At 38.8% G+C, this 144179-nt stretch overlaps 7 protein-coding genes and 3 pseudogenes across 7 annotated transcripts; 7 read left to right on the plus strand and 3 right to left on the minus strand.

Moving 5' to 3' along the window:
- Positions 1-363: 363 nt before the first annotated feature.
- LOC145947311 (UDP-glycosyltransferase UGT5-like) lies at positions 364-2781 on the plus strand (the record flags this gene model as incomplete). The annotated part of the gene is made up of 5 exons (XM_083057117.1): positions 364-769; positions 846-1168; positions 1437-1656; positions 1845-2064; positions 2457-2781. Coding segments are annotated over 5 exons (1494 nt in total), but the record flags the coding sequence as incomplete, so codon positions are not given.
- Positions 2782-17575: 14794 nt separating this feature from the next.
- Positions 17576-18589, plus strand: LOC145947312 (uncharacterized; annotated as a pseudogene).
- A 6536-nt stretch (positions 18590-25125) lies between these two features.
- LOC145947313 (uncharacterized) lies at positions 25126-25923 on the minus strand. Its single transcript, XM_083057118.1, has one exon. It carries the CDS (start codon positions 25921-25923, stop codon positions 25126-25128), a length of 798 nt encoding a protein of 265 aa, XP_082913244.1.
- Positions 25924-26494: 571 nt separating this feature from the next.
- On the plus strand, positions 26495-27610 carry LOC145947314 (uncharacterized). Its single transcript, XM_083057119.1, has one exon. It carries the CDS (start codon positions 26495-26497, stop codon positions 27608-27610), a length of 1116 nt encoding a protein of 371 aa, XP_082913245.1.
- A 3079-nt stretch (positions 27611-30689) lies between these two features.
- LOC145947315 (uncharacterized) lies at positions 30690-32498 on the plus strand. Its single transcript, XM_083057120.1, has one exon. The coding sequence runs from the start codon at positions 30690-30692 to the stop codon at positions 32496-32498; it is 1809 nt and encodes a 602-aa protein (XP_082913246.1).
- Positions 32499-32560: 62 nt separating this feature from the next.
- Positions 32561-35494, plus strand: LOC145947317 (uncharacterized). The gene has a single exon (XM_083057121.1). The coding sequence runs from the start codon at positions 32561-32563 to the stop codon at positions 35492-35494; it is 2934 nt and encodes a 977-aa protein (XP_082913247.1).
- An 18219-nt stretch (positions 35495-53713) lies between these two features.
- Positions 53714-62488, minus strand: LOC145947318 (uncharacterized; annotated as a pseudogene).
- Positions 62489-72483: 9995 nt separating this feature from the next.
- Positions 72484-74463, minus strand: LOC145947319 (uncharacterized; annotated as a pseudogene).
- A 161-nt stretch (positions 74464-74624) lies between these two features.
- Positions 74625-75952, plus strand: LOC145947320 (uncharacterized). The gene is made up of 2 exons (XM_083057123.1): positions 74625-74863; positions 74968-75952. Exons 1-2 carry the CDS (start codon positions 74625-74627, stop codon positions 75950-75952), a joined length of 1224 nt encoding a protein of 407 aa, XP_082913249.1.
- A 7604-nt stretch (positions 75953-83556) lies between these two features.
- Positions 83557-84111, plus strand: LOC145947321 (uncharacterized). Its single transcript, XM_083057124.1, has one exon. It carries the CDS (start codon positions 83557-83559, stop codon positions 84109-84111), a length of 555 nt encoding a protein of 184 aa, XP_082913250.1.
- Positions 84112-144179: the final 60068 nt, after the last annotated feature.

Consider the following 144179-nt stretch of genomic DNA (forward strand, 5'->3'; position numbering starts at 1 on the left):
AAAATAAAATCCGTTTTTCCTGACTGATTATATCAACGATTATCAAATTTATTTTACAGCAAAATAAAGTATTCTAAATTATTTGAGAAATATCTAAAAAGAATCTATGTGATAAAATTTTACGATTTTATGATACCTCTATGATATATTGTAGCATTTTATGAAAATAATTGTATATATTAAATATTTTCCGATTATGACTACAAAAGCTCCATGTCTCTTTCTAAAAGATATCAAGATTATAATTTAGGTGCATATTGTGTATAATTATAGGCCTCAAATATATCGCTTATTACTTTTCATAGCTCCAGAAATCGGTAAATATTAAACGATATAATTATACTAATCTTCACAACTTTATAGGTGGCCTTCAGACCGGTAATGGAGGAAGTGGCTCGTAGAGGACATGAGTTGACAGTTTTTACGCCGGCTCCCATGAACAATTCGTCTCTTCAGAATTACACCGAAGTAAAGTTGAATTATTCCTCTTACAAAGTGAACGAGAACGTGGACGTATTTGCGTATACTAAATTAGGGATATGGCCGATTCTGAATCATTTCTATCAACGTAATGAAGAAATGACCGATAGTGCACTATCCAATCCAGTCATGCAACAGCTAATATCATCCAACTACACCGGAAAGTTTGACTTGATCATAGTCGAATCTCTAGTTTACGACGCATTTTATGCGCTATCGCACCGCTTCAACGCATCGTTGATTGGAATCACGTCGGTACCGCTTATGGCTATTCATCATTACACATTCGGTAAGCGGAATGTTTAATATTCGTGCATATGTGTGTACAATTATGTCCCAACCAATTGTAATTGTGTTTCTCGCAGGAAATCCCATATCGTGGGCTTATTTGCCGGATTTATTAGCGAATGATTTGGATGAAGATATGAATTTGATAGATCGTTTCTTCAACGCGTACTACAGCATTCGTCAATTATGCTGGTATCGATATGAGATTATCCCCGTGCAACAGAAGATGGTCAGGAAACATTTTGGGGACACCGTGCCGCCCGCTCATCAGCTTGCCTCAAATATGGCATTATTGTTAGCGAATTATCATCCATTTCATCATCCAAACGCATACGTTCCCGGAATCATTCCCATAAGAGGATCTCGTCAAATCACTCAGAAGAACCATAGTCTACCACAGGTGCGTATAAGAGCAATGTAAACCGTAAACAGAAAATGTCGTTGCAACATCTGCTAATATTAAGCTGCAACATCTTAAAACGTTTGGCACGAAAACATACTACGCATACAAATATACATATACGTACACAAAGTTTCCATTGTTGTAACATTTTTGTTGCAAAATGTTTCTAATATATAATATGATACAGATACTGCTTTTATCTCAATGTTGCAACATAAAATTAAAAAGTAAAATTAATTAAAGCAGAACGTGTGCATTTTTGTAGGACCTTCAGAAAGAATTGGATGACGCGAAGGAAGGATTTATATATTTCAGTTTAGGCTCCAATATAAGAGGTAATTTTCTATCTATCGAAAGACGTGACATGTTTCGTACAGTTTTTGAAAAATTACCCTACAAAATAGTGTGGAAGTTTGAGTCCGATTTCCCGAATAAACCAAACAATGTTATTATGAGGAAGTGGTTGCGGCAGCATGAAATTCTAGGTTTGTAGTTTTTATTGCATGAAATCTCTATATGGAATATTGATAAATAGATTAAAATGGCTAATTTTTCTTTAAGATATCTAAGAAATAAATTTACAAAAATAAATGACACATGAAAAAAGATAAAAATGTATGTAATACCGTCGAAAATTATCGATTATATAAAAGTTATCTGTTTATTTTATTAGCACATCCAAACATACGGCTTTTCATGTATCAAGGAGGCTTACAGAGTACCGAAGAAACAATAGAAAATGGAGTACCTGTAATTGGCTTCCCCGTTATTGCCGATCAACACTATAACGTAAAGCAACTGGTAAATCATGGTTCGGGAAAAAGCTTCAGCATCACCGACGTGACCGAAGACGAGCTCAAAGAGGCTATATATGAGATCATTACGAAATCTAGGTAATTTCTTTGTTTTTTTTTATTATCAGCCGTGGATCCGTCTTTTAAAAAATATGCACATATCCTATAGTTATCAATATCTCGAAATTTTTTTTTACTTTTGATCTCAATTTTCAATCTAACTTTTATTTGTTATTTTAAGCAGTTAGATCATTTTTGAAATATTTAACCTACAATTTTCAAAAGCATTTCTTTTAAATCTCTAAGTGAAAAACTGTTCGTTTACTGTCAGGGCACAAAATAGGAACTCAATTTCTCTATTAAAGCTCGAAATTTTCTAGAACCTATAAACATAAACGAATTGAGAAATAGAAAGCAAATTTTTCGAAAATAGAAGCAAATTTTGAGATGTTTGAGCAATTAATTTATTTGTGCTATCTCTCTACTTTTAGTTACAAGAAAAATATGCTGAAGTTGCGCGACTTACTGCATGATGTGCCGTACGATCCATTGAACAATGCCATTTGGTGGATCGAGCACGTCATACGTCATAAAGGAGCACAGCACCTTCGGAACAAATCGCGAGATATGCCCTGGTACAAGAGTCAACTATGGGACATAATAGGACTTATATTAATATTACTTCTTTTCGTTACGTACATATTATATTACGTAGCATGTATTATTTATCATTACTTTATATTAATTATCTGTTCCATCGGCAAACGCGTAATTGCACGTATCAAACCAGTGTCCAGCGCGAAGAAGCAACATTGATAACATTAAATAAAGATGATCTAAAACAACATTTTTACTATAAATTATTTATAAAAAAAAATATATATATAAAGTTACTACGAATTCTTATATATGTATATGTATTGTCATTTTTACGTCCCAGATTACCTTACATCTTGCATAGCACTTGCGTGATGAAAAATAAGTGGATGATAACAAAATATAAAACATAATAACGCAATCAAAATGTTTCGAACAATGAATTAAGGGGATCCTAAATGGTTCTGCCGTACCGACAGAAATGATTATATTTTTCTATATCGAAAACTTTTTACACAATTAAAGTGAATATAACCAGTGAAAAATTTAAGTTACAAACCCATGTACAATCGTATAATTATAGACCTCTCTTCACGCTGAAAGTTGCAAACCCATGTAGAATCATAACAAAAAATATAAGACAAAACACATAAAAAACAGAATAAAAAATTAATACAAACATTAAAAATTAAAAAATTATTAAAATTAATACAAATAAAAAAAATAAAAAAATTTTAATTAAAAAAACTAGGCACTGCTAAATTAAACAATATGTTAAAGTTAATTTTGAAATTTAGCAGTGCCTAGTTTTTTTAATTAACATTTTTTTATTTTTTTTTAATTGTATTAATTTTAATAATTTTAATAATATTTAATGTTTGTATTAATTTTTTATTCTGTTTCTTATGTGTTTTGTCTTATTTTTTTGTTATGATTCTACATGGGTTTGCAACTTTCAGCGTGAAGAGAGGTCTATAATTATACGATTCTACATGGGTTTGCAACTTAAATTTTTCACTGGTTCATTATACGACTCTATAGGTTTGCAACTTAAATTTTCCACTGGTACAAAAGTTTCTACTTTCACTTGGCGAGCAATTTTTTTATATCATTACTTTTGTAGTACGATTCTACATGGGTTTGCAATGGATAATTTTTCATATGATTCTACATGGGTTTGCAATGGGTAATTTTTCACTACTGGCGTGCCCATACTAGGCGCCTGTTTTTAAAGGTTACCTTTTTTTAAAGGTAAGTTTTTATAGGGATATCATTCATTTTTGTATATGATTTAGATTTACTAGGGTTGCTCAAATAATGCCATTTTTTCAGAAACTATTTATTAAACAGGTTTGTAATGTTTTTAAACATACATGGATATTTCTTCTTTTTAAATATATATTATTTTTGAATATAATCTCAATCAACTTCTATAACCTTATACCAGCATGGTACAAGTATATGTATGCTTTTACTGTATCAACTCTTGTTTTTTCTACGTAACCATGTCATCGCAGCTTTAATCATCCCCTCATCATCTTCCCAATCTTGTTTCGCAGAGATCTTTAAATTATATGTTTAACACAGTTTAGCGATAGCTTCCAATATTTAACTTTTTGAACCACTTAATTAAATGCACTTCGCGAAATAAGGTTCGCAAGATAAAGAGGGCGTGATTTAAATGTGAAAACATGGTTACGTGGAAAGGACAAAAGTTGGTACAGTAAAGGCAAGTAAATACATATAATGTATCGTACTGGCATAAAGCAATAGAAGTTGATTGAGATTACCATGTATATTGTGTATAAATTGTTGAATAAATATTCTGAAAAATAATGTAGGGCATTACTTTTTGAGCAACTCTAGTACTATTTCAAAAGATTACAATGTCCTCATTCTGTATCTGTAATGTAAAACATATTTAAATCATTAGAATACGGACATATATGCAAAATATACTGTTTCTTTATTTTATATTAACAATTATATACTTATGAAAGAAATAGTAGCATAGGATGGCAGCGTAACAAGATAGTAGTTATTATTGTGAAAGAAATATAGAACATCACATATAAGTAGTATTGCATATCACATGTATGTAGTATACATTGCAAAATGTAGATTCTTCTATTTCTTTCTTGAATACATATTTATATAATGATATTTGCAACTACTTTCTTGTTATGTTACCTTGTTACGTTACGTTATGTTAATCTGTCACATTTATATATTCAACGCTGAATATAGTTCAAAAAGTGGATCGAAACGTACGTTCTTTTGTAATCTATATATAGAATTTGTTTTTATTAAAAAAACCTTTCTTCTAATTTTCCTTTTTATTTGTGCTCCACCTCCTGTGCTGGCTCTATATAGCCTTTCACCCCGTTTATTTTGATATAATCATTTATATTTTATAAAAAAAGTATATAAATTGCAACCTATTTTTTAAAAATCAATTATGTGTTTTCTTCACACCAATGGTTGGTCTCATTATTATGTGCATAAAAGTATTAAGGTAAGATTACCGAAAACTAAATATTTCACAAGATATTTTATTTTTTATGTCAAACTACTATAAACTTTAAGCCTTATAATTCGGAAAGTATTTAATAAAAAATAACTTAATTATATGTTTTGGAAAGCTTTCGAAATAAGCTACAAGAATATGTAATAAAAAATAGTGGGTTCCATTTAAGAAATTGAAAGTGATCTTCACGTGACCGTGACAACACTCTTCAAAATCATAATAATATTGCTATGTAATGTGCCACTTAAAACCCTACAACTTTTATCCGAAACACTTTTCTGTAAAACTTATATTTTTCGAGAATTTTCAAGGTTTCCATACTTTTTCATCACCCTGTATAATAAAACGCGACCGCACACGTGCACGTGTGTATGTATGCACAGTTATCGCATCGGCGCCTCTGCGAGTTCAAATCGAAGGAATGGATCAACGACCACAGACTATGCTACGCGGTCAAAATTTCATAACATTTATCAGTAAATAAAACAAAATAAAATAAATGATATATGTATATAAATGATAGTTATCAAAAAAGGGGGGAAGAAGAAAGATAAAAATATACACAACAGAATTAGATAAGATATATGACAAGAGCATTCTAAATCTGGATGCTATGTTGATAAAAAAAATAATTTACGTGATATTGCAATTGTGATCGATCATCCGTCAATCGTTTTGTAAATAATGCATTGTTTGAACAAATTCGTGGTGAAATGTAACAGGCTATCTTTATTTCGAAACATTTCGAAAAGGATTAAATATTGACTTGACAAGCTTTCAATCGAAATATTTCAGAATCATCGTTTAGGCCGGGTCTACAATAGGTGTAGTAAGCCCTAAGCGTTAAGAAATTGATCAATTACAGTCAAGTATGAGGAGAATATTGGACTGTAATTGGTCAATTTTTTAAGGCTTAGGGCTTACTACACCTATTGTAGAATCGGCCTTACTAATTTATTTCACGTGCGTCATTAAAACTTAGTCCATACTATTATCAAAGGTAACACAGGACCACAAAAAAAATGTTTGTTTTGGTTCTGAAACTAGAGTAGATGTTTCTTATAGATTTTGGGTCCCTGAATCCGAATCTGTAACCCGTTTTACTCCATCACGTCTAGTTTTCTAGATAATCATAAAATAGAGTGAAAAATTTGTAAAAAATGGAAGGAAACAAAGTTTTTTTTTTAATAACTTTTTTTTCAGAGGTATGTAAACGTAAATTCAAATTGTTTTGTAATATGTAAATGAAAATCTATCCATTTGGTTAATTGAAAACCATTTTTATACAAATGGCGGAAGGGGGGGGGACTAATGTGTAATTGACCCCCAAAATTTTTTGAATAACTTTTATAGGACAAATTTTTTTTTAAATATAATTGGAACTAAAATCTATTAGAAACACCTACCCTAGTTCCAACTATATAAAAAGAAATTTTGTCCTATGAAAGTTATTCAAAAGTTTTGGGGGCCAACTTCACATTAGTCGCCCTTCCGCCAATTATACAAAAATGGTTTTTAATAAACCAAATCGATAGATTTCCATTTGCATATGGGTGATTCTACAAAAATAGGAATTATTTGACATTATTTTTGTCCACATCCTTTTTAATATATTTGATGGATTATAACTGGCATATGATGTGAAACTAGGTATGTTATTATAGTTATAAAAGCGGCCAGTCAATAAAATATGTATTTAAGATTTTATGAGCATTTTTCCAAAACTTATGGTCAGGAGACTGGAAAGATTTCCAAGAAACTAAGATTTAAATAAAAAAATTAACGAATAAATATTTAAAAATTTATATTGAAATTAAAAACTGGTATCATTTTTACAAAAAAAAAATCTGCAGTTGCAATCACAAAATTTCTTTCATAGGAGAATATTGAATAAGTAAGTAAAATAATAAAATAATTGCCAATAACTTTCAAGAAACAATGCGAAACGCTCTTTAAATACAAAGATACATTCGTTTTAATATACATTTATCAATCTCCCGGTTAGTGCCTAGTCTCCTGTCATATTATTTTCCAAGGAACTGAGAATAGGGACTGAAAACCAGGGGACTGAGAACCAGGGGACTGATAATTTTGAGGTTTATAAATGAAAAATATCTTGTTTGAATTATATAGAGGTTTAAATAGTTGAGGAAAACTTAAAAGTTAAACTTATATATAATTTACACATTAAATGAAAGTTAATAAAAACAATAAACTTTTAACATAACACTTACCAGGGGACTGAGAAGTTGACTGATCCAACACGTATTCATTATAACAAATCACGCGAAATGAAATTAATAAAAATAAAAATAAATAAAAATGACTGACGTACGTTAACTTTACTTCAAACTCATTCATTCGGTACAAATAGCTATTTCGCTGAGACCGTATATGACTTTACATCTTTACAATGCAAATAATTTTAATGTCAGGGGACTGAAAATTAAATCTTGAGACAAAGTTTAATAACGTTGTTTATTAATAAAATAAAATTAAATAACATAAATAATACAGTTGTTGATATCAGTGACTAATGTAAATTAGTTATCACACATAAAAATTTTATATAATTTTAAAATTATTTTGTGACAATGTATTATAATTTGCATTCTGGGTTTGTGACACACCAGGGAACTGAGAATTTCTTATTTATAAGATAAGTTTTGAAAATAAAAACATTACTTTACCTCTTTTTTATTATATGTCTATATGTATTCAAGTATTATCTTCATTTTAATTCAAAATAAAATCCAATTTAATGTTAATTTAAGTATAAAAATACAAGAGCCGCAAAAAATTACTATTTTTGTAGAATCACCCATATATCAAAACAATTTAAATTTTCGTTCACATATTTTTAGAAAAAAAAAGTTATTTAAAAAAACCTTTATTTTCTTCCATTTTTAACATTTTTTTCGCTTCATTTTACGATTATCTAAAAAACTAGACGTGATAGAGTAAAACGGGTTACAGATTCGGATTCAGGGACCCAAAATCTATAAGAAACATCTACTCTAGTTTCAGAAACAAAACAAAAAAATTTTCTTGTGGTCCTTTGTAATTTATCATTGTATATTTTTCCTTTCCCCCGCATCAAATTCTTATTTTGATATTTTAAAGAAGAGATTTTTTATGTGAGAGAGGTCAATCACTCACGAAATGAATGTTTGATAATATTAAATGGTATTGCTTTTTTTTATCAAGCTCTAAGTTCTCAAATACACAATCTGAAAAATTTAGTTAAAAAATATTTTTATCTTTCTCCAAGAGATATGCATTTCATAAAATTGAAAGATTATTCCTATACTAACAGAAACAGCGAAGAAGCAAAAAGATCATTGTACCATTCGATAAATTAAAGAAGCATAATATACTAAAGAATGCGTCATAATTTAATTTACAGAGCTAAATCTCTGGAATAACGAGTGGCATTCTGGTCAAATTCTCTAATAAAATCTTAAAAGATAACATTATCTGTAATTTTATTTTATATTTTATCATTAATAAAATACTACGATGTGGGATCGGTTGCGACACGCTGCATGCAAGCTCTCTTCTTCTTCCCCCTTCTCCTCTCTTTCTCTTTTTTATCGTTCCATTGACACCTTCGGTTGATCGCGTCACGCTCGCTTGACGCATTCATAATTCAATATCAATAAATGCGAATCTCGTCGATTTTGCCGATAAAGCTTACGAAATTACACCCGGATCCGATTTATTGCCGTTAAACAAGGAGCATCCTTATATTTATCTCTATATATAAGTGCCGTCTGTCTGTCTGTCTGACCGCGAACTACTTCCACATTTGTGGATCGATCTTCTCGAAATTGGTACCAAAATTTCGCAAATTTTTCGGCGGTGACTGCTGTGTGGGTTTTTTTTAATTTTTATACACCCACGCATCCACCCACGCGCATGCGCATTTATGGACCGATTTTCTCGAAATTGGTATCAAAATTGTGCAAATTTTTCGGGGATGGATACTATTTGGTTTTTTAAAAGTTTTACACTCCCACCCACCCATTTACGCACCCATCCACGCACTCACACATTTATTGACCGATTTTATCAAAATTGGTACTAAAATTTGGCAAATTTTTCGGGGATGGATACTATTTGGTTTTTTAAAAGTTTTACATTCCCTCCCACCCATTCACGCACCCACCCACGCGCGCGTGCATTTATGGACCGATTTTCTCGAAATTGGTACCAAAATTTTGTAAATTTTTCGGGGATGGCGACGATGTGTTTTTTTTTTAATTTTACACCCCCAATCACCCACCCACGAGCGGGCGCATTTATTGATCAAACTAAAATTTTGCAAATTTTTCGGGGATGAACACGTGGGTTTAAAAAAAATTTTTTTTTTATATATTACAGAGGAAGCTTAGTTTTCGTGAAAAAAATTGTTTTCCAGATTTCTATGCTAATGCGTTCAGAATGTTCAAAAACATCGAAAAATAACATTTTTTTAAATGTTTGTATGTGTGTTTGTGTGTATGTGTCCACCGACATTTTTTTAAATTTAAATATCTCAAGAACTGTTTGACTTGCAGCGCTCCAATTTGGCATACAAGTAAAGTAGTACAACACTTTTATTTAATGTTATTTTTATAAAAATTCATACAATGTTTTATTTTTTATAAAATTTTAAATTTTTTGAGAAATATTTGTTATGGTTTTAACTTTCGTAAATTTTAAGATATCCGGATAAATTTTTTTACATGAATAGACTATCGTTAAATACTAAGAAAGGATTATGCAATGGCACAAGATTCGTAAAGGACTATGCAATGGCACAAAATTCATTGTTACTGAATTGAAACCTAATCTTATTTATGCGGAGGTTCTGACTGGTCCTGCCCGAGGTCAGATTGTATTCATTCCAAAGATCGATTTCAATACAAATGATTTGGAACTTTTTCAACATCCTGTATTTGCTCATGGTCAATTCTATGTAGCATTCTCAAGAGTAACAAAAAGGCAAAATGTGAAAATTAAGATGAATTAAGCAATCAAGGACATCTCATTGAGGAAAATACAAAATCTTTTACGAGAAATGTCGTTTACAGAGAGATTTTATAAATTAAATAATTTGAAAATTGTATGAGAGCTAATAATATAGCGGGTGAACGGTGAATAATTAAACCGTAAAAAAAAATCTTTATAAATAATAAAAAATATATAAAATATATGCTAAATAAAATATTTATAATATTTGTAATATTTAAATTAGTGGAAAAACAAATTATGTTCATCCCAGAAAAAAAACAACACTTTGATAACATTTTCGAGAAAATCAGTAAATGAAGGATAAAAAAATAAAATTTAAAAAGAATTATAAAAATTTAAAAAAAGGGTTATATATAGAAGCTTTGAGGACCGCGCGAAGCGCGGTCCGAAACGCTAGTTGAAGTAATAAGGGACCAGTAGGCTGCAGAGAATAAGCATAAATAAATTAAACGAGTGCTTTTTGATAATACAACGTTACAATTAAATGTCCCTAAGTATCTTGTATTTATATAAAATGTATCTTTAGTCTCTACATCATGCTTTTTATATATCATATTTAACATGTTGCATATAATCTTTTTTTATTTTGTAGAAAAGGTTGAATTTATTCTCTCATCGAGCCACTCAATTCTAAAACAATTTTTCTTACACGTATAACGACGAACCACATCACTCTTCGGGATTTTTACCGCTAGCAAAATAACGATGAGATTTGTTATTCAATGCGAGAAACACCTTGAATAGCAATATCCATTATCGCGCAATTACAGTTGAACGAACACCTCGTTTCATCGTGATTGGATTAGGCTTTATAGGAGCGAGGAGAAGAAGGAAGATATGGATCGAGTGAAAAAGGAAGCGGGAAGATTTCTCAAAGAAGCGGGGAAGAGTGAGTATCGCGGAGACGGTATCGCTTTAATCCGCCACGGGAAAATCTTGTAAATAATTGAAGCAATGATTCGGCTCGGTAGCACAGAGACGACAACAATCCTGCAAAGAGATCGGCGCGAGAAGAGAAAAGGAGAATATCTCATTCATTTCATTTCATTCGCACGAATCGATTACTCGATGCGATTGAGAAACGAGGTGACTCTTGCGACAAATTTCGGAAAAAAATCGAGACCAAATTAAGACGTAAATGTACTATCGAGTAACGATAATTCTTGATCTACTGGTAGAAAATTGGTAAGAATTATTCGCCAATCAGATAATATTTACGATGTGACGCGCGGAAATGAACGCCTTCAGCTTCGTATGTAAAGATTAAACAAAGATCTCCAATTACATGTGTCGTAAGACATAATTTCTCACAATTTGCATCAAATCCTCGCGATTGTAAATACACACCCATTTATTCGCATTAACGCACAATGTCTCTCCTCCGTGACGTCTCTTTGCCGACAATATCGCGTATTCACGCGCAACAATTCCGGATCCTGTAATGTGCTGACGAAAGTTTCCTTTGCATGAATACCCAAGTATGTAAATGTCTCCATGACGACGTTAGAGACGTTTCTCCTCGCCTTCAAGTGTCGCTTGAGAGTTTTCGTCGTTCGGCAACTGCGTCGTGTCATTTGAACTTGTTTACAATATACTGGACGTATTGACGAAGTCGCATAAACTTAGAAAAGAACAGCGAATATTTATCAAAATCACAAAGTGCCTTATGCTTGATTTATTCCTATAAACACTAGATGATCTTTTAAAATAATTGCGATAATTGTTTTTTGACTATCACGAAGAGATTTGCTATTCTATCAATTCTTATAGTTATATTTTCTTTTTCAATTCACACAACAATATTTTCGTATAGATAAAACTTTGATGGATCGTAGGGGATGCGAATATTTACTGTGTATTAATTAAAGTCGATAATTGTAATAATACATATGTACATATGTGCCCCGACCCGGGCACGCCAAGTTTTTGTTCGTTATTTGAATCCTTTCAATGCCGGGTCTAAATCGTTTTGATAATGCAGATAACATCATTCATAAAAATACAATGGTAATTCTGTGATAAATTTTATATTCAGATCAGATAATAATTTGCAAAATTAATACACATTTATATTTAGCTGAGTAGTTTTTTTAAATATTTAAAATAATAAGACAAATTCTTTTTTTATAAAATTTATTTCGCGCAATTTTTTGATAACATTATTTTTTATAGAAATATGTTTTTTTACAATAATTTAAAAACATTGTTTTTGTATAACACTTTTTACATGACACGTAAACTTGGTGCCCTTTTTTTACCTTTTTTTAAAAAAATATTTTTTTTTGTTATATCAGTTTTTTTTTTGTAGTATATATTTATTCAAACATCTTAAAATAAAAAAGCAAAGAACTCGCCACCACCCCCGTTATATTTTATCAAAATACGACGGTCCTCTTTGCTTATAGTAAATACCACAGATCTTTCAAATTTCTTTGCTTACTCTTTCGCAAGATTAACGAATAATTACAAACCAATATGTTAGAAATATACATTTATTATTACATTTATTATTATATGAAGCTTTATTCATGAAATTGTTGCTGATTTATTGATGAGACATTTCTTTATATAAGATTGATCGAAATGAAATTATTAAGTGATTAATTATTAATTATAAATTTGATATTACAAAAATATATTTTTAATTAAATATTTTATATATAACTAACGAAATTAATTAGATTGGTAGACTTCACAAACCAATCTATATGGCTCTGCTTAAATTAAACATAAAACAATCTATATAAGATTTGGCTATGAGAGCTCTAGCGCAGTTATTGGGGCGCAGCACTTGTCAAATGAAATAAACATATCAATATTTCATCACATTTAATGTGAGTCTAAATATACATTGAACATTTATAAAAAATTGGCGAACGTTTCGGCTCTTTTTTTTAGCCTTTCTCAGCGCATAATTTAAACCGTGATACAATAATTGAATAAGTAAGCTATTGGTAAGTGACATGTTCAAGTCGAAATAATGGTGGATAATTCAACGGGATCATCTTCAATAACGGCTTCTCTCCGGGGTTGTTGGACCCAAGACGAGAGAATTAAATATTCTATGTCGCCATATCTGAGATGAAGACCTTATTATTGCAATCGGTAGTGTTAGAAATTTACAATGCTTCGGTATGTATAAACTTACAGATATTTGAATCTCATCTTTGGTGGAGTTGCACATTATCATACAATCACCGTGGATCCGTCTATATGTTGTGAGGATCAGATTACAAACGTATGACTAATGACAAGGCTAAACTGTTTGGTAGCTATAAAGAGCTCAATATGTATGACAAATAAATAACGACCAAAAACACGTACGCAGAAATCAACAATATATGTGTTAAGTAAAATAATAATAATAAAGTCAAACATATAAACGAGTAGTGATGGAACTATATAGTAAATAAATTTAAATTAAAAATAAAATTAAAATAACGAGGTCAAACGGATAAAATTAAGTATAAATTTACGATTAATATTGTGGAGATAAACCAAGTATATGAGGTATGAGAGTAATAAAATGTCGGGATAAAATTATTATTATAAAGGTCTGAAGATGAGTATAAGATCCAACAAGCTGATAATTAAAATGAAAAGAAGATAAATTAACCGAGAACAAACATGCAAGACAAAACGTTATAAAGGATTTCATATTTTCGGGAGTCTATTTATTAGAGACAGATAACTATCCGGCAAAAATTCCGTATTTGTTTGTAGATTTAGGCTATTCTTTTGTCTTTTTATGAATAGCATTTCAGATACCAATCTTTTTCCAAGAGCCGGTTCGTTATCTAATATTTTTACCTCGTCCCACTTAAAATCGTGATTTAATGTTAATCTATGGTCAGAGATTATAGAGCGATTTGCGGTATTTCTTTTAATATGATTTCGGTGTTCTTTAATTCTTGTATTTAGTTGTCTATATGTCTGACCCATATAAGACGCGTTACAATTTTTGCATTCAATCTTGTATACTATATTACTGCAATTGTTGTTTTTTATAGGGTCTTTATTGACTTTTATAAAATGGCGCATTTTGTTTAAGCCAGTGTATGCGATTCTAGCATTTATTTTATTCGTGACCGTTTTGAATTGTTCCGATATGATAGGTATGTATATGGTATAGGGAAGAAGAAAACCCGTTCCTCGCTCTGCTTACATGTGGTGTTATCAGTGTTGGTATGGTGATTACAAATGTAATGTAATCTTTTACGCATTGTTTCAAATACAAGGTCCAACGGGTAGTCATTGTTAAGCAGAACCGTGATGCATAGTTCCAGATTTTTTTGATATGATGGATGAGATAGGTATATTGCTCGGTCGACCAGGCCGATTATGATGTCTAATTTTTGGCACATTGGGTGTTGTGAATGGAAATTAAGATATCTGCCAGAAAATGTCGTTTTGTGAAACCAATCGAATGTGATGTGATTATCCAGTATTAGTAGTAAATCCAAAAAACTTAATTTGCCGTTCTTATTAATTTCAATAGTGAATTGGAGGCGAGGATGGAAAGAGTTAAATACTTGTAGAGTATGATTATGTAATGGTGGAGGAACAGTAAGTACTATGTCATCAACATAACGCATGTAGAAGGAAGGAATGAACTTTAATAATTCCAATGCTCTGTTTTCAAGATCCTGTAGAACGATATCAGCAATGATGGAGGACAACGGTGAGCCCATGGGGGTACCAAAAGTTTGTTTATATATTACTTCATTGAAAACGATTTTCTATTTCCTGTTCCTATTGCCTATTGCCTGGCATTGTGCAAGGGGCTTTACAAATAATGTAAAAATAAAATTATTTTTTATTTTAAAAATATTTTTTAATATTAGGTTAATGAAAATTATGTAATAAATTCTTTGTAGAAAAAATTATGATAAAAAATATTAATTTTAGTGATTTTTTATAACTTTAAACAAATATTGAATATATTATAATAATATTGTTGTGTCCCCGTATTTGCCGGCTGCCGGATGTATATGTATTCTGGCGAGAAGTTTGGCAAGGAAGAAAGACATCTCCGAGCACGTCACTAAGAAGTTGTTGATTTAAAACAAAAAGGGGTTGTCAGAGAGTTTTGGATCGGCCGTAAATACGTGCGGACATGTTTCGTTACGGTCTGATGCATATTTTATTATTTTGTTATTTGGTATTATTTGGTATTTTGTTATTTGGTTTTTACTTTACGTGTTATTGTTAATAAAGTTCTTCCGTGTTTTACGTGAGCGTCTTTATTTCGCGGCGCGAGTGTGAGAGAGTGCGTGTTACGTGGTTCGATCTTTGATAAGTCACGCAGTCGGCCCGTGAGCGCAACAATATAATTTTATTTTCTAAACACAAATTCAACGTTTATTTGGTTATTGGTATTAATTTCGAAATTGATTTAAAAATAATATAAAGTTTTTTTCTAATATAATTGTAAAAATTATCAGTATTTATATATACTAATTTAATTTTATAATAAAATATAAATAAAATATGAAATATATAATATAATATATGTAATATAATTTGTTGCGTACACAAATAAAACGCGCGCGCAATAATATAAACAAAAAAATATAAATAATATAAATAAACTTATCGTCGAATAAAAGATGTATACACACACGCGCGCGCGCGTAGTGTCATGCTTCATTTTTGTGTGTATGTATAATATGTATTTTTTATTTCACGATAAGTTTATTTATATTATTTATATTTTTCTTTGTCTACATTATTTGATATACTACCTATCGAAAAATTTCTTTTTTATAGATAGTCTTGCTGATGCGTCAAGAAAAGCTTATAAAGCACAAGAAACGTCTCACTTGAGCAGTGATTCATCTGATTTAGAGGCACATTGTGCAGCAAAACGACAAAAGAAATTACCACTGCGATACCAAATAAGCGCAGTGATTCTTCCGATGTAAATGTAGCATCAGAAAAGTATGTAAACTCACAATCAGAAAAGCGAACTAAACGTTCTGTTGTTCCGCCTTTTCCCGAATTTCAAAGTAAGTAATAATATCTGAGTATGAAATAAAGATGCTATTATTTTTCGATATTTAGACATTTATTATATTATATATTTAAATTATTAATATTCAATTTATTATATATTATTATAATTTATATTAATTTATTCTTCGTTTATGCATATTTGAAATGAAATTAATTCTATGACATAATATGGACGCAGTTATGCAATATGGAACCAACCACTAATTTCTTTTTATTTCGAGATTTTTATTACAAATTGTGCCTGATACATTAAGGCACAATTTGAAATAAAAATCTCGAAATCGAAAAAATTGGTGATTGGTCCCCCCCCCCCCCCATATTGCATAATTGCGTCTATATTATTAGTGTTTTTCCATTTTTTTCTGTTTTTATGTTATGCTTGAAATAATTATGTTCACAATTCTATTTTTAATTCAAATTACAGAAATTATAGAAATAAATTATTTGGCAAAAAATATATACATATATGTATATTGCAGGTAAAATTAATTTGGATATCAAATATTATAAAAAGATATTTTGTGTTGCTAAACTTAACAATTTTAAATAATCATTTAAATAGTCATAAAAAAATTGTTAATAAATTTTTTGATTACAGTTTATTAAAAAGTATAATCAAATAATTTAAGATAATTAATTATAAGATAATTTAATGTGCATTAAATGAAACAATAATAATTTAATAATTATAAATTATTTAATTTTTTGATTGTTTCATTTACACTGTTACAATTTCTATTTATACAGGGTGAACCAATAACACTGTCACATACATATTATATACAGGGTGGCCAAAATAAAACGTGACAAATTTTTATCTCCAAAAATATTGTTTCTAGAGAAAAATGTTTCAAATAAAAGTTGTAGGATTTTTAGGGGTGAAGAAGTTGGCGCTACTGACTTTTTTCTAAAGGGTGATTTTCAAGGTCATTTGAAGATTTTTTTTAAAAGTATGTTTTTTTAAATGGTACCACTATATTGTTTTTTAAATTGTGGCGATCATATCGTCACATATTCCCCGGATTACTTATAAAGACATACATCAGACGGAAACAAGAAGCGAGACGCGAGAGAAAATAAACACGTGGCAAACACAACGGACGAGACAGGTAGATAAAAACAAAAATACGAAACGAGACAAGACAATAACCTTTTGCGAAGAATCTTCGAGAGATTCGACCATCTACCATTGTCGAGCACAGACGTGCGAGCGCGACTGTAAACGCTGGATTTTTTCGAGATAATTAAAGTAGCAAAATTAACCGCTCACCAAAAAGACTCGATTCATTTCACATTATACATATATATACGATCCTAACATCCCGCACCGACGAACGAAGTAGCCAAAGTGGTGACCCCGACGTGATCGTGAATACGCGAAGAAATAAAAACATTTTTTTTAATTTGTGATAATTTCGCGATCGGTTGTCGAGTGCGTGGGAAAGAAAAAGTGATATGCCTGTGATGCGGGACGGCGAAGACGCTACTCCGCGCGTGGAACCGGAGACGCGAGCGTTCGAACAGCCGAGGATTCAAGCGCCGAATCCGCACCTGATTGCGATGCAACCGGCCAGGATGGAGCAACCACCGGGTTATTTTTTACCTGCCCCCGAGGTTAGCCGTGTGGGCATGCGTATGCCGGAGTTTACGTCGTCGGATCCGGAGCTCTGGTTCAGCATCGTCGACCGGAGTTTCCAAGCCGCCGGGATTACGGTTGACGCGACGAAGTTCGGTTACGCGTTGACGGCTATCGGACCGAATTACACGACCGAAGTGCGCGACATTATTATGAACCCGCCCCCGGAACGTGCATACGAAACGCTGAGAGCTAATTAAGAGACTTAGTTTGTCGCAGGAGCACAAGACTCGGAGGCTCCTTGAACACGAAGAAATTGGCGATCGAAAGCCGTCGCAATTTTTACGACACCTTCGTGGTCTCGCCGGAAACGTGGTTGGCGACCAGTCTTACGAACAATCTGGTTGAGTCGGTTGCCAGCTTTTCTTCAGCCGCATTTAGTGACGCGCGCGACAGATACGCCCGAACAATTGGCGGACATCGCGGATGCGATAGTCGAGGCGACCCGGGCGCCGATGTTTCAAGTGGCGGAGGCGACGAAATTTATGACGCCCCAGAGTCAGAGCGCGATTGACCCTGCGTCCTTGGTAGCGAAATTGGAGGTGCGACTGACGCAGATGCGGCTGGCGATGCAGCAAGAGATGGCGGAGCAGCTGACGGCCATACGGAGGTCAATCGAGGCGATCGGTGACGGTCGATACCGCGAGAATGATGACGACCGACGTCGTTCGCGTCCGCGTTCGCGTTCGCGTTCGCGCCCGCGAGCGCGCTCGGGAAGCCGTGGTCCACCAGCCAGCGGGATGTGGTACCATTGGCAATTTGGACCGGAAGCTCGACAATGTAGAGCGCCCTGCTCGATGCAGCAGCAGGGAAACGCGGGGGCCGGTCGCTAGTGGCGGCGAGCGACTCGAGATACGGTGCGCGCCGCTTGTTTGTAACTGACGCGAACTCAAAAGTGAACTTTTTAATTGACACGGGCGCGGATCTCTGCGTGTACCCTCGGAAAATGGTTCGAGGACCGCGACAGAGATCGACCTATGAACTTTCGGTCGCTAACGGCACACCAATATATACATACAGGACAGAGACAATGGTTCTAAATTTCGGATTGCGACGTGCGTTCTCGTGGCGGTTTGTGATCGCGGACGTCTCGCGACCGATAATCGGCGCCGATTTTCTCGCGCATTATGGACTTCTCGTCGATCTGCGTAATTCTCGTCTCGTCGACCAGGTGACGAGCTTGGCCGCGCGCGGGCGATGCATCCGATGCAATGCACCCTGCGTCAAAGCGGTTACGGGAGAGACGCAGTACCATCGGTTGCTGGAGCAATATCCGGATATTACGAGGCCGGAAGGACGTCCGAAGGATGCGATCCATGCTACGCGGCATTACATTGAGACGACGCCGGGACCGCCTGGCGCGTGCAGACCGCGGAGACTCGCTCCAGATCGGCTGGCAGCCGCGAAGAGAGAGTTTCGGAAAATGGTGGAGGCCGGAATCGCGCGGCCTTCAAAGAGCTGTTGGTCGGCGCCCTTACATATGGTGCCGAAGAAGGGTGAAGAGTGGCGACCTTGCGGCGATTATAGAGCGCTAAACGCGCGAACGATCCCGGACCGATATCCTGTGCGGAATATACAAGATTTCGCGCAAGCCTTGAGCGGAAAGAAGATTTTCACGACATTAGATCTGGTTCATGCATATCACCAGATTCCGGTGGCGGAAGAAGACATCCCGAAGACGGCGATCACCACGCCATTTGGCATGTACGAATTCCCGTACATGTCATTCGGCTTACGTAACGCGGCGCAGACGTTCCAGCGATTTATCGACGAGGTTCTGCGCGACTACGAATTTTGTTACGCGTACATTGACGACATCGTCGCGTCTTCATCGGAGGAGGAACATCGCGATCACCTGCGAGTATTGTTCGAGCGTCTGCGAGAGTACGGGGTAATAATCAACCCCGCGAAATGCGTATTCGGCCAACAAAAGGTGGAGTTTCTGGGATACGAGGTTTCCGATGGGGGAACCCGACCACTGCCGACGCGAGTGGAGACGATCCTCGCGTATCAGATGCCGAGGACGGCCAGGGATCTCCGGAGATATCTCGGTATGGTGAATTTCTACCGTAGATTCCTGCCGAGAGCCGCCGAGATTTTAGCGCCGCTGAACGACCTTCTTCACGGCAACGTCAAGGGCAAAACACCGATTTCGTGGACGCCGCGGATTCAAAAGGCATTCGAAACATCGAAAGAGAGTCTGGCACAAGCGGCTCTTTTGAGGCACCCCAGGATAAACGCGGAACTCGCTCTGTTTACCGACGCGTCCGAACAGAGCATCGGCGCGACCTTACAACAGTGAGGCAGCGACGGCTGGGAGCCGTTAGCCTTCTTTTTGAAGAAGCTAAGCCCAGCCGAATCAAAATATAGCGCTTACGACAGGGAACTACTGGCTATATACCTGGCGGTCAAAAATTTTCGACATATGCTGGAGGCACGCGCGTTCACGATTTATACGGATCATAAGCCGATAACTTTCGCTTTTCGACAAAAACCTGAGAAAAGCACGCCGCGCCAGTTCCGCCACTTGGATTATATCGGACAGTTCACCACCGACATTCGGCACGTGACGGGCGAGGAAAATGTCGTGGCCGACGCGCTTTCAAGGATCGAGGAGCTCCAGTCTCCTATGGATTACGCCGCACTGGCGGAATCACAGAGGACCGATGAGGAGCTCGAGGAGTATTTGCGGCGAGAAACTGGACTGAAGCTCAACAGGGTGGAGATTCCTGGAACGGGGATCGCGGTGTATTGCGACACATCAACACCGACGCCGCGACCGTTCCTGACAAGGCCTTTTCGTCGGGCCGCATTCAACCTGGTGCACAATCTGGCGCACCCTGGAATTAAATCGACGGGCAGGCTCGTGGCGCAGCGCTACGTTTGGCCGTCGATAAACATAGACTGTCACAGGTGGGCTCGTTCCTGTGTGCCCTGTCAACGATCCAAGGTGTCTCGGCATGTGTCGGCACCCTTGGGAAAATTTGCTGCTCCATCCAGCAGATTCGAGCACGTCCACTTGGACATCATCAAGATGCCAGTCTCGGAGGGCAAGAGATATTGCCTCACGTGCGTGGATCGCTTCACACGATGGCCGGAGGCGTTTCCCATGGAAGACCAGGAGGCGAGGACGGTCGCGAGGGCCTTCTACGAGGGATGGATCTGCCGATTCGGGGCGCCTCTACGAGTTACGACGGACCAGGGGACCCAGTTCGAGTCCAGCCTTCTTCGACGGCTGAGCGAGATTACGGGGACCCAACATCTGAGGACGACGGCATACCACCCGCAGGCGAATGGAATGGTCGAGCGGTTTCATCGCCAGCTCAAGGCGGCGATCAAGTGCCAGCAGAACAGCCGCTGGACCGAGGCGTTGCCAACGGTTCTGCTGGGAATCCGAGCGGCATGGAAGGAGGACTTGCAGGCGACCACAGCTGAGATGGTGTACGGCCAAACGTTGAGAATCCCGGGGCAGTTCCTGAGTCGGCGGCCGACGGACGGCGAGGACGGTGCCGTCGATTTCGTCAGGACGCTGCGTGAACAGTTCGAGAGACTGCGACCGGTGGACGGAACCCGACACGGGGAGCGATGGCCGTTCGTGTATAAAGATCTAGCGACGGCCGAGCAGGTGTTCGTACGACAGGACGGACCGAAGAAGATGCTGCAGGCGCCATACGAGGGACCGTACGAGGTCGTCAGCCGCAGCGACAAAGTTTTTGTCGTGCGTATGCACGGCAAGGAAAAAGCGATCTCGATAGATCGGATAAAACCTGCGTATCTGATTTCAGAATACGAAACAGAGTCTAGGGGCCCACCAGAATCGACAGCGCGGGGCCGAGACACAGAGGTCGATCAGCGGAGTGCGCGCGAGGACACGGAGCTACCGCTCCGAGAGAACGAAACGACAACGAGAGCGGGAAGGAGAGTCCGGTTCCCGGACCGCTTCCAGGCGGGCCTGTGACGTCGGAAACAATTATTGTGGACCGCGAGGCTTTGAATAGTCGTTGCATTGAGCGAAATATTTTATTTTTATTTTATTTTCGTTCGGACATCGCTAATTTATTTCATTTTATTTATTGATTTTTTTTTAATTATATAATTCCTTTCTCGAGGGAGTGACACGCGTACGCATATGCGAGGACGAACAATATTATTGTATATCAGCGTTTTCTTTTGTTTTTTTTTGTTCGGTATAACCTTACGTCGCAAAAAAAAAAAAAAAAAAAATGTATCTGTGTCAGCGTCCGAATAATCGAAATCCGCGCATGTCAAGCACGCGGTAATGCAGAAACAGCGGATATCGTGCTATCGGCATAGCACTGGCGGAGGAGTCCTGTGGCGATCATATAGTCACATATTCCCCGGATTACTTATAAAGACATACACCAGACGGAAACAAGAAGCGAGACGCGAGAGAAAATAAACACGTGGCAAACACAACGGACGAGACAGGTAGATAAAAACAAAAATACGAAACGAGACAATAACCTTTTGCGAAGAATCTTCGAGAGATTCGACCATCTACCATTGTCGAGCACAGACGTGCGAGCGCGACTGTAAACGCTGGACTTTTTCTATATAATTAAAGTAGTAAAATTAACCGCTCACCAAAAAGACTCGATTCATTTCACATTATACATATATATACGATCCTAACATCCCGCACCGACGAATTAACACGAAGTAGCCAAAAAATAAATCGATTCCTCGCAATATTCTACATAAAAAGTTATAAGAGTAAACTAGTAAAAAAGTGAATAGTTTACGAGATATTTCATACTTAAGTTTAACATATCTTACATGAACTATGAAATATCTCGTAAAATATTCATTTTCCGATAATCTTACCTTAATACTTTTATGCACAAAATAATAAGAGGAATCAATTGGTGCAAAGAAAACACATAGTTGTTTATAAAAAAAATATGTAGCTACTATAGTTGCAAATTACATATTTTTTTACAAAAAATATGGTAGTTCCATTTAAAAAACATATATGACCTTCAAATGACCTTGAAAATCACCCTTTAGGAAAAAGTCAATAGCGTTAACTTCTTTCCCCTTAAAATTCTACAACTTTTATTTGAAACATTTTTCTCTAGAAACAATATTTTTGCAGATAAAAATTCGTCACGCTTTATTTTGGCCACCCTGTATACATACAATATCTTATAATCATCTTAACTCATTTTTCAATAATCTTATCTTAAGATTTTTTTTACATATAATAATGAGATAAATTAATATTGGTGCAAGAAAAACATTCTTATAATTTAAAAAAAAAAATGCAGTTTGTAATTGTGCAACTGCATACTTTTTGTTTAACAACTATGCATTTTTCTAGTGCGTTAGTTCATTATTTTATGCAAAAAATTATTAAGGTAAGATTATCGAAAAATGAGTATATTATGAGATTTTTCATATATTTTTGTCAAAATGTATCAGAATAAAATGAAGTATCTCATAAATCATTTATTTTTATTATTCCATTCTAATATCTTTTTAAAATGCATAAAATTTTATTACAAATAGCAAAATAGCAGAAACAGAGCATAAAAAAAGCATTACAAAGTCAAACTACAAACAATAATTCGACAACATGTACTAATAAAAATACAAAAAGTAATGAAGAAGTTCATGTAGAAAAGTGAAACAATAATATTCAACAAATTAAAGAAGGTAAAATTTCGTTACAGCCCTATTCTAGTTTAAAAATAGGACTTAATGTAGTTATTTCGATTAAATAAATATAATTTTTATATCATTTTTTTCAGGAGTTTTAACAAAGATTTTTAAAGTAATAGAAGAAATTAGATTTGAAATAATCGCATCGAGAAAGGAACAGCAAAAAATGAAATTAAAATTAGATTCCCTATTAATTTAAAATAATAATATGAATACAATAAACAAGTTCAGTCGCCAACTTCCAATTTCTTTAATGGAGTCTTTTAATGAAAGAGATAATAGATCAATGCTTAGCAAATTCTGAAGAAGATTTTATATCTTTGGTAAGAATAAAATATAAAGTAACGAACTTAATTCCACAATATTTTTGAAAGAGCATATTATATATTAAATATAGATTTGATATAAAAGGAAGAAATGAGCACAAAATCGCAGATTATTATTTTGCTAAAATATAATATTAAAAAATTAGAAATAAATATAAAAAAATTAGAAATATAACATAGTCTACTTCAAAGCAATTTAACTTTCTTATATGAATAAAATTCTTTTAATTCTTATATAGGTAAAATATCTTAACTTTGCTTCCGGAGAAACTATAAAAGAAATAGTGCCATCAGTAATGAAATTACTCATGAAGAAGGCTGTTTCAATCAATTTTAGTGGTTGTGGGAAACAAAAAAAGAGAGATTTTCCTAAGTAACTAAGGTTGCTGCAGTATTTGGTAAGTTTTATTTTCTATTAGTAAAAATATTTTTAAAAGTATATACATATATATTGTGACGTGGTCGTTACGACGTGCGTTCACCCCAACCTAATCGCGGGGCAAAAAGCGGAGCGGTCACGCCAATCGCGAGAGAGCGAGAGAGAGAGAGAGCGAAACCGGAAATTCCAGAGAGACTGAGCGCCGCCGTATTATATAATATTAATTCGTGTGTATTTGAGACCATTGTCGCCGGAGAGAGAGAGAGAGAGAGAGAGGGAGAGAGAGAGAGGGAGAGAGAGAGAGAGAGAGAGAGAGAGAGAGAGAGAGAGAGAGAGAGAGAGAGAGAGAGAGAGAGAGAGAGAGAGAGAGAGAGAGAGAGAGAGAGAGAGAGAGAGAGAGAGAGAGAGCGAGGGAGAGAGAGAGGGGGGGAGGGGGGGAGAGAGAGAGAGAGCGAGGGAGAGAGAGAGCGAGGGAGAGAGAGAGAGCGAGGGAGAGAGAGAGAGAGGGAGAGAGAGAGAGAGAGAGAGAGAAAGCAAATATTTATTGAAAGCGCTCTGGGACTACGTCTCCTCAAGCGCACAAAGTACTAGATACAAGCAATAAGAACAAATATATACAAAAGTCATGCACAGTGTGTCGTGTAATATAAGTAATTCAAGTAATTCTTACTACCACTAGAGATAAGCAATTAGGTATGAATGAGCATTCGTTCGCTTGGCGCATGCATCCTCTACATTTGTGTGTATATTTATATAAATATATGATGACGTAATTCATGGTCATGATGGGATGAAAAATACAAAATATTATGCATGAGTGAAGTGTACATGAGGAATGAGTGATGTCATACGATAATCGATGATTGCAAATTAGCAAGATAAAGAGCCAAAGAGAAGAAATAATGAAAAATGAAAATAAAGAAATGAAAATAAAGAAAAAATTTAAAATTTAAAATGAGGCAGCAGTATCCCCCGCCAGAAACTAAAATAAGGTCGTTCTGAGCAGATAATCGTATAGTTTACATTTAAACTCATTTATAGTTCGCGCTTCGCGTATATCAGACGGCAAGTCATTCCAGAGCTTGGATGCACTGGATTTGAAAGAGCGTTTATACAACTCTGTCCTGCACAGAGGCAGAGAGAGTAGGTCCCCCGAGGCCCGCGTCTCCCTCAATGCCGTTGTAGATTTGAAGGTAAATTCGCTGTAGATGACTCTCGGCTCCTGTGTGCAGATGATATTGAAAAGCTGACAGCCTATGAAATACTTCCTTCTAGCCTCTGTTTTAAGCAAGCGAAATTCTCGGTATTGCGGCGTCACATGCTCGCTCCATCTTATGTTGGCCGCAAATCTAATACAGGCGTTAATTGCTCTATAGAGCTGCACATTCTGCTGTTCAGTTATGTCCGTGAGCGCCGCACAGCAATAGTCGAGGTATGGAAAAACTAGTGAGACGATCAGGCGCAGTCTGAGTTCCTTCGGTAACAGATGTTTAGTTAATTTAAGCTGATATAATTTTGTACGTACCGTCTTGACTACACTTTGAACATGTAGATTCCAAGACAGTGTGTTGGTAATTGTAACGCCAAGATATTTAATACTGGTGGAGAGTTCGATGGCCTGTTCCTTGATGCTGATCGTAGGTAGTATGTCTTGTTTGATTGTATTCACGAGTCTAGCTGTGCCAAAAATAATAGCTTGCGTCTTCTTTGAATTGAGTGTCAGTCCGCGATTGGTAGCCCATTGAACTATGGAATCGATATCATCGTTTACCCTCCGCATACCGCCGGGTAAATCCGATGGTTCGCAGTGGTAATAAATTTGCAGGTCATCCGCGTAGAAATTATATTTGCAATACTGCAATTCTTTGCTAATGTCTGCAACATAAAGAGTAAACAATAGCGGTCCCAGCACGGAGCCCTGAGGAACACCTGCGGTTATGCATGCCGGCGATGATGTGGTGCCGTTAAACCCGTCTCTAACGAGAGAAAGAGTCTCTAGAGAGAGAGAGGGAGAGAGAGAGCGAGGGAGAGAGAGAGAGGGAGAGGGAGAGAGAGAGAGAGAGAGAGAGAGAGAGAGAGAGAGAGAGAGAGAGAGAGAGAGAGAGAGAGTACGGTACCAACTTGAAACACGTGTACAACGATCATGTGAATACCGACATGTCGTACGAAGATTTCAGTAAATTATGTCGTATTTGTTGGCAACAAAAGTATGGATTCCTAGTGATAGACAAGGACAGCTTGCTTACAAACGGGCGATACAGAAAAGGATTTAACGAGTTTGCGATACCGCAAAACGATTAGTCGCTGCCGATATTCTGTCGAGAAGAGTGAAACGCGAGCACTCTGCAGACATGGCTGATAACGATAACATTCGCGAGCGTGAAAAGATTGCGAAGGAAATTGTGAAAACGAGCGAATCGATCCGTAAGAGACATCGTGCTTTAAAGACTGGTAAGATCGATGACGATATCGCAGTCAAGACTCACTTTAAACCTATTATCGAACCACTACAAAAGATTGTCGACAACGCGAGCTTGATCGCAGTGAAAAACGAACCTGAGAATAAAGCTGACGTGAAAATTAAAACGTTACCTGCTGTTAAGCGGTACGAGGAGAAGGAGGAAGATGCGACACCAAAAAAGAGAAAACGACCAAACACAAATCGCTCATTGACGTCACGTACATCGGACGGATTTTTACTGGATGAACCACCGATAAGCTCTACACCGTCCACCTCTACACAGTCCGCGACAACGAGAATCGTACCATTTACAATACCCGAATCACTCGCAAACGAAAATGTTTTCGAAACCACAAGCAATTCACTTGAAACATCCGTTCGAAACACGTTACAAACATCGGAAGGTCAAGAAATGTTGCGAGAACACTTTGGACCACTGGGACAAAAATACATGGGCGCTCTCCTCGGTGGCGATAAAAAAAACGAGATCGATTACGTATATAGTGTCTATTTCGACAAGGATGGAATGTTGCTCGGTAACAAACGATTCGACATGGATAAATATGATTCTATAATTATAGACAAAGTAAAGTACATTGGTACACCTGGATTATACGAGCTAGTCTTCAAGAGGATTCCCGATGACGTTATTTACACGGAACACGATATGCAAAAATACAAGAGCATATTATTGGCGACGAATGCGCATAAATGCAAATATGATGCGCAAGGTCAATTACGGAGCAACAGGGGATACAAATACAAACAAATAATCGCACCGTTGATGTCAATTGAAAAGAAAAAATCTGGAAAGGGTGTATTCATGCCTCAAGCGATGACGCTAACCGACAATAAAATCGATTACGTGCACTGGGACGACCCCAACGAGCTAGTGGATCGGGTACGATTGCTCGATGCTTCGCGCCGAGCTGGCCACAACGCTCACGACAACGAGATCCTGTCGATCATCGAGGAACTTCGCGAAGCAGGCATTATTATAAATTAAACGGGGTCTCGGCGAAACTAATCAGTCGATCGGCGTCATTCGCACCGAAAAATGTCTATCAACAAATTTGGATTATTCGAACGGAGAAATGATGCAACTGGCACAAGCGATCATTGGGATAGATTGGTGAGAAGTTATGTGCGCGGAAACGCTCTGTGTCGTGTCGCTACAGACTATGATGCAAGATCGCGCAAGATTCGTCGTGTAGCGCAACCTGAAGCTGACACTGGTGCTGTCAACAAATCCTGCGTTAAAAGATTGATGAATCAACAGAAAGAATCAGATGAGAAGTTGACTTCGTTTGAGAAGGACGTGCGAGCAGTACAGATTGCGATAAACGAACTTCAACGCGCGGCTAACGCTAACTCAAAAACGACTATCAACCTGAATGAGCAGCAGTGAACGGGTTAGGAGCGGCTATCGAACGGTTATCAAACATCTACGAAGGGTTATCGAACGGCTACGAACAATTATCGAACAGCTACGAAGGATTATCGAACTGCTATCTAACTACAATGAGTGGCAGTGGTAGTGAACGGCCTAGCAACAGCTGCGAACGAGGGCTACGAACAAGTCATTATAGGCTACATACAAGGCTATTATCAACTCAGGAATGGCTGCGAACGGGTCAGGAACGGTTGCGAACGGGTCAGGAACGGCTACGAATGGGTTAGAAACGACTGTGAACAAGGCTGCGAACGAATCAAGAACTGAAGTAATCAACGCAAGAACGGCTATGAACGGCTCAAGAACGGGTCAAGAACGACTACGAATGGCTCAAGAACGGCTACGAACGGCTCAGGAACGGGTCAAGAATGGCTACGAACGGCTCAGTAACGGAAATGAGCGATAAAATAAACAGCAGTAAACGACGATCGGGAAAAACCGACGAAGCGATGAAACAACATAGTTTGGTGAGACGGCAGTTGGTGAACGAACTGCACGCGCCGGCGAGAAAAAATTTTCCCCGAAGACATGTCATAGTGCGAGGATATGATAATCTGTGGCAAGCCGACATCGTCGAGATGCGTCCGTACTCTCGTTTCAACAAAGGTTATCACTACATACTCACCATCATCGATGTGTTGAGCAAGTACGCGTGGGCCGTACCACTCAAGAGTAAAGGCGGAAGCGAGACGGCTGACGCTATCGCCGAAATAATTCGAGAGAGCAAGAGATGCCCGAAAAACATGCAAACTGATATGGGGAAGGAATTTTACAACGCTGACGTGCAACGACTTATACGGAAACATGACATCAATCATTATTCTACATATTCGGTAATGAAGGCATCGGTCGTCGAGCGATTCAATCGTACGCTGAAGAACGACATGTGGAAGATGTTTACGCTGAATGGAACTTACAAGTGGATCGACACGTTGCCGCGACTCGTATCGGATTATAACGCGCGCAAGCACCGAACAATCGGCATGCGACCCACCGACGTCACCCCCGCGATCGCTGATAAACTTTTAAAAACGGTATATAGTAACATAAAGATTGCCGCTCCGGCGAAATTCAAAGTAGGTGACTCGGTACGCGTTAGCAAGTACAAGAAACTTTTCGAGAAGGGTAACACGCCAAATTGGACGACGGAGGTTTTTAAGATTGTTAAAGTGCAGCGTACTAATCCCGTAAGCTATCTACTCGAGGACTATCGCAAAACATCTGTCGCTGGAGCGTTTTACGAGTATGAGTTGCATCGCGCGAATTATCCGGACGTGTATCTTGTGGAGAAAGTACTGCGCAGGAGGGGTGACGAGGTTTACGTGAAATGGCTGGGATTTGACAATTCACACAATTCTTGGATACATAAGGACAATGTGATTTAATTCTGTTAAGAATTTTTCTTGTATTCTTTTCTTCTCGCATTATGCTTGCATTCATGTTTTCACATATAATTCTCATTTACATCTCACTAAATCAAAATCAGCTGCTCGCGTATTGTATTCACTCTATCTGTATATACCTATATATCCCGCGCCCGTCGTGTTTACGAGGTTTTTCGTGCCTCGTGCGTCTTACCGCGCGCGCCCCTCACGCTCACTTCCCAGTTCAAAACAGCTGACTCGATTACATGTTATATTCGTATTCTTTTAAGCGGCAAAACCCTCGGTTAATCGTTTCACGACCTTCGTACGATAAACATCGCGCTTTACTGATATCAGTGTCCGCTCCATCTATTCTTTCTTCGATTATCTCGTGTACAAAAGTTTGTTGAAAGTGATTTAATAAATTGATCGTTTTCTATTAATTTCACGTAGCTTTTTTCTCGTATGTTTAACCACCACCCTAGTGAACTATATTAACAATAATGGTCCTTCGAGCCGGATTCTAAGTTTGATAATCTCAGTGCGAATGCTAATCGTTCGCTGATTTTCGATCGTTCGTCGCGACATCAAAATCAATCAGCGATTCTCTCTCTCGCTTCTTTCGCGCTTATCTATATTGTCTCTAACGCTTTTCTCGCGCTTCTCTCGTGCGTGGATACAGTGTCTCTCGCGCTTCTCTCGCGCCTCTCTCAAGTGTATATCTCGCGCTCTCTCGCACTCACATACTCTATATCTCGCGCTCTCTCGCGCTTACATACATTTTCTCTTGCGCGTTCTCGCGCTCAAATACATTCTCTTTCGCGGTGCTTTCGCGCTCATACATTATCTCTCGCGCTCTATCGTGCAGTGACAGTTGCACCTTTCGCACACCTCTCGACAGTGACTTTTCTAGTGTGCTTGACTATCAGTGACGGTTAAAAATTGTTTAAATTTTTCGGTGGTTTTGTGACCTTGTGCGCTCGTTATTCACGATGGCAACTTTCGGCTCTGTTGTGAAAAAACAAAATAATCTTTACGGCCTCATCGCTCGATCTTACGATAACGTGAAGAAACTATGAAGTGACAAGGTCAACCGTCATTATCTTGACACTCGCCTCAAATCACTCTAAGCCAACTGGGAGCGATTTTACGAAAACCATGACAAACTTGTCGGCGCTTTGACGGAAGAGATAAGTAAGCATACATATTTTATGGATGATCTCTACTCAACCTGCGAAGAGGCTTACTGCCAATCTCGGGCGAATATCATGGTTCTCCGCGACACTCTCACGACGAAATCAGACGATTCCGGCGGATCTAAGCCAAATTCAAGCATCTGTCGAGCATTGCCGAAGATCAGCTTGCCCAAGTTTGCTGGAGAATATCACGAGTGGCCGTCCTTCCGTGATCTATTCAAGTCAATGGTGATTTTCAATACAGATATTTCAGCGGTCGAAAAGCTGCATTATCTCAAGTCACAAGTGACAGGCGAAGCAGCACGATACATTGCGAATATTCCAGTGACATCGGAAAATTTCTCACGCGCCTGGGATGCGCTCACAGCGCGATATGACAACAAACGCGTCATCCTCACGACGTATCTCGATCGGCTCTTCAGCATCAAACCGATCGCTCAGAAGTCAAGTGCTGAACTCAAATCCATGCTCGCTACTGTAAAGGAAGTTCTCGGAGCCTTGCAATCACTCGGCACACCTGAGCAGCAACGAGATGTCATCATCGTGTATTTCATCACCCGACGACTCGATGCAAGGACGCTTGAAGAATGGGAGCTCGATCAAGGAACTTCGCATGAGTTCGCGAAGTTTGATCAGCTGGAGCTCTTCCTTGAAAAACGCGTTCGCGCTCTCGAATCCGTACAATCACGCGCTCAAGCCACGACTTCAGCATCGCAGAAGTCAAACCAGAAGCCGAAGACCTCAGCCCGAGCTCACGCGGCCGTAGTAAATTCTACTAGCTGCTCCTGCTGTGGTGCCTCACATTACATCTCATCATGTTCAGATTTCGCATCGAAGTCGTTAGCTGAGCGACAAGACATCGTTAGCAAGAAGTCGCTTTGTTTTAATTGTCTCGGCGCTCACAGGCTCAATGAGTGTCGGTCGCTTAAACGCTGCCGGAAATGTAAGTCGCAGCATCACACTCTTCTGCATCGTGATGTGACAACTCACAACCAAGTCTCTCCCGTCGCAAGTACCTCAACGAGCGCTCCGACTACGGAATCAGCACCGGTCTCAAAGTCTTCAGGATCTTCTACGACGACCGCTGTGCATTCACACACCGCTGCCGCTCACCTTGAACGTACTCAGGTACTTCTAGCGACTGCTTGTGTCACTCTTGTGAATTCCAGAGGAGCTAGCATTAAATTAAGAGCGCTTCTCGATCAGGGCTCAGAGATATCGCTCATCAAGGAGTCCTTGATCCAGCTGCTGCATCTTCCTCGTGCTCGAGCTTCTGTGCCAATCATGGGCGTCGGCGCTCAGCATATCGGATCGTCTCGAGGCGTGGTAGCCTTGACGCTTCGCTCACACTACGATCCGTCTATCGAACTCTCCGTGTCGGCCTTCGTCATTCCGAAAGTTACCGGTCGGATACCTGCAAGTCCAGTGACGGCCTCGTGGAGTCATCTCAATCATTTGCAACTGGCTGATCCTGATTTCGCGTCACCAGGACCGATCGACATCATCCTCGGCGCCGACGTGTACGGTACTTTGTTGCTCGGCGAGATCCGACGTGGACCACTCAGCGCGCCCGTCGCTCAACACACCTCGTTAGGTTGGATTGTTTCTGGTCCAGTCCACGCTCAAGCCACCTCGTGTCGCTCGTCGTACGTTGTCTCTTGCTGTCAACCTCAAGAAGTGGATCTCCAGGATGCTCTTCAACGGTTCTGGGAGCAGGAAGATATCCGTCCTTCAATCCTTCCAAGCCTCACTCCAGACGAACAGGCTTGCGAAGATCATTTTCGCAATACACATTCGCGAGATGAGACAGGGCGATATACAGTTCGACTGCCCTTCCGATCTTCAAACAACAATCTTGGCGATTCTCTACCTGCCGCTTGACGCTCTTTCGCTCGCATGCGTCAACGCATCCAAGGTGAAGCAGCCTTCGGTACACCGATTTCATGGAGGAATACGAATCTCTGGGTCACATGACGCCATCTTCATCATCTTCTCAGCCCATCATACATCTGCCGCATCATGGAGTGCTACGTGAAACAAGCTCGACAAACAAATTGCGAGTAGTATTTAACGGCTCAGCTCGCACTTCTACAGGAGTGTCATTGAACGATTGTCTGCACGCTGGTCCTAAGCTCCAGCAGGATCTCGACGCCGTCATCCTCCGCTGGAGAACGCACGCCTTCGCATTTGCCGCGGACATCGAGAAGATGTACCGGCAAATCGTGATACATCAAGAAGATCGACAATTTCAACAGATCCTGTGGAGCACGACCGACTCGCCTCGAAGCTATCAGCTCACGACTGTCACTTATGGCTTAACCTGTGCGCCTTATTTGGCTCTGCGAGCTCTACAGAGACTCGCAACGGACGAGGAACTCGCCTTTCCTCAGGTATCGGAGATCGTACGCAAGGCCATGTACGTCGACGATGTGCTTTCAGGTGCCGACAATCCACAGGATGCACAATCCAAAGTCATTCAGTTAGTGCAGCTCCTCAAGGCGGGCGGTTTCACGCTGCAGAAATGGTCAACCAACTGTGAGGAGATCTTGCAGAAGCTCTCTGACTCGTCAGCGCTCACCTCAACTCGAGAGTTGCAATCTGAGGCTCGCACTTTAGGTCTCACGTGGCATCCAGCTTCTGACGCCTTCAAGTTCAAAGTCAGCAACTCCGATCCGATCATCAAGTTTACGAAGAGGGCCACTCTATCCCGCGTCGCTCAACTTTTTGATCCACTCGGTTGGCTCTCTCCAGTTACAATCATCGGCAAGGTCTTCATCCAGAACTTGTGGAGATCAAATCTCGGATGGGATGATACCCTGCCACAATCTCTCATCCAAGAATGGAAGCGCTTCGATGAGGATCTCCGAGGAGTCTCCGAATTTTCAATTCCTCGATGGCTCGGCACATCATCCAGCAGCCAAGGTCTCGAACTTCATGGATTCTCAGATGCATCGCGGGACGCACTCGGAGCAGTGCTATATATCCGCTCCATCTCTAATTTCGCAGATGCCAAGGTCACCTTGCTGGTGGCTAAGAGCAAGGTGGCTCCGCTCAAAAAGCAAACAATACCTAGGCTGGAGCTTACAGCAGCTGTTCTCATGACTCGTCTTCTGGCTCGTGTTCGCTCAATCCTCAACAATCAACACGTTCCAGCTCATCTGTGGGTCGACTCAAGCGTCTGTCTCGCGTGGATTCGCAGACATCCATCGCAGTGGCAGGAGTTTGTCGCCAACCGAGTCGCTGCTATCAAGGAGCTCGCACCAAACGCACGATGGCATCATATATCTGGCTGTGAAAATCCAGCCGACTGTATCTCTCGAGGGCTCTCTCCAAGGCGGCTTCAATCACACGAGCTGTGGTGGCGTGGACCTATCTGGCTTCAGGGTCCTTCAGTAGGGTGGCCATCAACATCTCTTCCTATTGATGATGATGTTAATATGGAGGAAAAACGATCGCGCAGAGTCTTAGCAGTCGCAGTAAGTACTCCTGCTTCTTGCTGGGATCTAATCGAGCGTTTTTCTAGCCTCACTCGACTTCTTCATGTCATAGCATGGATCCTGTGCAGCCGTGCAGTAGGCAAAAGGACCGATCGTCACTGTTCTCGAATTCTCCACCCGGACGAGATCCACACCGCTCGAACGTTTTGGATAAAACACACCCAGCAAGCCTACTACTCGCACGAGCTTGAGGTGTGCACCCTTAAAACGCCACTGCCGAGATCTCATCCGTTTCTCAAGTTGGCTCCATTCGTGGACGCTGATGGAATCCTTCGTGTTGGAGGACGTCTTAAGAACTCACTTCTCGACCCAGACGGACGACATCCAGCGATCCTTCCTCGCGATGCTGTGTTGTCTTGTCTTCTTATTTCAGATATTCACGATCGAACTCTCCATGGCGGTACCCAAGTCGTTTTAGCCACGCTGTGCCAACAATACTGGATCCTGGGAGGACGCGCTCCAGTCAGCGCTTTAATACGCCGCTGCGTCAAATGCGCTCGCCATCGCGCTGCAACTGCGCAAGAGATGATGGGGTCTCTTCCATCATCACGAGTTACACCAACGCGCCCATTTCTAACCTCTGGAGTGGACTACGCCGGACCTTACACTCTCCGAACCTGGAGAGGTCGAGCGTCGAGGTCATACAAAGCGTACCTCGTCGTTTTCGTCTGCTTCTCCACTTCAGCAGTACATTTGGATCTGGCGACGGATTATTCGACGGATTATTCGCAAGGTTTCCTCGCCACCTACCGCCGATTCATTGGACGACGAGGACGCTGTACGACCCTCATCAGCGACTGCGGAACGAATTTCGTCGGAGCAGACGCTGAACTCCGACGACTCTTCGATTCCGCATCTCGAGAAGTCGCAGAGCTTGCTCACTTGCTTGCCGCTGACGGAACGGAGTGGAGATTCAACCCTCCTTCCTCTCCACATTTCGGAGGCAAGTGGGAAGCCGCAGTAAAGTCTACGAAGTTCCATCTGAGGCGACTCATCGGCGACACCGTGCTGACCTATGAAGAGTTCAGCACACTTCTTATTCAAATCGAGGCGGTGCTCAACTCCAGACCGTTTTGCGCGCTATCCGACGATCCGGCAGACGTCAGCGCGCTCACTCCAGCGCATTTCCTCATCGGCGAGCCAATCATCGTCCTACCAGAGCCGCCTCACTATATGAGATTCCAACATCAAGGCTATCCCGTTGGCAGCTTGTTCGCCAAACGATGGATAAATTCTGGTCTCGGTGGTCAACGGAATATCTCCAACGACTTCAAATCCGGAACAAGTGGCATCTCTCCACACGACCGCTACAAATCGGAGATCTTGTTCTTGTCTTGGACGAACGATATCCACCCGCGAAGTGGCCTCTCGCGCGCGTGACAGCTACGCATCCGGGAAACGACGGACGCGTACGCGTCGTTATGGTTCGCACCTCCGCGTCTGAGTTTAAACGGCCGATTGTTAAATTAATTCCGCTCCCCGTCGCAACTTAATTTTTTTCTCTTTCTTTTTTAATTCATCTCATCTTTCAAAATCTCAATTGTATCGCATTCTCATTGTAATTATTCATCGCTCTTCATTGTTTTTGTGCTCAGTGACGTTACAACGCCCCTGAGGCGGGCGGTAATGTTAAGAATTTTTCTTGTATTCTTTTCTTCTCGCATTATGCTTGCATTCATGTTTTCACATATAATTCTCATTTACATCTCACTAAATCAAAATCAGCTGCTCGCGTATTGTATTCACTCTATGTATATACCTATATATCCCGCGCCCGTCGTGTTTACGAGGTTTTTCGTGCCTCGTGCGTCTTACCGCGCGCGCCCCTCACGCTCACTTCCCAGTTCAAAACAGCTGACTCGATTACATGTTATATTCGTATTCTTTTAAGCGGCAAAACCCTCGGTTAATCGTTTCACGACCTTCGTACGATAAACATCGCGCTTTACTGATATCAGTGTCCGCTCCATCTATTCTTTCTTCGATTATCTCGTGTACAAAAGTTTGTTGAAAGTGATTTAATAAATTGATCGTTTTCTATTAATTTCACGTAGCTTTTTTCTCGTATGTTTAACCACCACCCTAGTGAACTATATTAACAAATTCATATAGACTATTTATTTTAAGAAAAATATAATGTGTACAACGTATAAAATATATGAAATATACATGAAATATATGAAATACAAAATCTTTATTAATACATCCTTTCCTTTAATCGTTACAATATATTACACATATGTTACATAACAATATATCATACACACATACACACACACACACATTATACTACATTATATTTTATAAGGGTATCTGGTAATGTCCCCATGGTAATGTGTCGGTCGAATCAGGTATAATATACCGCTTATCGTCGTACGGACTTAGAGCAACTTTTGTCTCGCGGATGGTATACACTTCGTGCAATTTCGATCTAATACATGACTGCTGACGTGTCATTTCAATCTCGTTATTCAGGCACCGCGTATAATCGTCGAATGTTATACTACGCGCTACGACATTACTTTTGACACCTTTTGCTTTTTTAGTGTCTTTTTTGCCGTCCACCCTCACCGCGTACATTTTTGCTCTAAGCTCGACGAATTCGGTCATTATCGCGCCGTTATTCTCGTCTTTCATCAAGCCTGGCACCTTTTTGTTTGCATGCGCTATACCGTACGCGTTGTCAATTGGATAATCGCTCGTATCGAATCTAGCGATATCGCGTTTCATGTTCTCGTACACATCGTCGCACTCAATGTGATATATTAAACTGTCGGTGTCGGTGTACATTATCCGACATCTTTCACGATAGAGCGGTGACATGTACTCATAGTGAAATTCGTACAGACACACTTTCGATATATCGAGTATGCACATGCCAACATAGATTGGTTTGTTAAATTTTACTTCTAGTTTACGTAATTCAACGGCGATTAAATTTTCCGAAAAGACGCTCCTGCTATGGAAATTTGATTTCGCGATCATCGCTTCCGCACCGTATCGTCCGTCCCACTTTGTCAATAATTTTACATCTACATGATTTCGAACGTTTTCCATAGTTTTACCGAATACGCGTTGTTCATCAATTTTGTACAAATTTTTTTCAAAATCATTTTTCGCTTGTGTTCTAAATTTCGTATTGAGTTCGATGTAATCGCGGAGCCATGCGGATTGAGTAAATTGTAATACGCGATGTATCTTTACGATACGAAGACCGTGACGTGTACACTGCTGCAGGTTGCGATAATGTATGACGTAACGCTTCTTGTCATATAGCGTCGCGAGGAGCTTATCTTCCCGCTTGCCGGGCGGCTTGTCGCGCGTCGGACAGAACGGTAGGTCAATGTGTGTGTTGTGTTTATTTTGTGGGTACTCTAGATCAACCTCGAGAATATAACCTGTGAGCGAATCCGGAGCGATCGCGTTAACGTCAAAGTTTGAAACGTCTTCGATCCATCGAAAATCGGCATAAGGCAATGGTTGACACATTGCCCATCCATACAAATTATTTACATCGAAGTACATAAGGTACGACGATGGTTTCGATGGATCATATGACTGCATGTACTTGTTATTAGCATGCGCGTATCTGTTGGAACATTGACTTGGATCACCGCGTATACCCCGTTCAATAAACATAACCATGTCGATATCGGTAAGCAATTCAAACGTAATATTTGTATGTTTTAGCATCGCGTCCCATGTATACCCGGGAAGAGTATAATAATACGCAGGATCGAGTCCGTAACTCGCGATGCAAGTGTCGCGGAAATTTTCAAAAATATCTGCTAATAACAAGAGATCAATTTTTTAATACAGATCGCTATATTCGCCTAGCGTTCGAAGGGAGAATCGGTTCCAGACGTTCTCGGTGTGCGCGTAATCGGTCTCGGATACTGTGTCACCGGTCAAGGAACTGTAGAATGATTTGCGCAGCGATAAACACGTATCTTGCAACTTGTCGACACAGTCTACATATTCGTACGGAAAGACGCCCTTCCGTGTTAATAGATTGAAATTTTCAATCGGTAAATTTTTAAATTCCGAATGTAAAATTTTGAGTTTGTCTTTATCCAAAAAAGATGCCAATTTATCGAGACTTGTCGTGAAAAATTTATATGAATCGATGAATCGTAATTTTATGCAAGCTTTCCAATCTTTGTCATCGTTGGTACTATTGACAGTTTTTGTGAATGATATATATTTTTCTTTAGTTATCGGAAGTAATTCAATGCTCCCTTCAAACGCTATAGCTATATCCTCGATAATGAAATGTGCGTCATAACCTGATAAATTGTGAAAAACTATCGGAATACAAAAAGATTCTTTATAATTTAGATTGCAATTTGAGTGCGCGGGACCTCTGTATCGTCCGGTCAGATGGCAATGATCGCGTACGCGTGTATCATCTTGCGCAAACGATTTTTCGCAAATGTAACAATGCGTTGCGCTGTGAAACTTTTCCCACTCGTCAGATGTTAAATTTACCATAGGAACATTTGTGGTTAAAATAGTCTTTACGCGTTGCGCCAAATTTTGTAGTTGTTCGGCAAACCATGAAACGCAATCGGTGCTGCGACGAGAATTGTACGCGGATAACGAATTGTTGTACGAGCAGTGTACATACCCACATAGCACATGGATGTCCATTGAACGTCCGACGAACGTACGATTGGTCTAACATGGATATCCGTAAGATGTCCGTATACGTCCGCTGGCTGTCCATGGAGCGTACATATTATGTCCCAATGTCCGGCTTATTTACGTCCATAGAACGTCTTATGGACATCTGGTAAACAAATACGGATATCCTATGGACATCCATATCGGACTAATTAGATGCCCTTCGGACGTACAATGGACATCTAGTGGATGAAAATACAGTACCTCCAATGGATGTCCAATTCAAATGTCTCATGGACATTCAATAAATGAATACCGTACGATTTATGTCCAATTCAAACATCCATAAAACCAGGGATTTGATTCTTGAATTCATTAATAAAAGAAACGTATGTGCAAATTCTGCCCTTACAGAAAAATTGTAAAAGTTGATTGGCTATTTAGCCAATCAAAACTTGTAGATTTTCTGTAAAAATGGAATTTACGCATACGTATCTCTTACAAATGCATTCAAGAATCAAATCTCTGGTCTCCGGTTTGTCTGAAAAACATAATCATTAAAAATAGATGTTTATTTTAGAATATCCATTTTATACAGCACATATGGCATAGAATCTATAAAACGATTTCCGAACTTTTGTTAACGTTTTATTAAATAATTCCTTATATAAAATTCCACCTTTGAGCAGACTGCAAATTCAAGATTATTAAATACACACAATCGCTGTTTTTGAACTTGTAAATTACAAATCAATCTGGTATTTATTACAGAGTAAATGTGGTGCAATATAGGAATAAAATAAATTATTTTCGACAAGTTAATAAATATATTTTAATTTTTCATTTTTTTACTATTATAAAAAAACACATTTAATGATTAAAATTAATTTTATTATTAATCAATTGTGCTGTTTACCATCTCTATAATATAATTTGTACATAATACGTATAATATGTAACATACATTGTTGTACAGCAAAACTCTAATAATAAGTAACTTTTTTATACATATACTAAACGTATAAAAATAAACTAAATAATTATTTTATTAATTATAATAAAAAAATGTTACAGTTATTCTAACAAAATTGGTTTATATTGATGTGACACAAAAGCACTTGGCCAAACTATAATTATCAAATAATATCTATGAGTTAATAACAAAAATATTAATTCTATTATCTTTGGTATATATATGTGTATACATATATATATATATGTAGATATACACACACACATATATATATATATATATATATATATATATATATATTGCTTACGATAAGACTAGTCGTTATCATTTGCACGAAGCTCAACTGCTGCTTCTTCATCTGCACGTTTACCACATTTTTCAGGCGCGCGACGCAGCCACTCTTTAATGAAAGTACAAATAAATGTATTTGTAGCATCGGGATAATGTTTTTGAACTACATCTGAAAAATAAGAGAACAAGTTTTAATACTAAATTTTAGTAAAATATCAAATTAAAAAAAATATATTAAATCTATCACCAATTAATTAACATTTATAAACTAATAATTACTCAGTTTCAATAATAGGAAGTGTATTATAATAATTAACTTATTTACCTGTTACAATTGTGCAAAAGGGCAGTTCAGAAAATTGTTTTTTGTTTCTTCTTCCAAACCAACTAAATGTTTGCGCTAATTCTAATGCGATGCATTTTTTTAACATGTTTTGTACAGTGTGTTTTGCACTTTGGCCACCAAGTTTTTGTAATTGTTTTATCTGTGCAAAATTATTATATAATTATAAATACACTTGTCTAAACCATCAAAAACATAAATAGATGAAAATTAACAAATATCTTACCAATTTTGCGCGATTTTGTTCATCTATTAAGAATCTCTCTAATGTTTGTAATTCCTCGTCGTTTTTAATCGGAAACATAGAAATGAACGGATTCTCTCCCGCCTCTTCATTTTGATCGTTTGCTTGATTTTTTTTACAGGTACATACGTTTCGTTCATCATTTTGATTGACAATAATAATGTTTACTTTATATTTTATGTCCGTTAAAGTTTTTATAATGTACTTTTTGAATGAGGCATCGTCTGTAAGCATGCAAAACTATTAATTACTGATAATATAATACATACAAGATTGAAAACAACCGTTTATCCTTAAAATGTCGTATTCCTGGCTTAATTCTAAGACAATTTTTCCTTTACCAAAATTTTATCCGAAGCTTAATTTTTAAATTATAAAAAGAAATAATTAGCGAATTACGGAACAAGTACGAGGAGTAGGCAGGAGCGGCGTAACTCATCATCCGATGCGTGTTATTACGATAGTTACGATCAGCTGTTTGTTACACGTGATATCGGATGATGAGTTGCGCCGCTCCTGTCTATCTCTCATACTTGTCCCGTAATTCGTTAATTATTTCTTTTTATAACTTAAAAACTAAACTTCGGACAAAATTTTAATAAAGGAAAAATCGTCTTAGAATTAAGTCAGGAATACATTTTAAAAACAAACGGTTGTTTCAAATTACCGTGTATAAACAAACTTATTATATAAATTATGACTTACTTTCCACTTGCATATGCTTGTCATATTGCGCAATGGATGGTGAAGATTTATGTGCAGTTTCTTTTACATTCTTAGCAAATTGTGCCAAACTAGACTCGTTTTCAGAATCAGATGAAGAAATGTTATTGCGTTGTATGAAATCGGTTGAGCGCGAAAGATCTCTAACTCCCTTCTTTTTTATTGTCTGCGATTGTAAAATATCTGAAAAAAATAACAAATATAATAAAATATAATTAATATTTTGATTAAAGCCAATTAAAAGGAGGATAAAAACAATTCAATATTTCGATTATATAGAGTAATTGGTAACTACATTTCAAACGATAAATTTGAAATTATTTAACTATTAAAAATTACCATTGTATATGTTATTGGTATTTTTTTTACTTATTATTGACGATCTACTATTCTGAGAAAGATTGGAATGAAATGAATAGTCCTGTTCTTCGGATTGCAATTGCAATAGCGATGATTGTTGAGATGATGCTCTAGCTGTAAAATTAATGACAATTAAAAAATGTAATGCTAGAAATTGCCAAATCGACTTTAGTTGACCAGTGCTTTGGTTGGAATATTTTAGAATATTTCTTTCGCTTTTAATTAATAAATTGGACGCAGTTATGCAATATGGAACCAACTACCATTTTTTTTATTTCAAGATGTTTATCGTAAATTGTACCTGATACATTTGAATGTATCAGACACAATTTGCAATAAAAATCTCGAAATCGAAAAAATTGGTGATTGGTTCCATATTGCATAACTGCGTCCAATTATCTAGAATCGATTTGTAAATAGCAACATTAATGTAAATATAATTTTCTTACAACTTATATCCCCTTTGCTGTAATGTGCAGATGAATTATTTCCACAGCTTTGTTGTCGCGCAATTGGTTGACGCGGGAATGATGGCAAAAGTTCAGCAAACGAATCTTCCTCCTCTGAATCACTACTGATTAAACGTTTCGCTGCTGCAATTCTTCTTCGCTTCTTTGCAAGTAATTCGTCGGTATCAGTATTTACATCTGTGACTATTTCTGCTCTCTTTAATTTTTCTTTCGCACGTTGAAAGGAATCTGAAAATAGTGTAGTATAGAATGAAACATGCATCGATGAAATATTTATAGTATTGTGAAAAAATTCTGTATTGATATTCTAATAATCAAAACATTGCAAAAGCAATAAATTCGGTAATCAATTTCTTTTCTAGATTCTTGTACACTTGACATAAGGCATCTACAATAAAAAACTATAGAATTTACTATACCAGGTTATTAAATAGTCTGGAAATGGAAAAATATTTTTAAAGCTAAGCATTTAAAAAAAACTGTTTCAGACAAATCTTATAGGGTGTAGTAGTGATGCATCAAGTGATAATGCAAATTTGATTTTAGATAATAATAGCTGATATTCATATATAGATCGTTCTTATTTCAAGAGTCTTATGTAATGTCTTAATACGGCTATGTGAGTGGTTTGACATCTTAATCATTGTACTTAAGACGATCTTAAATATAAGAACCGATTATAAATAATGTGAAAGCTTTGACTTAAGATCAATTTTTTAAAAATAGGAACTTATATTTTTTTTATATATTAATCTTTATTTATTTATATAAATATTTAACTTTTATATATTATATCAAACATTATAAACATATATATTTCTATATTTACCAGAAGATGCTATGATTTCACGTACTGCGACTTGTGTCCAATTAACAATGTCAACATTTTGCATTGATTCAACTGCCTTATCGTAAGCTTTGAAGTTAGTGTAATTTGGCCAGTATGCTTTTATTCGAGTTCCATCAACAAACTAATTTTCAGGAATAACTTGAATTCCGTCGTCAAATTGAACGACGTAGTATTTTCGTGAGTCGTCCTTCATGGTGCTGCTGTTAAACAATAAAGTAATAATAATATTAAGTGACATTCCAATCGCTACCGAATCAAACGAGTAATATAAAGAAACGTCAGATATTGAGCTGTCTGAACTGAACCTTGTTAGCATAACAATTTTTTTATGTGCCTAACGCATGATTTATCTAATAATATATTTTAGAGCAATATATTTTAGAGCAATTGAGATTTTGTTTATTTAACGACAATTAAACAAAGTTACATTATAACAAAAAATTACATTACAATTTTACAGACATTAAATTATAAATTTAATTATAAATTTAAAAATTATAAATTATAAAAAAATAACCAAAAAAAGTTAATCATCAGTATGGAGTAGTGGAAATACGATATAATTCGTTCGTGCATAAGGCAAACGTACAAATTTTTGACAAATATCAGATATACGCCACCATCTTCTCTTAGATAATTTGCCAACTATATATATATCAAGCATAGACGACAAACATGGAATTTTAAAAAAATCATTCCTTTCTTCATATTCTTTACCAATAATGACGAATTCATTTATTTCTGTATTGAAGCTAATGTTTTCAATGAATACGATATTTCCTTGTCGTAACCCACAGCAACTATTAGCTTTATCATTAGATCGCAATACATATTCCTTAAACATAATTTCTTTATATTGCGGATCTACACAGCTATCAATAAGAATACCATTTGTGTGTAAATTACGTACTCTAGGTGTAATAATCCGTTGCTTTTCTTTTGTATTGGATGCATGTAAAATATTTTTTAATTCTGCATAGCGATTGTTTAACTGTTGTAAAGGTTTATCTGATTTTCGCACAAGTTTTTTTAAATATTGCATAAAATTTTCGAATTTGAATGCACTGAAGGAGTCAAGTACACCGAAGTTTTTAACGTCATCAGGCATATGAATAAGATTATGCACGTTATGCGAAACTTTATGTTCACCATATATAATTTTAAAACTGTGCACAAAATGATTCAATAATTGTTGTGCATAATTTAAATACTGTTTACATAAATTTGGGCAACATATTATTCTGACAGCAACGCTAAAACTTATAAAATGATTATATAAACTCGAACTAAGTACTGATTCGAACACAACAGGGCTAGTATATAATAAAAATTGGCGAAATTCGGTACCCTTCCATTGCGCAAGATATTTTAACGATCTTGGTTTTCTAACAAATTCTATGGGAATACTCGATCTGAGTTCGATCAAACGATGAGATATTTGTTCAATTTTGATATGAGGAAGACGAACCTGCAATTCGCCACTAACTATGTCATTTAGCATTTTTCGTACTGTACCGAGACAGATTACATGTAAATAATCCAATACTACATTTGTTACTAAACCTAAATTAGGAATATCTGCCAAGATGCTACGTCCTAAATGATAATGATCATCCGTCTGATTTACAAAGTCTTTATCTGTTCGTCTTCTGGCATCGTTTTTTAGAAAACATACTCTATTTTTTCTAAAATTACCTTCTACACAGCATTTGGTACAACTAGAGTACCCTGAAAAAGTTTTTACATTTAAAATAAAAGCTTTTGCTGGAGCATCACAAATTATTTGTTTGATGACAACTTTATATATTTTTCCATTATGAATCAAACCATTTCGAACAATATCAATAGCTTCTGTTACAAAATCTTTTAAAAATACGGAAGCATCGCTCGGTTTACAATTTCCGTGATATGCGCCTATTAAAAAAACAATGCTATACTCGATTAGACAACCTAATATTGGCCATAGTGCACTGGTTGAAGATCTAGACAATGGTAACCCATCGACGTTAATAGACAAAGAAATAGTATTTTCAAATTCAACAAACATTTTGGAATTCTGTTCAATAAAATCTATTAAGCTACGACCTAAGCCGTAATGCCAGTAAAATCCGGGTGCCATTTCTTTAATTTTTGTATGTCTCGGAATCTGTAATAATGTTCGCGGATCAGTTGGTAAATCCGAATTATGAGGGTCGGTTTTTAATACTTTTAGAAGCGCTGATAAATCGGAATGCGAAATGTTCCTTTCTACAGCCCACTTTGCAAGACTTTTAATTCAATTTTCTGTAATTGTTGATTAATATTCACGACTTCATTTTCGTGATATTCAGTAATAATTTGAAATGTATTATTTTCTTCAGAATTATTTTCTTCTAAATCAGTTTCTTCCGAACTATTATTGTTACTTGAGTAGAAAGACACCTCTTCAATGTTTACCTCATTAACATGTGCATCAAATATTTGCTCGTTTGAATATTTAGCTGAAGACGATGAATTCGAAACTATGTTGGAAGCTATCGAATTTTCTTCCTTACTGTCTAAATTCGAAGATCTGTGCTCATCTAAAAAGTACTGATGAAGAAACAAAGTCTTTTTATTTATTAATCTTCTAACGTGACGAGTTGACACAGTGTTTATTGGTTTCCTCTTTGGCATGATTATATTTTACCTACAAAGTTGATAAACATAAATAAGATATAAACAAAAGTAAGATAAATAAGATAAACGAAAGTAAAATAAAAGACTAATTGTTGAGGTGATGAAAAGAAGATTCGATGTAAAGTGATGTAAAGTTATTTGCTCATGCCGTTTAACCATAAAAAACATTCATTTTTTTCATTTATATATACATAAAATTTATATTTTTTAAGATTATTTTTATGTAAAACAAATCAAATAAATTTAATGAACTAATTTAAATTTAGGAACTGAATTTAATGTAGCTGAATTAGGAACTGAATTATATTTAATGTAGCTAATAATATTTTCTGACTTCAACAAGCCTATTCTACAATAAGGAATTCCATATTGATAAACTTTTTTGATGAGAACATAGCCATGTATCGTCGACATTAAGAATAAAAGTCTATGCGAAGAATATTTATTCTTACAATATAAATCATGCATGTTGTATACGAAATACGTATGATATACATTTGCTGCACGCGTCGTCTGACCTCGGAATTTATAGACAAAATGTGAATAAAATTATGTTTGCGAAAAGATTTCTTTAAAGAAGGATATCAAAAACACATTTTTTTTGCAGCTCGATCATGTCACATCTCATAACCTATCATAACCTCTAAAAAAGCGCAATACATTTTACATATACTTAAATTAATTATATATGTGAGTTATGAACATTATTAACGAACATTATTATGAACATAAATTAAATCATAAATAAAATTCACTTACCTGAAAAGAATCCAGCATAAAGAAAATAAAAATTCGCCCGAGACGATTCAGCGAAAGGCCACAAAGCATACCAGGCACCATCAGGCACCATGAACATGTGAGAATCACAGACAAAAACGCGGGAATTAAACAAACGCTAATCACTGATCTCTATAGTACAGAAATCAGTGGCGCCAATATATGGAAATCGCGCCATATATTATTTCACATATTATTTCACATATTCAAATGTAACACAGACTTAGGTGATATTTCATGTATTGTACAAGTTTTGTTAGGTATAATGATTGACTATAAAATGAAGAATTTCTAGAAACTCGAGAACCTCTCTATTCTGCAGCCTATTTTAACATAAAAAATTTGTCGTACGCATTAAAATATTAACCATATAAGTGTTAATAATCTCATATATTATTTTTAAAGAAAATTACACTTATTATTTAGACTACACTTTTCTCAAAATTAGAGTTTTTGAACCGGATATCGATATTTAATCGATTTTTGAATTTAAAACAAAAATAGCGGAGCACAGAGATATATTTTAGTCGTCGTACGCGTAATAAAAATCGAAAAATAGATTTATTTGTACAAAATATTCGATTAAATTTGTGTCGCTCTACATATGGATTTATTAACGTAAAATGGATGTGATTTGGATCCATTGAATATCCTGTGGCTGACATCCGATGAACGTCCCAAACGAGACGTACAATGGATGTCCATAAATTGTCCAAAGAAATCGGATATAAAACGGTTATATTTTGGACATCTATTGGACATCTTTTGATGGACGTCTAATGGATATCCATAAACAGACGTCGATAGGACGTTCGTAATATGTTCACGGACGTTCCGACATAAAACGAATATAATTTGGACGTCCGATGGATGTCTTGTGCTGTGTGGGTAGTATCCAATACTAAATACTTGATGATGTTGAAAGTTTTTTTCTTCTTCCGTCTTTGCCAAAACGCATTCCAAGTCGGCGTACACCACAAATGGAAGCCGCTCTTTCCTGTTGGTGAAGATGAGCCACTTGTCTTTATCGCTCGGTAACCGGATAGCGCAGTCGTTCATCTCTCCGCAGTCTACCGTATGTGATTGCAGTTTGTCTTCAGATCCGAAATAATGCATACATCTGTAAAAGATAATAGCAATTACAAACACTTTATAATTATTTTATGATTATTTAATATATAATTTTATTGCAATAAATATACGTACCGATCGCAGATATGTTTCTTGTGACCATCTTTGCTTAATTGTGTGTTCACGAGGCGGGATAAATTCTTGATCCATGCGAAATGTCCAACGTTGTTGCTATCATGCACGTACAGCAGGTTGATGTGTCTGTCTTTCTTCTGCTCACTGAGACGTATCGAGACAATGTTCTTTTCTTCGATGCTGTACACATTTATCGAAATGTTATTATGAACTTCAAACTTTTTAATTTGATTCACAGTCACTGGAAACTCAATGTCTTGGAGATTCAGCACTGTTGTGTAATGCGGATATGATGATTCCCGTTCCACATTTCTTTCGGCGGGGTACAGAGCAGCGACCACCGCCCACGCAAAACATGCATTGTCTTTTGATTGCACATTAACCACTGCTCTCTTCATCATTATTTCTCGCGGTAATTTAATGTGACATCCCGCACGCATTGGATTATACTTGTTTATATTTACAATTAAATTGATTATTCGCGACAATGCCCAACCACTATTGCGTTCCTGAAATTCTTCTAGCGATGCTAGCGTGGCTCGATAATGCGGTGATCGTACCAATCATGTAAATCGGAGGTGCGAAAGATTTCAAAGTTTTTTGTATTGATAGTTTTATTAGCACGCTTATCGCCCGACACGAACTCGCCATTTAACATAGTGTTCACTGTCATACTAGGGTGTTTTTGCAACACTTTTTGCACGTGTCTGATCACAATGTCTTTGGCCTCCTCTAGAAATTGACGAGGTTCGATGTGATTGCTGTTTATCACCGCACCAGTCAAGATGCGGCTCTCGAACGCCGTATCAATCTCTCGCCATATGAGTCCGATGTCCGATGTCGCGAACTGCTTCCGGCACCTGCGTGTACAAAACGTCTGCGTACCGAATTCTTCAACCCTTCGAGACGCGCGATTTGGGAGACAAGCGATTGTCGAACTCCGATCGGTAATCGTGGACGTTTTATTCGACTTTGTTCTTCCAGTGATTCGATGTATTCGTCACACTGCTCCCACACAATATATTCTTCCACCGAATTCACCCTTGTGGCTTGCTCCAACAAACTTGCTTCCAATTGTGCCATATTTCTTTACTCGAGATGCACTTCTTGAACCTCTGACAAAGATACTGACAGAGTATGCCTCCTTACCAGCATTTTGATTTGATTACTGACACTTGAAAAACTCGAGTATGTTGCGATTTTGTCACGTGCGGCTCATCGGCCTTGAAATTGATACATTTTGCGTCTAATATTTCATTAAGGATGATGTCATAGCGACCATGCAGCTATGTTTGAAAATTGCGATTTTGCACATTTTGCTAATCAACTAATTGTGAACACCTGGGGGATGACAGCAGCCGGTGCATTGGCGCTCGTGATACATTTAGCACATTTCGCAAGATTCATCTCAAGGTGATAGCAGCCGTGCATCGGCGCTTGAAAATTTTGAATATGTTGCATTTTTGCACATTTTGACCTTGACAATAATTCTAACATTTCATTTGAGGATGATGTCATAGCAGCCGCGCATCGGCGCTTGAAAATTTTGAACATGTTGCATTTTGCACATTTTGACCTTGACAATAATTCTAACATTTCATTTGAGGATGATGTCATAGCAGCCGCGCATCGGCGCTTGAAAATTTTGAACATGTTGCATTTTGCACATTTTGACCTTGACAATAATTCTAACATTTCATTTGAGGATGATGTCATAGCAGCCGCGCATCGACGCTTGAAAATTTTGAATATGCTGCATTTTGAACACCTGGGACTGATGTCATAGTAGCAGCTGTGCATTAGCGCTTAAAATTTTGAATATGTTGCATTTTGTACATTTTAACCTTTACAATAATTCTGACATTTCATTTGAGGATGATGTCATAGCAGCAGTCGTGCATCGGTGCTTTGATTGGTTGAAAATAATATTGGATCAGCAATAATCCCCACCCCATCACAATGGATATTATGGATAAAATTTAAAAATAATTTAATATCACATTGATCACTCGATTGAAAAGGTTCTTTTGAAATGTACTCCGCCAGCATGAATTATTACGTTCCAGTACAAGAGAGCAATGTTTTGTGCAAGAAGAAATGTGACAAGTAAGTTTCAATATTATCTGTTAAATGAATTTTCAATAAACAACTTTTTTTTTGTTAAATAATTATTTTCAATAAAATTTTTGTAGCGCTTTATCTCATCGTGCGGCTCGTATACTTGGAAGAAGATACGTCTTAACCCCAACATCATACAAATATTTGGAAATAGGAATCAGCGTCGGAATAATATCCTATGTGGAATTGGCTCTCGGTGATAATCGAGGTAATCAAATAATATTGCCCATTGAAACATGGAAATCTCTAATGCGGAAACGAGCAGACATTGAACAGCTAACTGAAATTCCGCCATGGATTAGTGATCTGACGCTCGAAGCGGTTAACATGTATACTTCAAAAATTATAAAAATTACATCATCTGATAATTCTTTGTACATGAAACCATCAACGTTACTACATTTATTCGATTTCGAAAAATGTATTGATCATATGTATTCCTGGCTGTGTGAGAATACTCATAGTGTTAATGAAAAATTTAAGCAATTTGTAAATATTTCACAATGTGATAATATCCGCGATGTGAGCAATGCCGCAAAGGCGATACGTGATAGTAATATGTTTAATAGCGAATCACTTATAGATTGTGAATTGATAACTTGTGTTATAAATGAAATTATTTATAATGCTTGCAACAAATAAAATTATTTTACTGTTAAACTGTGTTTAATTATTTCTTCCCTGTCTGATATACATAGTCGACAAAACTCTCTGGAGATATAGAAAAATGATGAGCTAGATGATACTCCAGTTAGAACAGAGAGATGAAGAGATGAAGAGAGATGTAGAATTAAAATCAAGAGGGGAGCAACATTATAATATATGTGTCGTGTCATAGAGTAGCAGACTACTCGCATGCTCGTGCTGTGCGGTTGTATGAAACTGTAAGATATACTCTAATTGAAGGGAAAACGTGTTGCAACTGTAGATGCTCCCTAAATCAAATTTTATCGTGCAGTGTGTGTCCTACTTGCACACATTAAACTGTTTAAAAATTAAAACACTTAAAGTGCTGTGAAAATGACGAGTGATGTGAAGATGTTAACTCTGGAGGAATGCATTGAATTACTGGAACAACTTGTGTTGGTGACGGCTGCTGAGCTGAAAGAACATAATTTAATCGGATTGCATCCACATGAAATTGATAAAACGTTTTACTGTATGTGGGAGCCAGATTGTGATGGTTGTATCGACTTGTTAGAAGGACAATGTCCACAAGAACTAATGAGAATTTTCGGAATGAAAATCAACCCCAAGAAATTATTAATTGGAAATTTGCAGTCGCGGAAAGCTCGAATCGTGCAACTCCAAGACTTAAAAAGATCGCTACGCAAACCTTTCTTAAGCGTAGATATGAATGTTCCGGCAGTATCGACAAACACTCCGGTTAATTTAATCGTGCAGATGATACATGGGCGCGAAATAGGTTTGAAAAAACCTCATACTGATGCTCTAAAATATCAACTATGGGCTATGAAACTATGGGCTGATCCGAAAAATCGCTTTCTCCTATTCGAGTCGAGCATTTCTAGATTTTACTATGCTGAGCATAGAGAATCCTCTGAGGAGGAATAATTGTTGTAAGTATTTCTCTTCAATTATAAATTATTAAAATAATAAATTGATTAATAAAATAAATAATATATTTAATAAAAAATTTCTGTCATGTAGGAGTTCCGCCCTGCCGCCTCGCAGCCACCGCCCCACCACCTCGCAGCCACCACCTCACAGCCTCCGCCTCATACCACAAGTCGTGATACATGGGTCGATCATCGCGAAATATCATATCGACCCACCTGGTTCGATCATCATGACGCAGCCATCATAGTATTTTATATTATATTTTATATTTAAAATTTTTAAATTTACACACAAAATTGTATGATTGCACACACACACACACACACACACACACACACACACACACACACACACACACACACACACACACACACACAGAGTTATATAATAAACATTATTTTAAATATTAAAAAATATATAATTTATTTTAGAATAGGTCCTCTCTCCTTTCCTCCTATTAAAATCTTATTAATTTAAAAAAATATTAAAAGAAAAAAAATATTAATTAAAAAAATTCTCTCTTACGAACGCCTCTCTCTTTGCGTTCTCCTTCGCTGCATCAGCTCTCGCGCTCTCCTTCGCGTCATCTCGCTACCTCTCATCTCGCGCTATCACTCTCGCTCTTGCATATACGCCTCGCTGCAACACCTCGCGCTCTCCTTCGCTGAATCATCTCGCGACCGCTATCTCTCTCGCTTTTGCATATACGCCGCGCTTGCGTCATCTCTCTCACGTGTGCCTCGCGCTCTCCTTCGCGTTCCTCTCTCCCTGCGGACCCCTCACCCAAAAAAAGCTTGATGCGGTCTTTCGCGGATTCCTCTCTCCCCGCGGATCCCTCGCGGACCCGGCACCAAAATCGCGGACGCTTTCCCCTCCTCGCGGACCCCTCGCGGACCCGGCACCAAAATCGCGGACGCTCCCCCTCCCCGCGGCCCCCTCGCGGACACTAACCACGCGAACGCCTCCCCTTCCCCGCGGACGCTTCCCCCTCCCCGCGGACCCCTCGCGGACCCTACACCAAAATCGCGGACCCTTTCCCCTCCCCGCGGACCCTTCGCGGACCCGGCACCAAAATCGCGGACGCTCCCCCTCCCCGCGGCCCCCTCGCGGACACTAACCACGCGGACTCCTCTCCCACCCCGCGGACCACTCGCGGACGCTTCCCCCTCCCCGCGGACCCCTCGCGGACCCTGCACCAAAATCGCGGACCCTTTCCCCTCCCCGCGGACCCTTCGCGGACCCGGCACCAAAATCGCGGACGCTCCCCCTCCCCGCGGCCCCCTCGCGGATACTAACCACGCGGACGCCTCTCCCACCCCGCGGACTACTCGCGGACGCTTCCCCCTCCCCGCGGACCCCTCGCGGACCCTGCACCAAAATCATGGACGCTTCCCCCTCCCCGCGGACCCCTCGCGGACCCGGCACCAAAATCGCGGACGCTCCCCCCTCCCCGCGGACCCCTCGCGGACCCGGCACCAAAATCGCGGACGCTCCCCCCACCCCGTGGACCCCTCGCGGTATATCGCGGACGTTTCCCCCTTCCGCGTGACGTCATTCCCCCTCCCGCGTGACGTCATTCCCCCTCCCGCGTGACGTCATTCCCCCGCGCCACAGGTTCCCCTCGCCCCTCTCCACCCTCATTGCCCCTGAGTTAGAATTGGTATAGTATATCTACTTATATATAATTATAAATATATAATTAGATATATAATTGTAAATATATAATCATAAATATGGGAATTTATAATAATTATATTTTATTCTTTAGATTCAGAAAATTTAAGAAAAATATCATATACTCTTTAAAAAATGGAATATAACTGTTCATGTTAAAATAACAGAAAAATTGTGCACAGATTATGTTATTACTATTTGAGAAAATTAATAATCACAAGATATATATTTATCTTTTAATATTTGTTAATAGGAAGATTATAAAAATTATGACTTAATTTTACGACTATATCTATGAATAAGAAATTAAGAAAATGTGCATTGATACCAAATGATTTCATAAAATGCATTGATGTTTATGAAGTGAGACTTAGACTTAAAGAAAAAAAAAAGAATAAGCCTAAGCCTTGTAGAAAAAATATAAAGAAAATGCAACTTGAGAACATATACATTAGATTTAATATCTTTATTAAAATAATTTTAATACAAAATTTTATAATAACCCAATTTTAATTATAAAATTGTTTATAAAGTTTCAATTAAGATTAAAAATATATTCTTATAAAATAAATTTTGAAAATCAATTCTTAAAAATTCTTAAGAGATCTCAACATTTTGAAGTTCTTGCAATCACTGAAAGATCTTCGTACAACAATTTATAAAAATGTTAATTACAACTGTGAATTACAACTCGTCCTTAAAATTTTTTTAATCTGCACTATGTAACTTCATCCGATGTGTTAGCTGATTCCAAAATGTCATTCTTTCCGAGAGAAGATTGTTTTCCATAATTATCTTAGACGAATTTCCTATGTATAGATACTCTGGTGAATAATTTGTTTTCACCGGCTTCCACTTTATGGGAATTGCCTTCGTGACCTTTGGCGTTGGATTTCTAAAGAATTTTATTGTAATATGTACCTTATATACTAATAATTTTCATTTTCAACGTATAATCAAAAGAAAAAATTATTATAACTCCATTATTAACTCATTATATAATTATTATAAGATAATCATGATAAAATAATGCAAAAAATAGACATTATTATGCTAACTATTATCGTGATTAAATATTAATTGTATTATATACTGGTCTTTCATATTTTTATAAAACTTATATATGTATATGTATACAATTCTGATATATAGTCATAATAAAATCACGATGTAAATCCGAATTGTGAGATAGCTGGTTGTATTCAGTAATAAATTTTATCGCTAAAATATTAACACTTACCCGGAATTTGCAAAATTGTACCAGAGTTCGGTCATGATACTGATTATCTCGTTATCCTCCTTGGACAATTCCGTTTCCACGAACAATTGTTCATCCACAGGGAACAAATACTGCAATTCGTCCGCGTGTGACACTCCATAATTCTTCTCTCTATCGCCGAATATCGAGCTAAAAGACGCGCTTCCTTTGTACGCGAAGTAGTAATAATAGACTGGTGAAGTTTGATTCACAATAAAGTCTTGGATAGCTTCGTGAGTGCCGTGATTAAACCACGCGTCGCTGTACATCTGCAAAGTTATTAAATTAATACAGAAACTAATTAAATTAATTAGTAATTAAATAGTAATTAGTAGAAACTAATTAGTAATTAAATTAATACTGCAATTCTCTTGTTGGATTAATTTTGCAAAAAATAGAAAACATATTATAAGTATTATTAAATAATTTTTTAGAATAAAATAATTTTTGTAGTAACTGTATACTCTATTTGCGAGTTAAAGAAAATGTCTTATTTTTTATATAATAAAAATAGAAAATGAAATCATATATTCTTTTCGTTTTAAAACTTCAAAAATATTAACATTTATATTATTTAATTTGGACTTACATCGATGACTTTGAATCTAGCTTCATCGGATTCATCGATGTCTTCATTGTCGAAGTAGAATTCGCGAATACTAGTGCTTATTTCATCTCGAAATTGTGTATCTCGAAGACGGTATTGCTCTTCGTAGTATAAACTGAGAGGTGCAACATTGTGGAAATCACTATTCAATTTCTTCACATGTTCACCCTGATCTCGTCCGTAATTACCTGAGGAGCATCTTATGCATAAATTGTTTGTTCAACTTAAAAAAAATTTTTATATAAGAAATTTTATATTTCTTAATAATATTTTGTATAATCTATAATTATAGGTATATTCTACAGATATCCATTATTTCTCCATGTATTTTATATCTTGTATAATCTATAATTATTAATTATATATTCAATTATATATATATACAATATAATATATATAACGTGAAATGATTTTGTAAAACTGTATAAAATTATCTGTAAACATATAATGTGTTAACTATTTCCTAAGTAAGCATCGCCACACATTGAAAAATGTCTTTTATCTAGATATCCATCATTTTTTAAATATCTTATATAATATATTTATATTTTATGTATTTATATATATTTTATATAACATATTTATAACATATATATATATATATATATATAATTTATACAATTATATATTCTATATATTATAATTATATATTCCACAGAAATAATTTTAATAAAATGTAAAAATAACTATGTACTAATAACTAATAAGAAAATGTACTAATAATGTACATAAGTTATTTTATAAATAACATTTTAGTTTGTTCAGGTAAAAATATGTGTTCTTATGCGATACTGTAAATGTAAGAAGAAAAATATAAAGTTGATACATTGTCATTAATAAAATAGTATTTTACATAAGCATAGTAATACATCTTGTGCTGTATCAAGTAGTTGCTATATCAAGCAATTGCATACATTCATACAATTTGCAATAATTTCAGTTTTGACTTAAATAATTCCAAAAAAGTGTAAAAATTAAAGAGCCTCTGATAAACAATCGTTTGCTTTTGTCTCTTGCATTATTTAACATACAAATTAATTATATCTATATGCACACATATTCTTTTAACTATTTATTTATTAAGGATTGCCAAAAATAAATAATTTTATATAAATTTTTTATAGTTCATATATAAATAATTTTTTTATACATTTTACTTATATTTCATGTTAAATGAGAGAAAGAAAGATATAATTTTATTTTAGATTTTGTAAGAATTTAATACTCTTTTAAAAGAGTATTAAATCAAAATATTTTCGCAAGAATGATTTTTGTGTTTATACATAATTTCTTGATAGATCCGATGCATTGAAAGTGATAATAGTAATGTAAAATTAATGCAAATTTATGAATAAAATAAATAAAACAAAATAAAATAAAAATAAATAAAATAAATATATTTTTAATTTATTTAATACACATACAAGTCTATTATATATTAACTGATTAAAAATTGATATTCCGTATTTTTGTCTTTTTTGTTAGCCTAGTGATTTACACTAATTATTTTGACAGAAGTAATATCTGCTAAGTCAAACATATCTTTCAGAAATTTGGAAAGTGTCGAACATCTATTGTAATGTTTATAATTATAAAATTTTTTTCAAATTGTTTCCTACTCGGTGTCATTATTGGTTAACATTTAATCGTAAAACTTAAAACGTTAGGCAAGTTTAAATTGTGTACCAATATTTATGTTTCTACAACGAATTATACTTCTTCCCACGACCTTCTTTTATTCTATTACAAATTTGTATATCTTTCGTATATTTTTCATTAAAATAATTTTTCACATGTACCTATATAGAAGTGCACGATCTATGATACAGAGCAGATATCAGCAAGATCGAGTGAAGGTAATAAGACCGATTGTGAGACTATATCACATCAAGAACAATCAAGCATTATTGATATTTGTGTTAATTATTATCAAATTTATCGAATACAGAAAAAAAATATAATTTGTTGTACTTTCGGAAATGGCGACACGTAAAAGGTAAGGGAAACGGCGATGAATTAAATTTCATTTTTTATTTTCGCACTTTTGAATCATTTTTGCACAATGAATAGAATTATGTATAATGAATAAAATCATAAATTCAAATATGTAGGATGTTTATCACAAATATTAAATATTTGAGTTAACTTTTATTGTTAGCTAATATAATATTAAAGTACAAATATACAAGGTTATAAAAAGAGTCACATATTTTGAAAGCATATTTAATCCGAACAAGAAAACAAAGTCTAATTAATTCAAAGAATTTAATTGTAGAACACCTGTTAATTACATTTTTTTTTAAATCAATCTACTTATTCTCAAAAATTCTTTTATTTAACATCTTATGTATATGCAAAATATGATGTAATATATATTAATAAATTTGCCATTTATTACATTTAGAACTTTTATAATCGATAGTTTGTGGCATTTCTATATAAAAGTATGAACAAGTATGTGAATAACAGGGTAAACATTTTTGTATTTGATGATAATTGTTTAATGTTTATATTTAAGAATATTGAAAATTCAAGTTTTAGGGATGAAAGAAATTGAAGGAGACAATAAAAGCTTATTAATAATATTGGATTTTATCTAGTATTAGTAATTATACATTGTGCACAATTCAAGCAAGGCTTTAACATATTGTTAACTCCAACAATTTACTTTTTATTCTATGCAGATTAAATAAATCTCGTCAATGGATATGGAATTATTTAGCAAAATATAACGAAGATCATGCAGTATGTTATATTTGTGATGCAATATACCAACTGAAATTTTACAAGAATATTATTAAAGATCATATAAAAAGAATGTATAAAGAAATTGATGCATCAGGAGTGTTGCCCTATTCTTCATCAGGAAACAAATTTAAATGTGATAATTGTACTAACAATTGTAAGACTTATGAAAAAAGTATTCGTATATGTTCTACAATAATGAAACACATGGAAAGTAAACATAAGCTTTGTGAAGAAATAGCAATTAAATTGGTTTATTCAACACTTGGGTACTGGACACATTTGAGGTCACTCAGAAATGCGAAACTTGCGAATAGATTGATAAATGTAATTCTTTTAAATTAATGATACATTTATCTCAATCTCATAATATCTCGGTACCTTCAGAACATATACCAACGGGATAAGAGAAACATCGATAAATTGATTTATTACTGTTTTGTTTTCTTTTAATCATTAATGTACATTTTTTTATGCAATGAACAAAATTATGCATAATGAATAATAATATATAAAATTTAGATTTGTAGAATATGTTTATTACAAATGTAAATATTCGAGTAAACTAATATTTTAGATGCAAAAGTTTAAACTTAATAGTCATAATTTAAATTTTGAACAAGTGTGTGTGTGTGTGTGTGTGTGTGTGTGTGTGTGTGTGTGTGTGTGTGTGTGTGTGTGTGTGTGTGTGTAGCGGATTAATTAGAATTACTTACATATTATATATGACACACACGCACACGAATACAAGTAATTCTAATTAATTAATAGAAAAAAATTGCAAATAGATGTTTCTAATGTTTTATGTTTCTATTGAAAATGAAAAATATATACATATACCCATGCAGTTTAAAACTGTTCAATGTCTTGAATTTCTTTATTATTTTTCATATTTGCATATACACACACATTATACATAAATATATATGTATTTGATTATAGATATTTTGAGCAAAAAATGTTTGGATAATAAAACTGTTTTATTAATATTATAGTTTGCAATTATAAACTTTGTACTCAATAATTATTTATTGTGCACATAATTTACTTTGAAGTCTTCATAATATTGATTAATTCAGAAATTTATATTGTGTTAATTCTGCAGATTATCAAGTCGTTTAGAAAATCTTTTCAATTCCGGTAAATATGCTGCAACATCAAGCAGTTTTCCTTTGTCAAGTTGTAGTACTGTCTCTGAGGATACTAAAAAAGATATCGATTTTTCTGTTAATAATGTAATGAAGAATATTGGAAAAAAGAGTTGTTCAATAGAAAATATTAGAGGAGAGAATTCTTTAATGGTCTTTCCTAATGAGTAATTATTTATACTGCTTATTTGATGTAGCGAAATAATACAAAATTATAATTGACATTTTTGCGAACAAATTGTTTATTGATTATCTTTCAAGCATTGATAGAGACATAAATTTCTTTTTAATTTTTTGTAATATTATTTATATGTATATATTTATTATTTGTACTTAACAATTATACATCGTACACATTTTACAAAAAAAATATGATATTGATTAATTCCGAAATTTATATTTTTAATTTTGTGCAGATTCTTAAACAGTTCAGACAATCTATCAAATTCTGGTAGAGGAGCTAAAGATGTTGAAACATCAAATAACAATCAGCAGTCAACTTATAACGCTAATTTACCTGATATTGAGGATTTTGATCTCACTTTGTTTAATTGAAAAATATTGAAGAAGAAAATTGTTTAATGTTTCCAACTAATGAGTAATTATTTGAACTGTTTTTTTGATGTAACATAAAGCGAAATAACACGAAATTATTATAATTATATTGACTGATTTGCAAACAGTAGATATACTAGGCCAATTCTAACACAGGTCCTCCGAGGGGGGTGTGCGGTGCGGGGGATCTCGTTGGCGCGGGGGCTGGCATCACGCGGGCGGGGGGATCTCGCCGGCGAGGGGGCTGACGTCACGCGGGGTGGAGGGGATGTTTCGGCAAAGGAGGGGGAGTTTTCTGAGTGCAATATTTGTAGATGGTATCTTTACGACTTTTTTATGAGGGATCTTAGACATTTTCCCAAAAAGATATAGAACAAGCGCCGATGTCCGGCTGCTCAAACTTGTCAACGGAGCGTTCTAGAGTCCATTAAAACTATGTTTTTTTCATTTTATGTCCATAAAATCATTAGGATATTATGGAAAGGAATGATGATTTTAGGGCCGACGCTGTGACGAACATGTTGAAACGTGATTTAATAGGCCTCTACCTATTTGCGTTGACGTTCGGCAGCTTTGTACCCTCGCGGAAAATCTCCCATAAAACGGCAGCGAAACATCTTCCTTAATATTTTTTAAGGAAGAATGCAACGTATCGGCGCCAACGTTCGGCTGCTTGTAACCGGAGCGCTCTAGAATCCATAAAACTGTTTCTCATTTTATGGACAAAATGTCCATTAAATGTCCATAAAATCATTAGGATATTATGGAAAGGAATGAAGATTTTAGGGCCGACGCTGCGCCTCGCGTCATCTCTCTCTCTCTCTCTCTCTCTCTCTCTCTCTCTCTCTCTCTCTCTCTCTCTCTCTCTCTCTCTCTCCTCGCTGTGCCTCGCGTCATCTCTCTCGCGCTATCTCTCTCGCGCTACCTCTCTCTCGGTCCCTAGCCTCTCAGTCCCTAGCCTCTCGGTCTCTAGCCTCGCGGTCCCATTCCCCGCATGACGTCATCCCCCGCAAGAACCACGCAATTATTGGGGAGTTATACGTATAAGAGCTAGGGAACTGTTTACGGGTGGGAAAGAGTGCGGATTGGAAATGCATGCAAAGAAATTACATCATAATTTAGACTTAAAAACTCTTTATTCTTCTTTTAAATATTTTTTTCTTACATATTATGGACTAAAAACTAAAGCTGCCAGCTCGCAATCGATGAGCTGATGCTTGTTGAAGGCGTCGCTAGCGCGTATTAATTTGATACTTCTTTAGGATTCGTTACATTGGATGCGATATTTGAAAATTGTGTAAACTTGATATCGACTGTATCGGTAATTTTAACCAATCGGTCAAAAGTTACATCAATGCATGGATCGAGATCGAACATATGGTGTAACGTCGATTCGATCATCATAATGCGTACATTTGAAGATTCAAGACTTATTAACTTGGCGTCGTTAATCGTAGGAAATCTCACTGTTAGTGGTCCAACGCTTATAAAACTGTGGACATCTTTCGAGTCGCACCGAAGAAAATTTTGGATATTGTGACGTTGCTCGTAGAGTCCCTTCCACGCTTCGAGAGATAGTATCAGTTCCTTTCCTCGATGATCTCCTATAACGATCTCCACGTAACTCGGTGGACCCACGTTGATACCAATTGCGAGGAATTTGAACTCAGTAACTGTCAATGCGTATCGCCTGCCTAGTATATGAACAGCACGACGCTCCAACAAAATGCTGTAAAAACGAAATTAGTTTAAAAATAATACAATTTGTAAAAAAAAAATATAAACATAGAAAGAAGTTAAATAAAACTTACTCGTCACATTTATTCTCAAACGATGGAGTGTCATCACGACTCGGTACGTAATTATTCACACGTCTGCCGGAGCCACTGCTTCTTTCAGCGTAGTACATATTTCCAGATTTTAAAAGTGAACCACCAGCACGAACGGTTAACGCAACATTGATCGTATAAAATTAAGAATATACGTGACACTTATTTTTCAAAGTAGTGGGGTAAATGTGATGGGAGATTCTAGAATACTATTGGCGCTCTGAAATTCAGGAGAAGGGAGAGACGGTGCTCGGATAAAAAGAATTCTTAAACGACTCGCGAGGGAAGGAATGAGGAGGGGCAATAAAAAATAAAACATTAATGTTTAAATATTTTATTTTTCCAAATCTTGCAATTCTTTCTGGCGTTGCGACCACCAGTTAAATATTTTGAATACATTTTGTAATGCGCAATTCTTAACATGTTTTCCATATCGCATAGTGTTTTTAACATCTAGATTATTTAGAGACTCGATATCGTCGTAATCAGCATCCAAGGTCTCAATAATGAAACCGTTTCCCCATCCAATATATCGGCTAACCATTCTCTATTTTCAAGTCCTTTTACATATACGAGAATGGATTCTTCTTCTTCTTCATGTGATCTATCAACGATAGCTATTGTAATCAAACGCTGAGCCATGCTATATGGAACGTTTCCATCTTTCCATTGTAATCCATGATGATTTTGAGTCAACCATGAGGCTTGGTGTCTCTCCGATTTTATCAGAGTACACCCCATGGTACAGGACATGCGAAAAAATAATGGGATAAAATAAATCCTCTTCTCAGGATTGCCGCTTCCTTTACAATGAATTGTTTATTGAGGATAAACCCCTGTAGATCCACAAACATTGGTACGGATATGACGAGATCTCTCTCTTCGATGCATCAGTTATAAAGAAGAATGACAACCATCTCATAACACTTTGATTTATATTCTGCTATGCTTCCCCCTCTCTCTAAATTGTTGGTGCGTTCAGGTGATTTTGTGCACAACGTTGGTCAACGGGTTGTACTGGATCACGCGATCATGTATGATGAGACAGTACGCAGAGGTATTCATCGGCACATTCTCCTTACACTCGAATTCCAATCTCACATCCACGGTTGCGCTCTTGATCGATTCGTTTTGTCGAGAACAATCGATGATTACAAATGGGCCGTTACGTAGAAACATTGAGACGGTGAGACTCGGCTCGAGATACTCGTATCCATAATAGTTCTTGCAGAAACGCGCATACGTATCTTACAGAATCGACCATCTATTTTTATCGAAATCCAGATTCATATCGTCGTACCGATAACATTCCGAATTCAGATAGAGTTTCACGTTGGTCATCTTGCAATCGTTGAATCGACTCATATCCTCAGACATAATGTTTTTCCGACCTGTCTGCAGAGCGAAGATAACATATCGTGGCTTCTCCAGCTGAGTCGCTGTCTTAATGGCCCATGAATGCTTAGTTGTACGCTGCAATAGCGGATACTCATACAGATCCCACGAGCGAAAACCCATGCTGAGGTAATGTCCGCTTTCCAGAGCGCGCAGCATCGACAGTTTGTTAATCTCGCTCAATAACACATGTGGCATTCGCCATTGTATTTTGAATATGTTGATCACAAGCTCCAGCGTCGAATCTCCACACAGACAATTGTTGTCGTTGCGCGATCATATTAAGATTAACTTATGACGAGCGTTAATCACCACTCGTCTGTAATCCTCGCAAAATCCCAATAACATGTAGAGCGGTACGCAAAAATTGAAGTTTCCATTCGCAGTAGTCGGATCAGTCCAGCCGGCGTTTCTCATAATCACGCTTCTATCGGATGATATCGTTATATAGTTTTCGAGCAAACTTGTTATTCCCACGTTTCTGTTGCGATCAATCTCCACGCCATCGAGTTCGTATCGAATCTCATCGAACATGAATGCGACACAATTATTTCCCAGTATCACAGCAGATCCTTCGGCTGGTTTATTTATCTTTAGTTCTCCCTCGATGTATAGGAAACTCTCATACGGCAACGTATACAGATCCTGTTGTTGTATAGGTATTCTTATCTCATCACTGTGTCCGAATGTTGTGTTAGCGAACGGGTTGTACGTGTGAGTCTCGATCTTGACGATGCGATCGTCGAAGATTGGCTCGTCTCCGATGTTGAGGATGTCGGTCATTGTTCAGATGTTTCGCACCGCGAATCCCAAAGATTGTAAAAACGCAACGTTTGATGCGTTCAGTTTCTTTTTCTTAGTGCAACCGGATGATTGGATATTAGCGAATGTCGACGTTGTTGTTGTTGTTGTCGCTGGCTCCGTAAAGATTGTGTTATCTCTCGTGTCTTTCGTTCCGTTCAACACGAGCATCTCATACGCCGCACACGTACGTTATCGCTGTCGTCGTCGTACGTGCAACCTAATGGTGATCTCTTCTCCTCGAAAATCGAGCAATCGTCTGTCCTGAACGACAACGCGTAACGTTAAATCCGTAATGCTCCGCACGATGATCGGCGGTAAATGATGTGCGCCGGTGTTTCCGATATCTTATATCCTGGTGGTACCTTCGGTGAAAATTCATGTATCGTATGAACGAGTTTGCCGTTGCTGTACGCGCCCGCGATCACATTACATTCTACGCGGATAATGTTCACGTTGATAATATTAATCGGCATGTCCGACTGGTACCATTTTCGCGGCTGTAGTATACGGTTCGAGAATCCCAGCAGCGATCCCATGATGTTAGGCTTGCTAAAATTCATTCTGTAGGCGCATTTGATCTCGCTCCTCATCGTATTATAATTAGCGCGGAGCACTATCGGATATTCTCCATCTTCAAAGTCACCGTCGTCATTCGTCCGAATATGCGTGGTGTCAGCGTATTTTTTATCATCGTCACGAACAGCGTGTCGCGGACGTTTTCGTGAAATTGCATGTTTCAAAAACTCATGTATCGCTTGCAGCTCGTACGATCCCTCGGGAATCGTAATTTCGGAGTCATCTTTGCCAAAGTAAAATTTATTATTCGAGGAATTCACGTTCGATATCGTGTGATAAGTCTCAAAATCCGCTAGACCTAGCTCGTATTCATCGTCGCTCAAATCTACGGCGGGAAAGTAGTTTACCGCGAGAACACTACTCTTCCCGATCAGTGTGAATGTCATAGACATGTTGACAAAACTGTTAAACGAATACTGAGTTAAATAGCGCAATGTCAGTTTTTAAATTCGCGTGCATCGACCGCTCGGAGAAACTGTAAGCACAATTGTCCACAGATGCTTTGATTGTAAGTTTGAACAGGTGTGTAATTGTATTGTATCTTTGTCACATATAAATATCGCACCAATTCATTCGGCGGTCGAAGATTGTCGAAACTGTCAAAATATATAGCGCGATCCCCCCTCTTTGCATACGCTACCCAATGAATACCCGATCCTTTAGCGTTATCCAAATTTACGATGCCGCTCTCGTTTCGATATATACCACCGATCGGTAATGAATCACGCATGAAAACACCTCTAAAATACGGAATGTGCATACGTTTTGCCAGTTGTAGCAATTGTATGTGGGTAGTTACACCCTGCGGCATTTTTAGCGTCTCTTTGACGTTTTTTTTTTTTTCCTTTTTTTCGTTGAAACTCGTCCGTGTTTGTATGGAGCGAGATACAATCCGTGACCTTCCATGGCGCGATTGTGACGTACCATCTCTTGCAACTGACGTTGTGCAGCTTTTCCGTCGTTCACCATCTTTGCTACACCAGCCGCTCCACCGACCAGAGATCCGAGCGCGCCCAACATTGGTAGAATCGGCAATACACCCCCACGTTTCGCTACCGGAAGTATTCGTTTCTTCGCCATATTTTTTTTGTCTTTGTCGTCTTCAGGCCCATACCGAACTTCGTCTTAGCTTTCATCGCTGCCCAGACAGCTGTGGCGGCTCTCTCACCGAGAGTCGAATCTCTCGCAACGATGCGAGTTTGCGCTTCCTTGGCGAGTATTCTATCTGCCGCGTGTCTCTCGATGAGATCGTTGCTTCGAGAGTACGCTATATCGTGTTCACGGCACGCCGCGTCCAATGGGTTGATACCTCGATCGCCTCTGGCTAATCGCTTTTGTAGTCGCGTGCGCGGACCACAAAACTGATAGCCGGGGATATGGAATTCGATCGGAAGTGCGTTTATCGCGAGATTTAATAGGCCTCTACCTATTTTCGTTGACATTCGCTGCAATCTTTTATCATCGGCGCTGGACCGTCAATGTGCGTTCGCTGCCACGGTCGATTGTAATGTTCGAAACAGCGGCAATAGGTTTGAACCTCCAAATCCGCCTTTATATGTTCCGGAAGCTTGTCCCACACGCAGTGGACGTAATTGCCGCACATTCGCAATAAAACTGTTTTCGACACAAATTGTAGCTGTTCCGCGCTCAAATTACAAATATCGTAAGGACTTGATAGCAAGACAAACATTTTTTCGTTACTGAGCAATTCGCGGTTCCGCGCAGCTATAAATAGGCAGACGTTCGATCCAGTCAGGAGTGTGAACATGAATTTCGTGCGACAACCTTTCGCGATACGCGTGACGAATTACGACGCCAGATTACGATCGATGGTGGCAACGCGGAGATGCGTAGACACGGTACGATACTGCCGACTACTATACGCGCGATCGTTTGCGGCCCCTCTAATTGTGGTAAAACTAACGTGTTGATTAGTTTGATAGAAAGCCCGCACGGTGTCCGCTTTGAAAACGTGTACGTGTACTCAAAGTCGCTGCAACAGCCAAAATATCGGTATCTGGAGAATTTGTTGACGTCGATCGATGAAATCGGCTATTTTACATTCTCCAATAACAGTGACGTCATTCCACCAAGCGAAGCATGTCCAAACTCGATTTTCGTTTTCGATGACGTGGCGTGCGACAAACAAAATACGATAAGAGTGTACTTTTCAATGGGACGCCACTCGAACGTCGACTGCTTCTATCTCTGTCAGACATACGCAAGAATACCGAAACATCTTATACGCGACAACGCAAACCTGCTAATCTTGTTTAAACAGGATGGTACCAACTTGAAACATGTGTATACGCACCGGCAGAAATGGTGTGCGGCGGTCCGGCGTTTGATGTGTGAATACGTGTATGACAGCCGAAAGTCATACGCACACATACATAGCGCGAAAATACGTGTCGCTTGAAGCGCGTCAGAGATCAAGGAGCGAAGGAGAAAGTAGTAGGAGGTACTCCGATATTGCATCTCTTTCGCACATCGCACGATCGAGAGAGAAAGCAATGCAAGACGTGATGACTGCTAGTGCTGTCCAAAAGCTATCTCACTCACTCGACGCTCGAATGAAGGGAGTGCGAGTGAGAAAGCTATACGGACACCGCGGATCGCGCTGTCTTTCGTTCGCTCCAATATCGATCCGTCGTACTTTTCTTTTTCTCCTTTAAGAAATGTGACCCGCGAGTCGCCGGGCGGTCCTCTCCGATATCTGGACGATGTTTGCCGCGTTCATGGCCTCCTGAACAGTGCCAAATGTTTGGATGTTCAGAGACTGCGGCGACGATAGCCTCGTCCACTTCGCCCATCGTTTTACGAGGACGACGATTATTATCACGATGATCATGCAAAGCATGATCACCGCCATCAATAAATCGTTGTATCCAGCGTCGAATAGTTTTCTCAGAGCACGGAATAGCAGCAGTAATCTCTGCTACTGCTCTTCCGGCCTGATACTGTCCGACAATACGTCCACGTATTTCCGGACACAGGTTACGAGGCATTGTTAACTTTTTATCGAAATTACTTCCGCTTAATGCTGAGTCACCACGATAAATAAATTAATAAATGAAAAATATAAACAAATGAAAACCGCGGTCTCTAAAACATTCGCAGCCGCTGACGTAGTAGTAATTGTGGCAGTAGTTTGTTCGTGTATTTTCAGCGTACGGTATAAAAAAATTAAAATAATAAATTTTTCTTTTTAAGATCTCAAAAAAATTAGAAATAATTATTAAATAATTATTAACATAATCAACATAATCAATTAAATTTAATCCACCTGAGCATTATTCCTCAAAATTTTTTATGTTGTCTTTAAAAAGTTCTTTTATTCTGCCAAATTGTTGTTATTTAAATTATTTACTATCGATTTATGCTCTTAATTTTAAAATTTATGACTACAAAAAATTATAGCGAATTAAAGTTCAAATGTCGGCATTTAATAACTAGGGCACATATGTAAATGAGATAATTAATGGGGATACTATATAAAAAAATTAAATCGGGTACGATTGCTGGACGCTTCGCGCCGAGCTGGTCACAACGCTCACGACAATGAGATCCTGTCGATCATCGAGGAACTTCGCGAAGCAGGCATTATTATAAATTGAATGGTGTCTCGACAAATCTAATCAGTCGATCAGCGTCACTCGTATCAGGGAAAAAAATGCCTATCAACAAATTTGGATTATTCGAACCAAGAAATGATGCAACCGGCACAAGCGGTTCTTGGGATAGATTGGTGAAAAGTTATGTGCACGAAAACGCTCTGTGTCGCGTCGTTACGGACTATGACGCAAGGTCGCGGAAGATTCGTCGTGTAGCGCAACCTGAGGCTGACACCGATGCCGTCAACAAACTGTATGTGGAATCCTGCGTTAAAAGATTGATGAATCAACAGAAAGAATCAGATGAGAAGCTGACTTCGTTCGAGAAGGATGTGCGGGCAATACAGATTGTGATAAACGAACTTCAACGCGCGGCTAACGCTAACTCAGAAACGGCTATCAACCTGAATGAGTAGCAGTGAACGGGTTAAGAGCGGCTATCGAACGGTTATCGAACATCTACGAAGAGTTATCGAACGGCTACGAACAATTATCGAACAGCTACGAAGGATTATCGAACTGTCTAACTACAATGAGTGGCAGTGGTAGTGAACGGCCTAGCAACAGCTGCGAACGAGGCTACCAACAACTCAAGCAGGACTGCAAACGAAGCTATGAACGGCCTAGCAACAGCGAACGAGGCTACCAACAACTCAAGCAGGGCTGCGAACGAGGCTATGAACAAGTCATTAACGGCTACATGCAAGGCTACAAACAACTCAAGCAGGGCTGCGAACGGGTCAGTACCGGCTGCGAACGGGTCAGGAAAGGCTAAGAACGGGTTAGAAACGACTGTGAACTAGGCAGCGAACGAATCAAGAACGATTTTCGAATGGATCAAGAACGGAAGTAAACAACTCAAGAACGACTCAAGAACGACTACGAACGGCTCAAGAACGGTTCAAGAACGGGTCAGGAACGGCTCAGGAACGGGTCAGGAACGTGTCAAGAACGGCTACGAACGGCTCAAGAATGGGTCAAGAACGGCTACGAACGAGTCAGAAACGGCTCAAGAAATGCTATTGAAGAAAAACAAACGAAAATGAATCATAAAACGAGCGACAAACGGCGATCGAGAAAAACCGACGAAGCGAAGAAACAACATAATTTGGAGAAACGGCAGTTGGTGAACGAACTGCACGCGCCGGCAAGGAAAAATTATCCACGAAGACACGTCATAGTGCGGGGATACGATGACCTGTAGCAAGCTGACATCGTCGAGATACGTCCGTACTCTCGTTTCAACAGAGGTTACCACTACATACCGTCATCGATGTGTTGAGCAAGCATGCGTGGGCCATTCCACTCAAGAGTAAAGGTGGAAGCGAGACGGCTGACGCTATCGCCGAGATAATTCGAGATAGCAAGAGATGCCCGAGAAACATGCAAACCGAAATGGGGAAAGAATTTTATAACGCCGACGTGCAACGGCTTCTACGGAAACATAACATCAATCACTATTCTACATATTCGGTATTGAAGGCATCGGTCATCGAGCGATTCAATCGCACGCTGAAGAACGACATGTGGAAGATGTTTACGCTGAATGGAACTTACAAGTGGATCGACGCGTTGGCGGAACTCGTATCGGATTACAACGCGCGCAAGCATCGAACGATTGGCATGCGACCCGCCGACGTCACCCCCGCGATCGCTGATAAACTTTTAAAAACGGTATATAGTAACATAAAGATTGCCGCTCTGGCAAAGTTCAAAGTAGGTGACCCGGTACGCGTTAGCAAGTACAAGAAACTTTTTGAGAAGGGTTACACACCAAATTGGACAACCGAAGTGTTTAAAATTGTTAAAGTGCAGCGTACTAATCCCGTAACCTATCTACTCGAGGACTATCGCAAAACATCTGTCGCTGGAGCGTTTTATGAGCACGAGTTGCATAGCGCGAATTATCCGGACGTCTATCTCGTGGAGAAAGTACTGCGCAGGAGGGGTGACGAGGTTTACATAAAATGGCTGGGATTTGACAATTCACACAACTCTTGGATACATAAGGATAATACAATTTAATTCATACAAACTGTATTTATTAATTACTCAAAAATTTAAAAATATATAATGTGTACAACATATAAAAGTATTTGAAATATTACAATATACATAAAATATGTGAAATACAAAATCTTTATTAATACATTCTTTCCGTTCCAATATATGAAATACATACACATATGTTACATAAAATTATATCACACACACACACACACACACACACACACACACACACACACACACACACAATATTACATTATATTACATTACATTACATTACATTACATTACAAAATATAATTTACAATGGTATTTTATAATGTCCCCACGGTAATGTATCAGTGGTTTCAGGTATGATATACCGCTTGTCGTCGTACGGACTTAGAGCAATTTTTGTCTCGCGAATGATGTATACTTCGTGCAATTTCGATCTTATACAAGACTGACTACGTGTCATTTCAATATCATCATTCAAACACCGCGTATAATCGTCAAACGTTTCTCGCGACGACGTTACTCTTGACACCTTTTACTTTTTTGGTATCTTTCTTGCCATCCACTCGCAAGGCATACATTTTTGCTCTAAGCCCTACAAATTCAGTCATAATCGCGCCATTGTTTTCATCTTTCATTAGACCGGGTACCTTTCTATTCACGAGCGGTATACCGTACGCATTGCCCACAGCGTAATCGCTCGTATCAAATTTGCTCACGTCGCGCTTCATATTCTCATATACATCTTCGCATTTAATATGGTATATTAAACTATCTGTGTCAGTGTACATTACCTGGCATCTTTCACGATAGAGCAGTGACATGTACTCGTAGTGAAATTCGTACAGACACACTTTCGATATGTCGAGTATACACATACCGACATAGATTGGTTTGTTAAATTTTACTTCGAGTTTACGTAATTCTACGGCAATTAAATTTTCCGAAAAGATGCTTCTACTGTGAAAATTAGGTTTAGCAATCATCGCCTCTGCTCCGTATCGTCCGTCCCACTTTGTCAGTAATTTTACATCTACATGATTACGCACATTTTCCATCGTTTTGCCAAATACTGCATTATTCATTAATTTGTATAAATTTTTTTCAAAATCATTTTTCGCTTGTGTTCGAAATTTTGTATTAAGTTCGATATAATTTCGGAGCCATGGAGATTTTGTGAATTGTAATACGCGATGTATTTTTATAACGCGAAGGCCGTGTCGCATACATTGCTGCAGGTTGCGGTAGTGTATGACATAACGCTTCTTATCATATAGCGTTGCGAGAAGCTTATCTTCCCGCTTGCCGGGCGGTTTGTCACGTGTCGGGCAAAACGGTAGGTCAGTGTGCGTGTCGTGAAGATGTTGTGGATACTCTAAATCTACTTCGAGGATATAGCTTGTAGGCGAATCGAGCGCTATTGACGAGATGTCAAAATTAGATACGTCGGCGACCCATCGAAAATCGGCATATGGCAATAGTTGGCACATTGCCCATCCGTATAAATTATTTACATCAAAATACATGAGATATGATGATGGTTTCGATGGATCATATGACTGCATGTACTTGTTGTTGGCCTGCGCATATCTTCCTGAACATTGACTTAGACCACCGCGTATACCCCGTTCGATAAACATGACCATATCGATATCGGTAAGCAGTTCGAAATTTACGCGTGTATGTTTTAACATGGCGTCCCATGTATACCCGGGAAGAGTATAATAATACGCAGGGTCGAGTCCGTAACTCGCGATGCAAGTGTTGCGAAAGTTTTCAAATATATCTGCCAACAACAAGACATCAGTTTTTAAGTACAGATCGCTGTATTCACCCAAGATTTGAATGGAGAACTGCTGCCACACGTTGACGGCGTGTGCGTAGTCGCTCTCGGATACAGTGTCACCGGTGAAAGAACTGTAAAACGATTCGCGTGGTGGTAAACGCGTGTCCTACAGCCTGTCCACGCAGTCAATGTACTCGTACGGAAAGACATCTTTTCGCGTTAATAATTCAAAATTGTGAGCGGATAATGCAGAAAAATTGGAACGTAAAATTTTTAACTTATCCTTATTCAAAAAAGATGTCAATTTGTCAAGACTAGCATTGAGAAATTTGTATGAATCGATGAATCGTAATTTCACGCAAGCTTTCCAATCTTTATCGTTAGTACTATTGACAGTCTTTGTAAATGAAATGTATTTTTCTTTTGTTATTGGAAGCACATCTACGCGTCCTTCATACGCGGTAGCTATTTCTTTTATGATAAAATGTGCGTCATAGCCGGATAGATTATGGAAAACTACAGGAATGACATAAGAGTCTTTGTAATTTATATTACAGTTTGAGTGCGCGGGACCCCTGTATCGCCCGGTCAGATGACAATGATCGCGTACGCGTGTATAGTCTTGTACAAACGGTTTTTCGCAAATGTGACATTGCGTGGCGCTATGAAATTTTTCCCGTTCATCTTGAAATTTTTCCCGTTAATTTTGTCATGTGGACATTATCAGACAAAATACGCGATGCGCTAAATTTTTAAGTTCTTCGGCGAACCATGAAACGCAATCGATGCTACGGCGAGAATTATACGCGGATAACGAGTTGTCGTACGAACAATATATATAATAAGCGATGCTGAATACCTCGTGATGTTGGGAGTATGACGCATGTTCCGGCGTCATACTCCTTCTTCAGCACACATTCCAAGTCGGCGTACACCACGAAGGGAAGTCGCTCCTTTCTGTTGTAGTTGTCGAAGTCGAGCCACTTGTCTTTATCGCTTGGTAATCGGATAGCGCAGTCGTTCATTTCTCGACAGTATACTGTATGTGACTGCAACTTGTCCTCCGATCCGAAATAGTGCAAGGATCTGTGAAAGAAAAAAAAATTACAATTTTATTTACAATTTTATTTACAATTTTATTTACAATTTTATTTACAATTATTATATAATTTGCAATAAATATACGTACCGATCGCAGATATATTTTTGACCATTGTGTTTGCTCAGTTGCGAGCTTACGAGGCGAGACAGATTTTTGATATACGCGAAATGCCCAATGTTATCATCCTCCTCCACGTACAGCAAATTTACATGTTTATCTTTTTTGCGATCGGTGAGTTGTATCGGAAGAATAGATAGTTCTTTCTTCCTCTCGATGCCGTAGACGTTGATTGAGATGTTATTTATATGTTCAAACTTTTTAATTTGCTTTAACGTCATCGGAAACTCAATGTCCTGAAGATTTAACACTGTCGTGTAATGGGGATATGAAAATTCTCGTTCCACATGTCTTTCTGCGGGGTACAGAGCGGCCACCACTGACCATGCGAAACATGCATTGTCCGTTGATCGCACGTTCACCACTGCTCTCTTCGTCACAATTTCTCGCGGCAAGTTTAAATAACACCCAGCACGCATAGGATTGCACTTGTTGACGTTGACCGTAAGATCGAGGATTCGTGACAATGCCCATCCGCTATCACGTTCCTGAAACTCTTCGAGAGACGCCAATGTGGATTCGATGACGTGCCGGTCATACCACTCGCGTAAATAAAAAGCGAAAGAGTTCATAATTTCGCGTGTTAATGCTTTTGTTGGCGCGCTTATCACCTGTCACAAACTCACCGTTGAACACGGTATTTACTTTTGCACAGTTGTGTATTTTTATAACATCTTGCACTTGCTCGAGTACTACACTACTAGCGTCTTCCAAAAATTGTCGCGGTTCGATATAGTCTGCGTTAATCACTGCACCTGTCAGTATCCGATTTTCGAACGCGGTATCGATCTCTCGCCAAACAAGTCTTCCCGTGTTATTATCGCCGCTATAATTACCACCACTGTAATTACCACCACTGGGTATAAACTGTCTCTGCAATCGAGTCTTTTCACCCTCGAGTCGCGCGATTCTAGCAACCAAAGATTGTCTATATCCAATCGAGAGTCGCGGACGCTTGACACGACTGCGTTCTTCGAGCAGTTTGATAAAGTCCTCGCAGCGCAGCGCCCATTCAAAATATTCGCCCAAAGTGGTGACTTGGCGGGACTGCTCCAACAGGTCGCGTTCGTTCTGCTCGATGTTTTCCATTATTTTTTTTATTCACTATTATACCACTAACACTTCTAATACAAGAAAGTAACCACTAAATTTTTTTCACCGCTGCATCTATGCGCTTTCAAATCGCACTATGGTTTGACGCGCTCTCATCCTCCTTATATATATTTCACCTAATTCTATCTCCTTTTCTAACATTTGGCGTATCTCAAAAGATAGTTTCCCGAGATATCGGTTTTATGGATAGAGGAGTAAGGACACAAGAAGAAAATTATGGAAGATGTTTCGCTCTCGTTTATGACCGATTTTCCGCGAGGGTACAAAGCTGCCGAACGTCAGCGCTTTTGCACCTAATCACGTTTCAACATGTTCGTCGCAGTGTCGGCCCTAAAATGTTCATTCCTTTCCTAATGATTTTATAGACATAAAATGAAAAAAAACATAGTTTTATGGATTCTAGAGTGCTCCGGTTACAAGCAGCCGAACGTTGGCGCTGATACGTCGCAATTCTTCCTTAAAAAATATTAAGGATGATGTTTCGCTCTCGTTTATGGGAGATTTTCCGCGAGGGTACAAAGCTGCCGAACGTCAACGCTTTTACATTTGCCCCCTATAAATAACGTTTGACATGTTCGTCGCAGCGTCGGCCCTAAAATCTTCATTCCTTTCCTAATGATAAAATGTCCATAAAATGAAAAACATAGTTTTATGGCTTCGGGTAGCCATAAATCACGAAGATAATCAGTTGCCGAACATGCTTAGACCCCCCCCCCCGATTCTGCGATAAGCGTCCCCCGCCCGCGTGACGTCAGCCCCCGCGCCTAAGAGATACCCCCCGCTCCGCGTGACGTCATACCCCGCGCCATTGAGATACCCCCGCGCCCCGCACCCCCCCTCGGAGGACCTGGGTTAGAACTCTCATAGTTTTCCTACTAACGCACAACCCTTCCGCGCATCCAATTACCGAACTTCTCGGGCAAACGCCGACTGGCCGCCCTTTCGTGATCTCTTCCGATCCGTCGTCGGGATGGATGCGACCCTTTCAGCCGTGGAGAAGCTACATTATTTGAGAGCAAGCGTGAAGGATGAAGCAGAGGCGCTCATTCGCAATCTTCCGGCCGTCTCTGAAAACTACGAACAGGCCTGGAACCTACTCGTCGCGCATTATGAAAATAAGAGACTGCTCGTGCGTTCATATTTCACGACGTTTTCGGCGCTCAGCAAAATGAAGAGCGAGTCGGCAAGCGAATTGAGACGGATACTGCAGTGCATGGTCTCCACCGTCGGCTCCCTCGAAAGCGACCAATAAGGAACTGCGAAGACTTGTTTGTGCATCTAATTGTCGAACTTCTCGATGCACGTTCACGGAGAGATTGGGAGGATGCCGTCGGAGAAACTTCGACCCCACCTTCCTACGACACGCTCCAGGACTTCCTGGAGAAGAAATTGAACACGCTCGAAGCTCTCCATCCGCAGAAGCATGAGCCGAACAAGTCAGGAGAGAATAACAGTAAGTCGACGAGATCTCACCATGCGCAGAAGCAGGAGGCGAAACGAGGACGGTGTTCACTCTGCAAAAAAGACCACTTCGTCATGCTGTGCGACGGCTACCAGGAGAAGTCGCCTGAGGAAAGAAAGAAACTCGTCGAGGCGAACCATCTCTGCTTCAACTGCCTCGGCAGACATCAGGTTAGCGAGTGCCAATCTAAGAAAAATTGCTCTGCGTGCCGAGGCAGACACCACACGTCGCTGCACGACACCTGCCGCGAAGTCGCCGCGACATCACACGTGGCACAACGTCCGGGCCTCGGACGGGGAGCTGTTCTTCTAGCCACCGCGCGCGTTCGGGTCGCGGACAAATTCAGCGGATTACACGCAGCGCGGGCGTTAATAGATCAAGGTTCGGAGGCCTCCATGATCTCGGAGGCGCTAGCACAACGATTGCGGCTTCCGCGCAGAACGGCCGCGATCACCGTTTTCGGCGTCGGCGGGACGCAAACGGGCACCGCGAACGGCCGGGCATCTCTTCAGCTGCGGCCGCGCACTGCAGGGTCACCGATGACCGTGTCAGCTTTAATTCTTCCACGTCTCACCGTGTACGCCGGAACAACGACGATGAGGAAAGAGTCATGGACTCACTTGCGCGGATTGGAGTTGGCCGATCCCGAGTTCGAAGTCATCGATCCGGTGGACATCTTGCTAGGCGCGGACGTCTACGTGGCTATCCTGGATTCCGGCGTGGTGAAAGGAGGTCCGCGAGAGCCTGTCGCACAAAACACCTCCCTAGGGTGGATCCTGTCAGGTCGAAACATCGAACGAGAATTACGTTGCTCACAGCCACTCTTGCACCGTTGACACCCTTTTTTTTTTTTTTTTTTTTTTTGCGCTGTGGAAACCTCATGGTACCACTCACCCCCCGGGTAGGGGATGAGGGTTATATGGGACTCCTTGTCCCCCATCGTCGATTCACATGTGGATCGACGATGGGATCCAAGACCTACCTCACTAAAACCACAGCGGGTGCCTTCGCGGACGTTTATGGGGCAGTGATGCAAGATTTCACGCGCGACAGCCACTTCGCGACAGCCATCTTGCAGTGGAGGGGGTAGGTCGGCAGCGCAGAGCGCACCGAAAAGATGAGAACCCTTGTCCTTCGAACATATGTAGAAGAGGACAGGTATATATCTTTTGTCCTTTATTTTCTTTTGATAGAATAGAGCTACGAATTTCGAGCGAATCTGGAATACTGGCGATAGCGAGTAGGCGATGCGACCCAATATGCAAAAAGAAAATATAAAATATAAAAAATATATTTAATATTATAAAATAATATTAATAAAATTAATATATTTTAAACATAAATTAAGTAACTTATATTAAAAATTTTAATTAAAAATAATTATTAATTAATAATAATTATAATTAATAATTATAAGTATATTTTATAAATAAAAATCCATTCTTGGCCAATATATACGCCTTTCTATTAAAAAAGATTTTTTATCTTTAAAGAAATAATTGTAATAAAATAATATTTTAATTTATAAATATTGTTTAAGATTTTATTCTTTTTATTCCCTATTTATTTTGTACTAATGTACGACGTACATATTGTTGCTCAACGGAAACCGCGAGAAGGTGGTGGTTTCTTCCGTCAAAAATTTAAAATATTGTATATTGGGAAATGTATTTCAATCATTATATTCGGCTTCCCGACGAGCCGTGTTTACCTTTTTTGCGCGTGTTGATCGTTTTACCGCGCGTCTCGTCTTGTCAAGCAGCTCTCCAATCAGCTGTTTGACACAATAACAATCTAGCGACAGGTTTTTGACATTTATGTCTTCGAAATTCGTCGAGTCAGCTGTAGACCGTTTTACTATAAACATCTCTCGTTTTCGAGCAATTAGCTCTTGATCAGTATATATATTTCGCTTTAACAAATAGTATAAAGTAACGAAAAATGTGTGTTGAATTAACAAAGCCCCGAAAAGCTCGTAAGCGAAGTTTTGCAGAAGCTTGGCTTATAGACGACCGATACAAATCTTGGGTATGTAAAGTATCATCTGATAGTAGTCTTTATTTTATTGCAGTATATGCAATAAAACTTTTTCGTGCAATTCAACATACATATTAAGACATGCTGACTCCGCGTATCATCAAAATAATATTAAAAAGAATACATTATCATCTGATAATAATAGTAATGATAATGTTAAGATACCAATAAAAAAATCGCGTAAATCAATATATAAAAAAGAATGGTTAGATATTGAAGAATTTAAACTTTGGTTGCGTGAAGTGCCACATGACGAAAGTTTATTTTTTTGTTTGATTTGCGATAAATCTATCGCTAGTAGTTTATCGCAAATCCATCGTCATGCAGAATCCAAAACACATAAAAAATATCTAGAAAAAAATCAATCAAATTTCGAAGATTTAAATATGCAAAATAAATCTCTTTTGCCATTTAATGAGCGTAAAAAATCCGCGGAAATCAGATATGCAGCATTAATTGCTGAAAACATTTCTCATCAAAATGCAACAGAGATTCTTACATTTTTTCAACAAATAGGAGAAGATCCTGACGTATTGAAAAGCATGAGCATGAGTCGAACGAAATGTAAAAGCATTATTACAAACGTTTTGTGTCCGATTGAGACGGATCGTGTCGTCAATAAAATTCAAAATACAAAGTTTTCAGTTTTTATTGACGAAACATCAGACATATCTAATAATAAATGGATGACTTTTTTGTCCGATACGTTGATTCGGAGACATTAGATGTTCGCTCGCAATTAGTCAAATTAATCGATATTGATGCCAAAGATTCAAGTGCAGAAAAGTTGTTTCAGGCATTTAAATGTGAAATGTGGAAACTGCAGATACCATTTCCAAATATTGTTGTCTTATCGTGCGATAACGCATCTGTTATGACAGGGAAATATTTATCGTTCAAAAAAAAGTTGGAAGAACTATGTCCATGTTTACTAACTTTAACATGCCCTTGCCACTCCGCTGCATTAGCAGCGCATACTGCATGTAATAAAATACCTGCGTATTGCAATGAATTTATAAAAAAAATTTCTAATTATTTGAACAGCAGCCCAAAACGTACAGCAATTTTCAGAGAATTTTGTGAATGTTTCCAAGAAACAAATCGCAAAATATTAAAATTATGTGATACACGCTGGCTGTCTCATTACTTATGTGTCGAACGACTTCTTGAATCTTGGGATACAATTAAATATTTTCTTACCGAAATGGTTGTAAGGGAAAAAAAAAATTCTGGAGAATATCTACTGTCTATGATGAACAACGTAGAACTAAAAGCTTATTTTCTTTTTTTTAAATATACTTTAAATTTCTTTAATGCATTTTTTCAAGCATTAGAAACGTTATTGTACAGTTTGTATACAGAATTCATTTATTACAACCAAAATTCAAAAAATTTTTTTTCCAAATCTGCAAAAATTTTTTAAAAGAAGAGCATTTACAACCATTTTCTGAAAATATTGCATTCTCTCTAAAGGAGAATCAAAAAGATCTTAATAAAGTTACTTTGGGTTCAGAATGTGAGGAATATCTTAACGAATTACTACTGGAAGGTCACGTAGACATTGTTAAAATTATTCGAGAAAATTGTTTAACATTTTATGTGACTGCTGCAGAAGAAATTCGTAAAAGATTACCAATAAATGACACATTTTTATCACAATTAATAGTTTTTCAACCATTTGTAAGCTTATTTTATAATAGAGAAACATCATTCAATAACGTTTCTTTCGTCATTAAAACTATTAGTAGTTTTGATGAAGATGCTTTAAAAAAAGAATGGATTGCATTAGCATCAGATTTTACAATGGAAGAAAAACAAAGCCTCACTAAATTAAATTTTGATAATGCTTGGAAAGAAATTTTACAACGAGACACCAATAATAATGCTAAATATCCTAATTTAAAAAATGTTATAAATACTATTAGATCGCTTCCAAATTCTAATGCCGATCCGGAGAGAATGTTTTCTCTTTTAAATAATGTAAAAACAAAAAACGTAATAAATTTTCGTCGGCTTCTGTTAATGCTATTTGTGTATTTAAATCTGCATTAAAGACGAGGGGAGAAACAGCTATAAACATGCAAGTTAATGAAAAACATTTGTTTCTTATGTCGGCGGACAAATCAAGAGACACGGTAGTGTCAGTCGCGCCAAGTCTACTGAGCATAGCTTTGCGTAGCGACTGCGAGGTATGCCATGTTATTATACACAAGTCGGACAGTTGAGAGTATCATATATTTCTGATACGCAATAACGGCTGATGCGATCGAGTTCTTACTGAGCTCAATCGATAGATTGAGTTCAAATTATATAATAAAAGTGTCTACTTTTTCTCTATGTGCTTTGTAAACGGAAGTATTATAATGTAAAGTTGATTTTCTAAAAAATTGATTCAAGTTTTGGTCGTCGTCATCATCGACCTTCTCAATGCGCATGTACCAGAAAATGTCCAGTTTGAGCATTCATTACAAGACAGCGTTGATGTCGCTCCATGAATGTCATTTATTTAGGTTATCAGTTTTGACATATTTTGACATATTTTGATATTTTGACACATAGGTTCAGTTTTGATGTAAATTAAATATAATAAATAACGTAAATAGAAAAAGTTAAACCAATACCGACCAAACTAGTCCACACACATCTACTGGTTAAAAAGGCCTTCTTCTTTCTCGCCTATAATGGTGAGTTTGTATTTTTACGAGAAATTTTTATTTATTATGTGAGAGAAGTATAGAGCTCTCAATGATAAAAATATCGGGTAAATGTGTATTATAACGGCAACCTCTCCGTTTTTCTTGTAACTTTTATATTTTGTTTATTTTGGTCTTTAAATAAGATTCTGAGAAGGAAAATCGTCGCTCATGTTCCATTTATTTTTAATTAATTTTTTTTAATTTCTCGATGTCAGTAAGTAAAAAAATGATAATTTATGATATCTCTCTCTCTCTCTCTCTCTCTCTCTCTCTCTCTCTTTTAAAGCAGAGAATATTTGTTAAGTTGTCGTAGAAAAGTATTTATACAATTTTATGTTATTAACAAAATAAATAAAAATATTCTCTGCTTTAACCAAGAACACAAACTGATAATTATAAAATATTCTCTGCTTTAATCAAAATCACAAACTGTTTTCTGTGGGAATAGTAATTTTATTATATTTAAAAGAATATATTAAATTTTAATGGCGCTATTTACTAACATCCATTATAAGGCAAATGAAAAATATAGGATCGAAAGGGTCTGAATAGCTTAGTGGTAAGAGCAGTCGCCCGGCAAGCGAAAGACGCGGGTTCAATTCCCGCTTCAGCGACTTTTCGGACCTATATTTTTCTCGCCTATTTTCCCGTTGTAAAGTTCGAGGATTATGAATTGATGGAACTTAGTAATATCAAACCAAGAGATACAGTTCTAAAAATTAGAATTAATTTTCGTGCTTGGCTCCATTAGTCGTTTTTAAAAAAAATCATATTTATTTATTATATTTATTAAATACTGAGAGCCGATAAAAATATTTCTTAAATTCATTAAATTTTAATAATTTTTAAATGGATTAAAATTTAATATATTCTTTTAAATATAACAAAATTATTATTCCCACAGAAAACAATTTGTGATTTTTATTAAAGCAGAGAATATTTTATAATTATCAGTTTGTGTTCTTGGTTAAAGCAGAGAATACTTTTATTTATGTTGTCAATAACATAAAATTGTATAAATACTTTTCTACGACCACTTAACAAATATTCTCTGCTTTAAAAGAGAGAGAGAGAGAGAGAGAGAGAGAGAGAGAGAGAGAGAGAGAGAGAGAGAGAGAGAGAAATATCCATTAATTATCATTTTTTATAATTTTTTTACTTACCGACATCCAGAAATTAAAAAAATTAATTAAAAATAAATGGAACATGAGCGACGATTTTCCTTCTCAGAATCTTATTTAGAGACCATAATAAACAAAATATAAAAGTTACAAGAAAAACGGAGAGGTTGCCGTTATAATACACATTTACCGCCGACTGCGATGTACGAAATTTTAACGCGTTCACAATTAGTCTCTTTTTTAAAATTAATTTTGTAGTCTTTTCTACAGGCGAAAGGGTATTCGCGTGTACAATTGAATTATTTGCTAGAAATATTTTTAACGCTCTTTTTGAAAAATAATATTAATTAAGGAATATTTTCACGCCAATAACTTTTCGGTACCTAATTTTTTAATGCCACTTTACTCTTGTACAGAGGTCGCCGCGACGTTAAAGTTCGAAAATTCTGCCAAACGGAACGAGCACCTAATTCAACGTTTAGATATCTTCGAATAATATTAAATAAGGAATATTTTCACGCCAATAACTTTTCGATACCTAATTTTTTAATGCCACTTTACTCTTGTACGGCGGTCGCCGCGACCGACGTTAAAGTTCGAAAATTCTGCCAAACGAAACGAGCACCTAATTCGGCGTTTAGATATCTTCAAATAATATTAATTAAGGAATATTTTCACGCCAATAACTTTCCGGTACCTAATTTTTTAATGTCACTTTACTTTTGGACGCGGCGACCTCCGTACAAGAGCAAAGTGGCATTAAAAAATTAGGTACCGGAAAGTTATTGGCGTGAAAATATTCCTTATTTAATATTATTCAAAGATATCTAAACGTTGAATTAAGTGCTCGTTCCGTTTGGCAGAATTTTCGAATTTTAACGTCGGTCGCGGCGACCGCCGTACAAGAGTAAAGTGGCATTAAAAAATTAGGTACCGGAAAGTTATTGGCGTGAAAATATTCCTTAATTAATATTATTCGAAGATATCTAAACGCCGAATTAGGTGCTCGTTTCGTTTGGCAGAATTTTCGAACTTTAACGTTACTCGCGGCGATCTCCGTACAAGATTAAAGTGGCATTAAAAAATTACGTACCGGAAAGTTGTTGGCGTGAAAATATTCCTTAATTAATATTATTTGAAGATATCTAAACGCCGAATTAGGTGCTCGGTCCGTTTAGCAGAATTTCTTTAATTTCGGTCGCGGCGACCGCCGTACAAGAGTAAAGTGGTAGAAAAGAATTTATTTTTGGAAATTTCTTAACGGATTCTGAGAGCACTTAATTAGCACCTAATTATTATGTACTAGTCCTTTTTTTAATTATTTTATTTATATATTTTTTTATATGGGGGGGGGGCAGCTTAATGTTAAGTCAGCCCCCCTTCCAATATAAATTTAATTTTCTATCAAACGGTTCAAGCACCTAATTTCGAACTTCGGCACCTAATTAGCACTTAATTAGCACTTAATTTTAATTAAGATAAAAATTAATTTTGCGTTGGTGGGAGGGCTAACTTAATAGGGGTATGCGAAAGGGTATTCGCGTGTACAAATTGAATTATTTGCTAGAAATATTTTTAACGCTCTTTTTGAAATAAACAAATATTGTAGAATTGAGCACAACTATATATACATGCAAGTTTTTTAATTTTCGCGAATAACTTTCAAAATTGGAATTCTAAAATGTAAAAAACTATAAGTCTTAGAATATTTGCCTTCTTAATTTCTGTCAAAAATTATTATAATCGAAGATAAGGTGTTATGACATATTATATACAACTTAGAACTATTTTTATATTTTTAACGTATTATTATTTTATAATTTAATTAGTAAATTAACGTTTTATTAATATTTTTGACAGAAATCAGTTGATTAAAACGTTAATTCCTAATTAAGTTTTGAAATAATGTGTTATAAAAATTAAAATAATATATTTTAAATACATGTTATAATACTTTAAGGGGATCCCCGAGCGAACGACGAACTCCGACAAAAAAGCAGCGCCACTATTTTGTAATTAAAAATTATTGGTAATTACCGACTGATTATCGAATGGTAATTACTAACATTTTGAATTCCATATTATCGATCATCTTAGGTTAGAAATCCATGTATACATTGCATACATGGGCTGCGTTCGGAAACGTCACCCGAGTGCATTCCCTCTCTTTCTATATCACTGAGAGAGAAATGATATAGATAATGTATATATACTCTCACACATATAATTATCATATATATATGGTAACCATAGGGCGGGAGGGAAATCTTGTCCCACGGTAAAGAAAGGAACAAGGGGCCTAATCTAACAAGGGGAATAAATCAGTTAATAAAACTGGGACAAACCAAGACCCCTTCAGACAAGGCTTCTCAAACCAGCATGGCGGGAAAGGAGGCAACCCCCTCCACAAGTAAGGAAGCACCGCTTCCATCAAGGAATAGAAAGAGGAGGAAGAACAAAGAGGAGGAAAATATCCCCGCGACCGGCGGGAGTAAAAGAAGGAGGTTAAAGGCCGCCATAGAGGACGAAGGCTCTGCCTCCAATATGGAAGCAGAGAACGAGATGGAGGTGAATCAGGAAGCTTAAATGGCTTGTAAAATTTTACAAATAAACCTGAACCACTTCAAAGCGGCCCAGGACCTCTTTGTCCACAGCCTAGCTGAGGCCAACTGTGGACTGGGGGTCATATCTGAGCCGTATATGGTTCAGGAGGGGTCCAAGTGGGCCGCCAGCTTAGATAAGACAGCGGCGATCACTTGGAGAGACTCTGGCAACTCTCCGCCTATGGAGAAAGTTCATGCAGGCAGGGGATTCGTTGCAGTGCACTGCGGACCCACTGCTGTTATTAGCGTGTACCTACCGCCGAGCCTTCAGCGAACCAGATTCGCTGGCAAGCTTCGGAAGATGGGTAACATTGTAAGGAGAATGCGACCTCGCCCCACAATTGTCGCGGGGGACTTCAATGCCAAGTCTGGCGTATGGGGTTCCCCGCGGACGGATTGGTGGGGCGGGGAAGTTCTGGACTGGGCAGCGGAGCATGGCCTCGTAATAATTAATAGTGGAGCGAACAACACCTGTGTGAGGATGCGGGGGGATTCCATTGTGGACCTTGAAGCCAGAGGTGAAGCTAATAAGGATTAGCCCGCCAATCAAGGAAGCAGCCAGAGACGAAGCCGGAACGTTCAAGATACCGAGGAAACCGAGGAGCCCGATCAAAGCGCCGGAGTCACCAGCACCGTGTGCATCGAGAGACCCACGGATAAACCGAGGTCTTGAAGGGGCAGATCGGCAACCAAGGGAGAAATCAGCGACCGACGAGTAAAATAAGTTAAGTTTAGATTATCATCCGTCGACTCGGGACTAACCGACGGCGGGTAATTGCCGAACGAAAGGCAAACTTTAGTTTTTAATTAGCTATCAGGCTCAGCACCGACTGAACCTACCAACGGCGGGTAATTACCGACCGAAGGAATAAGTTATTTATTTCTATAGCAAATATTTTTGTATCGCCAGTGAAGAATAAAATTAGGAATAACTGTAGACGACCCAACTGGCTTAATTGATTTTTATTAATTCGATGTCATATAAAAATACAGACTACGTTTCGACCTTTGGTTCAGGTCCTTATCAAGTCTAAAATTATATAAAAAATAATAATACGAATATATCAAAAAGAAAATCATTTTATGGATGTATAGCGTAAACCAAGTGAAACTAACGATTGGTATAAAGTAAATCATTTAAACATACCTTACGTAACATTTAATAAAATTTCAACAAGTTAAACTTCTCTAAATACATATGATGTGTCAACTAACGTTTCATAGAGATGGTAAAGAACGAACTAAGTTAAACATCCTTTATTCCATCATAAATAGGATTTAAATTCTCTGTGTCTTTATGTAGGTTAATCGTGTTGTTATATTTTTTTATATAAAACATTTCGGCTATCTCTCTTTTCCTAGTATGTGTTTCCCGATGTAAAATATTAAAGGTTGTCCAATTAAAGTCATGTAAATATTCATTTCTATGTTTGCTTATAACATTCTGGTTACTACTATGCAATTTTATGTTATTCATATGTTCTTTTATCCGAGTATTTAGGTGTCTTTTAGTTTGTCCAATATATGTAGCGTCGCAGTCGTTGCAGTCGATCTTATATACAATCTCGGTCATATCCGCTTTAGGCAATTTGTCTTTTCCGCGTTTAATTACATTGTCTAGTTTTTTTGGTATCGTGTAAATAACATTTAAGCCTGTTTTCTTAATAGATCTCGCAATAATATCACTTAAGTTTTTAATATACGGCATTAAAATACAAGAAGAAATATCAAAATCATTCTCTTTGTCAGCAACGTTATGAGAGTTTTTTAAAAAACATGTTCTTTTATAGATATAACGCTCGATGATCGTCATAGGAAAGCAATTATTAGACAAGATTCTTTTTACAATATGTAAGTTCCCATTATAGAAACGATCATCAGATAACAAAATAGCGCGATCAACTAGGTTATTGATGGTGTTCAGTTTGTATTTAAACGGATGATTGGAATAATAATTTAAATATCTACCAGAAGAGGTAGGTTTCCGATACCAATTCGTCATAAGTTTCCCATCGTTTCTAATAACCATTGTGTCTAAAAAGTTAATCCTGTTATTTGTTTCAATTTCATGTGTAAATTGCAGCCGGTGATGATAACTGTTAAATGTAGTCAAAATAGTGTCAATTTCAGTACGCGGTACTACCGCAAAAATATCATCAACATACCTGCAATAAACTGAAATATCAAATTGTAAGGAGCTTAAACAATGTGTCTCAGGATCGTCCATAACTAAATCGGCTAAAATAGGTGAGGGGGGATCCCATCGGAGTACCATGTATCTGTTCGTAGAATTGATCATTGAACAAAAACTTGTTGACTCTAATAAGACTTCGATTGCATATAAAAATTGTGCTAAACTAAAAGTTGTGTTGCATGAAATGTCCGTCCAGCGTTTTTCAATGGATTTTAAAACTAATTCTTTAGGAATGTTTGTGAATAGAGACATAACATCAAGTGAAATCAACATTTCACTATCGTCAATATTAACGTTCTTGATTTTATTCGCGAAAGTCCAACCAACTTTAATATGGGAAACAGGTTTCGTAACTGACTGTTCCAATATATCATGAATAAAGCGCACTACATTGTAAACCGGACTCCCAAGAGACGAAACAATTATACGTAGAGGATCGTTAACTTTGTGGATTTTCGGTAAACCATAACATCGTGGGAGATTTCCGTTAGTGGTATTAAGACGTTTGTATATTGTATTATCAATCAATTTGTTATCACGCCAAGATTTAATTAAAGAATTAATTCTGCTGGATAGTTTCCTAATAGGATCTTTTTTCAGTTTAATATACGTAGATTGATCATTAAGTGACACATTCATTTTGTCAATATAATCTTTCTTGTCTAAAATTACTGTAGTTTGGCCCTTATCGGCATTAGTAACTAAAATGTCCTCGTTGTCACGTAAGAACTTATGACATTGCTTAGAGCTATTGATAATATGTCTATCTATGAAGCTAGTGTGTTTCTTTTTACTAAGATATCCATGTACCGCATTTGTTACTTCGTTCCTTGTCGATTCAACAAGATCTTTGGGGATCTTAGAGCAATTAATTTCTAAGTTCTTAGCAACCTCAATAACAGTATTAATGCGGTCTTTCTTATCATTCTGTAAAACGGGCATGCCGAATTTTTCTCCTAAGCTTAAAATATCTAAAATATTCTCAGGGATTATTTTATTACTGAGATTTACTATCCATTTCGATCTGTCAATATTACTAAAGGGGTTAAGTGAAACTTTATTCTTTCGAATTAGATTGTCGAACTTTTTGATAGCGTTAATCTTTTTTGTTTGATTAAAAGTAAATAGTTTATGGTAATTAAATTCAAAAAATCTATCCAATAAATTCCGTGGAAGAGAATCAAACATTCTTTTTTCAATGATATGTAGTTTAGAATGTAAGTACTTTAAGTTAAAATTTAAATCTTTAATTTCTAAATTCAACAATCTAAGTCGAGTATGTCTAGAAAAATAATCAAATTTTTGGTTTACGCTATTACTGTGAAAAAAGATGTTCATTTTCAGTTTCATGATGTGTGTTGGAAGAACATCAAATCTTCTGCAGCGTAGTAAGAAAACTAGTTGTTGTTTCGATGTAAATATCTTCTTCTTGTTATGAATCCATGATTTCAATAATAATGTGTGGTAAAATCCATATTGATCTGAGATTGTTTGAAAAAAACCATCTATCCGTGTAAGCACCATCATTCGGTCAATGTGCAATAACATATAGCAAATATTTTTGTATCGCCAGTGAAGAATAAAATTAGGAATAACTGTAGACGACCCAGTTTAGTTATTCAAGACGACTTTAATTGGACAACCTTTAATATTTTACATCGGGAAACACATACTAGGAAAAGAGAGATAGCCGAAATGTTTTATATAAAAAAATATAACAACACGATTAACCTACATAAAGACACAGAGAATTTAAATCCTATTTATGATAGAATAATAAAGGATGTTTAACTTAGTTCGTTCGTTACCATCTCTATGAAACGATAGTTGACACATCATATGTATTTAGAGAAGTTTAACTTGTTGAAATTTTATTAAATGTTACGTAAGGTATGTTTAAATGATTTACTTTATACCAATCGTTAGTTTCACTTGGTTTACGCTATACATCCATAAAATGATTTTCTTTTTGATATATTCGTATTATTATTTTTTATATAATTTTAGACATGGATTAAGGACCTGAACCAAAGGTCGAAACGTAGTCTGTATTTTTATATGACATCGAATTAATAAAAATCAATTAAGCCAGTTGGGTCGTCTACAGTTATTCCTAATTTTATTTATTTCTATTTAGCTCAGCACCGACTGAACCCACCGACGGCGGGTAATTACCGACCGAAGGGAAATTTTATTTTACTTTTATTTTACCACCGACCGAACTTACCAACGGCGGAGATAATTAGTTTTAAAATTATTAAACTTACCGACTGCCGAGGTATGATCAAGGCAGAATAGAATAAGTTAGACTAAGTGAACACGCCAGAGGCGTGCGAGAGAATGCGCAGGCGCGAGGCGAGAACCCAGAGTGGGGAGCCAAGCATATAAGCGAGAGCGGAGAGACTCGAGGCTTTTGCTCTTTCGAGTTCGGGTAGCAACGCGACTCGAGACGCCCGAAAATAAAGTCCGTGCAATAAAAAGTTGTGATGCGAAACAGATGCGCAATAGCTTGCATGTATTAATTTTGTTATGTAATCAGTTTTATGTTTTAAATATTTTAAAATAAATATTTTAATATTTATATATTTAAATATATATGAGTGAGTGATTACTTAATAAACCTAAATCCCGTACGTGCTGACGTCCGACGAGAAAACCAGGGCAAGCGACGACGGTGGAAGGAAGCTGCCACATCCTGATGGATCCTGAAACAATAATTAACACAGTTAATCATTAAACAGTGTGGGACACAAGTGTTGCGTCATTACGCGAAGGAACAAAGGTGACGGTTGGATGACGTCATCTTGTGCCTTTGTTACAAAGACAAAGGAGACTACGCAGCAGCCGCAAACAGCGAAGCAGTAGAGGTGCTCAACCTGGGGTTCTCAATCTGGGGATCCAAAATCTTGTCCGTGGTACGGAAAAACGGACTGGCGACCGTAACAACAAAGGTAGGAAACCTGTGTTTTCTTCAATCCCTTACTCTCGACCTTTTTCGTCCGGTCACAGTAAAACTGTGCTAATCCGCGAGAAATATCAATTCCGTAATCCGCTAATCTGTCTCGGAAACGAAGTCTGGCGTGCTGTTCCTTTGGGAAGTACACGCGGTGATCAAATCAAATGGTAGAGCCAAGAAGAAGTTAAAACTCTCGATTGGCGACCGTGACAGGACGTTGCTAGAAGCAGTGTAGTAAGTGCTTTAGGGAAACGAGTTCGTGTAACGCGAATTTGAGAAACGTGCGCGACGTGATAATCGTTTTAGGAAGTGCGTAGCTATACGGCAAACGGTGTCGGAAGAGCTTTAAGATTAGCATAATGGCCGACAAAGACGAGAGAGTGTGAGGAGAGAGCGAGCGAAATCGCTACAAAAATCCCGGGACCGGTGAAGCATACGCCGACTCGTGGGGAAAATATCGCGAAACTCGTAACCGGAAGTCGAAACGAAAGTGTGACGAACGCGAGCGAGAACGCGAAAGTTGAGATCATGTCGCGAGATACGGAAGTACGCGAAAAGGTAACGACGCGTTCGAAGTCAACATTGAGCGCGGAAGAAATGTTGGGTGTCAAGTGCGCGGAAATAGATATGCTGCGCGCACAGTTAGACAAAGTGACAGAGAGGTTAGGAAGGATGATGACCGAGTCGTCCAAAACAATTCCAAGGTCACAAGTCGATAATGAAGGAAGGGAGATGACCGGCGGGCACGCTGGTATAGATAACTACCAAACCGATTCAACGGTCGGTTGTGACCGAACGATGGGTCTTGAGAGTTCGGGAGTTATGTTGTTTAGGTAATTTTCCTACCTTTAACACGGTCGCCAGTCCGTTTTTCTACATCACGGACAAGATCTCTGGATCCCCAGAATGAGAATCCCTTCACCAGATGAGTACCGCTGCTGCGTAGTCTACCTGGTCCACAGACAAGACCTCTGGATCCCCAGGATGAGAACCCCTTCTCCAGATGATCACCACTACTACTTAGTTTACCTTGTCTACAGACAAGACCTTTGGATCCCCAGGATGAGAACCCCCTCTACAGATGAGCACCCTTACTGCTTCACTGCTCGCGGCTACTGCGTAGTTTCCTTTGTCAGAGACAAAGGCACAAGATGACGTCATCCAACTGTCACTTTTGTTCGTTATATGCAATGACGCAACACTCGCGTCACACACTTTGTTAATAATTAATCGCATTAATTATTGTTTCAGGATCCACCAGGATGTAGCGGCTTCCAGTCTATGCGTCAGGGCCTGTCCAGGATTCACCGAAGACGTCACCACGCACAGGATTTCGGTTTATGGATAAATAAACGAGCACTCGATTTTATATTATAAATATATAAAATATTTATTTTAATTAAATATAAAATAATACCCTTCACATCCAAAACAAAATAAAATATACTTCACGCACAATACAAAATAAAATCTCTTTGGTTAAAATTGCACGACTTGACTCATGCGTCTTTCCGCGTCGGTGGTCGCGAGAGCAAGAGCCCGGAATCCTCTCTCGGCTCTCCCTATATAGCCGAGCCCCCACTCTGCGTCGTCGAGAGCTCCTTGCGCCTGCGCATTCTACAAGTAACGCATACGCTCCTTAAAATCTAGATACATATTATATCGTTTGCGCTTATTAGATATAACTGTTTACAGTCCAATAAACGCTTAAATGTAACGCAACAAATAATAATTAATAATTAAATATAACTAAATATAATATGGTTATCTCCTCAATGGTAAGTACCATTGATGGTAAGTTCGAGTGTCGGTAAGGTTACCGACTGTGCTCGGTCAGTAAGTCGGTAAGTTTTGTTGTGTACATTTTACAGTCGGTCACTTATCGTCCGTCGGTAAGTGGTCAGACTCGACGTGTAAAATATTTTTCCTCGGGTCGGTTAGTTACCGACCGTCGGCTGTCGGTAACTGTTTATCTTCTGTCACTTAGTTACCTCAGAAGAAGTCTGCAGCGGCTGACCTCTTTCCCTGGTCCCGGATCTGGTCTGTCGGGACCCCTTCGGCCGTCTTCTCCTCTGTAGACGGGCTTGGCGGTTGTTTGGCTGGCTCCTTGCTGGCTCCGGCTGTGACCATCCTCTCCACCCGGACCTGCGGTTGCACGGTAAGGTAGGAGGTGACCGTATCATGCGAGTCAGGCAGGGCATGGTCGGTAACGAGTCGACGGACGATAAGTTATCGACAGTGTCGAGGTCAATTAGTAACCGACTAGACGCGATTGAGGCTCGTGGTAAGGGAAACGCGACCGAAGCGAGACGCGCCGAGACTAAAAGTATCCGCGATACAACGTCGAGCGATGAAGAAGTTTCCGGGGGTCCTTTCGTAATCATCGGTGAAAATACGATCGTAGCTAAGTTACCGAGGGGGGGTTGGTTGAAGAACCCATTCGAGGAACTAAAGTTCACCGGGAGGAATGACGCGCAGAATCCTATCAAATTTCTACGGAAATTCGAGAATATCGTAAAGTACGAGGGGGTAGACGAGCGTGACCAGCTTTACTACTTTGGTAGGTGCATGCGTGGCGCGGCAGCCAGCTGGCATGAGATCCGCGATCCCGACGATATAAGCGACGCGAAGGAAGCGTTCAGAGACTATTTTTGGGGCGAGGAGCAACAGCGATTCCGCGAAGAGGTATACAACGGGAAGTATAAATACGATTCCGCAATCTCGATGTCGGAATACGCGTTAAACGTATCCAAGCAAGCCAAATATTTGTCACCGCCAATGTCGGATCACGGAGTCATTAGATGCGTAAAGAGGCATTTTGGCGAGACCATGGCTGGAGAAATTATACCGACTACGGTCAAAACAGTCGAGGAGCTTATCAAGCTGTTATCAAGACGAACTAGATTACGAACGTAAAAGGATACAAGCGCAGAAATCGCGTACCGAAACGCCAAAGAATAGATCAGAAAATCCAAATAGGGATAGGACGGGTGCAAAGAGATTCGCGAACACGAGCGAGCGAAACGGAACGAGCTCGAAACCGAATCATGGGGACGCAGCTAATAACGCGAAACGCGAAAACTCGGAATACGCGCAAAATACCGCGTGTAACGTCGAGAAAACAGAAAGTGTCGGTAAAATGGGCAATAAAGAGATCGCGAAATACAAGAGTGCCGATAAGAAAGCATTCAAACAAGTGTCGGTAAGAAACGAGCTCAGCGAAAACAAGTAGCGTCTATCGATACGAGAGAGGAGACGAGCGAAGCGGAAGAAAACGCGGAACCCGACAGAAAAATCGCGATTATGAGGACCAAAGAGTTGGTTCGCGAGATCGATGATCTATCGAGCGAAGGTCAGAAGAAATCCGACGCGAGGGCAATGCCGTATGCGACGGTGAGGTTAGGAGACATGTCGGTAAAAACGTTGATCGACACAGGGGCACAAATCTCAGCCATAACGAAGACCCTGTACGACACGTTGACGGCAAAGAAGATCCCAATGAGGATCATACCAATAAGAAAGTTTTCTCTGGTGGGAGCGTTCTCAGACCGGGGACAGCCGATAGCCAATCGGGTACAGCTAACTTTCAAGCTGATGGATAGGGAGTTTACCTACGAAGTATACGTGGTAAAAAACTTATCATACGACATGATCTTAGGTCATGATTTTTTAACGGAAAACACCGCTACATTGCACTGCGATATAGAGCGGTTCACCGTAGAGTTTCCCTCGGAAAAGGAAAATATTGTCGAGTTGAACGCGATCGACGTAGATACCGTGGAGAGGCAATTAAAAATAATAATCAACAACAACGGCGAGTTGTTCGAAAACGTGATAGGGTGCGTGACGCATTACCGACACGAGTTAAAAATGAACACCGATAGACCGTACAAAGCTAAAATATATCCTGTACCAGAGGTACATAGGGATCGGGTGCGCGAACATTTAGCGGAACTCGAAGACCAGGGTATAATAGAAAGAGCCACGACTCAATACGTCAACCCAGTAGTGATAGTGGTAAATAAATCTGGAGATATTAGGCTCTGCGTAGATGCGCGCGAACTAAATAAAAGAATGACGAATGACCACGAGCAACCTCCGACGATCGACGAAGTTTTCCGCCGAATAGGCAGCAAAAACTACTTTTCGACATTGGACGTGGCCAAAGCGTTCTGGCAGATTCCTTTAACGAACGAAAGCAAGCGTTACACCGGATTCATGTTCGATAACAGATCTTACGTCTTTAAACGACTACCGTTCGGCCTGAAAACGGCAGGAGCCGCGTTTACACGGGCGATGCGAGCGGCGATAGGAGACGAATGCGACGCGTTCACAATCGCGTACCTAGACGACATTCTGATCGCGTCGAATACGATAGAGGAACATCTATTCCACGTCAATTACGTACTCGAGAAGTTACGTAAAGTAGGATTTCGGTTGAACTGGGAGAAATGCGAATTTCTCAAGACCGAAATAACATATTTGGGTCACACGTTCGATAACGTAACAGCCGAGATGAATGAGAGTACCAAAACCGCGATTAGGAATTTCGAGAAACCAAAGAATAAAAAAGCCATCCGAGCTTTCCTAGGTCTTGTAAATTGGGATCGCCGTTTTGTAAAAAATCTATCTAGATTAACTAAACCTCTAGAGAATATGCTGGAAAAAGCGACAAAATTCCAATGGACAAACGAAACGCAGCAAGCGTTCGAGTCGATAAAACAGGCGTTCGAAGACGCGAATAGATTATTCGTGATCCGTCCGGGATTAAAATTCGGTATATACATCGACGCGTCCAAATACGGGTTAGGCGCGATGCTGTACCAATACGGCGACGATGAACCGGAAAATAAATTCACAATAGCCTATGCGAGCCGTAGCCTCAAAGGGGCTGAATTAAACTACACGGTGACGGAGATAGAATGTCTCGCATTGGTGTGGGCCTTGAGAAAATGGCACACTACGTTGCTAGGCCGACATGTTAGAGTTCATTCCGACTATCGCGCGCTTAAATTTATAAACGCATGCGTGGACGATAGTTTGCGAATCGCGAGATGGATCGCGTTCCTAAACGAATTCAATCTCGAAATAATACACGTACCGGGAAAAGAAAACAAAATCGCGGACACACTGTCGCGTAATAATATCAAAAACGATTACGTAAAGAAAGAGGAGAAAACTAAGCGTATCGCAGCGATAAGCAAACCGAACGACGACACCGAGACGTCGAATTGGTGCGAAATGATTGCGGAAGCGCAACGGGCGGACGAGGAACTGTTGAAACAAACTCGCGAACGTCCGGAAAACTTTTTAGAGCGCGAGGGTTTGATTCATTTAAATTTGCATGACGGAGATCGCCTGATAATTCCAGAGTCGATAAAATGGAAAATTATCAACCGGGTACATCATTACCTACTGCACTTCCGACAAGGTAACCGACTTTGTGGAGAGGTACATATCAATCCTAAATCTCGAAAGAACAGTGCGAGACGTAGTAGCGTCCTGTGACGCGTGTCAAGCTACTAAGTATTATACGAGACCAACGAGAGGTACAGAATATTATAACTTACCTCTGAAACCAGGCCAAACAATTTCGTTAGATTTATTCGGGCCACTTCCGCAAACCGCACGCGGAAATAAGTACATCCTAGTATTAATGGATCAGTTCTCCAAGCTAACGAGACTTTTCCCTCTGAAAAATCAAAAACTAGACTCGATTATGGATTGTTTGCAATTAGAGTACTTTCCAGAGGTCGGTATACCGGACGAGATACTGACCGACAACGCGGGTCAGTTTATAACTAATAGATGGCGAGAGTTTGGGACGGAAATAGGGTTTTCGACCCGAAAGACGTCGCCATATAACCCTCAGTCCAACCCGGTTGAGAGGGTAATGCGCGAATTAGGACGCGTAATTAGACGAAAAGCAAATCGGATGGGATAAAATTGTAAAGAGACCCGAGATCAACATCAACGCAACAACACACCGGAGCACGGGTTACCGACCGGTGGACCTACACCCAGGGTACGAAGAAGTTCTTTGGATCGACCCCAGGTTCACATCTCAACGCAACGTCGACCCCGAAGATGAGGATACCGACCGAGCGGAAAGAGAGGATGATCTGGAACAGAAGATAAACAAAGCAACCGCAACACTCGAGAAGAGGGCAGCACAGCGGAAAATCCAAACCAACAAACACGGTGAGGCGAAAGCTTACCAACCAGGCAGCAAGGTGTGGCTAAAACTCCACCGCAGAAGCGACGCCAGCCGTCGGTTAACCAAGAAGATACATCTCGTGTTCGACGGACCATATACCATCCGACAGGAAATCCGACCGAACGCATACGTATTGGAGGATGAAGATCAGAACGAAATAGGAACATTCAACTCCAGACAATTAAAACCGCATCGTGAGGCAAAATTAAAACCTCAAATACAAATAAACATGATGAAGCCCGAAATACCGACGAAAGGGATTAAGCGACAGCAAGTCAATAATTTCTTGATCAACTTAAATGAACAAGAAAAGGAACTTACCTGGAGCGAGCCGGAAGGAAACTCAACGCCGAGAGACCTGGAGATCACAGACGACGAAGCAGAGACGTCAACAGTGAGTCAGGAGGTCAACCAGCAATCCCTGAAAAGAAAAAGAAGAGAAAAGATTAGCGAGAAGGGGATGCGCCATATATTAAGACTAACCAAATTGATGTACGGAAACAAGCAAATTCCGTTCACGATGGGTCTAGTAGAAGGTCAAGTGATGAAAATCTTGATGGACACACGTGGAGAATTTAATGTGATCACTAAAAAAGCAATCGAAAGAATCGAAAGAGATGGACACATCCTGGAGAGAATAAAAAATCCAGAAAACATCCCAGCTTATCTAAAAAGAGAGAAAAAGATCAGAATCCGAGCAGTTCCAATAAAAATGGAAGCCTACGGAAAAAAATTAAATGTAGAAGCAATGATCCTTGAAGGAGACGAACCGTGTCTCATGATTGGAAGGATAACGCGAAGAGAATTAGCCAAAAGTCTCAATAAAAGCAGAAGTGGATCGATAGAAACATAATACGCATTAACGAGATGAAGCGAACACATATCTTTGGAGTCCAGGGGAGCAGACAGCCAAGATGACCAGAAGGATGACCAGAAACCCGGAGGAAGCCAATGTCAATCCCAAAACGAAGAACCACCTAAAAAGAAACAAAAGGTGCGCGATAGCAGAGTCACTCCGATAATATCGGAAAATTTATTTTCCGACGGTGAAAAAAGTGCACAAAGCAATAAAAATGCTGAAAAAGACACAAAAGTGAAAATAATCAGCGAAAAATTGACAGACACTCTTAGAGACTTTAAGAATAGTCGTAAGAAACAATCCGAAACTAATCGGAATTTAATTTTAAATAACGTAGATTTAAAACACGATATAGAAAAATCACTAGATTCTAGTGATAATATATAAAACAAGAAACGACGAATGAAGTCGAAATAGTCGACGAATTATCAAATTCGCCGACAGAAACAATAATATTAACACCTATCGATAACGAGATAGAAAGCGGTGCAATGGCGACGCTAAACACCCAAAATTTAAAGAAATTGGTTAAGAACAAAGATAAATGCATAATTTTCGAGAATTCAGCCAAAATTAAAGAAGTTACTAAAGAAAAATCACTAGAATCTAGTGGAAAATTAGAAATATATAATTATGTAACACAAATATACGATTCCGAAGGAATCATACCAGGAAGGAAATATACCAACAATCCACTAACAAATCATAAAATAGTGAATATCGATGTTAAAAATAATAATTTAACGTTTAAGAAGATAAACAACATGAAAAACTTAAACAATAAGTTAGAATTAAGCGAAAAATCGCGAGAAACTGTAAAAAACACGATTTTTCAAAAAGTCACTAGCCTAGGGGAAAATATTAATGAAGCGAACAATAAAGATGTGTTGGCATTTATTTAACGGACTCGACTTATTTATCTTATCCGTCGTCCGTCTTACTATTGCGGGCATGTATTAGTGTAAGGCATTGTCTCCGTATTTATATTCTTTTGTATCGTATGTCCTCCGTACATGTTTATCCGTTCGTCGTCTCAGAGATTGTCGAATTCGTGCCCTCGCGTGATTGGCGTGATTCGAAATATCGGTTATTTTTGACGACTGTATATAAGACGACCGCCCGGTCGAGAGTCGCTCTCTCTTCTTCGTACCGAATTCGCGTAATAAACACCGTTTTCAACGTATTAAGAATTACCTTATTTTATATCTCTTTCCCGACATCCTACAGTTTATCAGAAGTGGGATTCTGTTCACGTGTCGATTGCTCGGTGAAAAAAAAAAAAGAAAAAAGAAGAAAAAGAAGAAAAGTGCATTATGAGTACGCCAGGTAATAATTTCACGGTGGTGGAATTGAAATCGGCTTTACGGGCGAAAGGGCTGCCGTCGGGAGGATCGAAGGCGGAGTTGATCCAGAGGCTTGAGAAGATCGGCGATCCGGGCGTGTGGGCCGAATTGAGCAAGCAGCTAGAAGAGTGGCGCTCAACGGGTGCCTCGCGCCCGGAGATGGAGAGTGAGATGGGAGAGACCCCGGTGGGGGAGGTCGCGGCGGAGGACGACTTCTTGGAGGAGTTTGCTGCGGAGGAGGCCGTGTTGGAGAGGACTGCGGCGAGGCGGGATGCGGCGGTGCGAGAGCATGGAGGCGCCTCGTCCACTCTCCTCGGGAATTTAGAACGCGCCGAGTTAAATCTTCTGCGAAGAGAAAGAGAGTTGTGGAAGAGAGAGAGATCATTTTTACAAAGGGAGAGAGAGCTGCTTCGTGGCTCATCGGTGGTATCAACGGGATCATCCGGTGGTGAAAGTTTTAGAGGCGTCAGGGAGTTGCTGCCGGAATTTGACGCGAGCGAGAGTACGTTTTGGAGGTGGAGGAGTCAGCTCGAACTCCTCAGGGACACCTATCGTCTTGACGAAAGCGCCACCAGGATCCTGATCGGCTCTCGTTTGAAGGGACGGGCATTGACCTGGTTCTATTCCAAAACCGAACACCTTGCGTTAGGAATAGAGGAGCTGCTGGGAGAAATGGCGCGAATGTTCGACCTGCGTCCGGCGAGGATCACGCTCCGGAGAAAATTCGAGGCTCGCATGTGGAGGGGCGACGAGCCATTTAGCAATTATTATCACGAGAAGGTAATTCTTGCTAATCGTGTCCCGGTGGCTGAGGACGAGCTCCTTGACCACGTAATTGAGGGCATTACGAACGTGCAACTGCGGAACCAGGCGCGTCTGATGAAGTTCCGGTCGGGAACGGAGCTGCTGGAGGCCTTCGAGAGCATCGTGTTCGAGCGCGGAGACGGAAGAGTGGGGCCGCCCGGGGGAGCGAGACCCGCTGTCGGTGGAGGATCGGGAGCGGCGTCGGTGGGACCAGGACGGGCGGAGGGCCGAGGAGGCGGTGTGGGGCCAGCTGCCGACGGGAGAGCCGGGCTGCCGGGGTCAGGGCGGACGCGGTGTTTTCGCTGCGGTGAGGTAGGCCATATCGCGGCACGTTGCGGACGGCCGCCGACGGATCGCGCATGTTATGTTTGCGGGGCGTCGGGACACTTGGCGGCGGGATGCCCTAGGCGTGGGCGGCCGGCGGTGGCGAGTCCGGCGGCGGGATCGGCGGAGATCGTGTTGGCGGACGCGGTTCGACCTGCCGCGCTTCCTGGACCGTATATTGCGGATGTAGATATTTTCGCGGCGGACGAGGGCGCGGATTTTAATTGTACCGACGGCGCGGTGGTTGACTCGGGATCACCGGTCAGCCTAATTAAAAGTAGCAGCGTCCCAGAAAAATTGTGTTCGCCGGTCGATCAAAGCGAAAATCAATTTCGCGGTATTAACGGCTCTTTACTTCGCATAAATAGTATTTTTTATAGCATTGTAAAGGTCTGTGGCGTCCAAACTAAAATAAAGTTTTATACAGTACCGGACGAAGCAATGACTTATAATATCCTTCTCGGAAGAGATTTTTTGACGTGTCCGTCGATACAAGTTACGTTCGGAAAAACTATAGAGATCGTAGCGATTGAGGAGCCGAGTACTTTTGACGAAATTATGGCAATTGAGAGTTGTGACGATTCGGTTAATGTGCGTGACGAACTCCGAATCGACGAAGGTATTGGCGAGAAGGGCGTCAGAGAAATTTGCGAGGCGTACGAGGCATGTTACCTCGGTTGCTTGCGGGCGGAGAGCGGCGCGCCCGACTTCGAGATGACCATCGCGTTGAAGCATGAACAGCCGATAGCGTCGCGCCCGCGGAGGTTGTCATTCGCTGACAAAGAGGCTTTGCGCGGTGTTTTAGACAGGCTCTTGAGTGATGGAACCATACGGCACAGTGATTCCCCGTATGCAGGTCCCATCGTGCTCGTTAGAAAAAAAGACGGAAGTCTTCGTTTGTGCGTCGATTATCGCGAACTAAACAAAATCACGGTGCGAGATAATTTCCCCACGGAATTGATCGACGATAATATTGATCGCTTGAGAAGCAAAAAATATTTCTCGATTTTAGACTTAAAGGATGGATTCCATCACGTCAGGATGCATCCCGCGTCGATAAAGTATACGTCATTTGTGACACCGCTGGGGCAGTTTGAATATCTACGTATGCCGTTTGGATTGACGAACGCGCCGCGTGTGTTTCAGCGCTTTGTACATATGGTGTTTGCGTCATTAATTAGAGAAAATAAAATATTATTATATTTAGACGATATCTTGGTCGCGACGGAAAGCCTAGACGAGCACATCGAGATCTTACGGGAGGTTTTCGAGTCGGCCGGTCGATTTCGTTTGCTGTTCGGATTAGAACAGAGAGGAAAAACAAATGATGTACTACGCGACCTTGTACAGATTGATGTAAACGCAGAGCGTGATCTCGATCGACTTCGACGCGACGCCGAAATAAAAACTAAAGAATCACAACAACAAAGTGCGGCGCGATATAATTTGCGACGAAAACCAGCACGCAAATATCAACCTGGCGATTATGTGGAAATACGAAATATAGAGAATACGGTCGGAATAAACAAAAAGCTGATACCGAAGTTCAAAGGACCGTATGTAATAACGAAAGCGCTCGATTATGACCGATATATTGTAAGCGATATCGACGGTTTCCAGGTGACGCAACGACCGTATAGCGGGGTAGTTGCGCCCGATCAGATGCGACCATATGTAAAAATGTAATTATGTTTCACGAGTATGCGCTCATCCGATATGCGACAATTTATTAATACTTATTTCGCGACATTTAATTATGTTAGGCCGGGACGGCCTAATGTCAGAATGGCCGAACTGTTGGCATTTATTTAACGGACTCGACTTATTTATCTTATCCGTCGTCCGTCTTACTATTGCGGGCATGTATTAGTGTAAGGCATTGTCTCCGTATTTATATTCTTTTGTATCGTATGTCCTCCGTACATGTTTATCCGTTCGTCGTCTCAGAGATTGTCGAATTCGTGCCCTCGCGTGATTGGCGTGATTCGAAATATCGGTTATTTTTGACGACTGTATATAAGACGACCGCCCGGTCGAGAGTCGCTCTTTCTTCTTCGTACCGAATTCGCGTAATAAACACCGTTTTCAACGTATTAAGAATTACCTTATTTTATATCTCTTTCCCGACATCCTACAGATGAAACTTCAAAACACACCCAGGATAGATGGCAGAAGGACAACGACCGCAGCCACATGGAAATAAGCCCTGAGGTCAAGATCCAATATGGCCGTACCAAAGTGACAGCTAACACAACGTGCTACGAAGTGTCAAAGAAATCCATATAAATTATGGACAAGAAACAGCAATCCAGCTCCGTACAAAAGTTCTACCAAGAGGAGGACGCAGAATATGAGAGAGCGCTACAAATAATTAAACTAAAGGGCGTCAAAAGAAGACGAGACGCACGGACCAAAATGCTGAAAAAGTTCACGGACACGGAAGAAGAGTACGCGAAATACACACCTGAGGAGATTGACGAACTCATCAACACGGAGGCTGAAAAGTCAAACAGAGTCAACGCCATGATCATTTCAGTATTAAAGGCACAAGGAGTATCGCAAACTTACTATGACAAATCAGTCATATAGGACGAGAACAACGAAAACCTATATGAAGTGCAAACAATCATGGAGGTGAAATTCCTCAAGAATAGAATAGAAGAAGACAGAGCATTCAGTGCGGAAATCATAATTGATAAAGGTAAAAGGCTTAAAAACTTCAAAGTGCTATCAAAAGAGCAGATGGACGAAACCAAAACCATCGATCAGATACCGACCGAGGGACAAACCAAAACTATCGATAAGGTACCGACAGAAAAAATACATAACTCACCAAAGATAATAAGTAACATTAAAATAAAAGACGGTGATAAGAAACACAAAATAAACAAATCATCAATAAAGATGACTGAAAGCACAATACAGTCAATTAAAGAAAATATCTCACCAGCCAAGGACGAGACAAAGAAACGGAAGCTAACAGAAGACAACCACCAAACAAAAGCTCAAACAAATAAGAGCTGTCACGACATAAAGTCGCGACAAATCCCTTTAGGGGGGAATATGAAGCCGGAGGTGAAGCTAATAAGGATTAGTCCGCCAATCAAAGAAACAGCCAAGGACGAAGCCGGAACGTTCAAGATACCGAGGAAACCGAGGAGCCCGATCAAAACGCCGGAGTCACCAGCACCGTGTGCATCGAGAGATTCACGGATAAACTGAGGTCTTGAAGGGGCAGATCGGCAACCAAGGGAGAAATCAGCGACCGACGAGTAAAATAAGTTAAGTTTAGATTATCATCCGTCGACTCGGGACTAACCGACGGCGGGTAATTGCCGAACGAAAGGCAAACTTTAGTTTTTAATTAGCTATCAGGCTCAGCACCGACTGAACCCACCGACGGCGGGTAATTACCGACCGAAGGGAAATTTTATTTTACTTTTATTTTACCACCGACCGAACTTACCAACGGCGGAGATAATTAGTTTTAAAATTATTAAACTTACCGACTGCCGAGGTATGACCAAGGCAAAATAGAATAAGTTAGACTAAGTGAACACGCCAGAGGCGTGCGAGAGAATGCGTAGGCGCGAGGCGAGAACCCAGAGTGGGGAGCCAAGCATATAAGCGAGAGCGGAGAGACTCGAGGCTTTTGCTCTTTCGAGTTCGGGTAGCAACGCGACTCGAGACGCCCGAAAATAAAGTCCGTGCAATAAAAAGTTGTGATGCGAAACAGATGCGCAATAGCTTGCATGTATTAATTTTGTTATGTAATCAGTTTTATGTTTTAAATATTTTAAAATAAATATTTTAATATTTATATATTTAAATATATATGAGTGAGTGATTACTTAATAAACCTAAATCCCGTACGTGCTGACGTCCGACGAGAAAACCAGGGCAAGCGACGACGGTGGAAGGAAGCTGCCACATCCTGGTGGAACCTGAAACAATAATTAACACAGTTAATCATTAAACAGTGTGGGACACAAGTGTTGCGTCATTACGCGAAGGAACAAAGGTGGCGGTTGGATGACGTCATCTTGTGCCTTTGTTACAAAGACAAAGGAGACTACGCAGCAGCCGCAAACAGCGAAGCAGTAGAGGTGCTCAACCGAAGGGGTTCTCAATCTGGGGATCCAAAATCTTGTCCGTGATACGGAAAAACGGACTGGCGACCGTAACAACAAAGGTAGGAAACCTGTGTTTTCTTCAATCCCTTACTCTCGACCTTTTTCGTCCGGTCACAACCTCACGTGGGCAAACCCCTCCGCTGAAAGACTCATCAGGCGATGGAGGGTGGCAACGGAGAAAGAAATTCTATCCGATCACCAACACGTAGAATTCTCCGTTGTCGCCACTCCTAGAGAGGTCATGGTCCGCCAAGCAGAAAGGAAAACAGATAGGAAACTGTGGGCCCTCAAGAAGATGGATGGAGACGCATTTATGGCGTTAATACACGGGGCCCTTCTTACGAGAGGGGCCACGGACGAATGGAAGCTTAAGGACAAGCTGGAATGGACACTGGGAACGGTAGAGGAGGCATGTAATGTCTCCATGCCGAAGACTAGCTTCCGGCCATCAAAAAAGCGTATTGGTGGTCGGAAGACATAGCGGAATGGAGAAAGCTGACTATAGAAGCCAAGAGAAGGGCAACTAGAGGCAGACACAGAGACGGTCATGAGGAAAGATGGGCAGAATACCGAGAAAGGAGGGATAATCTCAGAAAGGAGATAAGAAAAGCAAAGGCAAGATCCTGGGGGGAGCTGCTCTCCTCCCTTGACAAAGATCCGTGGGGACGTCCGTATAAGATGATCTTAGGAAAACTTAAACAAACGGCGTCCCCGCTGACGGAGTCAATGGACCCCCAATTCGTCGAAAGAGTCGTTGACGCTCTGTTTCCCTCGATGGAAGAAGGACTCAACGACCCCATTCCGGAGAGGGAAATAGAGTGGAACGAAGACGAGTTGGGGGTCACGAGGGGGGACGCCATCGGAAGAATAAAAAACGGAAATGCACCCGGTCCCGATGGCGTCCCTGGCAAAGCCTGGGGTCTTGCATACAAGGGCCTAGTTGACGAAATGAAGGAGATGTACATCTGCCTGCGGGAGGGAAAATTTCCCCCAATTTGGAAGAAGGCGAACATCGTCCTTCTTCCGAAGGAGGGCAAGCCGCGGGAACAGCCCTCCGCGTACCGGCCGATATGTTTACTGGACGAGGCGGGGAAGGTATTGGAACGGATAGTTTGTGACCGCCTCGTTCGGCACTTGTCCCGGGAGGGTCCTAATATCAACGAAGATCAATACGGATTCCGGATCGGACGATCCACCATTGATACAATCAAGAGGGTTCACTCGATCTCGGGGTCCGTTATGGAGGAGGGCGGGGTGTTGCTAGCCGTCTCGTTAGACATCTCAAATGCTTTCAACACCGTATGTCGACCGGAACGCGAGGAGAATAGAGAGAACGGTGTCGGGTGGTGTTCCACAGGGATCAGTGTTAGGTCCATTGCTGTGGAACATCACATATGACACTGTCCTACGGACTGCCGTCCCCCCTGCTACGCAGATGACACCCTAATACTGGCCGGAGGAGGAAACTGGGGGGAAGCCGTCGCCAGAACGAACATGGCGACAACAAGGATCGTGAGAACAATTCGGGCTGTGGGACTTAAGGTGGCGCCCCAGAAAACGAAAGCAATATTCTTTTATAATAGAAGACATGGGGCGCCATCAAGAATCAATTTAACGGTAGCAGGCACCTCCGTTTCAGTGGGGACCCATATAAAATATTTGGGTCTCCACCTAGATAGCCACTGGGCCTTCGGCGAGTATTTTCGCCGCATAATCCCCAGGGTGGAAAAAGCGGCCATGGCCTTGAGCCGTCTGTTGCCAAACCTTGGGGGACCAGCGGAAAGTGTTCGCCGATTGTACGCCGGGACTGTGCATGCCATGCTGCTGTACGGTGCTCCTATTTGGGCTGAGAAGATGGTGGCCACCCGACGCCTGAAGGATGCCCTAAGGCAAGTCCAGCGTAGGGTGGCCAACCGAATATGTAGAGGGTACTGTACGGCAAGCTGGACGGCAGTGGGGGTACTCGCTGGAGTGTCCCCAGTGGACCTCCTCGCCCGCATGTACTCGGATGTATATAACCGAGTGCGAGAGCTACAGCGGGCGGGGATTATAGTGACGGACAGCACCCGGCGTGCAATAAGGACACAGTCTCGACGTGTCCTGATAGAAAGATGGGCGGGCCTGTTAGAAGACTCTAACCTTCCAGGCCGCAGGACAGTCGAGGCTGTTCGTCCATGCCTGGTCCAGTGGCTAGACAGGGACAAAGGAAGTATGACGTATCGTATGACACAGATGTTCACCGGTCACGGATGTTTTGGTGAATATCTGTGTCGAAAAGGAGAGGTCCACAGCCTGCAATCACTGAGGGGACCACTTGGACACGGCCCAGCACACCCTGGCCGAGTGGAATGGCGAGAGGTCGGAGCTGGAGGCGAAGATCGGGAGAGACCTCTCCCTCCCGGCTGTGGCGAAAGCCATGGTCGGGATGGAGAGGGGATGGGCAGCGGTTTCCTCCTTCTGCGAACTTGTTATGACACAGAAGGAGGAGGCTGAGAGAGCGGGAGAGACGGGGTAGGAGGGGGAGACTTGTTCTCACCCCTGAATCCCGGGAGGAAAGGGACGACTCCTCTTGGCTGCCTGGGCGAAGAAATCGCCGTGGCGGGGGCCGGGGGAGGGTCGTTCCCCCCACCCCAGATAATACTGTGGTAAAATGAGGTTGTCGGGGGGGGGGGGGAACTGGAGACTAAGTCTCAAACTCCCCCCCTACGACCTCTCGGGAATTGGGGGTGTGGGCGATCGGGCCTCGCTTTGGCAGGGTCTGCTCACCCTAGCCCCAAAACGGGCAACCTCCTCGATTGCGGCCGAATCCTAACTCCCAAGGGAGCGGAAGGAGCCGCAATCGTGGAGGCCGGAGTGGGGGGGGTCGCGCGCCTGCGGGGGTTGGATCTTGGCCCGGCCACCGGGGGCGCGCGGCTTCCCCCTCGGACGGAGATGCGGCGGTGGGTGCCCTCTTACCGGGAGCCGCAAGGCACCGGGGTGAGGGCATCGCCGCCGTAGAGAGAGTTCCCCTCCCTCAGAGGGGGGCTCTCTGGCGAGAGCCTCCGGGGCTGACTGTCAAATCCAACTCCCCTTTGGGGGTAGAAGGAGCACCAGTCTCGGAGGCGGGGGGGGGGGCCGGCTCGAGCGGGAATACTCGAGCTGTGACCCTTCCCCCCAAACTCTTTGGGTGGGCGCGGCGTGGGGTCGGTGCCGTCCTGCGCCGCAACCGCGAAGTCCGCACGATGGCGGAGGGAAGGGTCACTCCTGTGACTCCCCCGAGAAGGAAAAGGCAGGGGGTGCGGAGTAGGCATGGGATACCAGCATCCTCCGCACCCCCTACCTAAACGCCCGAGAAGGACACCCGGTGTGATTTTAGTGCGGTAACCCTCTGTGCCTTATCACGGGGAAAACCTCGGTTCTCCCCGGGATAAGGAGAAGGAATCCCACATAACTCTTGCTCTCTACCTGGGGGGCAAGGGTACCTATCGAAAAATACATTCAAGGACAAAAAAATGACCACTTTATCAATGACAATATTTTCATTTTTCTTCAAGTTATAAATATTTGAAATTTTCGAAAATTGTTAAAATCAATTTTTTTTTAAATGTGTAACTCGGAAATCGATAAAGATAAAAATCTAAAAAAAATTCATGGAAGCTACTTTCAATGGATACAAAAGCATTTAAAAAATGAAACAAAGAATGGTCGGAGAAAAAAGTCATTGATTTGGCGTGGAATGCCCCATATATACATATGTGTTTGTATAAGTATAAGTTTTAGTAATAAGTTAACGTTATAGGTATGTATAATTTAATTAAAATTTTTACATTTAATGTTATTAATTATCTAAAACTTGTAACTGATTAGCATTCTTTAGTTTTCAATAAATCACATAATATAATTCTCTCTTTTTCACTTTCCCTCTCTCTCTTTCCCCCCACTTTCTTTCTCTCTCTTGCTTTCTTTTTCTTTCTCTTTCTTTTACTCGGTGAAACTTAAGACTTAAAAGTACATGATGCGTGTATCAACATACGTGTATCAACATAACAAATATAATTAAACTACATTAAGACGAATTACACACACGTTTTGTATGTAATAAAATATCAATTTTTTCTTAAACAAATCCTCTTAAAAAATATGGATTCAATATTTAATGCATACATTAGATTTTGCTTCTATATAAAATAAAGGTAAAATGTTGTACGTTTGCATTTAGTTATTTTATTTGGTTTTTCCTAAAACGTTTTATTCCAGATACTTTCGGAGAAAAACCTGATAATGGCGATGATATTTTCAAGCATATTATTAAATAATTTAATATTTTTTTGCTTGCGGATTTTCTTTCGATGGAATATCGAATCCATTAAACCTACCACATTTTATAATATTAGAGCATTATAAAATCAACTTGCATTATAGGATAAAATATTTTCTATGACAAATGCAATATAAGCATATATATTAACATCCTTCATGAAGCACAATGCATTGAAATGTGCAATGTATAATGGATATAGTATTAACATAATCCAATAAGATTTCAAAAAGAACCCCGCACACAATACATAGGATTTTGGCTCTCAGTGGAATTGGCTGAATTTTTGATATATTGTAGTTTAAGATTTTGATCAAAAGATGTAATAGCCTCAAAGCTAAATAATAGATAGTTACTGAGTTACAACCAGTCAAACAACTCGCAAAATCATAATTTTTCGTGTTGATTGGCTGTAAATCAGTAACCATCTATTATTTAGCTTTGATCTTATTACATTTTTTGTTCAGCAGATCATAAACTACAACATATGAGAAAACCTGATCTTACTAAGATTCAATTTTATATGATTAGTACGGGATATTTGAACTTATATAAAACTCTAGATGAAATTGAATCCCAGTAAAATCAGCTAATTTTTTCACATGTTGTAACTTATGATTTGCTGAACAAAAAATGTAATAAGCTTAAAGCTAAATAATGGTTACTGATTTACAGCCAGTCAAACACGAAAAATTAGGACTTTGCGAGTTGTTTGACTGGTTGTAACTATCCATTATTTAGCTTTGAGGCTATTACATCTTTTGATCAGAACGTCTTAAACTACATCAAAAATTCAGCCAATTCCATTGACAGCCAAAATCCTATGTAATATGTGCGGGGTCTTTTGTAAGAAAGAAAATATAATTATTTATAAACCAGAACTATATATTTTTATGACAGTTAGACTCATATTGTGTTAAGTTTATTATATTTTAGGAATAAGATATTACCGAGACATAACATTTAAAATTTAAAATTTATTGGTATTGTTATAGCCCTAAAAGCTATACTATATTTATATACTATTATATTTATATATTATATATAATTAAGCAATTATATTAAGCAACCACAATTAGTGCATACCCGCGCAAAACGCCGACGCAGCGGGTCTCACGCAATCCGAAAAACGAGGCTAACGCCGACTAAGCGATTACATTTCAAAATTGCCAAAATGCAAGCGAAGCGTCCCGTTAACCTCCTTCGCTTGCATCTAGATCTTTTGATTGCGCGTGTCGACCCAATTATCTAATACAAAAAGGATCCATCACTAACACTCGGGGATCAATTCGAAACAATAACGTTATACGTATAAACCACGTCGACACGGAGAAACGACAAGAAGTGATTACGAGTATCGTTCGAGGATACACTCTAACGCGCATTGTAATACGCGAGTGCCATTGTAAGAAGACCGATTAAATCCTGGAAGTCTATATTAAACACTGTATCACGTCTTCGGGCGTTAATTCCCTGGACGAATCCCGAACTTCCCAGTTCCTATCCGGCCACGATCCCTTCAAAAATCTCGTGCCTCTCACGGACACAACAGTATTATAACTGATAATGAAAGTTTCAAATCTTTGTCTTTAAAGGTCTTAAAGGAAATTGAAATTAAAAAGTAATTGATAAATACATATATGTATAGTAAAAGTGTTAAATAAATGTTAAATTGTTAAATACATTGTAACTGTTATATAATATTTGTATTTGTATTAAATGTTGTTGGAAAAATCTCTACATCCCTAAACGACCTCTTCCATATTCGTTCTAGCTCCCACTCACCCGCTATCACTCGCTCTCTCATTCTCTCTCTTTCTGAACGCTACTGATTTCTCACGCATTCTCTCTCCCTCTTTCCCACGGCCGTGACCCACAAATCACGGGCTATCTCTCTGAGGTAACTAGGTCAATCAAGGAGCAACACATCAATGATCGTGCGCACATGTCGCCTCGAAAAGGATCTCGCTATCATCGGACAGTACTTCGTTTCCGGCAACAACGAGCGGTTCTCTCGCAGCTACACACGTGTGAACAAGAAAATGAAACGGATCAAAAGGTGAATATCAGGAACTCTACAACGGATCAGTGCAATTCTCGGACACTCTCTATCTACAAGGAACGGTTATCGGTTCTCTCTTTACAACTACGGACTACGACAAGGACATATCGTGAACAGATCAAGTGCGTGTGATGCTCGGTGCGGCCATTACCGGTCCCGTTGATCGGCACGTGTCTTAACATTCCTCGAACTTCTCAATAAGTTTCATGTGATCAAGACCAAAGACATTTTCTTTTCTTTTGTTTATTGTTTCTTTTGTTAACTGGCAGAAGGCCAGTATTATTATTGCCTAACATTATAGTTAAAATATATTAGAGGTTTTTTTTGTGTGAATTAAATCATCGCCTTTAATTTTGTCTGCCTATCTTTCCGCCTCACTCCAACCACCAGAATCTCAACGGACTCTTCCTCAAACAAATGTTATCAAAACAAAATATATGTATATATATATATAAATATATGTATACCTATATATATATATTGTGACGTGACAGTTTTCATTTGGGTAAATTGTCCGTCACAAGGGTCGCCAGACCCGACCAGGGGTGATTTTGGGACCTCTGCTCTCTTTAAAATAAGAGAGAGAGAGCGATTCGAGCGCGGAATCGGACGCGATTCCGCCGCTGCGCGTTCCGGTTGCGTGCTGCCGTAGCCGATAAGATTTCTGGCGATTGCTACGGCAGCTATTAGAAAAATTAGCGACGGTCGAGGGGGAAGCGACGACATCTCATCCGGAGGAAAAGCGGTGTAACGGAAAGAAACAGGACGAGGGGAGGTCACGCCTTACGGAACACGCTAGGTTCTCACCTAGCTGTTAAACTATTACGACCTTAAATACTTTTCGGGACAGTAGTTGCCGCGTAAAAATTGACTTCCATCTCCTCTTCCCTAGGAATCGAGAGCTGAGGAAAGGGGAAGGCCACTCCGCGCGAGAAGTGCGCAGGAGCCCCGCCACGGAGTTACGGCAAGGGACCCGATGGCATGCCCGGCGCCCGGACCCGGATGCGATCCACGATCGATTGAAGACTCGCGGCGGACGACATCCGGTGTCTGAGGCGGCCGGAATCGGGCCCCCCGTAAGCTGCCGAAGGAATTTCCCGCCCGTATCCAACGGGAATGGAGGGACGAGCCCGGAAAAAGAAAAGGGCGCGGAAGTGAAGGGCCGCCGCAGCGACCGCGGGGATTCCCCGGGCCGCCTCACGGCCCTGATTACGGGAGCGCCGCCAATCGGCCTAGTTCGGCGATACGACGCCAGCGTGTCTCCGGCGAGACTTCCGCTCGTCACTGTCGGGCGAGACTCGTGAAAGAGCAGAGGTCCTATCGACAAGAAAGGAAGCGCGAGAACGATATAGAAGCGAGAGTGACGTCGCAGAGGACGAGAGCTGGTGAGACGTCGTCGTCATCCCCGACCCGTAAAGAAGGTAGATTGTTCGAGCGAGTCGCACCGAGGAAATAGAGCCTATTACGAAGTAGTTGCCGAAATGGCGGCTGACGCCACGTCATAGAATCTCGTGATACCTTTTGTAACGGCCACCGGTGTGACGACTCGTTCGAACCCCCTTATTTCGCGAAACTCTCTCTCTTTTCGGCTAGCCCACAGTCCGCTATAAATTAAGGAATATTGTACCAGTCGTAGGGTGCGTCGCGATGTAATATTTCCTCGTTAGCTACCGTCTAAAATTGTACGATCGATGAGCTCGGAAAAACCGGAAATTGTGCGGGTACTTTGGAACGTTGTCGTAATGTCCCCCTTAATGAGGGCGGTACGCGAAGTCCGCCTGACCTTCCCCGCGATGGTAATTAGAGCGAGCGAGAAATCCCGAATTCGATACTCGCGTGAATAGCGAAGACCGAGCGGATCACGTGCGCGGCGTGTGGACGTTGATATCCCGGCGCGCGGTCACGAGTTTTCTACGTAGTATCGAATTCCGGGCAGTGCGTGCATTTTATACGCGTCTCGGCTACGACGATATCGATGTCCGATAATTTCGGCGTGACTCGAACCATTGTACTTCCATTGGATTTGTACCCAGGCGGTCGTATGCCGACCGTATGTTAAGAATTGTTTTGACAATGGAATGCATATGCGTATGGTCGTACCTATCGCAATACAAACCATAAAGGCCTGTTCTCTTTTTGTTAAATATACTCTTTCAAATTTCTACATTTCTTGTCCCGTTACTCTTATTCTCCCGCTGTCGCAAACGAACCCTTTCCGTCACCTGAGCTGTCGTGCCTTTGATCGTCGCGATCTCTTGGAGCGGGTAATCGATCGGGCCGTTGCCACATTCGAGACGTACGCGTCTACCGCGTCGCGGATTTCCCGTTGAGTAGCGGTACGGTTTTCCGTACCTGGCGCCCAACTCAAGTCAGATAGTGAGAGAGTCCCGATTACTAAAATCAAAGATAGAGACGATCCGAACATTCCAAGAGGTCGTGTCGCCTAAAGCCCCGCGGATATAACCATAATTAAGGTGAAAAATATCGGTTATAATATATATATATATATATATATATATATATATATATATATATAGGTATATGGTTATACATGCGCAGGTACGTATAATGCATATATTTTGTATGCATAGGCTTTGTCATTATAAATTATTTTTCTTCTGTTTGAGCGTTATTTTTCCTAAATATTGAAAAAGAGAAAGAAATAAAGTTATAGCGTTAATATATATAATATAATTCAATGAAATAAAAAATGTGCGTGCGTGTGTGCCTGTGTGTGTGTGTGTGTGTGTGTGTGTGTGTGTGTGTGTGTGTGTAATATACATACATTTCTCTTTGGGTTCTCAAAAGAGCTTGAGCTAACCATTTAGAAATAAATAGTGCAAATTCGGCATCTGTCACCTGACTAAATAGTGTGTGTAATCTCACAGCTTCTGTAAAATAAGGATATCATTTTAATTATTAAATATATTTGCTAATATACAAAAGGCGATTAAATGTCTAAAATATAGTATATATCTAGTATATCTTTCATAAAAATATAAAACTTAAAAGAAAACTTACGTATAATTATTTTCGCAAGAATTAAATCTTTGAATATAAGTTTTCCTTTCATTTCAGCCCAACTGAATTGCACAGCTAAAGCATTCACCATAATTTTTTTAACAATATTGTTTATCATAATATTCATAGTATTTCCGCCAACGAGCGTTAAAGTGTTTAGCTGAAAAAATTAATAAATTTATAAATAAATAATTCATAAATAAATAATTCATGAATAATATGAAACCAGTAATGATTGTACGTGATGAATTAAAATGCATGATCTCGTAAAAGATGTATTTTAGAAAAAAATGTTTGGGATAAAAATTTTAGGATTTAAAAAATATCTTTTTTTCTACAGATCTTATCACATTGATCTTGGATGGCGTTACCAAGATCAGGGCAAGATTATTTTGAAGTTTTAAAATAGAACCACTATATTTTTTAATATAAATCGATTTCTCGCAATATTCTGTATAAAAAATTATGAGGGTAACATGGTCAAAAAGTGAATATAGTTCACAAGATATTTCATTATTTATGTAAGATTATATCGAATTAAAGAACAAGATATCTAGTAAACTTTACTTTTTGACCATCCTACTCTTATACTCTTTATACAGAATATTGCGAGAAATTGATTTATATTAAAAAATAGTGCTTCCATTTCAAAAAATCAAAATGATCTTGCCTTGACAACACCATCCAAGATGAATGTGATAAGATCTGTAAAGATATTTTTAAACCTTCCAATTTTTATCTGAAACAATAATAAAATAATGAAATGGAAGATATACTATACCACTTTGTTATTAAATTGTGATTCCTGCAATTGCTCTTCAAAGTTATTTAAATCTGACAATGTGACCAATGGAAATTGGATATCCGATTCTTCGATTTTATTTGTGAATTTAATTTTTTCTTCAAATCCATAAAGAATATTCTCCATTCTTTCCATTTTATATAAAATTTTGTTCAATTTAAACAAAGTTTGTTTTTGGAACTCTAAAACAAACAATTTTTTTATTAAAATGTTGCATTTTGTATTAAAGTAATAACAACAATAACAATAACGCAATGTCTATTAATTTTGATTGATAATATTTAGTTTTTTCACTTACCACGGGTAGAAGAATCTTCTTTAACAAAATTCTTTTGTATAGAATCCGTGACATCTTTGTCTGAAAGCTACAAAAACAGTAACATTTATTCGTTATAAAAATGGCATTTATAGATGTTAGTATTTTTAAAAAACTTACTGCATTAATAAATATATTTTTTTCGTGTGCTACATTTTCAATAGGCTGCATAATTTTCTCCTGTACTGTATTGGAAACATATGTTTCTATTTTTGGAAAATTAGGGAGTTTTTTATTTTGTACTCGATTTTCTTTATTTGCGACCGGCATTAATTCCTCGTCCTCCGAAGAAGAGGACAATTTTCGTTTTGCTTTTAAACGTCTCCTTTTTTTGTCCCGTTCTTTTATTTCTTCAGATGACATATCGGAATTATCCACGTTGGATGTGTCCTGAGCTAATATTAATTTTTCCATACTTTTCTCATAGGTACCTAAATGATTTAACATAGTCATAGTATATAGAATGTTTCATTATAATTTCCCCAGGCAAATATTTCTGAAATTAAACGAAATACGAAAAAAAGTTTAAACAAAAGTTGTAGGATTTTGAAGAGGAAAGAAGTTAGTGCTACTGAATTTTTTCCTAAAAGGCGATTTTCAAGATCATTTGAAAATCATTTAATGTTTTTTTTTTTTAATTGAACTACCTAAATTTTTTTATATAAATCAATTCCTCGTAATATTCCTCGCAATATCTCGTAAATTATTCACTTTTTGGCCATCTTACACTTATAACTTCTTGTAGTTAATATTGCGAGGAATCTATTTATATAAAATATTTAAAGTAGTTCCATTTAAAAAATGTTAAAATAGTCTTCAAATAACCTCGAAAATCACCTTTTAGGAATAAATCAGTAGCTTTAACTTCTCTTTCCTTCTCCAAATATTACAATTTTTATCTAAATCTTTTTTTTGTATTTCGCTTTTATGGCATGTATAATTTCAAAGATATTTGGGGAAATTAAAATAAATTTAATTTCCTGGAGAAATTAAAATACCCTGTATAATAATAGAAATAAGCTAACACACACACAATTTTTAACTCATTTACTCATCTGCTACTTATTATTAACTCATTTGCGCTTCCAAAAATTCTTTTTATTGGTAATTCTTCCCAGTCACACTGCTCTTTAGGCATTTCTTTTGTTATAATGGCTTTATTGATCCGAAATTGTGTTTTAAAATGAGTGGGCCAAATACATGTTTTCTTTGTAGTATTAAGCCATACTTCAGGTATTATTTGTAGCCCGTCCGAAAACTCCACAATCATAAATTTTTTATTGACGTCCACCATACTTATAAGTAATGTTGAGTTTGCTTCTTCAATCTTTGGATATAGCCTACGTTTGTTTTCTACTAGCAGTACTAAAAATCTATAATATACGTAATGTAAACTATAGATTTCCAGTACTGCCAGTAGGAAACAAACGCAGCCATATACATATTGTAATATTGTAAGAAATATACCCTAAGAACGCAGGTTTAAAAAATGTCCATAGGACATCTTTAAAAAAAAATGTCCACGGGACATCTTTTGAACCTGCGTTCTGTTGGGGTAGTTATGTCAACGCACGAAACTATTTTAAATGAATTAGAGGAAATATTACAAACATATTAGGTTCATTCCCGTAAGGAATTTTCCAGGCTTTACATTTTAATTCTGTAACAGGATAGGAATAAATATTATCATTTATTGTCATTATTTTAATGCTAAGGTCGTCAGAATTGCAAGGTAATTCATATAAACTTTTCACATAATTAAAGTTTTTTGCCTATTAAATAAATATCACCATTGTTGCTTTTAACTATATTAAGAATACATAAACCACTTTAAAAAAAAAACAATTATCACTATCCTTTTTACAATTTATATTTAACTCTTTACTTGACAACTGATAATACTGTGATTGAATATCGTAAATATCTTCAGATATTGGCCCATTTTTATGTAAATTCGTACATGAATATAATTGATGATTACTAATATTATTTTCTGATGCTATAGAAAAAACATTTTCAATTTCACTATATCTTCTGATTAATTGTTGAAGTGGCTTTTCATTTTTTCTTATTGATCTTTTTATTGATGACATAAAATTTTCGAAACGGAATGCGCTAAAATTATCTAGTGGACCAAAGGTTCTTACATCAGAACATAAATGCAAAAGATTATGAACATTATGTGAGACATACTGCTTACCATATAATATTTCAAAAGAAATAACAAAATTACTGAGCAAAGCTTCAGCATAATTTATAAATCTATCATCTTGACACAGTCTTGGACTCGCAAGTATCGTTACAGCTACGTGAAGGGTAATGAAATTATTGTATATATCTCTTTTTAATATGTTTTTTAATATAACTGGTCCTGTATATAAAAGAAAGTTTCTAAATTCCACGGCTTTCCACAATTTGACGTCTTTCAAAGATCTAGGCTTTCTAACAAATTCGTTTGGTGTAGAATTTCTAATTGAAATTAATAAATGTGATATTTTATTGATTGATCTTGAATTTAAACGTACAGAGAATGGGCCTTTTATCCAAAGAAGTATCATTTTCTTAATAACTCCCAAACACAAAAGGTGCATATAGTCTAATAAAGTATGTGATATAGGTAAAAATTGTGGAATATTATTTAAGATAGAGTATTCCGTTTGAAAATCTTTATAGCCGTTAACAGCGAATAATTCATCTGTTCTTAAATGACACGGAAACGTTGTATTTGGAAAACAAGTTCTACCATGTATATTTCCCTTTAATTATACATTTTGTACAACTATAAAATCCAGTGTGGCCTTTTATACACAAAGCGAACGCTTTTGCTGGTGCATTACATATTAAACCAAATAATTTAATTTCTATTACTTTATCATTTTCGCGATAACCTTCATTTATCAAACGAGTTAAGTCATTTACTAAGCTTTCTAGAAAAACATTAGAATCTCGAGGTTTTTCATATCCGAAATAAGTTCCAACAAGATACACTGTATTATCGGTCATATTAGAACACAAAATAGGCCATAATGTAGCATGTGATGATTTTCTTAACGGAAGGCCATCAATATTTATAAGTAAATCAATAGATTTTATATCATCACATTTTAATATCATTTTTCTAATAACATTATCAAGACCCCAATGAAAATATTCTTCTTCACATACTCTCATTATATTAGTTTGTCGTGGTGTTTGTAATAAGGTTCGCATTTGTGATGGAAAGTTACAAAATGTATACTTCTGTAAGATTTTTAATAATGCATTACATGCATTTTGAGGGACATTATATGAAACAGCCCATACAGCTACAGCGTTTTTAAACTCTGTATCAATGTCTCTAGTCTTGTCGGTAGTAACGCTATATATAAATTATAATCATTATCTCTTGTAATATTAGTCTCACATTGTTCATAATTATTTGCATATTCATTGCTTGAAGACAAAATTTCATTATCAATATTAACAACGGTGCTATTTATATCAAATACGTCATGGTTCTTATTGTTAACAATCTTAACTACTTCATCTGAATCAGAAAAATCTTCAATACAAATGTTTGCTTGTTTTGAACATCCCGCAATATCAATATTCGTTTTATCATAAACAATTCTTCTAATATGACGTTTCGATAGAGAACATTTTCTTTTTCGTACGTTGCTCATTACTTACAATATTACTTACAATATTACTTACAATAAAAAAAAAATATATTTTTATCTAAAATAAAAAATTACAAAAAATTTAAACCAAATATACATATAAATGACATAAATATATAATACACATAATACATATAATACATAAGACATAAATATAAGACATATAAATATACATATAAATGCAATATATAAAATATATAAATATATAAGATATCCAGTAAAAATTGTGCTAATAACGCTCGTGACCAGGTAGAGCACAGTAAACTGAACAGAAAAGTCTTATACCATTTTGCTAAATTCACAATAATTATAACGTTATCAATTAAAATATCAGCCAACGAGCGCGTGGAAAGGCAGGAATCGATAGGCATCCATACCGGTCTATTCTATTGTCTATTATGCCTATCGATTCCGGTCTACCGCTTTCCACGTGCTCATTGACTTAGATATTTTAATTGATAACGTAATAGTTATTGCGAATTTAGAAAAATGATATAAGATTTTTCTGCTCAGTTTACTGTGCTCTACCTGCTCATGAGCGTTATTGATACAATCTTTACTGGACACCCTGTATAAATGAGTAATCAAATATACAGGAAGCGCGGAAAGTTCCGGAACGGTTTAATATTTCGGAAAGGAAGCACTTTACAAACAAATATTTTAGACAGAAATTGTAATGCTTATAAGAACCCATTTAGCAGTTTGAACGATTTGATCTTATATGGCATTGCCAAGGTCATATAAAGATCTTGAATTTTTTAAATGTAACTACTATATTTTTTTATATAAATCGATTCCTCACAATATTCTGTATAAAAAGTTATAAGGGTAGGATGGCCAAAAAGTGAATAGTTTATGAATATTTTATATTTATACTTATATTTAGTTTATAAATATTTAATATTTTATACTTTACTTTTTTATAATCTAACATAAACTGAAATATCTCGTAAAATATTTATTTTCTGATGGTTTTACCTTTATACTTTTATGCATAAAATAATCAGAAGAATCGATTGGTAAAGAAAAACAGACAGTTGTTTTTAAGAAAAATATGTATGTAGTTGTTAGTTACAAATTACATATTTTATCTTAAAAACAACTGTCTGTTTTCCTTTATCAATCGATTTCTCTCATTATTTTGTGCATAAAAGTATTGAGGTAAGATCATTGGGAAATGAATATTTATGAGATATTTCATAGTTTATATTAGATTATGTCAAATTAAAGAATTTTGTGAGGAATCGATTTATATAAAAAAAATATAATGGTTCAATTTAAAAAATTTAAGATATTCTTGATGACTTGAACAATGCTATCTAAAATCAAACCGTTCAAATCACTAAATATATAGGTTCTCTCTCTTAAACTCTACACAATTTTTCTGTCTAAAACATTTTTTTATAAAATGCTTTTTGTCAAAATACTAAACCGTTTTTGTTAACTTTTTGCGCACTGTATAAATATATAAATAAATAATTGTAATTTAATTGCTCAACAAAAGTTAACATAAATGTACCTAGCAAATACAGATATACATAAAATAAAGTAGTTGAAATTGTGCACAAACATTTGTTAGTCTTCTTTTACATATAAATCCTGCAGAATTACACATTTTTCATAGCGATGCAAGATCTATGAGATACAATCATTGTAAAAATCGACACATAGGCTCTTTCAGTTTATAGAAGAAGAAACTTATTAAAATTTTATTAAAAATTAATAAAATTTATAAAAATTTTAAATACGTTAATTTTATAAATGAATAAGTTTTTTATAAATTTTATTAAAATTTTTAAAAAATTTTTATAAAATTTTTTTAAAAGAATGCGTGTCAATTTTTACAATGATTGTATTCAACAAATCTTGCATCGCTGGGAAAAATGTGTAACTTTGTAGGATTCATATGTAGAAAAAAAAGTGTATATCGGAACATGCCCAAAATATGATGTTTCAGAAATTAAGTATTATTATCATTATTCCATATAAAATTTCACAAAAAAACGGAAGTAGAAATTAGTAATTTCAAAGTAATCTCAAAATAAATTAGTAATCTCAACTTTAGCTAAAACAGAATGTCTTCAAATCTTGTAAAAAAATTCCCTGAGAATTTCCTGATCTTTCATGTAATTTCGTTGAAAATTTCAAGTAAAATAAAAAAGTAGATGCAGCTTTTTAAAATAAGTTTTTTTTGTGTTCGTTTTTTAATGTTTTCTATTCATTGCAATTGCAAAGTTATTAAAAGTGCAGTTTTTCTAGCATTTAATATGGATTTATTAATTGTAAATTAATTTAGACAAACAATTTAACAAATTTTCAAGGTTGAACAAAATTTTCTAAGAATACTAAGTTTTCAAGATTTTTCCCAAGAGTATACTCTATAAAAAGAATGATTTTACTTACCTATATTTTGACAAGATAATTGTGTATTTTGTATCGTTGCATAGCCTGTGAGCTCAGATATTCTAATTCCTTTTCCGTCTTTATAATTTATCTTTCAACCTTGGACACAGAATTCCTTTTCCAATGCCTTTGTATAATAATTATTTTTATCTGAAAAAAATTACAATAAAGATTATTAATTACGAAAAGAAGGAAGTAGAAATCAGAAAATCAGATTATTTCAAAGTATAATAATTGATCTTGGCTAAAAAGAATCATTTTACTTACTAGTCTATATATTTGCGCAAGATAATTTTCATATATATTACTGCACAGCCAATGTATATCACGCAATATATATCTTTTCTGATATCTTTGTTATATTTTTAACAAGAGAAAGTTACAATAAAAATTATTAATTACAAAAAGGAGAAAGTATAGAAATTAGAATCTCTAACAGCACACATATAAAAATGTTCCAGCAGGGTGTTCTCTGAATGTCTTTCAAACATCTTTCAAATATGCTGTTAGAGATATATCAATATAAACTTCAAAGTAATAAAATAGACTAAATAAATTGGTTAAAAAGAATTATTTTACTTACTATTCTATATTTACACAAGATAATTATCACTTTATCCTTTTTTATCACTGATGCGCACCCATATTACAGAGAGATTTATATGCATATCACAGAGCAGATATCACTTCCTTCTTTAATGCGTTCGTATAATAATAAAGTATTTTTATCTGAAAAAAATTACAATAAAATTATTAATTACAAAAAAAGTAAAAATTAGAAAATTAGAAAACCTCAAAGTATAATAATCGTTTTTGGCTAAAAAGATGAATAACTTTACTTACCTATTCTAAATATATTTGCACACTCTGTAAATCTATAATTTATTGTTATCTTTATACATATATAAAACGCACAACTATTATATAATTATTAAATATTATTAAATTAAATTTACACAATCAGTGTCCGGGCCAGCACGCACTAACATAACACAACCAGTGAAATTGGCGGGATTTCTTCCCGCGCATGCGCGGTAACGCGGTAGTGGCGGCGGCAGTGAATACATTCCAATGTTTCATACGATAAACAGCAATCATGTGTGTATATTTGATGTATATTTGGCTGTTCTTCAGAATGGGACACTTCGAGTTGAGGGCAGCCCTTTTGCGTACTGAAAGTAGATACCAAAATAACGTATTATATAAAATTTCAGTCGCGGAAAATTATTTTTTCAAATGTTTTTATTTAAAAGTTTTCTTTAAAAATTTTCTTTAAAAAAATTGGACACCGCATGTGCGAAGATCCACGCGCTGCCTACCGGCGTGGAGGGTGCGGGAGGGGGGGCTGAAGGCCCCCCTTGCACCCCCCCCCGTGTGTGTGTGGGAGTGTGTGTGTGTGTGTGTGTACATACGTTTCTGATATGTGTGGATCTGTCCAATGGCGTCGAGCCCCCCCGAAGGGGGGGGGCGAAACTCACTGCATCCACGCATGTACTTTGCAAGTTTCATTTATTTTTAATTAATTTTTAATTCTTTTTTTTTCCAAACTTTAACCAAGGTTAACCAGACTTTATCCAAAAACACAAACTGATAATTACAAAGTATTCTCTGCTTTAACCAAAAACACAAACTGTTAATTATAAAGTATTAATACTGTTATTGAGTTTAATTGAGGTTTTACTTTTAGGTAAAAACTGTTGAAAAAATGATTTGCCGCGGCTAAAATTTTATATATTATGTTGTTTTGGTATCTACTTTCAATACACTAAAGGACTGTTCCGAATTCGAAGTGTCCCATTCGGAAGAATATCCCTTTTATAATAATAATAATATTAATATTAATATATAATAATTCTTTTATAATAATATTCTTAATATAGATGGAAAGAGGAATTATTCTAAAATAAACTATATATTTTTTGAATATTTAAAATAATTTTTATTCTTAAAATGAGTATGTGTAATATTGATAATTGTGTGTGTTATTAAAATTAAAAATTTAAATTTAAAATATATATAATAAAAAATATATGATTACTAATAATATGATATAAAATATAAAAATAATATAATATGAATATAAAAATATGAATATAATATAAAATATATAATATGTCTGCGACAAGCAGAGGTGTGACGGCGGCTGCGAGGCAGTGGTGGGTGGCGGTGGCAGCCGGGTGGGACTCCTACATGACAGAAATTTTTATTAAATATATTATTATTTATTTTATTAATCATTTTATTATTTTAATAATTTATAATTGAAAAAAAATACTTACAAGTATTGCACACTGGATACATATTCCGTGTGTATAAGTGGTCCAGCGGAGCCTAGCACCCGCTGCACCACTGTCCCAGCAGTTGGTCGAATCGCGCCGTTTTGTGAGTGCGCACGACGTCAACCTCTGCGTAGAGATCTTGCGATCGATAGAAGCACCTCGCACACAGCTTGACACCACCCCATGGACGATAATATATGTGTAACGTACGCATTCTCGTACTATCATCCATGGAGATGATGTCCGCTGTGCATAAGTTGTGCACTCTTGTATCGCGAGTAACGCCGTCGCACTCACTATCACACCCCGAATCGTTATTGGGCTCAATTTCCACATCCGAGCCCACTTCAATGTCCGATCCGTCCTCAACCACCTCATCCACTTCCATCACATCATCATTCATCACATCATCCACCACATCTTCTTTATCCATCACAATTTCTCTATCCATTTTTAAACAGTCTGAAACTTTATGACGGGACACATATTATAATGTTGCTCCCCTCTTGATTATTAATACATCTCTCTTGTTGTAACTGGAGTATCATGTCTCGGCTAGCTCATCACTTTTTAAATCTCCAGAGAACGAAGAAACAGTTTTGTCAGCTATATCTTATTGGGAAAGAAATAATTAAACATAGATTAACAATAAAAAATACTTTATTTGTTACAAGCATCGTGAAGAATATCATTTACAGCACAAGTTAATAATTCACAATCAATAAGTGATTCGTTGTCAAACATAGGACTTTCACGTATCGCCTTTGCAGCATTGCTCGCATCACGGATATTATCACGTTGTAAAATATTTACAAATTGATTAAATTTTTCAGTAACACTATGCGTATTTTTACACAGCCAGAAATACATATGATCTATACATTTTTCGAAATTGAATAAATATTGTAACGTTGATGGCTTCATATACAAAGTATTAGAAGATAATGTAATTTTTATAATTTTTGAAGTAGACATGTTAACCACTTCAAGTATCAGATCACAAATCCATAGCAGAGTTTCAATAAGTCGCTCAATATCCACTTGTTTCTGCATTAGCGATTTCCATGTTTCAATAGGTAATATTATTTGATTGCCTCGATTATCGCCAATAACCAATTCCACATAAGATATGACTCCAACACAAATTCCAATTTCTAAATATTTGTATGATGTTGAGGTCAAGGCGTACCTTTTTCCGAGTATACGGACCGCACGATGAGCACTATAAAAATCATTATTTAAAAATCATTTGACAAAAAAAGGTATCGAAACTTACTTGTCACTTGTATTCTTAGGAATTTCTTGTATTGGAACGTAATAATTCATGCTACTTCCGGCGGAGTACATTTTTAAAAGAACCTTTCACATAAGTGATTGATACAATAATAAATCAGTATTACAAGTTTTTAGTGATACAATGCAATGGGGTGGGGATTATTGCTGACGCAATATTATTTTTAACCAATCATCAAAGCGCCGCTGCACGGCCGCGATGACATCATCCTCAACGAAAAATTAGATGTAAAATAATGCAACATATCCAAAATTTCAAGCGCCAATGTATGGCTGCTATGACATCATCCTCAGATGAAATATTAGATATAAAATAATGCAACATATCCAAAATTTCAAGCGCCGATGCACGGCTGCTATGACATCATCCGTACGTGACAAAATCACAATTATCCGATTTGCAATATGTATCACGAGCGCCAATGTACGGCTGCTATGACATCATCCTCAATGAAATATTAGATGTAAAATGCAACATATCCAAAATTTCAAGTGCCCATGCGCGGCTGCTATGAAATCATTTGTACGTGACAAAATCCCCAATTTTCGATGTACGGCTGCTATCATCTTGAGATGAAATATTATCATCAAGATGTAAAAGTGTATCAATTTCAAGCGCCGATGCATCAGAGTTGCACGTGACAAAATCGCAAAGTGCATCATACTCGAGTGCCAATGATCTCTACGATCAAATAAAAATCATGGTAAAGAGGTATACTACGTCAGTATCTATGTCAGAGGTTCAGCAAGAGCATCTTGAAAAATGGAAGCAAGTTTAGTGGAGCAATCAGCAAGGGTGAATTCGGTGGAAGAATTCATTGCGTGGGAGCAGCAATGTGATACATACATCGAATCATTGGAAGAACAAAGCCGAATCAAACGCCCACGATTAGCGATCGGAGTTCGACAATCGCTTGTCGCTCAAATTGCTCGTCTGGAAGGGTTGAAAAATTCGGTACGCAGACGTTTTGTACACGCAGGTGCCGGAAGCAGTTCGTGAGACATCGGACTCATGGCGAGAGATTGATACGGCGTTCGAGAGCCGCATTTTGACCGGTGCGGTAATAAACAGCAATCACATCGAACCTCGTCAATTTCTAGAGGATGCTAAAGACATTGTGATCGAACACGTGCAAAAAGTATTGCAAAAACATACTAGTGTAAAAGTGAACACTATATTTAATGGCGAGTTTGTGTCAGGCGATAAGCGCGTCAATAAAAGTGTCAACACTAGAAACTATGAAATATTTCGCACCTCCGATTTACGCGAGTGGTACGAACGTTGCGTTATTGAGCCCACGCTAGCATCGTTAGAAGAATTTCAAGAACGCGATAGTGGTTGGGCATTGTCGCGAATAATCAATTTGATTATAAATATAAACAAGTATAATCCAATGCGCGCAGGATGTAACATTAAATTGCCGCGAGAAATAATGAACAAAAGAGCAGTAGTGAACGTGCAATATAAAGACAATGCGTTTCGCGTGGGCGGTGGTCGCTGTTCCATACCCCGCCGAAAGTCATGTTTATCGGGAATCTTCGTATCCCCATTACAGAACAGTGCTGAATCTGCAGGACATTAATTTCCAATGATGTTGAATCAAATAAAAAAGTTTGAACTAGCAAATAACATCTCCATCAACGTGTACAGCATTGAGAATGGTATCATCCCAATACGTCTTTCGGAGCAAAAGAAAGACAGACACATCAACTTGCTGTACGTGCAAGACAGCAACAGCGTTGGACATTTCGCCTGGATCAAGAATCTCTCCAGGCTTGTCAGCTCGCAATTGAGCAAACATGATCACAAGAAACATATCTGCGATCGGTACGTATATTTATTGCAATAAAATTATATATCATAAAATAATTACAAAGTGTTTATAATTGTTATTATCTTTTACAGATGCTTGCAATATTTCGGTTCGGAGGACAAGCTGCAATCACACGCGGTAGACTGCGGGGAGATGAATGACTGTACTATCCGGTTACCGAGCGATAAGGACAAGTGGCTATCGTTTAACAACTACACCAGGAAAGAGCGACTTCCATTTGTGGTGTATGCCGACCTCGAATGTGTTTTGGCAAAGACCGAAGAGGTTAAAAATTATCAACATCATCAAGTATTTAGCATCGCTTATTATGTACATTGCTCGCACGACAATTCATTATCTGCGTATCACTCTCATCGTAGCGCCGATTGCGTTTCATGGTTCGCCGAACAACTTAAAAATTTAGCGCAACGTGTAAAGACTATTTTAACCACAAATGTTCCCATGGTAAATTTAACATCTGATGAGTGTGAAAAATTTCACAGCGCAACGCATTGTCACATATGCGAAAAATCGTTTGTGCAAGATGATACACGCGTACACGATCATTGCCATCTGACCGGGCGATACAGAGATCCCGCGCACTCAAATTGTAATCTAAATTATAAAGAATCATTCTGCATTCCGATAGTTTTTCACAATTTATCAGGTTATGACGCACATTTCATTATCGAGGATATAGCTACAGCGTTTGAAAGGAGCATCGAATTACTTCCGATAACAAAGGAAAAATATATATCATTTACAAAAACTGTCAAACTCGAACGAGACGATTCGAAAAATCATATTAAATTACGTTTCATCGACTCGTATAAATTTCTCACAAGTCTTGACAAATTGGCATCTTTTATGGATAAAGACAAACTCAAAATTCTGCAATCGGAATTTCAAAATTTATCGACCGAAAATTTCAATCTATTGACACGGAAAGGCGTCTTTCCATATGAATACATTGACTATGTCAACAAGTTGCAAGATACGCGTTTACCACCGCGCGAATCATTCTACAGTTCCTTGACCGGTGACACAGTATCCGAGAGCGATTACGCGCACGCCGAGAACGTCTGGAAGCACTTCTCCCTTCGAACGCTAGGCGAGTATAGCGATCTATATTTAAAAATTGATGTCTTGTTATTAGCAGATATTTTTGAAAATTTCCGCGATAGTTGTATTAAAAGTTATGGGCTTGACCCCGCGTATTACTATACTCTACCCGGGTATACATGGGATGTTAAAACATACAAATATTACGTTCGAATTGCTTACCGATATCGACATGGTTATGTTTATCGAACGGGGTATACGCGGCGGTCTAAGTCAATGTTCCAATAGATACGCACATGCTAATAACAAGTACATGCAGTCGTACGATACATCGAATCCATCATCGTATCTCATGTACTTTGATGTAAACAATTTGTATGGATGGGCAATGTGTCAACCATTGCCTTATGCCGATTTTCAATGGGTCGATGACTTATCAAATTTCGACGTATCATCTATCGCGCTCGATTCACCTGCAGGCTAGATCCTGTAGATATAGAGTATCCACAACATCTTCACGACACGCACACAGATCTACCGTTTTGCCCGACACGCGACAAACCGCCCGGTGCGCGACAGGAGAAGCTGCTCGCGACATTATATGATAAAAAGCGTTACGTCATACACTACCGCAACCTACAGCAATGTATGCGACACGGCCTTCGCGTTACAAAAATACATCGCATGTTACAATTTACTCAATCTCCATGGCTTCGAAATTATATTGAACTTAATAAACAATTTAGAACACAAGCGAGAAATGATTTTGAAAAAACTTTATACAAATTAATGAATAATGCAGTATTTGGCAAGACGATGGCAAATGTGCGTAATCGGGTTGATGTAAAACTTATCACACATTGGGAAGGAGGATACGGTGCAGAGGCAATGATTGCGAAACCAAATTTCCATAGTAGAAGCATCTTTTCGGAAAATCTTATTGCTGTAGAATTACGTAAACTCGAAGTAAAATTTTACAAACTGTTATGCCCTTGTGAGGCACAGGATAGTTAAGGGATCGTTACCGAATTAGAACTGGGAAGCTCGGGAACGTCAGGGGGAATCTCACTCCCTTTTGTGGTTTCACAATATATTTAATGTAAATAGTCAGTTGTACAAAGTGTGTTAGCGTCTTGGGATGACGCAAATTAAAATATGCTTACACAGTTGTTGCGTAGATCACTTGTTCACAATCTTGTCGTGGTTTGTTATTAATGTAACTGCGCTTTGCTACAGCTTGACTGAGACCTCGAGAGTTGTCTCAGAGTCCTGTTTATATCTAATAATTGGGTTACCAGTCGCAAGCGAAGGAGGTTAATGGAACGCTTTGCTTGCGATTTTGGTAATTTCTTAATAAGCGCAGTGCTTACTCAGCGTTAGTCTCGTTTTCTGATTTCGTATGTTTGCCGAAATTCTTATTGCCTCAGCGCTTTTACAAGCATGCGTCTTACTTATTTTTGTGTAATATATACTAAATTAATAATAATTATATTATATGATTTTAATAATTATAGTTATAGCTTTTAGGGCTATAACAAAACCAATCTATCGGCATGTGCATACTCGACATTTCCAAAACATGTTTATACGAATTTCATCACGAGTACATGTCACCGCTATATCGCGACGGATGCAGGGTAATCTACACCGACACAGACAGTTTAATATATCACATCGAATGTGAAGATGTGTATAAGAATATGAAGCGCGACGTAAGCAAATTTGATACGAGCGATTATGCTGCGGACAATGTGTATGGTATACCGCTCGTGAATAAAAAAGTACCGGGTCTTATGAAGGATGAAAATAATGGTGCGATAATGACCGAATTTGTAGGGCTTAGAGCAAAAATGTACGCTTTGCGAGTGGATGGTAAGAAGGATACGAAAAAAGTAAAAGGTGTCAAGAGTAACGTTGTCGCGAGAACGATAACGTTTGACAATTATACACGGTGTTTGAATGAAGAGATTGAAATGCCACGTCAGCAGTCATGCATAAGATCCAAGCTGCATAAAGTATACACCATTCGCGAGACAAAAATTGCTTTAAGTCCGTACGACGACAAGCGGCATACCTGAAAGCACCGAAACATTACCCTGGGGACATTATAAGATACCACTGTAAATTATATTTTTGTAAATAAAATTATATTTTGTTATAATATTTATTATATATTATATATTTATTGTACATTATATTTTTATTGAATATTATATCATTATTATAAATTTATTGTATAGTTATGTATATTTATGTATATTAAAATAATTTTTACAATATATTATTTTTATGTATCCAAGAGTTGTGCGATGTATCAAATCCCAGCCATTTCACGTAAACCTCATTTCCTTTTTTGCGTATCACCTTTTCAAGGAGATATAAATCTGGGTTAGCGACGCGCAATAGTTCGTATTCGTAGAATCCCCCGGCGACGGGATCTCCGCGCACATCTTCGAGTAGATATGTTACGGGATTAGTTTTCTGCACTTTGATGATTTTAAACACGTCAGTCGTCCAATTTGGTGTGTAACCTTTTTCAAAAATAGTCTTGTATTTATTCACGCGTACCTGATCGCATATCTTAAATTTTGCCGGAGCTGCAATCTTTATGTTGTTATACACCGTTTTTAAAAGTTTATCTGCGATCGCGGGAGTAACGTCGATAGGTCTCATACGGATAGTGCGATGTTTTCGCGCATTATATTCCGCAACGAGCCGAGGTAACGCGTAGACCCATTTGTAATTTCCATTAAGCGTAAACATTTTCCACATATTGTTCTTTAAAGTACGGTTAAATCTTTCCACGACCGAGGCCTTCATGACAGAGTACGTCGAATAATGATTAATGTTATGTTTCTTCAAGAGTTTTTGCACATTTGGGTTGTAAAATTCTTTTCCTCTATCGGTTTGAAAATTTTCCGGACATTTTCCACCGTCTCGAATTATCTTTGAAATCGTTTCCGACATCTCGCTTCCGCCTTTACTCTTGAGCGGTACAATCCACGCATACTTGCTCAACACATCGATAACAGTGAGTATATAATTGTAGCCTTTATTGGATCGAGCATAAGGACGCATCTCGACCAGGTCAGCCTGCCACAGGTCATCATATCCGCGTACTATGACGCGTCTACGTGAGAAATTTTTTCTCGCTGAAGCATACAATTCATCCACGAGAAGCTGCTTTTCAGAGGTGTTTGACATGATTCATCCACCTTTATGCATCTTTTGCTGACTCAGTAGAGCGTGTTGTATTACGAAGCATTCTCTCGTCCAGCGTTAATAATAGCGCCTGCATATTCCTTTCGAGCCTGATTATTTTTTTCTCAATTTCTTTCTGTTGATCTCTCAATTGCTTGATAACAATGTCCACATATACTTTGTTGGCGGTATCATTATCTGCTTCCGGTTGCGCTACACGTTGTATCTTGCGCGACCTTGCGTCAAAACCTGAGGCTGTCCGACACAGAGCGTTATCACGCACGTAATTTCTCAGTAATGTATTACATCGATAGTATGAATTATCCGGCGTTCCCAACGATAGTCCAAATTTATTAATCGACATTTCACCAACACCAACAATAATGATAGAATGACTCGTATCGTGGATGTATAGCTTATTTTATAATAATACCAGCCTCGTAAAGTTCCTCGATAATCGACAATATTTCATTGCCGTGGGCATTGTTGCCGGCTTGACGCGAAGCTTCGAGCAACGGCAAACGATCTACCAACTCATTGGGATCATTCCAATGCACGTAATCAATCTTATTATTGTTTAAGGTCATAGCACGCGGTATACCTTTTCCAAATTTTTTACCAGCAAATAATGGGGCGATTATGTATTTATACTTGTGTCCCTTGTTACCTAATACAGGTTGTTTCACAAATTCGTCTATGTGCATTTGTTGTTATTAATATATTTTTGTATTTCTGCAAGTCATTCTCGGTGTATATTTCATCGTCAGGAATTCTCTTGAAAATTTACTCATAAAGACCTGCTGTTCCCATGTATTTTGTTCCATTAACAATTATATTATCATTTATATCGACATCGAAATTTTTATCACCGAGCATCATTCCTTTTTCGGTAAATTTAACACCGTATATGTAATCCATCTTGGAATGTTTATCTTGACTCAATATAGCGGCCACATATTTTTGGGCAAGTGGACCCAAGCGACTTTGCAATGAATTTTGACCATCGGACGTTTGTAATGAATGTCGCGAACTGATGTCACAAGCGATTCTCGTGTAGTCTAAAAAATTTCCTCGGTAAACGTCTTATCGGGCAATATTTGCCTCGGCTGTACATCTTGTATTGGAGTAGAAGTAGCTGCATCGGATAATTGTTGCATTCGCCTGCGTTTGAATCGCTTCGGAGTAGAAGTTATATCGCTCAATGATGTATTTAATCGCTTTGTTTTAGCCTCTTTTTTCTCTCCAAGCATACTCAATGATTCAATCTTTTCTTCATCAGACTCAACATCGACTGTATTTTCGACAAGCTGTTTCAGAGGTTCGGAGATTGGTTTAAAATGCCTCTCTAATCCATCGTCCTCCTCCATTTTACCAGTTTTCAAGGAACAATATTTTTTACGGATTGAGTCGCTCGTTTTCACAATCTCTCTCACAATCTTTTCACGATCATGTTACGTTCAATAAAGACGTTGCTCGATCAATGTGTTGATAGCGACTAATTGTTTTGCGGTATTGCAAATTCATTAAATCCCTTTCTGTATCGTCCATTAGTCAGTGGACTGTCCTTGTCAATCACCGCGAATCCATATTTGTGTTGCCAACATTTCTGACAAAAAGCGCGAAAATTATCGTAAGACATGTCTGTATTTACATGATCATTGTATACATGTTTCAAGTTTGTCCCGTCTTGTTTAAATAAAATTAATAAATGTACAATATAACTAAAGGTTCTCGATAATTAAAATTAAAATTAAATAGAGGAAAGGGGCTTAGAGCCAATGCTGGATGTACGTACAGAAAATCTTTATTAATTCAAATTCTTTGAAATTTTAATTACCCGCGGGCGTCAACATGCAGTTTTATAGATTCTTCGATTTTATCAGATTTTTTAAATTTTTATATTTTTTTATATTTTTACATTGTAATACTTATAGTTTAATGGATATTGCCATGGAGATATCATGATTGATTTGTCACTGAAGATGGCCTGATGTAGGCCGAAACGTTTGAATTTCAAAGAATTTGAATTAATAAAGATTTTCTGCACGTACATCCAGCATTGGCTCTAAGCCCCTTTCCTCTATTTAATTTTAATTTTAATAAATTTACATTGTCGCGTATAAGATGCTTGGGTATTTTGGCGTACGTTTGACAAAGATAGAAACAGTCGACGCTCGTGTGTCGTCCCATTGCAAAGTACTCTCTTATCGTATCTTGCTTGTCGCACTCCACGTCATCAAAGATAAAAATGGAATTCGGAAGCGCCTCACTCGGTGGAATGACATCGCTATTATTAGAGAATGTAAAATAACCAATTTCTTCTATCGGTGATAGCAAATTTTCCAAATATTGATATTTCGGTTGTTGAAGCGATTTCGAGTATACGTACACGTTATCGAAGCAAACGCCGTGCGGGGTTTCTATCAAACTAATCAACGCGTTAGTTTTACCACAATTTGCAGGACCGCAGATGATACCGCGTATAGTATTTGGTAGCATGTTTCCATGTCTGCGTATTTCTTTATCCGACATTAACCGCGTTTTGTCATCGAAATTTGTAACTTTGATTATCGTCGCTTGCCGAACGAACCGCATGTTTGCTCTCGAATCAGACGAATGAGTCATGACGGGTCTATTTATAGCGATGCATCGGGTGAAAACAGCTCAGTATTGAAAATGTTGCTCTATCTGTCGGTTAAGACTGATATTCTCGAGCTTACTGCCGAACAGTTGAAGTTTATTCCCAAGATTGTTTTACTGCAAAACTTTGGCGATTACGTGGAACTATTGTGGGACAAGCTTCCGGAATATATAAAAGCTGATTCGGAGGTTCAACAATATCGTCGATGCATGCGACATTATAATTTGCCGTGGCAACGAACACATATCGACGGTCCAGCGCCGTTGATAAAAAATTGTGGCGAATGTCGGCGAGAATTGTAAAGAGTAGTGGTCTGTTTAATCGTGCTATAAACACACTTCCTATCGAATTACATATTCCCGGTTATCAGTTTTGCGGTCCGGGGACTCATTTGGAAAAGCGAATGGCTAGAGGTGATCGAGGTATTAATCCATTGGATGCCGCATGTCGCGAGCACGACATTGCGTATTCTCGAAGCAACGCCCTCAGAGAACGATACGTTGCTGATAATATACTTGCTGCGAAAGCGCGAAAACGTATTACTGCGAGAGATTCGACTCTTGGTGAAAGAGCAGCCGCTACGACTGTTTGGGCAGCTATAAAAGCAAAGACAAAATTCGGTATGGGGAAGAAGACGAAAAAATCTTTGAAAAAGAAGAAGAAACGAATACTGCCTGTGGCGATGCGTGGTGGTATCTTGCCAATTTTACCATTGTTGGGAGTTCTCGGTTCGTTGGCCGGTGGAGCAGCGGGAGTCGCAAAGGCTGTGCATGATAGCAAGGCTGCGCAACGTCAGCTTTAAGAAATGCAACGTCATAATCGCTCTATGGAAGGTCGTGGAGTTTATCTCGCTCCATACAAGCGTGAACAGGGATTCTCAACTAAGAAAAAAAAAGTAAAAAAAAAACGCTAAAAATGCCTGTGGGTGTAACAACTAATGTACAATTGCAACAACTGGCAAGACGTATGCGTATACCATTCTTTAGAGGTGTTTTCATGCGCAATAATTTACCGATAAGCGGTATACGACAAAATGAAAGCGGTATTGTAAATTTGGATGACGTTGATGGTTCCGGTACCCATTGGGTGGCATATGTGAAGAGAGGAAATCGAGCAATATATTTCGATAGTTTTGGCAATCTTCAACCACCCAAAGAATTGGTGCAATATTTAAATGTTACGAAAATAGAATACAATCACACATCCTATCAAAATTATAATCAGAATAATTGTAGACAATTGTGTTTACGATTTCTTCAAACGACTGATATAAAGCCTGTCAATCCATCATCACGATTCAGTTTGACAACATGTCGCTAACACTAACGTTGACTGGCAAAAGTAACGTTCTCGCTGTAAGCTACTTTCCAGCTATAGATTTATCGAATGGTGATTAGGAGCTCGGTTTAACAGATTTTGAAACTTATCATACGATACCGAATGTAAATTCTAAGAATAATAAATTTTACTTTATTATTCTTAGACTTTGATAACGATGACAAGGAAATTACGATACCCGAGGGATCATACGAAATACAAGCTATAGATGAGTATCTGAGACGTGCAATTTCACAATATCCTTCCAATAAAGAGCAGAATGAAGATGCAATAGCGCTTCGCGCCAATCATAATACTCTGAAGAGCGAAATCAAATGCATCTATAGAATAAATTTTAGTAAACCAGACAGCATAGGATCGCTGTTGGGATTCTCGTCGAATCGTATATTGCAACCTCACAAATGGCATGATTCGGATCTACCTATAAATATTATTAGCGTGAATATTATCCGTATAGAATGTAGCGTCACTACTGGTGCGTACAGTAATGACAAGCGCGTACACACAATACATGAATTTTCACCGAGAGTGCCGCCAGGATATAAGATATCGGAAACGCCTGCACGGATCATTTATCTCCCGATCGTCGTACGGAGCATTACTGATTTAACGATACGTATTGTTGATCAAGAAGGACGATTGCTGGATTTTCGAGGAGAGGAAACTGTAAGATTGCACGTAGGCGTCGACAAAATTAGCGTGTGATGCTTGTACTAAATGATACGGAGCACGTGAGAGACAATAATTTTACGATGGACATTACGAGGGACAATACTTTTGCGAGAGTAGCTGCGGCGGCGGCAGTGAGCGATAATAATCAGAGATATCGTTACACTAAAAAGAAACTCAGCATTGATTCGCGAATTTTTAAAATCATTGGGATTCATCGTACGAAAAGATGATTAACATTTTGAATATTGGTGGTGAGCCAGTCTTTAATGATCGTATCGTCAAGGTTGAGACACATACGTACAATCCATACGCCAACACATCGCTTGGACATAGCGATGAGATACGGATACCTATACACCACCAGAATTTGTACACGTTCCCGTGCGAAAGCTTTTTGTATGTTGAGGGAAAGTTGATGATATCTAAAATAGATGCAAATGAAGATGATATTAACAAATAATTGTGTTACGTTCATGTTTGATGAAATTCGATATGAACTCGTTGGTCTGGAGATTGATCGCAACAGAAACGTTGGAATAACTTCCACGATGAAAAATTATGTCTCTTTAACAACCGAGAGAAGTAAAATCTTGAACAATGCTGGATGTGATATGACACATAATGGGTCATGTAACGAAAGTTGTATGTTCAACTTTTGCGTGCCGCTCAACATGCTATTGGGATTTTGCGAAGATTACAAGCGAGTTGTGATTAATGCCCGCCACGAATTAATTTTGATACGTTCGCGCAACGACAACAATTGTCTGTATGGACCTGCGGAAGCTGCTATTGAATTACTCAAGATACAATGGCGTATGCCCCATGTAATATTGAACGAGATTAATAAACTGTCCTTGCTACGAGCATTGGAAAGCGGGCGATTCTTAAACATGAGTTTTCGCTCTTGGGATCTATACGAATTTCCTCTGTTACATAACTCGACCAAGCATTCATGGACTGTGAAAACTGCTTCTCAGCTGGAAAAACCGCGAGATGTGATCTTTGCACTGCAGACTGGTAGAAAAAATATTATGACAAAAGATAATACCTTATTCGATCATTGTAAATTAACCAACGTTAAGCTCTATCTAAATTCGGAATCTTATCCCTACGATGATTTAAATTTAGATTTTGAAAAAAATAGTATTGCCCTCTTGTTTGACATGTATTCTCGTTTTCGCAAATCTTATTATGGGTGTGATATTGAGAATGTGTTAACTGTCGCAAAATTTCTACATTGCGGTCCTCTAGCAGTTATTGATTGCTGGCGACAAAATGAATCTGTCAAAAATTCTACCGTGGACGTGAGAATAGAGTTTGAATGTAAGGAAGATGTACCGGCAAATACTACAGCCTATTGTCTCATCTTGCACGATCGTGTTGTCGAATATTGTCCGTTGACCAACGTAGTTCGAAAAATTACTTAATCAGCAATTATCCCCTCCTCCGATGTAATATAAATGATTGAGATTTTTAACAATCGACGTCAGTGGTCCAACATTCTAGCAATAAAATGGTTGTACCGACGTTTGTGGACCTGCAAGGATTTATTCTCTATAAACGGTTTATCGTGAAGGAAGCGGCGATTCTGAGAAGAGGATTCATTGTTTCACATTATTTTTTCGCATGCCCCGTACCATGGGGTGTACTCACGCAATCTGAAAGACGTCAAGCCTCATGGTTGATCAGAAATCACCATGGATTGCAATGGGAAGATGGAAACGTTCTATATAGCATGGCTGAGCGTTTGATTACATCAGCTATCGCTGGCGCGATACAAGAAGAAGAAGAGTCATCCTCTCTCGTGTACATAAAAGGACTTGAAAAGCGAGAATGGTTGGCCGATATATTGGACGACGCGAGAAACGGTTTCACTATTGAGACCTTGGATGCAAACTATGAAGATATTCCTGCCTTGAGCGAATTAGATCCTACATATGTAGGAACACGTGAACGGTAGCAATGAATATTTTTTCTAAGTCCTTATACGATAAAATAAGAATATATTTGACTCAATTACAAAGTGATTCGGCGATCTTAGCAGTATCGAAAACGAGCAAGGACTCTCCGCCGTGGCGGTGAATCGGATGTATTTATTTCTTTCGCTTTCGATTTCTAGAACGTTCTTGATTTTTCGGTTACCGCTTTATCTGTTGACTTCGTCAAGGTACTCGGAGTTATTCTCTTTTACTTATTTGCCTTACGAAACAAAGCGAGTCGACCCACACTGTTTTGTTTACGTTGCTATTATACTACAGAGTTTGTCTCGAACAAATAACGGTTGAAACGAATATTCGGTATTATCGGTTCGCTTATGAGAGAATTATTCCCGCGATTTAATATTACTTTTAAAATAATTCTAATCCTACATTCGGCCGTTCTGACAATTGAATCTGTCCTCAGATTTCGTCTTTATTAATATCGTCATCGCAAGAGTCGTCGTTTTCCAGCCATGGTTTTATGTGATCGGCGGATGTCGAGGTTTCGATCGGTCCTTCATGGTCGCCAATTTTTTTTACTACATATCGGTCGTTACGCAAAGTTTTTATTATTTGATAAGATCCTAGGAATTTCGCAGCGCACTTTAACCCTGGTCCTGCCTGTGTTCTTTTAATCGCTACTAAATCGTCTTCACTATAGTGTCTCGCTTTTTTACGACGCTTATCATAGTTTCGTTTATTTTCTGCTTGTGTACGTGTTATACCTTCTCGAGCTCGCTCTCTCAACTCATCTCGATCAACACAGAATATTGCCTCCATTTCTTCTTCGATCAATTCTTTTAACTCGGGGTTATCTCTCAGTCTCATATGAATTCCGAACATTAACTGGAATGGAGTTTTACCTGTGCTTCTACTCGGTACCGCGTTTAAGTATTGTTGCGTTTGGTGCAGATATTTATACCATTCGTCTGGCTTAGGCGCGGCTAATTTTGTCTATACCGGTATCAACGATCGATTTATTCTCTCGACTTGCCCGTTCGCCCGAGGAACGCCCGTCGTAATTAATATGCTCGATATTTTCCTTTTTACCATATTCATGAAATTCGTTCGACGTAAAGGCAGTTCCTCGATCTGAAATAATTCTTCTCGGGTTACCGAAATGAACAGCTAATTTATTCAATTTATCGATTACTTTCGATGTACCGGTCGATCGCGTAGTGAAAAGCCATACAAATTTAGAAAATGCATCCACTATCACGAAAATATAGTGATATCTTTTTTTTTGTCGAAGGAAGCGGTCCTAGGTGGTCGATATGATACGTCTCGAGATGTACATGACCTTTAGGTATCGGATTTAAATAGCCGTCTAATCTACGTTTTTCTGTTCGCCAAGATGCAACTCACACAATTTCGAATAATTGTTTCGACTATATTACGCATGTTAGGAAACCAATAATTTCGTTTGATCAGCGCTTCTGTTTTTTCAACCGCAAAGTGACCGTTTTCATGTGCGTTTCGTGCTACCTGCGCTTGTAGGCATTTAGGCACAACTAATTGTGGATCGCCTTTAATTTCTTTAAACAACAGTCCGCCTCTTACTACATAGTCGTCGTTTTGTCCTTTGTCGGCCAGTGAGTAAATATCACGTAAATTTACATCCTCTTTCTGGGCCTTTCTAATTCTCGCAACCATACTTTCTTCCGATTCGTTTATTAACATACTACAAGGTAATGGATTTCGGCTTAATGTATCTACGTGGATCATATTTTTACCCGGGCGATGTACAATGGTATAATCGAATTCTTCTAATGATAAAGCCCATCTAGCGACGCGATCTTTTTTATTCATGGTCATGGTAAACGCTTGACAATCTGTCACAATTTTAAAACTAATTCCTAATAAATAGACTCGAAATTTTCGCAGCGCCTTTATTATTGCCAACGTTTCCAACTCGTAGCTTGTATATATTGTTTCGGCATCCGTTGTTTTTCCGCTAGCGTAATACGAGGGCGGTCCGATAAGTACTTAGCCTCACCGCCCGATGGTGCCAGTATCACAAGAGAGATTTACTATCGTGTAGTACATTCTCGTAGACGGCTACTGTCAAAATTTCAACCGAATCGGACTCGTAGTTTTGTTTTGACCGCGTGTGGGAGCGAGCGTGTCCACGGATTTTAGAAAAATGGAAAAAGAGCAATATCGGTCGGTGATTCGATTCTTGTTTTTGGAAGGGAAATCGCGCAGCGAAATCAAAGAGCGCTTGGATAAGCGCTCTTTGATTTCGCTGCGCGATTTCCCTTCCAAAAACAAGAATCGAATCACCGACCGATATTGCTCTTTTTCCATTTTTCTAAAATCCGTGGACACGCTCGCTCCCACACGCGGTCAAAACAAAACTACGAGTCCGATTCGGTTGAAATTTTGACAGTAGCCGTCTACGAGAATGTACTACACGATAGTAAATCTCTCTTGTGATACTGGCACCATCGGGCGGTGAGGCTAAGTACTTATCGGACCACCCTCGTATATCGGGTGCAACGCACCATCGTCATCGCACTTTTGCAATAATATAGCGCCAAAACCGTACATTGATGCGTCGGTGTGTAATTCGGTCTCCGCTTTTTGTTTATACAATTTTAACACCGGTTTTTCGCTTAATATAAATTTCAATTTGTCGAAAGCTTCTTTTTCTTTCATGCCGAACTCAAATTTCGCGTTCATTTTCAATAAGTTACTAAGCGGTCTAGCTATTAACGCGTAATTTTTAATAAATTTACGAAAGTACCCCGTTAATCCCAAAAGACTCTGTACTTGCTTTAGCGTTTTCGGCTGTGGGAATTTCGTCACGGCTTCTGTCTTATTTTCGTTCGGGCGCGTCGAACCATTCTCGATTATATGACCCAGAAACTCGACTTTAGTTTGCAGAAATTTACACTTCCTCCAATTGATGTCTAACCCGAAATTCTCGGCTATGCACAAAACTTTCTTAAGGCCCGATAGCGCGGCTTCAAAATCTGTCGATGGAATGATCAAGTCGTTCACGTAGGTTAATACCACGCCGTTCTTAATTAGTTCCCGAAAGATCTGGTTTATGAACCTCTGGAATACCGCCGGAGAATTGCATAAACCGAAAGGTGCATAAAGAAATATTGTCCGTCCGGAACTACAAATGAAGTGTACTTTCTACTTTCTTTTTGTACTGGAACGTGAAAAAATCCGTTTCTCAAGTCAATTGTGTTGAAAATCGACGCCCCTTGCAACGCTTCTAATTGATCATCAATTAGCGGGAGCGGATAACAGTCCTTAATTATTTTTTTGTTTAATTTTCTGTAGTCGATACATAATCTCGTTTCTCCCGTCTTTTTTCTTACTAGTACTACCGGACTCGCGTAGTCTGAAAGCGAAGGTTGAATAATGCCCGTGGTCAACCATTCGTTTACGTGTGCGCTAACTTTTTCTTTCTCCGACGGAGACAACTCTGATAAACTGGTTCGTCGTCACGAAGCACAATAGTCATTTTGTATTCTATCTCGCACTTTTTGTTAGAGTGATATTTATTAATCATATCGCTTACATTACTTTTATATTCGCTCGTTAGATGAGATAAATCGACATCGCTGTACTTTCTCGCTAACTCGATTTTAAAGATCTCGGGGAGGTTGTCCGCTGCTCGCACCTCCGCGCAAGGTTTTGGCACCGTGATCTTTCTTTCTTCGACGTATAAGTTAATTTTATCTATCAAATCGGTCCCCAAAAGCAAATCGTATTGTAGTAATTCATTCGGCACTACTGATAGGCTTGTTAAAAGACATTCGTCGTCGATCTTAATTTCGATATTAAATTGCCCTATCGTTTTAAAATTTTGTGCGCCTATACCGCGGAACACGATTTCCCGATGTGTCAGATTCGGTGATCCCACTTTTTTGTATCGATCCTCGCGTATTAGTGACAAATCGCTACCTGTATCGATCAAAGCGACCAGATTCTCGTTATTAATTTTCACGTCTTTAAAATATTTACGTTCCGGTTTCGAAATATCGCGCATATTTTTAACTTCGTTGATTTTAGTTTTTCTTTTTTCGCAATTAGCCGCGATGTGCCCGAACTCTTTACACTCAAAACATCGCGTACCTTTTACTTTAGACGGACAATCCGCCGCACGATGTCTCTGCGTCCCGCAATTGTGGCATCGCACCGCGCTCCTTGCCATCGCCGACTCCTCTCTCTCGGTACGTCCCTGGGCGCGCCGCTCTCTCGCGTTTCCTTGGACTCCGGACTGATTCCTCCCTCGCAGCGACACTCTCTCGAACGCCTCGAGCAACGCCTTTTTCGTCCGCAGCCGTTGCATTCGTGCCTGGTCTCGCAAAACTGGATCCGGAATCCCCTCAATAATGTACTCAGCCACTTCGTCTTCGTCGATTTTAATTCGGTTTCCCATGATCACCTTCTGATGTAGATATTCATTGAAGGTTTCATCTCTACGCCAGATACGCTGCTCAAACTATTTTCTCATATGTACCTTTCCCAGCTTGTGAAAGAACATATTCTTCAGCTCGAGTAACAGCTCGTCGACAGCGATCTCAGTGTACGTCGGGTTGGAATGAAACCACTCCTGCGCTCTGCCTTTTAAGCGCGCTCCGATCAGAATCCTTGTTAAATCGTCCGTCAAATTGTAAGCATTTCTTAGGGATCCGACACGCTTCTCCCAGGCCTCGAATGTGCCGCTATCATCCTCGAAATATCCCAACAGACCCGAAATTGCGTTGATGTTCGTTACGCTGGTCTCATGAATCGCTGGACTTCTCGCCGTCGCGTTGTCCCTCCGCTCGCCTCCGTCGGCATTTACATTTTGCGTGCGTCTCAGCAGCTCGTTCTCACGTCGCATTAGCTGCAGCTCTCGCTCCATCAGTTGCTTCTCTTTCCGACACAGCTCCATTTCTCGCTGCAGATACTCGACATCGGTATCATTCACGCTCGGTTCATCCCCATTCTCGTTACTCCCGTGCTGCACCTCCTCTGTCTCGTTCGGCACACGCGACATCCAATTGCCCGCTGGATCTTTCTCAAAAAGTCTGGCAATTAGCTCAGTTTTCACGCCTTGAGTCGACAAGCTCATCGCTCGAAGTATATCTTTTAGTTCGTTGACAGTGAAACTATTTGCATCTTGCTCAGCACTCGCCATTCTCTCTCGTCAGCCAATCCTCAGAAACTCACAAAAAATTGGTACTAGTCGAAATTCTCGACTTTACGTCGCGACCGCTCACTGCCCTCGCAGCGTCAACTCACGTCAATCCCGGACGAGCCCCCAAAATTGTAGGAACACGTGAACGGTAGCAATGAATATTTTTTCTAAGTCCTTATACGATAAAATAAGAATATATTTGACTCAATTACAAAGTGATTCGGCGATCTTAGCAGTATCGAAAACGAGCAAGGACTCTCCGCCGTGGCGGTGAATCGGATGTATTTATTTCTTTCGCTTCGGTTTCTAGAACGTTCTTGATTTTTCGGTTACCGCTTTGTCTGTTGACTTCGTCAAGGTACTCGGAGTTATTCTCTTTTATTTATTTGCCTTACGAAACAAAGCGAGTCGACCCACACTGTTTTGTTTACGTTGCTATTATACTATAGAGTTTGTCTCGAACAAATAACGGTTGAAACGAATATTCGGTATTATCGGTTCGCTTATGAGATAATTATTCCCGCGATTTAATATTACTTTTAAAATAATTCTAATCCTACACATATAGCTTACGTTGTGAAAAGCATGTAAAAAATTGTGCTTTGCAAAATGCATTTAAAACATTTAATTGGTGGTCGAATCATCGCAATGAATCACCACACCCTTTTATTGAATAAATTTTTATTATTAAAATAATATTCTCTTTGTTCTCTCATCTTTTCCTCTACCATATACGCATGCAAGTATTATATTTCCACACGTGCACATATTATTTTTAGTATGTGACAGCATTTTTATAATTTTTAAATGTTGTTGATCGAGGTTCGAACGTGGTTGATTGAGGTTCGAAGGTGGTTGATTGTCCCTCTCGTGGGATGCGGCCTTGCCGTGGCGAGAGGACTCGCCCTTCGCAAGAGAATAGTCTTGCGAGGGATGCTAACAACATCCCGTACCCGAGTCATATCGGGTACACGTGCTCCCCGGTCTCTGGGGAACCTCCCTGCAGAGTACTGCAGGCCAACTTAAACCACGCGAGGGATGCCCAAGACCTCTTCGTCCACAATCTGGCGGAGAGGAATTGCGGCCTGGGTATCGTAGCCGAGCCGTACCGAGTACCTGAAAACAATTGGGTACAGAGTACGGACGGCCTGGCTGCGATTACCCGGAGGAACGCGTCCACGTCTCCTCCGCTGGAGCTGCTCCACACGGTCTTTCGCGTTTCTCTCTCCCCGCGGATCCCTCACCAATAAAGCTCCACGCGGTCTTTTGCGGTTTCCCTTTCCCTGCGGACCCTCGCCAGTAAAGCTTCACGCGGTCTTTCGCGAATTCCTCTCTCCCCGCGGACCCCTCGCGGACCCTAACATCGCTGACGCCTCCCCCCTCCCCGCGGACTCCTCGCGGTCCCCTCGCGGACCCAGCACCTAAATCGCGGACGCTTCCCCCTCCCCGCGGACCCCTCGCGGACCCTAGCGAACGCTTCCCCCTCCCCGCGGACCCCTCGCGGACACTTCCCCTCCCCGCGTGACGTCATTTCCTCGCGCCAATGGTTCCCCTCGCCCCTAACCCCCCTCAGAGCGAACGTTTTCAAAACAAACCTCTGGTTCTGCGATCGGAAATGTATCGGGTGGGTCTGAAAGAGCGATAAGCGATGCCATGAACGCTTCACGAGTAAATGCACTACGGGCATCTGTAAACAGGCATAGTGATACCATTGCGAAATTGCTATTGTCGAGCAAAGAATCATTGGATAAAAGATCTACCATAGAATCTGCCTTTCGCACCTGTCGGGAAGCGTTCATGGAGGTGTCCACTGTCTTAATCAATGTGCTAGATGAGCGGTCTGCGAATTCTTGCGTGTCGGTGGAACCTATCAAGAGGGCGGTCTCCGAGGCGATTAATTTGCGAGAGGATGAGATCGCGTCGGGTGCCCTTGGGGACGGCAACTCAGTGGTTGCTTCTCTTGCGCGGCCCCGCACGTATGCGTCTGCGGTCGGTACATCGTTTACGGGGGTGCGAGTTGCGGGCGGTCCTAGCGTTGAGCTTGCTAATACAACTAGTCTTATTGTCATGCCAGATAGTAAAAACGCGGCTAAAATTCCTTCGGCTCAGTTGACAAAAGAGACACTATGCAGAGTTTTTAAGCCGTCGGACTGTGGTCTGCGTGTAAATAGAGTCTCCTTGGCGCGGGATAATGGGGTGAAGATCGAAGCCTTCTCCCCGGACATAGAAAGAATCAAGGCACATCCTGGCCTTGCCAAAGCTGGACTTATCGTAAAGGAAAACATAAAGATCAACTCAAGGCTGATAGTGCACGGTATACCGATATGCATGTCAGCAGATGATATAAAGGAGGAAATGGTTGCTCAAAATCTAAACTCCGACTCTGTCAATGATTTAAGGGTCGTACACATCTTTACGCCCAAACAAGATAAAGGTCATACCAGCTGCGTCATTGAGGTCTCGCCCACTATACGACGAACACTACTTGATAATGGTCGCGTCTTTTTAAGATTCTCAGTGTGCTCTGTTGCGGATTATATTAGGATTTTACAGTGCTACAGATGTCTGCAATTCGGTCACATCGCTAAAAACTGTACGTCTAAGCCCGCGTGCGGACACTGTGCGGGAGATCATGAGTCAGTGAACTGCAGAGCGAAGGAGCAGCCTCCCACGTGCTACAACTGTGGGCACCATCGGAGTCCCGGTATCGACCTTGCACACTCAGCTACTGACCCAAGGAGTTGTCCAATCATTGGCAGGAAAATCAAAGACAGAATAACATATATTAACTATGGATAATTCTTCGAACTTTGTAAACGGACTCAAGATCTGCCACGTCAACTGCCAGTCGTTCTTTGCACATTACGATGAATTTAAGCTATTCTTCATGGACGCTGATTTCCACATCATATGTTTGTCTGACAATGAGACATATCGGGACAATGTTCTTTTCTTCGATGCTGTACACATTTATCGAAATGTTATTATGAACTTCAAATTTTTTGATTTGATTGACAGTCACTGGAAACTCAATGTCCTGGAGATTCAACACTGTCGTATAACGAGGATATATTGATTCCCGTTCCACTTTTCTTTCGGCGGGGTACAGAGCAGCGACCACCGCCCACGCAAAACATGCATTGTCTTTTGATTGCACATTCACCACTGCTCTTTTCATCATTATTTCTCACGGTAATTTAATGTGGCATCCCGCACGCATTGCATTGTATTTGTTTACATTTATAGTCAAATTGTTTATTCGCGACAATGCCCACCCACTATCGCGTTCTTGAAATTCTTCGAGAGATGCCAATGTGGGCTCCATAATGCGACGCTCGTACCATTCGCGCAAATCAGACGTGCGAAAGATTTCATAGTTTTTCGTATTGATACTTTCATTGGCACGCTTATCACCCGACACAAACTCGCCATTAAACACAGTGTTCACTTTTACATTAAAATGTTTTTGCAACATTTTTTGCACATGTTCGATCACAATGTCTTTGGCATCCTCGAGAAATTGACGAGAGGTTCGACGTGATTAGAGTTTATTACCACACCAGTCAAGATACGGCTCTCGAACGCTGTATCAATCTCTCGCCAAAATAATCTGTTTTCTTGCGTACTGCATCCGGCACCTGCGTGTACGAAACGTCTGCATACCGAATTTTTCAACCATTCTAGGCGAGCAATTTGGGCGACAAGTGATTATCGAACTCTGATCGGTAATCGTGGGCGTTTGATTCGGCTTTGTTCTTGCAATGATTCGATGTATTCGTCACATCGCTGCTCCC

This window comes from Prenolepis imparis, unplaced genomic scaffold (assembly GCF_030444845.1).
Source record: "Prenolepis imparis isolate NDT839.2.m4 unplaced genomic scaffold, iyPreImpa1.0 SCAF_65, whole genome shotgun sequence".
Classification (NCBI taxonomy): Eukaryota; Metazoa; Arthropoda; class Insecta; order Hymenoptera; family Formicidae; genus Prenolepis; species Prenolepis imparis.

Excerpts from the sequence above, each read along its gene's own strand:
- LOC145947314 (XM_083057119.1), top strand. The coding sequence starts at position 26,495 with ATGGCTGATAACGATAACATTCGCGAGCGTGAAAAGATTGCGAAGGAA.
- LOC145947313 (XM_083057118.1), bottom strand. The coding sequence starts at position 25,923 with ATGCGGAGGGTAAACGATGATATCGATTCCATAGTTCAATGGGCTACC.
- LOC145947315 (XM_083057120.1), top strand. The coding sequence starts at position 30,690 with ATGGTTCTCCGCGACACTCTCACGACGAAATCAGACGATTCCGGCGGA.
- LOC145947317 (XM_083057121.1), top strand. The coding sequence starts at position 32,561 with ATGGAGGAATACGAATCTCTGGGTCACATGACGCCATCTTCATCATCT.
- LOC145947320 (XM_083057123.1), top strand. The coding sequence starts at position 74,625 with ATGGATGCGACCCTTTCAGCCGTGGAGAAGCTACATTATTTGAGAGCA. Across the intron at positions 74,864-74,967 it reads GAATTGAGACGGATACTGCA|AGATTGGGAGGATGCCGTCG; the intron begins GTGCATGGTCTC and ends ACGTTCACGGAG.
- LOC145947321 (XM_083057124.1), top strand. The coding sequence starts at position 83,557 with ATGGCTTGTAAAATTTTACAAATAAACCTGAACCACTTCAAAGCGGCC.